General features: G+C 41.8%; 1 long non-coding RNA gene across 1 annotated transcript; it reads right to left on the minus strand.

Moving 5' to 3' along the window:
* Positions 1-45,733: 45,733 nt before the first annotated feature.
* Positions 45,734-111,096, minus strand: LOC117085437. The gene is made up of 2 exons (XR_004437956.1): positions 110,804-111,096; positions 45,734-49,040 (listed from the first exon to the last, which is right to left on the minus strand). It is a non-coding gene; the product is annotated as an uncharacterized LOC117085437 (long non-coding RNA).
* Positions 111,097-144,179: the final 33,083 nt, after the last annotated feature.

The raw sequence follows: 144,179 nt of genomic DNA on the forward strand, positions 1-144,179 counted from the left end.
GAATCAGACAGATACACTCGCTGTTCAGCAATATTCTATGTTCTGCAACCTCTGCTGCTGATACCCAGGCAAACAGGGTCTGGAGTGGACCTCAAGCAATCTCCAACAGACCTACAGCTGAGGGTCCTGACTATTAGAAGGAAAACTATCAAACAGGAAGAACACCTATACCAAAACCCCATCAGTACGTCACCATCATCAAAGACCAGAGGCAGATAAAACCACAAAGATGGGGAAGAATCAGGGCAGAAAAGCTGGAAATTCAAAAAATAAGAGCGCATCTCCCCCTGCAAAGGAGCGCAGCTCATCGCCAGCAATGGATCAAAGCTGGTCAGAAAATGACTTTGACGAGATGAGAGAAGAAGGCTTCAGTCCGTCAAACTTCTCAGAGCTAAAGGAGGAATTACGTACCCAGCGCAAAGAAACTAAAAATCTTGAAAAAAGAGTGGAAGAACTGATAGCTAGAATAATTAATGCGGAGAAGGTCATAAACGAAATGACAGAGATGAAAACCATGACACGAGAAATACGTGACAAATCCACAAGCTTCAGTGACCGACTCGATCAACTGGAAGAAAGAGTATCAGCGATTGAGGATCAAATGAATGAAATGAAGCGAGAAGAGAAAGCAAAAGAAAAAAGAAGAAAAAGAAATGAACAAAGCCTGCAAGAAGTATGGGATTATGTAAAAAGACCAAATCTACGTCTGATTGGGGTGCCTGAAAGTGAGGGGGAAAATGGAACCAAGTTGGAAAACACTCTTCAGGATATCATCCAGGAGAACTTCCCCAACCTAGTAGGGCAGGCCAACATTCAAATTCAGGAAATACAGAGAACGCCACAAAGATACTCCTCCAGAAGAGCAACTCCAAGACACATCATTGCCAGATTCACCAAAGTTGAAATGAAGGAAAAAATCTTAAGGGCAGCCAGAGAGAAAGGTCGGGTTACCCACAAAGGGAAGCCCATCAGACTAACAGCAGACCTCTCGGCAGAAACTCTACAAGCCAGAAGAGAGTGGGGGCCAATATTCAACATTCTTTTTTTTTTTTTTTTTTTTTGAGACGGAGTCTTGCTCTGTCACCCGGGCTGGAGTGCAGTGGCCAGATCTCAGCTCACTGCAAGCTCCGCCTCCCGGTTCACGCCATTCTCCTGCCTCAGCCTCCCGAGTAGCTGGGACTACAGGCGCCCGCCACCTCGCCCGGCTAGTTTTTTGTATTTTTAGTAGAGACGGGGTTTCACCGTGTTAGCCAGGATGGTCTTGATCTCCTGACCTTGTGATCCGCCCATCTCGGCCTCCCAAAGAATATTCAACATTCTTAAAGAAAAGAATTTTAAACCCAGAATTTCATATCCAGCCAAACTAAGCTTCATCAGTGAAGGAGAAAGAAAATCCTTTACAGATAAGCAAATGCTTAGAGATTTTGTCACCACCAGGCCTGCCTTACAAGAGACCCTGAAGGAAGCCCTAAACATGGAAAGGAACAACCGGTACCAGCCATTGCAAAAACATGCCAAAATGTAAAGACCATCGAGGCTAGGAAGAAACTGCATCAACTAACGAGCAAAAAAACCAGTTAATATCACAATGGCAGGATCAAGTTCACACATAACAATATTAACCTTAAATGTTAATGGACTAAATGCTCCAATGAAAAGACACAGACTGGCAAACTGGATAAAGAGTCAAGACCCATCAGTCTGCTGTATTCAGGAGACCCATCTCACATGCAGAGACATACATAGGCTCAAAATAAAGGGATGGAGGAAGATCTACCAAGAAAATGGAGAACAAAAAAAGCAGGGGTTGCAATCCTAGTCTCTGATAAAATAGACTTTAAACCATCAAAGATCAAAAGAGACAAAGAAGGCCATTACATAATGGTAAAGGGATCAATTCAACAGGAAGAGCTAACTCTCCTAAATATATATGCACCCAATACAGGAGCACCCAGATTCATAAAGCAAGTCCTTAGAGACTTACAAAGAGACTTAGACTCCCATACAATAATAATGGGAGACTTCAACACCCCACTGTCAACATTAGACAGATCAACGAGACAGAAAGTTAACAAGGATATCCAGGAATTGAACTCATCTCTGCACCAAGCGGACCTAATAGACATCTATAGAACTCTCCACCCCAAATCAACAGAATATACATTCTTCTCAGCACCACATCGCACTTATTCCAAAATTGACCACATAATTGGAAGTAAAGCACTCCTCAGCAAATGTACAAGAACAGAAATTATAACAAACTGTCTCTCAGACCACAGTGCAATCAAACTAGAACTCAGGACTAAGAAACTCAATCAAAACCGCTCAACTACATGGAAACTGAACAACCTGCTCCTGAATGACTACTGGGTACATAACGAAATGAAGGCAGAAATAAAGGTGTTCTTTGAAACCAATGAGAACAAAGATACAACATACCAGAATCTCTGGGACACATTTAAAGCAGTGTGTAGAGGGAAATTTATAGCACTAAATGCCCACAAGAGAAAGCTGGAAAGATCTAAAATTGACACTCTAACATCACAATTAAAAGAACTGGAGAAGCAAGAGCAAACACATTCAAAAGCTAGCAGAAGGCAAGAAATAACTAAGATCAGAGCAGAACTGAAGGAGATAGAGACACAAAAAACCCTCCAAAAAATCAATGAATCCAGGAGTTGGTTTTTTTTTTTTTTTTTTTTTGAGACGGAGTCTCGCTCTGTCGCCCAAGCTGGAGTGCAGGGGCCAGATCTCAGCTCACTGTGAGCTCCGCCTCCCGGGTTCACGCCATTCTCCTGCCTCAGCCTCCCGAATAGCTGGGAGTACAGGCGCCCACCACCTCGCCCGGCTAGTTTTTTTGTATTTTTTAGTAGAGACGGGGTTTCACCATGTTAGCCAGGATGGTCTCAATCTCCTGACATTGTGATCTGCCCGCCTTGGCCTCGCAAAGTGCTGGGATTACAGGCTTGAGCCACCGCGCCCGGCCAGTAGTTGGTTTTCTGAAAAAATCAACAAAATTGGCCGGGCGCGGTGGCTCAAGCCTGTAATCCCAGCACTTTGGGAGGCCGAGACGGGCGGATCACGAGGTCAGGAGATCGAGACCATCCTGGCTAACACGGTGAAACCCCGTCTCTACAAAAAAATACAAAAAGCTAGCCGGGCGAGGTGGCGGGCGCCTGTAGTCCCAGCTACTCGGGAGGCTGAGGCAGGAGAATGGCGGAAACCCGGGAGGCGGAGCTTGCAGTGAGCTGAGATCCGGCCACTGCACTCCAGCCTGGGTGACAGAGTGAGACTCCGTCTCAAAAAAAAAAAAAAAAAAAAAAATCAACAAAATTGACAGACCGCTAGCAAGACTAATAAAGAAGAAAAGAGAGAAGAATCAAATGGACGCAATAAAAAATGATAAAGGGGATATCACCACGGACCCCACAGAAATACAAACTACCATCAGAGAATACTATAAACACCTCTACGCAAATAAACCAGTAAATCTAGAAGAAATGGATAACTTTCTGGACACTTACACTCTCCCAAGACTAAACCAGGAAGAAGTTGAATCCCTGAATAGACCAATAGCAGGCTCTGAAATTGAGGCAATAATTAATAGCCTACCCACCAAAAAAAGTCCAGGACCAGATGGATTCACAGCTGAATTCTACCAGAGGTACAAAGAGGAGCTGGTACCATTCCTTCTGAAATTATACCAATCAATTGAAAAAGAGGGAATCCTTCCTAACTCATTTTATGAGGCCAACATCATCCTAATACCAAAGCCTGGCAGAGACACAACAAAAAAAGAAAATTTTAGACTAATATCCCTGATGAACATCGATGCAAAAATCCTCAATAAAATACTGGCAAAACGGATTCAGCAGCACATCAAAAAGCTTATCCACCATGATCAAGTGAGCTTCATACCTGGGATGCAAGGCTGGTTCAACATTCGCAAATCAATAAACATAATCCAGCATATAAACAGAACCAAAGACAAGAACCACATGATTATCTCAATAGATGCAGAAAAGGCTTTTGACAAAATTCAACAGTCCTTCATGCTAAAAACGCTCAATAAATTCGGTATTGATGGAACGTACCTCAAAATAATAAGAGCTATTTATGACAAACCCACAGCCAATATCATACTGAATGGGCAAAAACTGGAAAAATTCCCTTTGAAAACTGGCACAAGACAGGGATGCCCTCTCTCACCACTCCTATTCAACATAGTGTTGGAAGTTCTGGCTAGGGCAATCAGGCAAGAGAAAGAAATCAAGGGTATCCAGTTAGGAAAAGAAGAAGTCAAATTGTCCCTGTTTGCAGATGACATGATTGTCATTTAGAAACAATCCCATTGTTTAGAAAACCCCATTGTCTCAGCCCAAAATCTCCTTAAGCTGATAAGCAACTTCAGCAAAGTCTCAGGATACAAAATTAATGTGCAAAAATCACAAGCATTCTTATACACCAGTAACAGACAAACAGAGAGCCAAATCAGGAATGAACTTCCATTCACAATTGCTTCAAAGAGAATAAAATACCTGGGAATCCAACTTACAAGGGATGTAAAGGACCTCTTCAAGGAGAACTACAAACCACTGCTCAGTGAAATAAAAGAGGACACAAACAAATGGAAGAACATACCATGCCCATGGATAGGAAGAATCAATATCGTGAAAATGGCCATACTGCCCAAGGTAATTTATAGATTCAATGCCATCCCCATCAAGCTACCAATGAGTTTCTTCACAGAATTGGAAAAAACTGCTTTAAAGTTCATATGGAACCAAAAGAGAGCCCGCATTGCCAAGACAATCCTAAGTCAAAAGAACAAAGCTGGAGGCGTCACGCTACCTGACTTCAAACTATACTACAAGGCTACAGTAACCAAAACAGCATGGTACTGGTACCAAAACAGAGATATAGACCAATGGAACAGAACAGAGTCCTCAGAAATAATAACACACATCTACAGCCATCTGATCTTTGACAAACCTGAGAAAAACAAGAAATGGGGAAAAGATCCCCTATTTAATAAACGGTGCTGGGAAAATTGGCTAGCCATAAGGAGAAAGCTGAAACTGGATCCTTTCCTTACTCCTTATACGAAAATTAATTCAAGATGGATTAGAGACTTAAATGTTAGACCTAATACCATAAAAACCCTAGAAGAAAATCTAGGTAGTACCATTCAGGACATAGGCATGGGAAGGACTTCATGTCTAAAACACCAAAAGCAACGGCAGCAAAAGCAAAAATTGACAAATGGGATATGATTAAACTAAAGAGCTTCTGCACAGCAAAAGAAACTACCATCAGAGTGAACAGGCAACCTACAGAATGGGAGAAAATTTTTGCAATCTACTCATCTGACAAAGGGCTAATATCCAGAATCTACAAAGAACTCAAACAAATTTACAAGAAAAAAACAACCCCATCAAAAAGTGGGCAAAGGATATGAACAGACATTTCTCAAAGAAGACATTCATACAGCCAACAGACACATGAAAAAATGCTCATCATCACTCGCCATCAGAGAAATGCAAATCAAAACCACAATGAGATACCATCTCACACCAGTTAGAATGGCAATCATTAAAAAGTCAGGAAACAACAGGTGTTGGAGAGGATGTGGAGAAATAGGAACACTTTTACACTGTTGGTGGGATTGTAAACTAGTTCAACCATTATGGAAAACAGTATGGCGATTCCTCAAGGATCTAGATCTAGATGTACCATATGACCCAGCCATCCCACTACTGGGTATACACCCAGAGGATTATAAATCATGCTGCTATAAAGACACATGCACACGTATGTTTATTGCGGCACTATTCACAATAGCAAAGACTTGGAATCAACCCAAATGTCCATCTGTGACAGACTGGATTAAGAAAATGTGGCACATATACACCATGGAATATTATGCAGCCATAAAAAAGGATGAGTTTGCATCCTTTGTAGGGACATGGATGCAGCTGGAAACCATCATTCCTAGCAAACTATCACAAGAACAGAAAACCAAACACTGCATTTTCTCACTCATAGGTGGGAACTGAACAATGACATCACTTGGACTTGGGAAGGGGAACATCACACATTGGGGCCTATCATGGGGAGTGGGGAGGGGGGAGGGATTGCATTGGGAGTTATACCTGATATAAATGACGAATTAATGGGTGCTGACGAGTTGTTGGGTGCAGCACACCAACATGGCACAAGTATACATATGTAACAAACCTGCACGTTATGCACATGTACCCTAGAACTTAAAGTATAATAATAAAAAAAAAAGAATAATGATCTCCAATTCCATCCAGGTTGCTGCAAATGCCATTATTCCATTCCTTTTAGTGGCTGAGTAATATATAGATGTAATATACACACATATACACACACACAAAAAGAAAAAGAAAAAAGAAATTCACTCAAAATTGCACAACTACATGGAAACTGAACAACCTGCTCCCGAATGACTACTGGGTAAATAACAAAATGAAGGCAGAAATAAAGATGTTCTTTGAAACCAATGAGAACAAAGACAAAATGTACCAGAATCTCTGGGTCACATTTAAAGCAGTGTGTAGAGGAAAATTTATAGCACTAAATGCCCACAAGAGAAAGCTGGAAAGATCTAAAATTGACATCCTAACATCACAATTAAAAGAACTAGAGAAGCAAGAGCCAACAAATTCAAAAGCTAGCAGAAGGCAAGAAATAAGTAAGATCAGAACAGAATTGAAAGATATAGAGACACAAAGTCCTTCAAAAAAATCAATGAGGCCGGGCTCAAGCCTGTAATCCCAGCACTTTGGGAGGCTGAGACGGGCGGATCACGAGGTCAGGAGATCGAGACCATCCTGGCTAACCCGGTGAAACCCCGTCTCTACTAAAAAATACAAAAAACTAGCCGGGCGAGGTGGAGGGCACCTGTACTCCCAGCTACTCCGGAGGCTGAGGCAGGAGAATGGCGTAAACCCAGGAGGCAGAGCTTGCAGTGAACTGAGATCTGGCCACTGCACTCCAGCCTGGGCGACAGAGCAAGACTCCATCTCAAAAAAAAAAAAAAAAAAAAAATCAATGAATACAGGAACTGTTTTTCTGAAAAGATCAACAAAATTGATAGACCACTAGCAAGATTAATAAAGAAGAAAAGAAAGAAGAAACAAATAGATGCAATAAAAAATGATAAAGGGGATATCACCACCGATCCCACATAAATACAAACTACCATCAGAGAATAGTATAAACACTTATGTACTAGAAAATTTAGAAGAAATGGATAAATTCCTGGACACATACACTCTCCCAAGACTAACCCGGGAAGAAGTTGAATCTCTGAATAGACCAATAAAAGCCTCTGAAATTCAGGCAATAATTAATAGCCTACCAACCAAAAAAAGTCCAGGACCAGACGAATTCGTAGCCGAGTTCTACCAGAGGTACAAAGAGGAGCTGGTAACATTCCTTCTGGAATTATTCCAATCAAAAGAAAAACAGGGAATCCTCCCTAACTCACTTTATGAGGCCAGCATCATCCTGATACCAAAGCCTGGCAGAGACACAACAAAAAAAAGAGAGTGTTAGTCCAATATCCCTGATGAACATCGGTGCAAAAATCCTCAATAAAATACTGGCAAACCAAATCCAGTAGCACATCAAAAAGCTAATCCAACACAATCAAGTTGGCTTCATCCCTGGGATGCAAGGCTGGTTCAACATACTCAAATCAATTAATGTAATCCATCACATAAACAGAACCTATGACACAAACCACATAATTATCTTAATAGATGCAGAAAAGGCCTTTGACAAAATTCGACAGCCCTTTATGTTAAAAACTCTCAATAAACTGCATATTGATGGAATGTATCTCAAAATAATAAGAGCTTTATGACAAACCCACAGCGAATATCTTACTGAATGGGCAAAAACTGGAAGCATTCCCTTTGAAAACGAGCACAAGACAGGGATACCCTCTCTCACCACTCCTATTCAATACAGTGTTGGAAGTTCTGGCCAGGGCAATCAGGCAAGAGAAAGAAATAAAAGGTATTCAATTAGGAAAAGAGGAAGTCAAATTGTCCTTGTCGGCAGATGACATGATTGTATGTTTAGAAAACTCCATCATCTCAGCCCAAAATCTCCTTAAGCTGATAAGCAACTTCAGCAAAGTCTCAGGATACAAAATCAATGTGCAAAAATCACAAGCATTCTTATACACCAATAGCAGACAAACAGGAAGCCAAATCATGAGTGAACTCCCATTCACAATTGCTACTAGGAGAATATAATACCTAGGAATACAACTTACAAAGGATGTGAAGGACCTCTTCAAGGAGAACTACAAAGCACTGCTCAATGAAATAAAAGAGGACACAAACAAATGGAAGAACATTCCATGCTCATGGATAGGAAGAATCAATGTCATGAAAATGGCCATACTGCCCAAGGTAATTTATAGATTCAATGCCATCTCCATCAAACTACCAATGACTTTCTTCACAGAATTGGAAAAAACTGCTTTAAAATTCATAGGGAACCAAAAAAGAGCCTGCATTGCCAAGACACTCCTAAGCCAAAAGAACAAAGCTGGAGGCATCACACTACCTGACCTCAAACTATACTATAATACTACAGTAACCAAAACAGCATGGTACTGGCACCAAAATGGAGACATAGACCAATGGAACAGACCAGAGGCCTCAGAAATAACCCCACACATCTACAACCATCTGATCTTTGACAAACCTGACAAAAACAAGAAATGGGGAAAGAATTCCCTATTTAATAAATGGTGCTTTGAAAACTGGCTAGCCGTACTTAGAAAGTTGAAACTGGATCCCTTCCTTATACCTTATACAAAAATTAATTCAAGATGGATTAAAGACTTAAATGTTAGACCTAAAATCATAAAAACCCTAGGAGAAAACCTAGGCAATACCATTCAGGACATAGGCATGGGAAAGTACTTCATGACTAAAACACCAAAACCAATGGCAACAAAAGCCAAAATAGACAAATGGGATCTAATTAAACTAAAGAGCTTCTGCACAGCAAAAGAAACTACCATCAGAGTGAACAGGCAACCTACAGAATGGAAGAAAATTTTTGCAATCTACCCATCTGACAAAGGGCTAATATCCAGAATCTACAAAGAACTTAAACAAATTTATGAGAAAAAAAAAACAATCCTATCAAAAAGTGGGCAAAGGATATGAACAGACACTTCTCAAAAGAAGAGATTTATGTAGCCAACAGACACATGAACAAATGCTCATTAGATAAATGCAAATCAAACCACAATGAGATACCATCTCATGCCAGTTAGAATGGTGATCATTAAAAAGTCAGGAAACAGGCTAGGCGTGGTGACTCACACCTGTAATCCCAGCATTTTGGGAGGCTGAGTTGGGCGGATCATGAGGTCAGGAGATCGAGACCATCCTGGCTACTATGGTGAAACTCCGTCTCTACTAAAAATACAAAAAAATTAGCTTGGCCTGGTGGTGGGCGCCTGTAGTCCCAGCTACTCAGGAGGCTGGGCAGGAGAATCGTGTGAACCCAGGAAGTGGAGCTTGCAGTGGGCTGAGATTGTGCCACTGCATTCCAGCCTGGGCAATAGAGTGAGACTCTGTCTCAAAGAAAAAAAAAAAAAAAAATTCAGGAAACAACATATGCTGGAGAGGATGTGGAGAAATAGGAACTCTTTTATACTGTTGATGGGAGTGTAAATTAGTTCAACCATTGTGGAAGACAGTGTGGCAATTCCTCAAGGATCTAGAACTAGAAATACCATTTGACCCAGCAATCCCATTACTGGGTATATACCCAAAGGATTATAAATCATGCTACTATAAAGACACATGCACACATGTGTTTATTGCGGCACTGTTCACAGTAGCAAAGACTTGGAGCCAACCCAAATGTCCATCAATGATAGACTGGATTAAGAAAATGTGGCACATATACACCATGGAATACTATGCAGCCATAAAAAAGGATGAGTTCATGTCCTTTGCAGGGACATGGATGAAGCTGGAAACCATCATTCTCAGCAAACTATCAAAAGGCTAGAAAATGAAACACCACATATTCTCACTCATAGGTGGGAATTGAACAATGAGAACACTTGGACACAGAGTAGGGAACATCATACACTGGGGCCTTTCGAGGGTGGGGGGCTTGGGAAGGGAGAGCATTAGGAGACATACCTAACGTAAATGACGAGTTGATGGGTGCAGCCCATCAACCAACATGGCACATGTATACCTATGTATCAAACCTGCATATTGTGTACATGTACCCCAGAACTTAAAGTATCATAATAACAATAACAAAAAATATACACTAAAGTAACGTTCTGGGTTAAATTGTGTCCTTCCATCACCCAATTCATCTGTTGCGGTCCTAACCTCTAGTATCTTAGAATATGACTGTATTTGGAGATAGGGTTTTTAAAGAGGCAATTAAGTTAAAATGAGGTCATCAGGATGAATCCTAATCCAATATGACTGGTGTCCTTATCAGAAGAGAAAATGTGCACACACACAGAGAAAAGGCCCTATGAAAAGCGGCCGGGCGCGGTGGCTCAAGCCTGTAATCCCAGCACTTTGGGAGGCCGAGACGGGCGGATCACGAGGTCAGGAGATCGAGACCATCCTGGCTAACACGGTGAAACCCCGTCTCTACTAAAATATACAAAAAATTAGCCGGGCGAGATGGCGGGCGCCTGTAGTCCCAGCTACTCGGGAGGCTGAGGCGAGAGAATGGCGTAAACCCGGGAGGCGGAGCTTGCAGTGAGCTGAGATCCGGCCACTGCACTCCAGCCTGGGCGACAGAGCGAGACTCCGTCTCAAAAAAAAAAAAAAAAAAAAAAGAAAAGCAAGGGAGATGACAGCCATTTACAAGCCAAAGAGGGAAGTGTCAGAAGAAACCAACCCTGCTGACCCTGATCTTGGACTTCTAGCCTCCAGGATGGAGAGACAATTAATTTGTTATTCAACCCACTCAGTATGTGTTACTGTGTTATGGAAGCTCTAGCAAACTAATAGAAGTAGTAATAGCAACAACATGTGATGATAGAATTATGTAAATTTACTCTTTGATACTCTGCGTTTCCTGACTTCTATAAAATTAACTACAAATTTTGCCACTAAATTTATGCAATGCTATAACTACACTAAACTGAGAGATGGTCAGGATGAATCTAACAAGAAAACAAGAAGTAAAGAAGAAGTAAGCGGGCTAATTAGTTTCCCTGTTTCTCATTGAAGAATATGGAAGTAAAAATCAGATTCACAGTTTAAGTCAAATGAGCTTTAAAATTTTGATCAAAGAAAAATGTTCTGAACAGTTAGTCCTCCGAACAGACTATACAACCAAGGCCTCTCTCCATTACCTGGAAGTGGATCCTCAATGTGCTCCATGGCACAGTGCTCCAACGATTCTAGGGGCTTCCAAATCCTTGATATGAGACTCAGAACAAATAGAACATACACATTCCTTAGTATAACTTGGAAACAAATTCCAGATGAGGGCTGCCCCAGTTCAGAAAGAATGATGGACATTAGCTCTGGAAGTTACCCAGCCACTAGAGAATTGGTGGGGTTGACATATTCAACCTCTCACCTCATTAGCAGAGTCAATTTGTTCAAACATCTTCTCCTTTCACTCCCTTGAATAAACGTAATGGTCCAAGAGTAGTCAGAGATGATTAGATAAAATCTGTTGGACCTGGGGACCTTCGTCAACTGGTCCAATCCTCTCATTTTACAAGGGTGACAACTGGGACCCTGAAGTGCTCAGGGTAAAGTATATATGCATGTGTGCCTGCAGAATATTTATAGCAGTCTACCTCAGTCTGAAGTTAGAGATAAAGACTCCTCAGAGACATACCAAGCCTAAAATTTCTCATGCTATGAACAGAACTTTGGATTCTCTTGATAGGCCTTGTTTAATATCTCAGAGGAAAATAAATTTAAGGGATGTTCCAAAATTAATTGCTTATCTTATAAAGTTGGGCTAAGAGTTAAAATCCTATCAGTGGAACATATGGAAGATATAAATAGATTAATAGTTGGAAAAAGCTGTACTATAAATGAAAAGTAACTCAATCTCACCAGCAAATGTTCAATACTTTTGATAAATTATTTTCTTTCTTCAACGTGCATATATGTTCTCTCTTCAACATGCAGGTATTTGTTTTACAGTCCTTTGAAATTGATAATGTAGGGAACTAATTCATTTGAGACCTAAAGGGTTAAATAAACTATAGTGTATTTCCATCATGTATACTCCAACTTTCAGACCTTAACGTATGCCTGTACACTAAGAACATTTTAGGATATAAAATTGGGTAGGATGGTCCTTGCCCTTAAGAAGACTTCAGTCTGGTAGAGAAACTGGACACATGAGGCATTTTTAAACAAGGGGTCTCAAGGCTGTGATTAGAAAATGTTATCCTCTTATTCCCAATTACCTGTTCTAATTTGCTCTTCAAGTTTATATTCAAGGGGAAAAAAAGTTCTTTCTGACCTTGGGAAGAAATCTAGGACACGTCTAAAGATCTTTCTGGTAAATTCCAAATAATGTCTTCTGGTCATTTCTAGAGACAGACTTGTTTCAGATTTCATTGGAAGATCAAGATTTCCCTTCTATTAGCTTAAGCCTGCTCGAGAGGCACAGGAAACTTCTCCATGCATCTGCCCTGAAGCTCTGTCCCCCTTCTCCCACTCACCCGACTGCACCTGGTTCCTCTAAGGCTGGAGCCCAAGGTGAAGGTGAGGGCTGGAGTGCTAAGAGGCAGGAAAGGGCTTGGCTGGCTTTCAGGTAATCTCATGTTGGCTTTCTTGGGCCAGGGCAAGTGTTTGGCTGACAGTCTGTCACATGGGTTATTTTGGAGGCTCCCAGGAGGAGTGCAAAGCAATCTGCTCTGACATGAGTGATGCGTTTTCTTTCAAGTGGCTGCTTGTATCTCCTACCTCTAACCCTGGCAATTGAATGGTCCATCTCTCAGAATAACTGCCCCTCCATAGAGTCCTTTTGGGTGGAATTTGAAATGGCTCTAAACTGGTATGGTCTCTCTCTCTCTCTTTCTGTCTCTCTGCAACTCTCTCTGTCTCAGACCAAAAGAAACCTAGAACACGGAACTGTCAAGGCAATGCAGCTGGCTCCCAACGCAGCTGGTTGAGCCCTCTACTCTACTGTCTTTGGCTAATTGTCACAGCTTCTGGCCCTTAAATCTTTCCGGAGTGTTTTGCTGCTCTGTCCCCTGAACTGCAAAAGACATAGATCAAACTCTCTTAGCTCATCAAAGCCCTGATTGCTAGGCTCGAGGAATGGGAAAGAACCCTCTACCTCTCTTCTATGTGGTAGGAAAGACCCACAGCATACTGATAACACTGTCAAAAGAAATTCTTTTTCCTAGATTCCAATTCATTGACTGAATTCTTAACTATCACTAAAATGACCTGGATATGGCCAGGAGCTAAAGCTTGTTTCTTCTCTACAAGCTTTGTATAGGCATATAGCACCTCACTTTGGACTGTGGGATTGGTTGCTTTTTGGTCCTTGGCAAAAACTAAGGCTGAGTCCCATCTTGTAATACAAGCAAATATGTCATTAATGTGACAAGCGAATGCTAGGATAGAGACATGCAAAAGCTTTTGTAGCAAATACTACCAGTCTATACTAGGAAAGGGAGGTGTTAGTAAAAGTTTCCCATAAAGCTGGCACCTGAGCTGAGTTCCAAGCAATGAGAGTTGGACAAGAGGAAAAAGGACATTTCATGTGAGTTTGTTTGCAATTGCAGGGTCCATTTGGATCACTTGTGGCTGTTTGCTATAGTAGATAGTGTTATTCTCATACTCTGCATTTTTACCAAACAAAACACCAGCATTTAATACTGTGAAGTATTCTTGCCAAGAAAAGTTGAACCTAGAGTCTGTAGAGCAAGCTTTTATTAATGGAAGATACGGTGATAGAAGAACAAGTAAATGATATCAGTACAAGGAAGCAAACAGACAAATCCAGAATGGGGGACATTCTGCAGAACTGACTTATTTACTGTAAGATGACAACGGCCAGAGAAAAAGTTGGGAAAGGGGACAACTTCGTGTAAGAGACACAGCAATCCAATGTAAATGTATGGACTTTGTAGATGATGCCAAAGAATTATTAATGATTTTATTAAGTACAACCTGGCATTCTGGTCAAGAACATATTCTTTAAGAGCCACATGCTGAATTATGAAATGATGAAATGACACAATGCTTGGTGTTTACTTTGAAATACTTTAACAAAGGAAAGACAAAAGGGACAGTTAAGCCAGTAGAGAAAATCTCTGGTAATTGTTGAATATGGGTAATGGGTAAATGAGACTCATTATTTTAATTTTGCTAATACTTAAACATTTTAATAACTTTTTTCAAAGTTTCTTTCTTGCTTGTGTGCGATGCCCTTGTTGGTGGGTTGCTTTTCTCCTTGTGATTCTCCAGGGACCCTGATCCTCTTATCTTGTGGTTCTGCTATGCCCTAGGGCCTCTGAGTTCTCTGCATCCATATGGGGCACTAGGAAGGAGAGAACCCTGACAGGCACACCCATTCTTAAGACTAGTGCAGAGGCAACATACTTACTTCCGCTGACATCTGTGAGCAAAGGTAATCCCATGGCTTCATCTAGATTAAGGGTAGGCACTGGCTGTAGGGCAGCTTCCAGCAATTACTCTACGAAAGTGAAGCAAAGCTCTTCAGTGGATGGCTTACTGCCTCTATCACATGCAGAGACGTGGATTCTGTTAGCAGGTGGGATGGGTCTCAACAATCTGCTTCTTCCATAACTCCCGCAGGGGACTCTGATATAGGGTATGGTGGTACCTTCTGTTTACCTGCCTGAGCCACACTAGCTCTTCCCTACCCTGCCCATGCTCTGGGACTGACCTGCTTGGTCTGCATTATGAACTCCCGTGACCAGTGGCTTCTGGTGGGGTTCAGCCAATGGAGAGCATCCGCAGAGACTGGAAGGGAGGAGAGTTAAGAGGGAAAGAAGCCTGAGTTCCCAACGCCCCCAGCACCACATCCCATTAGATCACCTTGTGGCAGCTTTGCTCCTCTGAGGTTCACAGCTCATTCTGCTGGCTCTCTCCACAGCCCTTTGTGTCCTGAGGTTCTGATAACTGCTCCCTCCCCTCACCCCTTCAATACCAATGCCTCATCAGAATACTGCTTTTTATAAAATTTATTTCAAATGTATTTATCATTATTATTTCTAGAGATGGGGGTCTCACCATGTTGGCCAGGCTGGTCTCAAACTCCTGGGCTCAAGTGATCCACCTTCTTGGCCTCCCAGAGTGCTGGGATTATAGGCATGAGCCACCACACCTGGCCTCCAATACTGCTTTATCCATTGTGGCTTCTCTAAACCCGCCCACACCCTCACAAAGAGTACTTTTATTGCATTCTCCTCAAATTCCCATCTGTTGTCCAAGGACCCCTGGCTGATACACAGGGGTCCTTGGACAACATTAAGAAGCACTATCTAGGCAGAATATGACACAGCCACTGAGGGACTATGAATGACACATTTGAACTACAGGCATTTAATGCAGCTAGAGCAAATCGGAGGGGAGCTGCGAATGGTGAAGTGGCAGGACCCGCAACATGAAAAGACCTATCTGCCATGCTAGATCACCTGTCAGCAGCAGAAAGATTAATCAGAGACTGCAGTAACAGGTGAGTTTCAACCTGGAGACAGTAAATAGTGAGAACAGAGACGGAGAAAATTAAGATCCTGTTGTTGGAACCCACTCGGTGTTACTAGTGCTGCACTTGTGGACTAATGAAGCCATAGCATAGGAAAATAATGCCTCTGAAGAGAAAAACCAATGAGGGAGTTAAAGGAAGATTCTGATTTAGAAGAAAAGAACTACCAGGATTATCGTGTCCCTTCTGCCACACTTCATTACTGCGTTTACCATAAGAAAGGCTGTGTTCAAACTTTGGAGGTTCCCCCACCCACACGTGAAGATTGACCATTCTAGGATCATTTATTATAGAAAAGAAAATGGAATTTGTTGTAGAGCCAGCTTTGCTAAACTACATTTATTATATGAAGTGAAAAATATCCCAAACGGGAAAGACTAAAAACTGTAAAGATAAATACTATTTGTTAAGCAGTATTAATGATTTAATGTTGCAGAGGCCCAGTGCTATAGAGACCTCTTATAAAGTATTCTTGAAGATTCCTAATATTTATGCAGAATTGGAATGAATTCAAAACAGAAATTTTATGTCTTCCTTTTTCCCCATTCTCTGCTTAGGAACTGACATTATTCTCTCAAGGTAAAAGAGCTTTGCATTGCTATATATTTACATAATTATGTTCAGGCAGTTGCTTTAGAATATTATTTTGCTCTTTCCTACTTCTTTCCGCTTAGACTATAATTTTTTTTTTTTTTTGAGACAGTGTCTCACTCTATCACCCAGCTAGAGTGGAGTGGCATAATCTCAGCTTACTGCAACATCTACCTCCCATGCTCAAGCCATCCTCCTACCTCTGCCTCCCAAGTGGCTGGGACCACAGGTGTGTGCGACCACTCCCAGCTAATTTTTGTATTTTTTGTAGAGACAAGTTTTGCCATGTTGCCCAGACTGGTCTTGAACTCCTGGGCTCAAGCGATCTGCCTGCCTCAGCCTCCCAAAATGCTGGAATTAAGAGGTGTGAGCCACTACACCTGGCCCATCTTATGATTTTTAAATAGGATTCTGGGAGCTGATATATGAACTTTAGATAACATGTATCGTCAATTTTGGCCCTAACCATAGGGCATTAGAAAATATTCAGACTTCCTTTATTAATAGCATGTTTTGTGATAGGCAAACAGACTTCAGTTTCCCCTATTTCCCTTTGTATTGTGGGTACCATGAGTTCAATAAAATTTTCTATGTTTCTCAGAATTCAAACAATAAAGGATGCCCCCCCCTACAACCTTCTAAGTTATTTTGGTACTATTCCAGGGGAGGAGTCATTACCAGCATCACCTTTCATTGAATAATGGTTGGTATATTTTAAAACATGGTATCTTTCTCATTTGAAGGTATCTTCCACTAGCTTTATTTGGCTATAGTTTGTTGTCAAATAGAAGTATGCTTCTAAAATTCCAGCCATGTTCCAAGTTTGACTTTTAAACTTAGGATTAGAATAAAAATTCAAGTCACTTTCCAGGTTTGCTCACTGCTCCTGGACATGTCAGTAAGTACCTAGCCTACCCACAGTCCACACTGAAGGGGTAGCACTAGGTGACCATGTTTGGCATCACGTGGCCAGGTGACTGGGCACCTGAAAAAAGGGCCATCAATCCAATGCCAGACATCTTTTCATGCCAAGTTCTGTCATAAGCCAGGTCCTCTTCTCAGGAATTTGGACCAGGAATTACCAAGAGGAAGGGGAAAATAGAGGCAGCAGTAACTGAGAGACCATGAGGTGGAGTTTCCTGTTACCCATATCAAAAACCTATCACCTGAGGCATTTACATCAGTCAGGAGATTCAAAGCAAAACACTTTTTTTGAAAGCAAAAGACTTTTGACATTTGTCATTCTGTGAACTATTACAGCCATCCCTACTCCCCACAAAAATCACAAGGCAATATTAGTTCGAGTCAGCCACATCACATTGTCTGACCAATTGTTACTCAACAATGCCCTGTAATTCAAAGAACCTTGTGTTGTATTTTCATCCAAACTTTGGAGTACACTCCAGGTGTTCAAGCTAATTTCTGTGTTTGGATCATCATACCAGCTGGACTTGCTTAGAACCAAGGAATGACCTCAATACATTCTCTCCTATCTCCCAAAGAATGGTGGTCACACATATTCAGATCATTCATTTTGGGAAAGACTCACCGAACCAACGAGCTAACAATGCCCAAGTCTGACACTAGATCAAGTTACTCTGCAAGTACCTTACAGGCTGAGGTTTCCTTGGTAGTATTTTTCTGGCTCTCTGTTGGCCACAGCACATTATTCTAGGCCAGGTGGCCTGAGAAATAGCAAATACTCTTGGAAATAATTAGTCTAAATCCAAATATAGAGGAAATAGCCTATCTCAATATCAGGAGGGGATAACCCTTTTTAATCAAAATCTACCACACGTCACAGGATTGCTGATATTTCAGTAACCAGTGATGTTCCTTACCAAATCTAAGTTTACACTATGATGTTGAAGTTATAATAGTGACCAGATATACAGACTGACAAAGGAACATGAAACAAAAAGTAAAGGAACCATTTGATTGGTTGAATAACAGCTGCAAGACAACAGCTTTGGCCATGGAGGTGGGAATGCAGAACAGAGCTTGACTCCCCTTTCCACCCAAGCACCCTGACCTGACCCCTGCCCCTCTGGCCTTCTCCTTATTCCTCAGCCCAAGAAGGGTCTCTTTTAGTCAGTATATCTTCCTGGTGGATTAACTACACGAGCCTCACGTGCAAAACTCAACAAAGCACAGTCTCATTTACCAGTAAACAGCCAAGTGGCATTCATGGCAGAATTTATATATTAAAAACAATTCACCTCCAGGTAAACTAGCAAACCTAGTGGCTCAAAACATTTGTTGATGGTGCCTTCAAGTCAAGCTTGATAGGTTGTCAATCAATGAAACACTTTCACAGCTGTGAGAGGAAGACATTTCAACATATTTCCATAATTGGGCTTTGGGGAAATGAAAATGTAAAGGACCTTTATGTTATCAGTCTTGGAAACTGTGTGCAAATAATTCACACACTTGCCTCGTTTGACTCCTCAATCTTACGACGATAGACATCCAAATAATTTCCTATATACATACTGTGAGTGCAGCTCAACACCTATTCATATATCTGCAAGGGTGAATCTGTAGCTTTTATTAGGTTATTTTGTGGTTGTTGTTTGGTCATAGCCTTTCTTTTTGAAACCTGTGGCTTAAATATCAATCTAATTCTAGGTTAGAAATATTTTCTAACAAATGTTACCCCATTGCTTATTTTAATTATGTAAATAATTCATTATAATCACTACAGTGAAAAAGGAGCCTTCCCATAGAGATGGAAAATGAGCTGTAATTCAGTGCATTTTGGGAGCAATCATTGCTTTAAAAAAAAAAAAAAAAAAAAACCCAACAACCTAAGCCCTGCTATTACAGTTTTACACAGGAAAAAACACAGAATTGAAAATATTATAATTTGCATTTTCTTGTACTCATTATGAGAACACTTGAGAGAATATTGAAAAGCTATTTCCTAACAAGGAAAGCAGATAACCTTGACCAATGTCAGTACTTGTATTTATTGATGCTTTACAGGCTAATAAATACTGAATTTTCTTAAAAAGTTATTTTTACTGACTAGGCATGGTGGCTTGCGCCTGTAATCCCAGCACTTTGGGAGGCTGAGGTGGGCAGATACTTTGAGCCCAGGAGTTCAGGACCAGGGTGGGCAACATAGCAAGACCCCATCTCTATAAAAAATACAAAAATTAGCCAGTGTGGTGGTGTGCACCTGTAGTCCCAGCTACTAGGGAGGCTGAGGTGGGAGGATCACTTGAACCCAGGAAGCAGAAGTTGCAGTGAGCCGAAATTGTGTCACTGTATACCAGCCTCGGTGACAGAGAGATACTGTCTCAAAAAAAAAAGTTATATTTACTGATTGATATAAAATAGTTATGTATTTTGCAAACTTCTTTTTAACTAAAATATTTTCCCTTTCTGCTCGGAAATACTTCTTCACTTGGCACTAAGAAAAAATAATGTAAAACTTGTTAGATATGCAACAGCATCCAACTAAGTTGAACCGCCTTATTTATCCACATATAATGGACAGAGCTCACCGTAATTATATCAAATCACATCGCTTGTCACAAATGAGATTGGTGTTAAGTTACGAAGTACAGAGAAGCCAAATGGTACCTATGATGTGAAGAGTAAAGACATCCAAATGACTCAGTAGGCTGGAATCAATTCCCAAGTTTGTCATCCCAAGAAAAGACACTGGAAGGCATGAAAGTAGGAATAGTTTAGCCATGCAATTATTTGCAATTTGCTGTTTACAATTTGTTGTTTAATACGTATTTTGATGATAAAAGCTGAACAACTTAGACACATTTTGAGGCAGAATACATTATCTTCTTATTCAGCAAATAAAAAGCATCTAATGTGTGCCAGGCCAAGGCATGGGGACAGAGAAAATAAGACAGTTTCTGGCCTTCACCTAATAGGTGAAGTTGACTCGTGAGTAGATCCCGGAAGAAGGGCCTATACCAGTGAAGACCACGTAACAGGGGAGAGCTTATTTGGAAAGTCTTATTTACTGAAAAAGATAATGCTTCATCAGAGTACAATTAAGTGAAATATCCCAAAATAGGAACTGGAAGAAAAGCAGTGTTTTAGGCAGAGCAGGTGCACATTTGGGAAAATAGCCAGCAGTTTGATATGGCTGAGATGTGACAAGCAGTGATGCTGAAGAGGCCACAAAGCTTAGACCCAGAAAAGCCTTGTAGGTCCTGTTATAGAGTTTGGGTGTGATCCCATAGATAAGTGAGAAAGGCTGAGGTTTACGTATAAGGCAGGCTAGCTATTATTCACCTTCTCTCTTTTATCCACTAATGTGTATAAAACAAGGGAGGCCATGATCCCATTTAAAGTTCTTATTTATTTTATTTTTTTATTTTTTATTTTTTATTTTTATTTATTATTATTTTTATAAAGTTCTTATTAAAGTTATTTACCAAGCAAGAGTAAATGTGGGAGACTTGAATTATTTCTACTAATAAATTACTTATAACATCACATAATTACTTATGGCATAGACCATGAGTGTGTATTTGAGATGTGGTTGGTGGAAAGGCATTAAAGGGATTTCATGGGGCAATGAATTGATAAGATTTGAGTGGTTCTGTATTCACCTCTCTTATAATTCATGTTTTTCGGGTCAATCCTGGGCAAGGCAGTGAAGGTGGAACTGGTCATGGGTCTCCTCTCCCATCACCCAACACGGGTGACTCACCCTACTCCTCATTCCACCAGGACTGACCTTCTCTGCTCTCAATTCTCTTTCTTCTCTCACTTAGGTTTTTCATCTCCTTGCACCTCAAAAAGAGAATGAAAGATTCCAATCCCAACAAACCCACTAGGTAATAATAGCAGTCCCTGTCCTGCAGAACACCTCCATTTTAAAAAAGGCAATCCCTTAACTCCAAAAGAAGGCATCCCTGAAGTTAGGTTACCAGTCACCAATGCTGCCCACTCAGGAAATATTATTTTGTAGGAGTGGAATTAGGGTAGCTAGGAGGTCTTTCCCTGAGAAACCACAAATCACCTGAGTTAATCATCACCAGCCTGGGCCTCCAGCCTTGGAGTTGTCAAGTGCTCATGTATTCGTATGATTTCTCTTCCTTCTGCAGCCTCTGGACCCACTGACCATCCCCTTTGCATGAGTAGTAGGCTTTGAGCCAGCAAAATGCTAAAGAGTGCTGTTTAGGCATTCATACATGCCTGATGATGTGCTTCTACACACGACAAACAATTGACCTGATGAAGTGTCTTCCTGAAGGACCCAAAAGACACCAGAATTGGATCAAGCAGTAGGCAGACAGGAAATGTGGAGACAATGGCTATATAGAATAAGATAAATGACATACACTACCAAAGGCTTTGACAAAAATATCTTCATGGGAATGGGCATTTAACCATCTACTTGTCTTATTTGCTATTCAGGAACGTGGGGTGGTAAGTGGTGGGGTTAGACTACATTTAGAATTCAGATCTTTAAAGATGGTCTGCACTAAAGAAAAATGGAATCGTGGGTAATTGGCATTCGTGAAGGAATTCTAACTTTGTGCATCACTGTGTCTTGAAGGATTCACTATATTTTTTAAGTTTGATATCTGTCTGAGGTGAGGGAAATATTCAGCCACCTAGAATCTGAGATCCATTAAAAGCTTACTGTTTTATGTAAGGGCCATGTTCTGGACTATAGATGGGAAAAGCCTTGAACTTCTGATGTATTGTGACATTTGGGGATTTTCAAACTCTGTTTCTAAGTTACACAACACAGCACTACTAAGAATCATCCATCAAACTAAAGATGCCCCAGGGACCACCAACTAATCAGAGAAGTGTCTCTTGACCACTAATTGCAGTTGCTAGAATTTATTCCGTTTAACTTTTCAAAAACTGAACAATGATCCAAATAGTACCAGTTATCACAGGACCCCCCAAAACAAGAAAAGAAACTAAAGGGAAATGATAATGAGTTTTTCTCTTATTTAGCAACAAGAGAAAATTTCCAAGAATTTATAACCAAAATCTCCTTTTAATGAATTAAGTAAAGCAGGGTGGCTTTTAAAGGGGGATGCAAAGATGATGCTACTGGTTCAACCTAGGCTGATGGTCCCTGAGGTTTTCTTTTCTTTTCTTTTTTTGAGACGGAGTCTCGCTCTGTTGCCCAGGCTGGAGTGCAGTGACGTGATCTCAGCTCACTGCAAGTTCTGCCCCCCGGGTTCACGCCATTCTCCTGCCTCAGCCTCCTGAGTAGCTGGTACTACAGGCACCCACCACCACACCCAGCTAATTTTTTGTATTTTCGGTAGAAATGGAGTTTCACCATGTTAACCAGGATGGTCTTGATTTCCTGACCTCGTGATACGCCCGCTTCGGCCTTCCAAAGTTGGTTTTCTAATAGCTGGAAAATAGTTAGTTTTCTAATAGGATATAAAATGTACAAAATGTGGCCGCTGCATTCTTTAAATACCAAATGTATGTGTAAAATCTTTTTTGAATCAAGTGACGTTACCAGACTCAGTTTGTGCATCTTTCTGGTTTTGCTCAATGGCTGTTGCCACTGGGGCCTCAGTTCCAAATACCACCACTTGTCCCATCCTCTTTTGTGGCACAGATTCTAGGGTGCCTTCGTAGGAGCAGCTGCAGCAGCCCCATTGCCACGGTCTGACCCAACCAAACCCATGAAGCTCTGGCTTACCTGGCAGGTGCCTGGATTGGCCAGGCAACATAATACCTGTGAGTGAGTTATTCTTCCATAGGAAAGGCTTGATCAATGAGAGACAGAAGACAAAAGGAAGCTAATTCCATGCTCTTCTTCCTAATCACCCAGTAGATGGTTCCAAGACGCAATGATACCTTACATATGGCCTTTTAAGAGATGTTGCCTTGTCAAAGCAACCCGTTAGGTGTTTTGTTTTGTTTTGTTTTTAAATAAAGCTGTGACCTTGTTTATATATCACCTCATACCATCATCCTTTGGTATGCACAGGGATACATCCTTTGGTATGCACTTGGTTCTTAGAATTCATTTGATTACCAGTATCCAAGGGATGCTCAAATCCTTTCTATAAAATGGTGTAATATTTGCATATAACCTATGTATAGTCTCCTGTGTACTTAAAATCATCTCTAGATTACTTATATTTAATACAATGTGAATGCTATGTAAATAGGTGTTATGGTATATATATTTATTTGTATTATTTTAATTATTTTGTTTTTTATTGTTTTTGTTTTCAAATATTTTCAATTGCAATTGGCTGAATCCATAGATGCAGAAGCTACGGACATAGGGGGCTGACCGTATTTGCTTTATTTCCCTGCTTCCTTTGTTTCTCTTTTCTTGCTGCCCTGAAATTGCAACCTCTAACAATGTGTTTAAATGTAAGCTTTGCCTCAGATTCTGTTTTTAGGGATAAGACATTTATACTTTCTGTGTTCACTTTAAGTTTGAACTAAATACAACATGTTTTTCCCTTTAGTTTAGTTATCTACTTTTTAATCACTAGATTTCCTCAAGATGGGAATAAAGAGCTAGTCCATAGTATTAGTGAAAGGAAAGTCAGTCCAGGGATATTTAGATCTTCATTAACTCCATTACACCACCGTACGCAGTGCTTGTCAAATTCTGAAACTGATGTAGTAACTTGACGGAAAACAAGCTTGGTGTTCTTTTCCAGCAGGCAATTGGGGCCGTCTCTTTGAGATACAGTAGGTATTGGCTTTCTCTTCTTATATTCCAAGAACACAAGCCCCCAAATAGGGATGCCCTGTAGGAGGCTGATAAATTTTGATGGAATAAAGTAAAACCTTGTTTGCCCTTCTTCCTTAAATGCATGTACTTTCTGAAGAAGTACAGTTTTAATTTCAATGATTTCAGTACAGTAAATATCACTAGATGCAACCCATATAAACAAGTTATTTGGAATTTCCAGTAATTTTATAGGTGTAAAGGAATCCTGAGACCAGTAAGTTAGTAGATCTCTTTAGGCCTAGCGTAGTATCTGGAACAAAGAAAAAAAGTCCTGTAGCTGACACTTCTGGTGCCCATGTCATAGCTCTTTAGCCTACCTTGCTTAGCTAATTACCATTTTATGGCAGTTCGCAATTTGCAAATAGCTGGTGAAAAGATCTACCGAGTTACCATATATTCCTCTGCTGGTATATCTTCTTGCTAATAAATCACATAAATTATTACTTTGAAAGCTTAGCTTTTCAATATTTGTATTTCTAATCTCCTCTACTATAAGACTTATTGTTCTTGGTGCTATTTTTTTTTCTTCCCAAATTACTGCTGACATAAATGTACCACACTTGTGTTCCATGACACACTGAGTTTAAAGATCATATATCCTATGTCTACAGTGGAAAATTTAGTGTTTAGGGAAGAATGAAGAGAACTATTACTCGAATTGGAATTTGAGATTCCAATTCTATTTATGGGTATAATTTAAAAAGCTTAGATATCTTCCCCATACGTTTTTTCTCCCTAAGATTTAGGTAAAAAGAATGGTACTTCAGTGTTTGACATGAATAATACCTAATCCTTATTTTCTTCTTTATTTATCTAATACATTAGTAGAAATGAAGTCAAATAGCACTAAAACTATATAGCAATGAGGTGTACCAAATGCTGAACTTGTTGACATGTAAATCTGGCTAAGATATAGGACTCTAAGAATATATGTTATTAATTTGATTTAGCTTTACATTTTATAGAAATTGTCACAAAAATGTCTTTCATTTAATTCAAAGTTTTACGCTGGAAATAGTCGTGTTTCTAACATGTAAGTTCATAAGATGAGCTTACAACCCGGTCTGATTACCAATTGGAAAACTGTATCACAACTAAAAAGACAGACTTTTGTTCAATGGAAATTGGTCACTGCGGATCTCTCTCTCTACCTCCTCACTAGAGTAAATGCCTCCAGACAGGGACTCACAATTTTCCATTATGTCTCAGTAAGCTTCTTGGTATATTAATAGTGTTTGTGTCAAATTGCTTTCAGCTGAAAGTATCAGGGTATTGATCTAAAAGTGACACTCAATTGGGATGTACTTTTCTCAAGCTAAAGGTTGGTTAATGGATACAAAAGAACAGAATAGGCTGGGCACAGTGATTTATGCCTATAATCCTAGCACTTTGGGAGGCCAAGGTAGGAGGGTCACTTAAGGCCATGAGTTTGAGATCAGCCTAGGAAACATAATGAGACCCCATCTCCACAAAAAATAAATTTTAAAAATTTACCAAGTGTGGTGGCACACGCTAATTGTCTTAGCTACTCAGAAGGCTGAAGCAGAAAGATCACTTGAGCCCATGAGTTTGAGGCTGCAGTGAGCTAGGATTTTGCCTCTGTACCCCAGACTGTGTGACGGAGTGAGACTCTGTCTCTTAAAAAAAAAAGTATAGCTAGATAGGAGAAATAAGTTCTAGTGTCCATAACATTATAGGGTGATTATAATTAGCAACAATTTATTGAGTATTTTCAAATACTAGAAAAGCAGATTTTGAATGTCCTCAACACAAAGAAATAACTGTTTGAGGTGATGGATATGCTAATTACCCTGATTTGATCATTACACATTGTATACATCAAAATATCACACTGTACTCCATAAATATGTACAATTATTATGTGTCAATTAAAATAGCAAAAAACAAAAAAAAAAACAAAACAAAAAAGAAACAAGAAATCTAGAGGTAACTGGCTTCAGTGTTGGTCTAGAAGCTCAACAATGTCTACACCTTTGCCATCCTTAGGTGTCAGGCATTAGGCTATTACACAGTGCTACAAGATGATGCCAGTAGCTCTAGTATCATATCCTCACATGACAAAGCCCAAGACCAGAAAAGAACTGGGTCTCTCTTACTAGTTAAGGAAACATTTCTCAAATTTTTCTTTATGTCTTTGTGAACATAACTGGGTCATTTAGCCAACACTAGCTAGCTGCCAGGGAAACTGGGTAACTGAATGTCTGGTATGGCCAGCTTCTACTGAGGCAAGAAACAATGGGAGAGGTGAATGCCCACTGGACAGGCAACCTGCAGTGTAGGTCACAGAGGAGTATTGCTATTTGGAAAGGCAATGGGAATAGAAAGTCAAAAACAAAACTAGAATAGAGAATGGAAGAGCAACATAGATGGTGAACATGCTTAGGATGACAAGAGTTAAGTCAGACTATGACATATCCAGGTTCCCAAATCCTCAATAAATCTATGCACATTTGGGAATTTGGGTGAGATTTCATAAGATGATAGCAATTATGACAGGTATAACAAGTACCTAAGGAAGGTTATAAGAATGGCTGAAGATCCATGACTCCTCAGTGGACAGGAAAGAACCAGACATTGATACTGAGTTACACTCAAGTTTTGAGGTCTTCTGGGAGAATGGGCAGATCCTTCAAGTGAGTGATCAAGAAGTTAGCATCTCCAGCATTCAATTAGAAGAAGAAAGTTTAGGAGTAGTCTGTTTTGCTGTGAAGTATATAGGAATGTTTATAGAAAAAATGAGAGTTACAGTTGGCAGTGGGAGCAGTTGAGAGAACAATTTATAAAAAAAAAAAAGATGTGGCTTGAAGGGTGGGGCAAGAAACAGGCAGGCAGGAAGCTGGGATGAACAAATGGGCAAAAATCAATTTCCTGCAAGGTTTCTACTCCAGATGCTGGCAGGATGACAGGAATTCAAGAGAATGGGAAATCAGAGATAAAGAGGAAGATTATGGTTAGACTTAACCGGCTCTATAAATTATGGGTCTCGTGTCAAGTAAACCAATTTTAATTTTTTTAAAAAGAGGATGGATATTGAACAGACTCTAAGATTAAGGCAGCTGGGCCTCAGAAAGTGACAAGAATTGCAGCCTGGTAAACTGCCAGAGCTCTCCCATTTCTGTTTTTACATATTCAGATTATTTTTCTCTGCTCTCCTAGGCTATCGAGGGAATACAGCCACCCCACACTTAAGTTTCCACGAGATATTTTGAGCCATCCACTAACACACTGACTTAATTCCAAGTCCTTGGAGAGGATCTGATTGATCCTCTTCAGTTTAGGTGGAGTATACCCAGCCTCAACTAATGCCGGGAAGACACGCAGTTGTGTAGTATAAGTATGGCTTCCAGGGGTTCATACCTAAAATGGGAAGAAAAGTCAGTTCCAAGAAAAAAGAGTATTATTATAAGCTGTGCAGACATCTCAGGTATACATATTACGGCAGCAGTCCCCAACGTTTTTGGCACCAGGGACCAGTTTTATGGAAGACCGTTTTTCCATAGATGGGGATGGGGGAATGGTTTCAGGATGAAACTGTTTCACCTCAGATCATCAGGCATTAGATTCTCATAAGGAGCACAAAACCTAGAGCCTCACATGTGCAGTTCACAATAGGGTTTGAGCTCCTATGAGAATCTAATGCCTCCACTGATCTGATAGGAGGCGGAGCTCAGGGAGTAATGCTGTCTTGCTGCTTGCCTACTCCTGTGCAGCCCGGTTCTTAACAGACCATGGACTGGTACTGGCCTGCTGCCTGGGAGTTGGGGCCCCCTGTATTATAGCACTGAACACAGAAGGATTTGGTGTAGGATGATTTGGTACCACTCTGGTCTTCAGGAATCTCTGGTGATAGCCAAAGTCAGAGGTAGGACTTGAGTTTATCCTAGACTCACATTGTATCTCACATTTCCTCCTACCCTGCTAGTGGATTCCCTGGAAGGAGAAGCAGATCATAGAAAGCCAAGGCCAGCTCCCAGGAGTTTGTCACATATGTCATGTAGGAGAAGGCATTGGACTGAGAGAGATGCAGAGAGGCTGGAAGGAAGGAAAGACACACACAAACATCAAAAACAGAGAGGATACTGGCTCCTTTTCTAAAAGGATTTCCAGTTGGGTGGTCCTGCTATGCAGGAAAAGAGTGTATAGATTTCACTGCAAGGATCACAAAATATGCTACAGGAAGGAAATGGTGATTGGGAAGTGGCCATTAGCTGACTTCATAATTTCAAGGTATCTTTTTGTAAATACCATAGGAGAAAACATCTGAAAGATGTTTTCTTAAAACTTTACATTTTAAAACTTTAAACACCTTAGAACAGCTGATTATCCAGATCTGTTAGGATAGCATGAAACAGTGAAAAGAATTCTGGATTTGAAATGAAAAGCCAGAACTGGAATTCTGGCTGTACACTTCAGCTGAGTCACCTTGAGCAAGCTCTTACTCCTTTTTTAATGAATAAGGAAACTAATTGCAGAGACATTGAGATTTTTTTTGACTGGACTTTACAAGGCTGTGAGGATCCATTGAATTGGCAAAAACAGCAGATGGGAAACAGCTGAGCTCAACGTGTATGTTAGTAATTATCCAGAAATTGGAGGACAAATGTTCATATAATGGACCAAAGGGGAAGACTCTCACTTTAGCGAATAGTCAGTCTTTTAGCAAGTGAATGCCTTGGGACTGGGGGAATAGAGCTGGACGGTGAGTACTGAATGTGCAGTCTTATTCAGGCCACGTGTCAGCTTGGAAACTTTGTCTTATAAGAAAACTCTTCCTGGGCCAGGCGCGGTGGCTCACACCTGTAATTTCAGCACTTTGGGCAGCTGAGGCGGGCGGATCACGAGGTCAGGAGATCAAGACTATCCTGGTCAAATGGTGAAACCCTGTCTCTACTAAAAATACAAAAAAAAAAAAAAAAGAAAAAAAAATAGCCAGGTGTGGTGGCAGGTGCCTGTAGTCCCAGCTACTCGGGAGGCTGAGGCAGAAGAATGGCATGAACCCGGGAGGCAGAGCTTGCAGTGAGCCGAGATTGTGCCACTGTACTCCAGCCTGGGCGACAGAGCGAGATTCTGTCTCAAAAAAAAAAAAAAAAGAAAGAAAGAAAACTCTTCCTTAATCATCAAGTAGGCTTCTTTGCAGGAATTTTGGAGGCATAAAACCAGACAGAAACACTTGCAAATGTGTGTAATATAGTTAGGGGGTCAACTTGGTTTAAAGTCTAAGGACCTTACAGAGCAGCCTGTTGGTGTGGGTATAGAGAATTCTCTTCCAAAGATTGGATTTGTTGGAGTGGGGAGGGGTGTTGGGGAAGGGTACAAAAGTCCTTACTCAATGTCCTGTATCAGTTGTGCTCGGAAGCCTGTGGGTGAGGGTGATGTCCTAGAAATGAGTGGCTGGGGACTTTTTGTTTGGGCATACATCTGTTTGATCTAGAGGTCAGCAGGGCCACAACAGGAAGATCCAAGTACACACAAGCTTGCAGCCTGCAAGACAGTTTTGCAGAGGGACATCTACTGGCAAGTTTTCAGCTCTTCCAGGAGCTAGGTGGCTTTCTTCAGGAAAGCTCTTTGAGCCCTCTCTGGATGAAGATACCTATGTTTCTTAAGCTTTCATTTTATATTTATTGTCAAGGATCTCAGGATCCTTGTTTAAAAGAGGAGATGGCTGAGCCAGATAGAACTTGAAACATCCTTAGGCCAACAGTGCATTCTGTGGTTCTCTGAGTAGTCCACTGGCCAGAAATAGAGTCTTCTTTTAGAGTATCTATCAGAAACAAGTCCTATAGGACTATGGAGCGCTTCTAGCAGAACTCTAGGATGTTCTCATCCTTCAGTTTAGTTTGTTTCTAATACACCAAGTGGTAAGGACATGAGTGAAAGATACTGTCCACACCAGGATGGTTTTGGATCATCTAACTATTTGACAGAGATAGGTCCATAAGTGCAATCTTGCATTGTTTATTTTAAAGAGGAAAAAGGCAGGAAGGATTAAGACAGGAGGAGAATTGGGGAAGAAAAGATATTATGTTTAGAATAAAGACTTAAAAATCCACAATGAGCCAAAAGGGGAATCCCACTCTTTTTGCATGAACCTAGTTCCTCTTTTACATATTTGGGAGGACAGTATAATCAGCTTAGGAGACTGAGCAACTTCAAGGCATTTGGAAGTCCCCTCTAACCCCCATTTCAAAAGGAGGTTCTTAATTTAATTCAAAGTCCTGACCACAAATGTGCTGAATCAGACCCTGGATGCCTTCTGTCTGCCAGCAGCAGGAATGGGACTCTTGAAGGTACCAGTTAGCAGGAAGCCTAATTCACTTTCTGGTAAGAAAAACAAAGGGAATGACCCTAAATTTTGGATTATACAAGTCTGCTCATATGATGGTCTGTCAACTGCTGGTTGTACAGTCATCCGTGTGCCTCAATCATTGCCACCTCTTCCCCAATCACGGGAGTCACATCCTCATCAAAAAGAACACATGTTAAACACCAAAAAACAGATGCAATGCAGTCAGACTGAAAGTTTCTACAAGGAATCTTGCTTAAATCACTAAATATTAAGGATTTAATTTATATTCCATAGCCATGGTATCTACCCCATATATTATCATCCTAAGCATTGTCTATATGCACAAAGACTTATGGAGAACAGCAGATAAGTAAATGTGCTTCTAGCTTATTGGAGAATTAGAATTAGTTTCACAGAGTAGGAAAGTCTGAAAAGGAAAGTTGATTGGCAGCACCAAGGCAACCCGGAAAGGACCTAGTGGTTGGCATGTGGACTCATCGAAACATAAGAGGACTCATCTGGGAGCAACTGCATATTACTGATACAAGGGCAAAAACCCTTATTATTTGGGGAGACAAACACAACTCATAAGTTAACCAGGGTACAAGGGACCCCAAAATATTAAACAATGAAAAGAGTGGCAAAGAGATCTTGATTTCCTACTGGGGTAGCTGATATCAGATTTTTACCCATGTTTTCCTGATTGTTCTTTATTATCTACATTAAGGAGCATCCTTGTGTTTGTCCTCTCTTGCCCATAGAAACATCATTTGTTTTTTTTTGGTAGCAACCTCCATAGTCCCTCAGAGTAAGGCCTCCCTGAGTCACCTGACCTCACTCCCCATCATGGTCATTATACCCACCTTGTTCTGAAGATTCTTGGTTCCTGCTCTTCTGGGATACCATTACCCACATTTCTTTCCGAAAGCACAATTCCATAATGTCATCTCCTACTGTCAGTTCCCACTCACAGAGGAGAGCTTGTTGTTAATGCAGATGTCCCACCATCAGCACATTCATTATTGCCTTGGTAAAAACAGTGTCCTCCAGGCCCTTCGGGGGAACATGATCAGCTGTATAAAGTTGGTTATGGTCTCAGGTCGTATGCGGTAGATCCATATTAGCACAATCCCCTGCTCAATAGCCTGTCTAGGCAGCTCTGGTGTCTCTACTTCATTTAATATGGGATATCACTTTTTCCAAGCTTCCAAAAGTCATCCCAGCACTATCACTTAGGGTCTTTTCCAGGGCATTAAATCCTATGTCCAGGGGGAGTGCTCTCATTTTAACAAATACCCCCACATCCAGATTTATATTCCTCCCCAGCTGGCCCAGCACCCTTGAGATCCATTTCCAGGTTCTCTCCTGCCTGAATGTTAGCGAGGTTCTGTAACTCCTATGGCATCCTCACCTGCCTCGACAGGCCTGGCACTTCCCCAAGAAGGTTCTGCTGAGATTTGACCCTAACTATGAGTCTGGTGGACAGGAGATGAGGTGGGGGCACCTAACCTCACTCTTGCACTGAGGAAGGCAAATGTCTTATAAGATGTATGTCTCATGTGAAGCTTCTGCATAGTCTTCAAAGAAGAAAGGGAGCTCTATATTCCAACAAAGGGTGTGAGTTACTTTTGCAAGCCTAAAGGGATTAGAGGGATCAGGAGATTCAAGGTTCTCAAGTCCCTCTCCCCAGATATTCCCAATATCAGAACTTTAGTGCAGAATTCTCAGCTAGACTGGCAATCCAGCCTTCTCTAAAATTCTGTTTGTATTCAAGTTAACTCCTGTGCCTAATCTTTGGCTGTAGGTCCAAGGATGCAGCACATGAACCATCTAGGGTACAAAGTTTAAGGAAGGGCCCATCCTCACAGTCACACACATTACTGACCATGCACTGTCATAACTCTGGGCCTAAGTGCCTCCTAAAATTTTGTGCACTAGATGCCTCATTTTTCTCAGTCTAGTTCTGATCCTATTCAACTATGTCTGGCCTCCAGCTGCAGACATATGGGTCTGTTCAAATGTTGTCAAAGAGGGCATGTGATTCTTGCATCTTTCTTTAAATCATTGGTTATTACATCCTAGTCTATCATTTTCTTTCCTTTTTAATAAGTCAATGGCACTTAGCAGCTATAATGATTGTGGAATGAGTGTCTGTCACTCTTTCCCCAACACCTCTGAAATGCCCGGGTCACTGCACCAACTACAGCTTCCACTTCCACCTGTATGTTAGGTCTCTATCATATTCCTATATCAAATCACCCTTTACGCCCTGAAAAAACCATTTATATCCTGGAGGATAATGGTAAACCTAACCAAGCTATTGTGCCAGATACGATATTCTTACTAGAACAGATCAATTGTTCCAGCTGGTATGTTGCACTAGGCTTGTGTTTATTGATTCATTGCATGCTTTTCAATTCTTAACAGAAAGGAAGATCAGGGTAGTTTGAATTCACTTGGTATGAGAAGAATTGTGCATACTGGATCTTGACCCATACTCCCTGTCACAATATATCTGAAGAAATCTTGATTGATCATTCCATAACATCACACTGATCCACTAAACTGATGACATCAGGTTAATTAGACTTGAAGAGCAGGGAATGGTAAGTACCCAGGACAGACTGAAACATAGGCACATTAGGATGGTGAGAGAGAGACTCTACAAGAGATCAGGTCCCTACCACATCAATTAAGTCTTTAGGGATCCAGTGGTCTGGAGCATGCTGGCATATCCTCTCCTCATACCACCAAGAAAGATGCAGAGCACTTGGTAGGCCTCTGTGGATTTCCAAGAAGCCACACTTGGGAATATTACTCTGATTCATTTGTTGGGAGATGCAGAAAGCTACATTCCATGGAAGGAACAAGAGAAAGAGAGGGCTCCACAGCAAATTTAGGGCATGGCCCTTCATTCTATTGTCATGAGAGGAAGGTTGGTTCCGATATAAAGAAGACTAAAAGTATCAGCAAGTCAATATTCTCAGGAGTAACCCTCAACCAACAAAGAATCGTAGTTGATGAATAAATACCCATTTCCTTGCTCCTCGATAATAGAGTGTGTTCCACATGGTCCTTTAAGGTTCTCCAGGGGGATGGAGCCACATTTGCCCATTGTAGTAACCTACTAATTAAAGTACTTTTTTGGTCTTCCTCTCTTCTCTGTCTCACCTTCTCTCTCTTCACTATGCTGCCCAGATCACCACCAAAATAAACTAGAGCATCCAAATCCTTGTCTCATGGTCTGCTTTCAGGGAAACCCAATATAAGACAAGGTTCACCGTGGCTGGAATTGAGAGACGGAGGGAGAAATGAAATGACAGGAAGTTGAGAAGCAGGTAAGGATCCAATCATGTGGAGTTTTGTAGTATACAATAAGTTTGTATTTAATTCTAAAGGCAATGGGAAGTCAATGACATGTCCTAATTAGAGAAATTGAATGAATAAATTTAAGTTTCTAACATAATATTATGATGGCCACTTTGAAAAGAATTATTTGAGAGGAATAGTAATGGATTCAAAGAGAACAGTTAGGGAGTAATAAGGGTGCTTAGGTGATAAAGGTTACAGTGAGAGAAAGAAATGGGCTAATTCCAGATATATTTGAGTGAGAACCTACAGGACTTGCTAATAAATTGGTTATGAGGACCAGTGGAAAATTATGATGCCATTTTCTGAAATGGAAAGGATGGGATGAAGGCGTGCTTCAAATTTCAGATAAAATATTTCTTTATTTTTTATCCTTTCTGCCTTGTAAGATCTAGGATCCAGGTACTTTTCGACAGGTTGGGTAGGTGGGATATAAGACCTCTGTGAATACTGATAAAATTCTTTTCACAAGTTGTAAGGGTAAATAGGCTAGAGGCAAATATATTTTAATTCTGTTTCTGTCATATTCATATTTTAGATATGACAGCTAGAACTTGCCTTTCCCAAGTTAATTTTTTTTTTTTTCTTTGAGATGGAGTCTCGCTCTGTTGCCCAGGCTGGAGTGCAGTGGCAGGATCTCAGCTCACCGCAAGCTCCACCTCCCGGGTTTATGCCATTCTCCTGCCTCAGCCTCTCGAGTAGCTGGGACTACAGGCACCTGCCACCACGCCTGGCTAATTTTTTGCATTTTTAGTAGAGACGGGGTTTCACCATGTTAGCCAGGATGGTCTCGATCTCCTGACCTTGTGATCCGCCTGTCTCGGCCTCCCAAAGTGCTGGGATTCCCAGGTTCATTTTATTATATAATACACAGTTTTCTAAAGACAAAAACATTCAGTTGCAATTTGTAAGTATCTTTACTCCTAGCCAAATTACATTACACAGGGTGGTGGAAGTGCATATTCTAAAAAGGAAGAAGTAATTACAAATTGAGCCATGTTCTCCTCATGCAGGAGAGGAAATGGTCAGCTTCCTGGGAAGCTATCTGAGGGAGAGAACAGATGGTTTATGCATTACGAACCCTGCAGGGCAGGGGAACACTGGAGAACAGTCCAGAAGACACTGCTTTCTAGACAAAACACAGAAACATTTCAGAGTCTGCCTCCCCAGCCAGCTCTTGGAACTTCCCATTCCATGGACCCATGCTGCCCTGACTTCATGCAAGGAAGGAATAGCTCCCTTTGAAACACTAGGGAAAACAGCAGTCCTGCTGGCATTAGCTGTAGGCCAGAAATCACTAAATACTTATATTAAACAAGGGTAGAAATTCTAAAGGCTTAGACTTAGGAATTGTGAGCCGTACAGGAAGTTTAGCTCATAGAAACCTGTCTATAGACATTCACAGTGTAACTTTCATTTCTTTAGATCGCATCAAACATGACAAAGTTGAGAGAGGAGTCCACTTCAGCAGGACAACCCCTAGTGAGCTAGGGCACTACAATTATAGTCCCTTTCAAGGTGTCTTCACTGTGTGTGGTGCAGAATGGTTAACATCGATCTACTGCATGACTTGGAAGAGGCTCAAACATCTCCTAAAGCCAAACATTTATTCTTACAGAGTAGACTCTATATGCCTATTGAAAATCAGATTGTTTTAAATGCAACCTAACTTCTGCTCCCAATGGGATTAGTGTGCCATATAGCTCACAGTACTATCAGTCATCATTATAACTCTATTCTTCTACTTCTTCCTTTTTTTTTTTTTTTTTTGATGGAGTTTCACTTTTGTTGGCCAGGCTGGAGTGCAATGACACGATCTCTGCTCACTGCAACTTCTGCCTCCCAGATTCAAGTGACTGTCCTGCTTCAGCCTCCTGAGTAGCTGGGATTATAGGCACCTGCCACCATGCCCAGTTAATTTTTGTATTTTTAGTAGAGAGGGGGTTTTGCCATGTTGGTCAGGCTGGTCTCAAACTCCTGACCTCAGGTGATCCATCCTCCTTGGCCTCCCAAACTGTTGGGATTACATGAGTGAGCCACCATGCCTGGCCTATTCTTCTACACTTTTTTTTTTTTTTTTGAGACAGAGTCTCGCTCTGTTGCCCAGGCTGGAGTGCACTGGCTCGATCTCGGCTCACTGCAAGCTCCACCTCCCGGGTTCACGCAATTCTTCTGCTTCAGCCTCCCTAGCAGCTGGGACTACAGGCACCTACCACCATGCCCAGATAATATTTATGTATTTTTAGTACAGACAGGGTTTCACCGTGTTAGCCAGGATGGTCTTGATCTCCTGACCTCATGATCCACCCGCCTCAGCCTCCCAAACTGCTCGGATTACAGGCATGAGCCACCACGCCCGGCCCTCTTCTACTTCTTAGATGGGTGTTAGAACCCACATTTTCTAGAACTGGACCAGTCACAGAACCATATGCCCACTGTTAACAACCGCAAAAGGTAGCAAAAACTCTGAATTTCTACTTAATTTTATCTTGAGACATATGACACTGCTAGGCATAGTTATGGGTATGAAGAGGATGTCATTTCCATCCTATGTGCTCCTGAGACACCTCTGAGCTGATCTTCAGCTGCAGTGGTAGCCTCCTACTTTAAGCATCCATCTGAACTTCTCCACTTGAAGATTTCCTCTGGTGCTACACATGCTTGCTTTATTTGTATACAGAGAAGCCTGCAAGAGCCAGGGATTTAATGCACCCAGAGGTAACCCTCAACCAATAATGGATGAGAGTAAGTAGAGAAACTGTCCATCTTCCCCATCTCTTGGTAAGGCAATTCTGAGGGATATCCTCAGCAGATGCTTAGAAAGTCCCAGTGGGAATTAAACTTTAGTTGCCCTCAACAGTATCCTTCTCAACATGCACTGTATTGTCTTTTATTCCATGGTAGACAAGGAGATGCACCATACAGATCCAAAGAATGTGATCAGCTGCCCCAGCTGTCAGCTCCCTCAGGGTCTGCCTGAGTTGAGAGTTGCCTTACCCAAGGTAATGCCCTTCCTGGGCAGCCCTCATCTGGTGACAACATGAGATGAGGGTACAAAGGTGTAGTCATTTTGGTCCCATGCAGGATGGTGCTGATGGGGAATACTTGCCCCAGGGTGGACTGCCAGGTTGGCCAAGGTTGTGTCAGCGCTGTGTCATGGTTTGACTGCCCAATCCTCCATCTTCCTCCCTCCTTTCACAGATGCGAATCCCTAAAAAACATCTTGCACCCTAAAGTCTGCATAGCACCTGCTGCTTCTGGAAAAAATCAATCTGTATCAACTTACCCATCTCACTCTCCCAACTCCCTCACTTGTGCCAACTGGGACCATAAATCAACCTCCTACACACAACTCCAACTTTTTGGAAGGGACTCAAACTAGAAAATGAGAAAGAGAGCAGTCCTTCTTTCACTCCTAATTTTCCCTTCCTTGTAGAGGTAGCTCCAGTAACTAAAATAGTCTTGGCTTTTCTCTCCCCACCCGTTCTCTCCTCCCTGAAAGAGTAAACTGGGTATGTGTAGCCCAGCTTGTTCCTCTCTGCTTTCAGGAGAGGGGCTGCACACAGGAATCGCATGTTCTTCGCCATGTCTGCATGCTGTCAGTTTTCCATAGACAATGCATGATTTAGAGTGTCCTATAGTGGTCAGTGTTACTGGACTGGCTGTCTACCTGTCTAGTGCTATATGGCTTAGTTTTGAGAAACCTACCTGTCTGCAGATATAAGTCACATTCTCCAACGTCTGGTTTATCAGTAGGAAACATGCTACATTAGCCACCATCTGCTGACTTTTGTTCTGTGGCTATATTGTTTAAGGACTCAGGCAAGAAAGAAAATGATTATTTATGAGGTTCCACCAAACCTCTTTACTCACTTTAAGAGCAAGCTCTAGCTGTGTTGTGAGGTCATCGGGGTTGTAATCAGGCAAGGAGAATGTGGTGGTCATGGAAATATCCCACTCAGATGTCCCATCTAGAAACCAGCTGCGGGGAGCATAGCTGACCAGCAACCTCAGTGCTGCTCCTTTGGATCTACCATGGCATTCACTGATCAGTGGGAGCCCAGGCAATGATAGAGCACAGCAGGAGTGCTAAAGTTAGACCCATTCTGCCTGCCTGATGAAGGTTTCATCCCACAGGCAGCTTTGCCTCAGGGACTCCTCATCAGCCTGGTCAGGACTTTGTCAAATTGCACTGTGATATGAGGCTCTTCCTGCTTAAAACTTCTTCCTTCCCTCTGTCCTTTCACATGTATCAGATCAGCATGATGGTTTGAAGGCTCTCCCTACCTTCAACTGCTCCTTCCTCCTCTATATTTCAAAGGCATCTCCCCAAATCATGCATGTCTAATCCATCCTGGTGTCTGATCATTAAAGAAAAAAAGAACCTGAACCAACACAGTAATTGCCCAAAGAGGAAGAATGGAGGAGTGTCAGGGTTTGGCTTTCTCCTGGGTGTTGGAACCCCACTTGGGATGACTCATTTGTAAAGTGATACAGAATCCTAGCACTCATGTCTTAGTTGCAGGACTTTTCCATGTAATTATTGTACATTTTGTGAAAAAACTAAAGAGTTTTAATTAAAGGCCTACGTCCCTCACTTTCCAAGGACCTCCAGAGCCACTTTGATCAGGTCTTGAACAAGGCAATTACCATGTTGAGCCATTTTTATAGACCTGATTAACTAGAATCTGAACTTTCTTTTCTCCTCCACACAGAAGCCCTACAGCTTCTTTCAGCCATTTCTAACTGGAGTAGTACCGACTTCTCATGATAAACAGACCTTTTCTGAAAACAGTGCCAAACTTTTAGCACATTATTCTTGGCTCATATTGTCCATACCCCCGCAAAAGGGAAGGAAACTTGTGTAACTGAAAGTACAAGGACCTTCAATTATATAACAGTTAGGAAAGGGAAATAGGCTTGAGCTCTAGCTGTCTCATTCACAGCTGAGTGATGACCAGGAGACCACTTATTCAGAGGCTTAATTTCCTATTCTGGAAAATGAGAAGACCTCCCAGGGCTTTTTGTAAATGTGTGAAGAATACAAATGTACTTCATAAATTGTGGAACAGAGAGGTTGTACAACGGTGATGAGTGGGACAGATCTGGTCTACAGATGTGTTGGGTTTGGCCCACAGAGAATTTCTTTCTTTAATCTGAAAATTTCACAGAAAATGTGGCTTTCTGGCTTCTTTCAAAAAATCCTCATTGCAGCAATTCAATGGTGAGAAATAGCAGCTGCCCCCAAGGAGTATGTTTCTTCCAGTTCCCAATGGTCCCCATAACTCACAGCCTCACTCACTGAGACATCACTTACTCACATTACTTGGTGGGCTCCAGTAGGTATGAGTTTGGGACCCATGGGGTAGAACATGATGAACGTTTCATCACCTGTGAGGGGACAATCAGATTCTACTGGACAAGATCCAGAGAAGACAGTCTGTCACCACTCAAGACGTGGAGGTCACAGTAAGGTAACACTGAAGTGGCACCTGATGGATCCTGCCTGACCATGAGTCCTTTCATCAGTCCAAGAATACACACGGTATAGGATTGTGATGTTGTGTTTTATAATTATATACTTTGGTTGTCATCCTTGTTCTTGGCACAGAGCACTTATGACCCTTGTAAGGAGATGTAGGCCCACCATACTTGAAAGCATTTCAATGTACAACTTCCCAGAGCTGCAAGAATGTTCCACCATCATGCCATTGTGCTCCAGGAGTTACAAGGGTTCCTTGTAGATTCTGGATATTAGTCCTTTGTCAGCTGCATAGTTTGCAAATATTTTCTCCATTCTTCAGGTTTCTGTTCACTCTGTTATTTATTTTACCAGGCAGAAGCTTTTTAATTAAGTCCCATTTGTCTACTTTTGAATGGAAAAATAGACATTGGATATTTGAAAGGATGGGAAGATGCAGGGAAGGGATGAGAAACTACTTAATAAGTACAATGTATACTGTGGGTGATGACTGCACTTAAAGCCCAGACTTCACCACTGCACAATATATCCAAGTAACAAAACTGCACTTGTACCCCCTAAATACATTCTTTAAGAAAAAAAGAACTTGGAAATTCTTGTTTCAGGGTTCATGAGTATAGATTTGTTAGATTTGTTTGTATTTGAAATGATTGTAATTCAGACAAAAACTACTCCCAAAGAGAAACAAGAATTATTGCTGTATCTCTTATGCTTCCCAGACCTGTGCCTTAGTTTGGGTTCTCTGAGAACCCAAGACAAGAACTCAAGTGATTTACCTGAAAGATAGAGGGAACTCTGTTAGGATAGTGGGAAAGGGAGACAGGGAAGTAAAGTAGCCAATAAAGCACATTTTATCAAGTCACCTACCATTGCCAGCAACTGGAGCATCATTCCAAGGAGAGTCTGTGCTCTGGTGGTGATCCTAGTTTACAGTTCACTGGGACTCTGTGTTACCAGTACCAGGCAAGAGTGTTTCTAGTTTGGAGACCAGAACCTCTAACCTTGCAGAGTCCAGATCTGTGCAGGTGAAAAGCACATGTTCCTTTAGTGAGATGTTGGAGATAATGATGAGTAAAGCCACTCCTGCTTCCAATCCTTGCTTCTTGGTCCAAATGTGCTCCCCGTTGGAGTCACAGTACCATTGATAGCTCTCTCAATAGTTCATGAAGTACATTCTGGAGAAAGACACTCCACATGAACTGCAGCTTCAGCATCAGCTCTGCCTTCATCAGGCCTTTCCAAAGCTCTGTGGGACCAACACTTTTAAATGGTGTGGTTTGTGATATGATCAAGGGATCCCATGTTCAGGGGTCCATGACCATGCCTCCTTCACTGTAATAAGAGGCCTTGGTCAGATGCTGTATCGTATGAATTAGGCATTTTGTAATCCCCTGAATAGTGGTGCTGAATGATGTGCTAAGGGCAAAAAAGGCAAACCCATGATAGGAATGTCTACTCCTATGAGAATGATTCACTAGTCTTTCTGGAATGGAAGGGTTTTAGTTAATTTGGTTCTAAGTGGCTCAGAAAAGTAGCACAATATCGGGGACTCAGTATTGGTCTCTGTTGCTAACAGGTTGGATATCTAGAAGCAGCAGTAACTAGATTGTTCTTGATAAGTCTGAGTCCACTTTGTTGGGCCCATGCATGGCCTCCAACTCGGCCACTGTGGTCCCGCTTTTTGTATGCAACACATGCCATTTCTGGGGTGGCAGATGACAAAGGTTAGCAAACAATAACTGGCAGAGTCATTTGGCTCAATCTGGAGATAGGGTGAGGGATTATGACTTTGTTGGAGTACTTACTCTCAGCCCTTTCGCCCATTCTTTTTTCTCATTAAAGTATTAATCGATAACCTCAATGTCTCATATATTTCTACAAATGCTGTGTTCTGTTACACCCCTTCATAACTATCTGCAGGTATGCCAGATGGCTGGCTGCCATTCCAACCTTAGCTGGCATTATGATAATCATGACACTCTGGCTTCTGGTGATTGAGGGCTGCCACCTGGCCTTTTTGGCTTCAGGGACCCCACCACCCCATTGTTAGCAATTTGGCAAGATCTGTAACTGCACTTCCTACTATCTGTAACTGGCCTGCTGAGGAGAGTGACTGCTGAACTTCTCGATGCTGACTCCTGGCATGCCAGTGCATTCTTAACGGCCTTGGCAGATGGGCGTCTTGTGTGTTTCCCACAGAACATAATCCCATGGTGCGTCTTTAGTCATCATGAAATATATTTAATCCGGTATGCCTGAGTCCTTGGGCTTTTTAGTTTCTCCCCTACTGTCATTGCAAAGGAGTTTCAGCTTGGCTTAGCATGGGCCCTTGCATTTTCTAGGCTTCTAGGGGCCCTTATAACAGTAAGTGTGCCTGAAACCCTGAGGTCTTTGCCAGGGCGTTAAATCCAGTATGCTGAAGGAGTATCCTCAAATCAACAAACTCTCCCTTTCCTTGTCTTATGTGCTGGCTCCCCTTAATCTAGACATTCAAAATCCAAATCCATGGTTATTCTCCTGGACTCTGCCAGTTCATGCAGTTCTTGCAATTTATTTGGGAGTAAGCTGTCTTACCTGATCAAGCCCACTGTGTCCATGGCTGGTTATGCTATGACTTCACACCAGCTGTCAGCCTGGCTATCAGGAGAACAGGTAGGCGACTGATCATGAGGTAGAGCCCCTATCACCTTATGGAGAAGAGGCCACTGAAGGGGGGAAGCAGAGGTGTATTAGGGTCCTCCAGAGAGACAGACCAATAGGATAGATGGGTAGGTGGATAGATGGACGAATGGATAGATTTATTGAGGAAATGGGCTCACTTGGTTGTGGTGGCTGGGAAGTCCCATACAGGCCATCTGCAAGCTGGAGATATACTAGAATGCTGGTTGTGTTGCTCAGTCCCAGTGTGAAGACTTCAGAACCAGGGAAGCTGATGGTGTAACTTTTTTTTCTTTTTTTTTTTTTTGAGACGGAGTCTAGCTCTGTCGCGGAGGCTGGAGTACAGTGGCGTGATCTTGGCTCACTGCAAGCTCTGCTTCCCGGGTTCACGCAATTCTCCTGATTCGTGTTCCCGAGTAGCTGGGACTACAGGCACCCACCACCATGCCCGGCTCATTTTTTTTTTTTTTTGTATTTTTAGTAGAGATAGGGTTTCACCGTGTTAGCCAGGATGGTCTCGATCTCCTGACATCATGATCTGCCCATCTCGGCCTCCCAAAGTGCTGGGATTACAGGCGTGAGCCACCGCGCCCAGCCCTGATGGTGTGACCTTCAGTCCACATCTGAATGCTTGAGAAATGGGGAACCTGGAGTCCAAAGGCTAGAGAACCTAGTGTTCTCGTATACAAGGGCAGGAGAAGGAGGGTGTCCCAACTCCAGAAACAAGAGGGTAAATTCATCTTTCCTCTGCCTTTTTGTTCTATCCAGGCCCTTAGCTGATTGAATGGTGCCTGCCCACCGTGGATGAGACTGGGACTTCCTGAGTTCACTGATTCAAATGCCAACATCTTTCAGAGATACCCTCACAGACATACCCAGAAATAATGCTTTACCAGCTATCTTGGTATCCTTTAATTCAGTTGACACCTAAAATTAACCATCACAAGGAATAAGAGGTGACTATTTCTTAATAGGGGAGGGAAGGATGGGCCACATCTGCAGTATTTAAGGGTTCAGAGGAGTATGGAGAATCACATAGTTCCATCTCATATTAAGCATCCCAGTTTGTCAACCAGGGTTCGCACCTTGGTACAACAGCCTTCCTCAGTTGAGAATTCCATCAGCTTTATATCTTGACAACTCTATTAAATCAAGGTTTGGGTCTTCCACTTCTTTTGTTCTTTCACTTCGGGAGATAAGGACTTTTTGGAAGCTTCTAAAGGAGCCCTCTGGCCTTCACACTTAGTTTTTAATTGTTAACAACCTCATCTTTTTTTGTTATCTCTCTCTAGTGGGTCAATGCAATTTAGTGCCAGTCAACCAATTGTATTGCCCTGCTCTGCATTTTCCTGCAAACCAACTCACACCTGCTTCTCAAGTGGCTAAATGATTGTTCTTGCCAGGGTGTTCCCCTCTACTAGAACATTCTCTCAAATCAGCCCAGGGAATATTTTAGCAATTGGGCTGCCACTTTCACAAGTTTGCTGGTGAGCAAACTTCCTGACAGAGGCCGGATAGTATTTTTTGGCTCTGTGGACCAGTCTTTGTAGCAACTACTCAACTTTCTTGTACTGCAAAAGCAGCCATAGGCAATACATAAATGAATGGATATGACTGTGTTCCAACAATTTTTAAAAAACAAGTGGTTGTATAATTCAAATGGTATGACCTTCTGGGAAAGATAAAATTATGGAGACAATAAAAAGACTAGTGGTTGATAGATTCAGGGATGAATAGGTAGAACTCAGGTTCATTTTAAGGCAGTGAAATTATTCTGTATGATACTATAATAGAGGATACATGATACATTTGTCAAAACTCATAGAATGCAACACAAAAATGTACCATAAACTATGGACTTTTGAGGCTTTTAATTTCCATTTTTATTTTAGATTCGGGGGTACCTGTGCAGGGTTTGTTACAAGGGTATATTGTGTGATGCTGAGGTTTAGGCTTCTAATAAACCTGTCACCCAGGTAGTTAACATAGTATTTGTTATATTATAACAATAACATATAACATAACATACAAAGTTTTTCAATCCTTGCCCTACTCCCTCCTTTTGGAATCCCTAGTATCTATTGTTCCCATCTGTACGTCCATGTGAACCCCCAATTTAACTTCCACTTATAAGTGAGAACATGTGACACTTGGTTTTCTGTTTCTGTGTTAATTCACTTAGGATAACAGCCTCAGGCTGCATCTATGTTCTGCAAAGGACATGATTTTGTTCTTTTTATGGCTGCATAGTATTCCATGATGTATATGTACCACATTTTCTTTATCCAATCCACCATTGATGAGCACCTGGCTTGGTTCCATCTCTTTGCTAGTGTGAATGGTGCTATGATGAACATACCATTGCATGTGTCTTTTTGGTAAAATGATTTTTCTTTTGGATATATACTCAGTAATGGGATTGGTGGGTGGAATGGTAGTTCTGCTTTTGGCTTTGTGAGGAATCACCACACTGCTTTCCACAATGATTGAACTAATTTACACTCCCACAGTGTATAAGTATTCTTTCTTATCTGCAACCTTGCCAGCTACCTGTTATTTGACTTTTTAATAATAACCATTCTGACTGGTGTGAGATAGTGTCTCACCGAGGTTTTGATTTGCATTTCTCTGATGATTCATGATGCTGAACATTTTTTCATATGTTTCTTGCCCACATATATGTCTTTTTTTGAAAAATATCTGTTCATGTCCTTTGCCCACTTTTGAATGGGTTTGTTTTTTTCTTGTTGGTTCATTTAAGTTCCTTACAGATTCTAGATATTAGTCCTTTGTCAGATGCATAGTTTGCAAATATTTTTCCCATTCTGTAGTTTGTCTCTTTACCCTGTTGATAGTTTCCTTTGCTATGCAGAAGCTCTTTAATTTCATTAAGTCTCACTTACCTATATTTTATTTGTTGCATTTGCTTTTGGAGTCTTCATCATAAATTCTTTGCCTAGGCCAGCGTCTAGAAGCATATTTTCTAGGTTTTCTTCTAGAAGTTTTTTAGTTTGAAATCTTACATTTAAGTCGATAATCCATGTTGAGTTAAATTTGTATGGTGAAAGGTAGGTGTCCAGCTTTATTCTTCTGTATATGCCTAGTCAGCTGTCCCAGCACCATTTATTGAATACAGTCCTTTCTCCATTGTTTATATTTTTCAACTTTATCAAACATCAGTTGGTTGTAGGTGTGCAGCTTTACTTCAGGGATCTCTATTCTATTTCATTAGCCTGTGTGTCTATTTTTGCATCAGTACCATGCTGTTTTGGTGACTGTAGCCTTATAGTATAGTTTGAAGTCAGGGAATGTGATGCCTGCAACTTTCTTCTTTTTGCTTAAGGTTGCCTTGGCTATTCAGGCTCTTTTTTGGTTCCATATGAACTTTAGTTTTTCCTAATTCTATGAAAAATGATGTTGGTAATTTAATAGGAGTTGCATTGGATCTGTAGACTATGTAGGGCAGTATGGACATTTTAACAATATTGGTTCTTCCAACCCAGGAGTATGGAATGCTTTTCCATTTCTTTGTGTCAACTATGATTATTTCAACAATCTTTTGTAGTCCTCCTTAGCGATATTTTACCTCCGTGGTTAGGTGAATCTCTAGGTATTTTGTGTGTGTGTGTGTGGCTATTATAAATGGGATTGCATTCTTGATTTGGCTGTCAGCTTAAATGTTATTGGTGTATAGAAATAGTACTGATTTTTGCACATTGATTTTGTATCTTGAGAATTTACTGAAGTTGTTTATCAAGTCTGAGTCTTTTGGCAGAATCTTTAGGGTTTTCTAGGTATAGAACTATATTGTCAGTGAAGAGAAATAACTTGACTTCCTCGTTTCCTATGTGGATTTTTTGTTTTGTTTTGTTTGTTTTTTTTGTTTGTTTGTTTTCGCCTGATTGTTCTGGATAGGATTTGCAGTATTATGTTGAATAGGACTGGTGAGAGTGGGCATCCTTGTCTTGTTCCAGTTCTTAAAGGAAATACTTCCAGCTTTTGCCTGTTCAGTATGATGTTGGCTGTGGAATTGTTATAGATGGCTCTTATTATTTCGAGGTATGTTCCTTAAGATGCCTAGTCTGTTGAGGGTTTTTATCATGAAGGGGTATTGGATTTTACTGAATATACTTTTTCTGCATCTGTTGAGATGATCATATGGCTTTTGTTTTTAATTCTATTTATATGGTGAATAACACTTGTTGATTTGCATATATTGAACCTTCCTTCCATCACAGGAATAAAGTCCACTTGATCGTGAATTAACTTTTTGATGTGCTCCTAGATTATTTATGTTAGTATTTTGTTCAGATTTTTTCGCATCTATTTTTATCAGGGATATTGAACAATAGTTTTCTTTCTATGTTGTATCTTTGCCAGATTTTGGTATCAGGATGGTACTGCTTTCATAGACTGAGTTAGAGAGGAGTCCCTCCTCCTTGATTTTTTGAAATAGATTCAAAAGTATTGGTATAAGCTCTTCTTTGTATGTCTGGTAGAGTTCAGCTGCAAATCCATCTGGTCTGGGGACTTTTTTTTTCAGTCGGCAGGATTTTTTTTAATTACTAATTTCAGAACTCACTATTGGTTTGTTCAAGATTTGTTCCTCCTTGGCTCAATCTTGGAAAGTTGTGTGTTTCCAGGAGTTTACCCATTTCTTCTAGATTTTCTAGTTTGTGTGCATAGAGTTGTTCATAATAGTTTCTGAGATCCTTCAGTATTTCTCTGGGATAAATTGTGAAATTACCTTTGTTATTTTTGATTTTGCTTAGATTTTCTCTTTATTAATCTAGCTAGTGGTCTATTAATCTTGTTTATCCTTTCAAAGAACTACCTTTTAATTTCACTGACCCTTTGTATCATTTTCTGGGGTCTCAATTTCATTTAGTTTTGCTCTGATTTTAGTTATTTCTTTTCTTCTGCTAGCTTTGGGTTTGGTTTGTTCTTGTTTTTCTAGTTTTAGGTGCAAGGTTGGGTTTTTTAATTTGGTATCTGTCTTCTTAATGCAGGTGTTTAATGCTAGAAACTTGCCTCTTAACACTGTTTTTGCTGTATCCTAGAGGTTATGGTATGTTACGTCTCTGTTTTCATTTGTTTCAAATTTTATTTGTGCCCTAACTTCATCATGTACCCAAAAGTAATTCAGAAGTTGTTTAGTTTCCATATATTTGTGTCATTTTGAGAATTCCTTTTATTAATTTCTATTTTTATTTCACTGTGGTCTGAGAAGATGCTTAATATTGATATTTTTGACTTTAAGACTTGCTTTACGACTGAGTATGTGGTCAATTTTAGATGAGAAGACTGCAGATAAGAATGTATATTCTGTGTTTGTTGGATGGAGTATTCTGCAGATGTCTATTAGGTACAATCTGTTAAATACTGAATTAAAGTCTGGATTTTTTTTTAGTTTTTCTGACTGAATGATCTGTCCGAAGATGTCAATGTGGTGTTGATATCCTACACTATTATCGTATGGCTGCCAACATCTTTTGTTATGTATAGAAGTCTGTGCTTTATAAGTCTGGGTGTTCCAGTGTTGGGTGCATATATATTTAGAGTAGTTAAATTTTCTTGAATTGAACTCTTTATCATTATATAATACCCCTTTTTACTGTTGCTGGTTTCAAGTCTATTTTATCTGATACAAGAATAGCAACCCCTTTTTTTGTTTGTTTGTTTAGCATTTGTATGATCAGTCTTTCTTTCCATGTCTTTACTGTGAGCCTATGGCTATCATTATCTGTGAGATGGGTCTCTTGAAGAGACCAGATCTTGTGTCCTGTGTTTTTACCAAATTTGCTACCCTATATCTTTTAAGTATGGTATTTAGGGCATTTACATTAGATGTTAATGTTGACAAGTGAGGTTTTCTTCCTGTCATAGTGTTATTAGCTAGTTTGTCTTGATTATGTGGTTGCTTTATTGGGTCCATGGGCTATGTGCCTTCATGATAGTATCATTCTTTTGTTTCCATGTTTAGACCTCCCTTAAGCATCTCTTTCAGGGCTGGTCTGGGGGTGATGAAGTCCCTTAGCAATTGCTTGCCTGGGAAAGATTGTCTTCTTTGCTTATGAAGCTTAGTTTGGTAAGATATGAAATTTTGGCTGACATTTCTCTTTAAGAATGCTAAAAATGGGCCCCCAATCTTTGACTTTTAAGGTTTCTGCTGAGAAGCCCATTAGTCTGATATGCTCTCTTTATAGGTATCATGACCCTTTCTCTAGCTGCCTCTAAGATTTTTTTTTTTCTACATTGACCTTGGATAGTCTAATGGCTATGTGCTTTGGGGATGGTAATCTTGTATAGTAACTTGTAGGACTTCTCTGGATTTCTTGTATCTGCATGTTGACCTCTCTAGCAAAATTGGGGAAATTTTCCTGCATTGTATCCTCAAAAATATATTTCCCAAGTTGTTTGCTTTCTCTTCTCTCAAGAATGCCAATAAGTCATATATTTGATCACTTTAGGTAGCCCCATATTTCTCAAAGGCTTTATTCATTTTTAAATTTTTCTTTATTTTTGTCTACTGGGTTGATTCAAAGGACCATTCTTTGAGCTCTGAAATTTTTTCCTTAGCTTGGTCTAGTCTGTTAAGGCTTCCAATTGTATTTTGAAATTCCTGTAGTGAATTTTTTCAATCCCAGAAGTTCTGTTTGCTTCTTTAATACAGCTATGTTATCTTTTAAATCTTGGTTATTCTGTTCATGTTGGAATTTTTTCTCTTAAATCTCATTTTCTTTGACATCCATATTGTGAATTGAATGTCTGTCATCCTAGACATTTCTTTCTGATTAGGATTCGTTGCTTGGGAGCTAGTGAGATCCTCTGGAGGTGACAAGACACTCCAGTTTTTTGTATTGCCACAGTTCTTGCGCTGGTTCCTTCTAATGTGAGATAATTTACGCTTCTTTTTTTGAATTTGCTATTGTTTGAGTGGAGCTTCTTGATTTCCTATTCTTTTTTCCCTTGGGGGTATGACTGCAGTGATACTGTGTATAATAGATTGACTTTGTTTCTGGGTGCTTTTAGGGAACCAAGGCTCTGCTGGGTTCCTTGATTGCAAATAGGTTCCTGTGGTGGCCTTCTCAGGTGTTGCTTGTTGTAGCAGTATTGTTTTGTTTGGTGGTGTAATTCAATCTTCTCTCCAGAAGGTGGTGCTGAAAAGTAAGAGCCAACAGGTAGGAGCAGGGGCAAGGCAGAAGTGAAAAGCACCCTCCCCTAGCAAGTGTTCAACCTTCAGTGGCGGGGTGGAGTCACTGTAGATGCCTAATAAGTGGTCTCTTTCAGCCTACATTCCCTGGGTTCTTATGGAAAAAGGTGCTGCTGAGTCCACGGCAGTGTGGAGGGGAGAGACTACCCATTCTCTGTGTCCATCCCTGAACTTTGGTGGTACTGTCTTCAAGCGCTGGTGCTACACTCATGTTTCCTTTGGCCCAAGGGGTGCTTTGGTGGGCTGTGCTCCCCACTTATTTAGGGGAAGACCATGCCAGGGATTAGCTCTCTCTGGTTCTGTGTGTCTTTGGTGGCAGAGTCTGTATACATTCCTTGGTTATAGGTAACTTTGTATAACAGCTTTTCTAAATGCTGGTTGTAGCAGTGATGTGTTGGGCATGTAGGCAAACTCACTGCCTCCTGTGTGGCTGGGGTGGCAGAGGTCTCAGGAAGCTTTTCTTGTTCCCCACTGCTGAGCACTCGTGTCAACAGATTTTCTATTGTGTTGTGCCATTCAACCTCCAGGTCAGTAGGTATCACATACAGGTAAGAGCTGGCTGCAGCCAATGCAGATGGGTATATACCTGGTCTTTGTTTACTGGGAGAAGCTCTGTTGCCTCTGGTGATCTGTGGGGTGCACAGTGATCTGAGCTCTGTGCTCAGCTCCTGAGTTGGAGACTAAGATGGATGGGGCCTGACCAGGCAGGTCCACTTATGGATCCCCCAATAACAGGCACAAACACTAGCTCCAAGGTTGGGGGGGGGGGCAGTGGGTGGCCACCAAGTGCCCAGAGGTTTGCCTAGTTAAGGAGTTTGAAAATGTCCTCTGCCCCAAGTTCTCTGCATAAGAAGAGGAGAGGTGTAAACTCCTAATCTAGATGAATTGGCGCTCGAAATGTCTGGAAATATGTCTGGGCATTGAGAGGAGGGTGAGCTACTGCACCACAATCTCCACACCTGAAGGTGGGGGCGGCTCAGGCTTCTAAACCAGGCAAGCAGGTATGCCAAATGCCTGGAAATATGCCTCAGCAAGGAGTGCAGAAACTGCTGCTGCAACAAGGTCTTTCCAAGGAATGGGAAGGATGGTTCAGTCTCCTACTCCGAGAGAGCAGGTGTGCCTCATGCCAGGTGAAATGCCTGGGGTAGGAGCAGAGAAATCACTGCCACAATAAGATCTTCGCATGGGAAGGGATAGGTGGCTCAAGCTCCTAATCTGTGGGACCTAGTGTGCCAAATGCCTGGAGTTATGTCCAGGTGTGGAGTGGAGGAAGCGTCACTGCACCAAGTTCACTGCATGGGAAAGGGATGGAAGCTCAAGCTCCTGTTCCAAAGGGGCAGGTATGCCAAAGGCCCGGAGATATGTCCAGGCATGGAGCAGAGAGTGTACCACTGCACCAAGATCTCTGCGCAGGAAGGAAGCTCAGGCAGGTGAGCACATGTGCTGAATTCCTGAAAATATGTCCCCCAGTGGGGAGCAGAGTAACAGAGTGCAACAAAGTCTTTTCAGGAAAGGGGTCAGCTCAGGCAGCTAATCCAGGTGAGAGTGTGTGCCAAACACCTAGAGGTAGGCCCATGCATGGTGTGAAGGGAGCATCACTGCACCAAGATCTCTGTACAGGAAGGATGGGGTAGCTCAGGCTGCTAATCCAGGGGAATAGGTGTTGCAACTGCTTGGCGATATGCCTCAGCACAGGGTAGAGAGGGTCCCACTGCACTATGATCTCAGAAAAGCAGGCTGGAGCACCGAGCAGTGATACATGCAGACCAGCTCCAGGTTGGCAAAGTGGCCCTGGCAGCAAGTCTTGCTGCCCAGGAGAAACTAGCTTCAGCAAGTCTCCTACTACAGACCTGCAATTAAGGAGAGCCCAATTCCAGCACCTACGGCTGGGGTGCTTTCCACACCTGCTTCTCAATTCTGGCTGTGGGGGCTCTTCTCCAGCTCCACAGAAAGCACTCCAATCTTTGTTCTGAGACTAAAATGCCTGTGTGGCTGTGTTGCTGGGTTGCTGAAGAACGGCTTTCTATGAGCCTGGGTTCAAAATGGCATCCTCCTCTCAGTCTGGGGCCTGGGAAAATGCCTGCAGCTTTTCCTAGTGTCTTTCCTGCTCAGTGTCTGCAAGCCTCTCCCCAGATTAGCTCTGGAGCTTGGGAGAAACAAGATGCCCTCCCTTGGCTAGAGTTGCATGGATCCCTAGTGGAACAGCGAGTTACAGAGGGAGGCTCTCTACCTGTCTCGTGTAATGGGGCTGCACTCACTTTTATCAGCTGGACCCTGTTTGCCCATCTTCTCCTCTCCAGGATCTGGGGTGTCCTTTGCCATTTTGGTGAATTCCCATTTTCCTTCTTGAACTAAAGCTCACCAAGTTGATTGTTACGTACTATTTGCTCCTTCCAAGTGGTTGAGGCACACAAAAAGCCTCTCATCTGCCATCTTAGGGGAAGAAAACTGAACTTTTTTTTAACATTTTACCAATATTAGCTCATCAATTGTAACAAGTGTACCATAGTAAGGCAAGATGTTAACAATAGGAGAATCTTGAGGAAGGAGAGGTGAATGAGGGAATTTCTCCAAATTTAAATGAAAACTTAAAGTTACTAAAAAATAAAGACTATTTAAAAAGCTAAAAGGACCAGGTGTGGTGGCTCACACCTGTAATCCCAGCACTTTGGAAGGCCGAGGCAGGTAGATTACCTGAGGTCAGGAGTTCAAGACCAGCCTAGCCAACATGGGGAAACCTTTCTCTACTAAAAATACAAAAATTAGCTGGGTATGGCAGCAGGCAACTATAGTCCCAGCTACTCAGGGGGCTGAGGCATAAGAATTGCTTGAACCTAGGAGGTGGAGGTTGCAGTGATCCGAGATCACGCCACTGCACTCCTGCCTGCGTGACAGAGCGAGACTCTGCCTCAAAAAATTTTTTTAAAAAATTAAAAGCTAAAGGGAAAATAAAGCCTTTCTAACACAAACTTTAAAACAAAACAGGTGGCAGGTGAGATCTGTTCCTCAGGCTGCAGTTTATTAACCCATCCACATCTGCCCTGCCCCCCAGACTACCATGTATCACCTAACAACCAGTATAGGGTCTTCATTGCCAGGTTGGAAGGAAGCAATTCAGTCCCTAAACCCTATCTTGCTTTCTCATACCACTCTTAGTACTGGTTATGTCTGTTCAGGTACTCCAGGAAACAGATGCCAAAATGAAATTAGTAGTGTGAGAGACTTGTTGGGGGATAATATCTATAAAAAATAAAAGGGGAGGAAGCAGGATGGAGCTTGGAAAGCTTTTGGACCATGCTACATACCTGATGGTATCTTGGTGAACCTCAGAAAGCTCTGGAGCAAAGATTACCCACTAGAGGAGTTCCTACTTGGTCACAAATGGCCAGGCAGGCCCTAGCATCCCAACCATACTAACTCACTTGCTGGGAGCTGCCCAGGGCACCACAGAGAGAAGATCAGTCAACAGCTCTCCTCATAGCTCCACTGCAAGCCCTTTCTTGAAAGAGAATCTGAGCAAGATATCTCTATGGCTGCCTCATGGTGCCAGTTTCTTAAGGCAATCTCCCTCAGGCTCTGAATCAGAGCTGAGGTCCAATAAACTCTAGATAAGCTTATATCTTCCTTACAACCAAGGCAAAAGCTGCTCTTTTAAAGAAGGAGAAAAGTGCAGTTGCACACAGCAGCGATGACAGCACAGGCACCAGGATTGTCTCCTACAAGATCTCAAAGACTAGAAAAAAGCCCCATCAATGGAGGAATCATGAAAAGGCCCAAATAAGAAGAATGCAAAGTATGTTAGAGATTGATTTTCTTATTCCTTCATTAGTGGAGGAAACTTAAAACACTGGATGTAAGTTCCCGAAGTCAACAATTATCTTCATTTCTGGTCTTCTCTTTCCACATCAACTGAACACTGCTTTGCTATGGCTTTGTAGATTACTTTTCCCTCATTCACTTTTTTGAATTATAGGAGTTTTTTCTGTGTAACTCAAATCTCCTGAACCTAGGGCCTGTGTCTTAGTTTGGGTTCCTATCTTAGTCTGTTTAGGCTGCAACAAAAAATACCATAAACTAGGTGGTTTGCAGACAACAGAAATTTATGTCTAAGTTCTGGAGGCTGAGAAGTCTAAGATCAAAGTGCCGATAGATTCAGCATCTGGTGAAGGCTTGTGTCCTGGTGCATAGCTGTCTTTTCTTTTCTTTTCTTTTTTTTTTTTTTTTTTTTTTTTTGAGATGGAGTCTCACTCTGTTGCCCAGGCTGGAGTGCAGTGGCGCCATCTCCGCTCCCTGCAAGCTCCGCCTCCCGAGTTCACGCCATTCTCCTGCCTCAGCCTCCTGAGTAGCTGGGACTACAGGTGCCCACCACCACACCCAGCTAATTTTTTGTATTTTTAGTAGAGATGGGATTTCACCGTGTTAGCCAGGATGGTCTCAATCTCCTGACCTTGTGATCCGCCCACCTCGGCCTCCCAAAGTGCTGGGATTACAGGCGTGAGCCACTGTGCCCGGCCACATAGCTGTCTTTTCACCATGTTCTCACATGATGGAAGAGGTGACTGAGCTTCCTCTGGCTTCTTTTATAAGGGCACTAACCTGATTCGTGAGGGCTCTGCTTTCATGACCTAATCGCCTCCTAAAGGCCCCGCTTCCTAAAGGCCCCACCTCCTAATAGCATCACCTTCAGGATTAGGATTTCAACATAAATTCTGGAGAAACACAAACATTCAGATCATAGCAGTCTCCTAAAAGCAGAGACTAAGATAAGAATTTGGGATTGCCTCCTACATAAACTGCCTGCACCCAGGAACCAGGAGTGAAAAAGAAGTGAAACAGGGAAGGAGAAAAAGCCAATGTGAGGCGCATTATTGAAATCTGCACTCCAGTTTTTCACTCTTGGGGAAGGGTCTGTAGGCTTCTCAGACTTGTCATAAATAGTAACTCCTCAGCTCTTCCAGGCTGCGCATAGAAAAGAGCATGGATTGGTAAAAGCCAAGCCCCTCAAAAAACCCAGTGTGAGCCTGGGGAGCACACTGCAAGGATGAAGTGGGAGGTAAATGTCTACATGTCTACTACGGGCCTGGCTGAAGTCACAGGTGGCCAAGGGGATACAATGTGTTCATACAATGGGGTCCATTTGACCCAAACTCTAAGTGTTCAAAATAAGTCATTCCTTTGGGTTAAAGCCATTACCTTTAAATAAAACATAATGGTCAATGGTGCACATGAGGGATAACACATTGATATGGATATGAGCTGCTCCAACAGCTTAAGAAACTCAGAAGAAATTCAACAGGTTGGCAAGTCAGGGGGTAACTGAGAACATGGTATTATGAAAGCAAAACATTAAAATAGACACCCTCAAATACATAGGGCTTTCTTATTTATTTTTTAAGAGACAAGGTCTCAGTATGTTGCCCAGGCTGGTCTCGAACTGCTGGTTTCAAACTCCTGGGCTCAAGCAATCCTCCCACAGTGCTGGAATTACAGATGTGAGCCACTACACCCAGCCTATATATAGTACTCCCCGTGGTTACCACTGAGATGCCCCAAGGACCCCGTTAGCCACTATCCCATGACAACTGAAAAGTTCTTCATGGCTTTGGATTCCAATTCTTTTGTCTCATAATCTGGTTCCCTCCTTAGTGCTGGCTTCTCCCCTAGATGTTTTTCTGTTTTCCTGTTATCCATCTGACTCAGAAGCAAAGATATCTAAAAAGGCCAACATTAGCCTTGAACCTTGACATTAGGAGAAAACAGTGCCCACAACTGACAGTGCAATATTTTGGATAGACATCAAGAATGATTCATGTTCTGTGGTTGCGTGTCTGGAAGGGTCTTGACACAGAACAACCAAGCTAGTAGGGGAGATGGATTGCCAACTTCTTCAGCCCCATGCCCCTGTACAAAGTTCTGAATGGATGTGACAGGGCAGGTTGGTTCACTTTGATGCCCTTATCACCATCAGGTACCTTCTTACAAAGGAGTCTTCCAGAAAGGATTTACTTATTTTTAAAACTCCTATAGCTTAATGTGTGAGCCTATAGAACCTGAAAGAGTATGCGGTTGTAATTTCTGCTTATATAAACTTGATTGTGTGGTGGTGTCTGAACAAAGTTCACTAGACTAAATCAGTACTCCTGGAATCCAGAGCTGGTCCAACTCTCAGATCTGAGTTACCTTAAGCAAGTAATTTACTTATATGCTCCAGGGAAGCTCACCAATGATACGACATGTCCCATTAGGTACTGATTATCAAATGGAATTACAGAAAAACCTGTTAATAAGCAAAAACCACTTATCTAGTAAGTCATTTTCTTAGATATTTTCGCTTCTATGCAAATCACCAAAGTTCACTGTGTTTGTGTCCTATTAACAGAACCAAAGTTGCTATGGAAATGCAGACTCGGGTTTTCTTTCTGTGCCATATACTATCTTATCTCATAACAGCCCTTCCTCCCATTTCCATTCTAGTGGGCCCCAAAGCAGTTCATATAAGCCATGGATCATCATACTTTTGGTCAGATAGCAGGCTCCAAAGTGGGACCCACCAAGAGGATCGTGGAGCTATTCACCACTGTCAGGAACACCTCTCCCAAGGCAGCTAAAGAGGTCAGTAGCCTTAATCAGAAAGCAAAGATTCAAGCAAGCCGAGGTCACCTATGTATTGCTCACCTGCTTCCAGCTCTGTAGCTCAGCATGTTTTTGGAGCATAATTTGTGTAGTGAAGGTCAACAGAGCCATAACTGCTGGTGTTTTGAAAGGCAATCTCTACAACTTCCTCATTGACATAACTTGTCTTTCCTTTGGCCTCCTTGAGGTTGGTTCTCTTCTAAGACCTGCACCTGTTGGTCAAACTCTTGCTTCTCCTCTGGATTGTCATTGCTCTTTTACCTTTCAGCATCTCCTCCCCATCTAATTCATTTCTGTTCATTAGTCTCTGATCATGCCAGTTAGCTGAGCCTGGCCATTATCCTCTCAATAACTATCTTTACCAACATCTGTAGAACCCGGATGTCCCTCTACAACTACTTGAGTTAGTCACTGTTGTTTTGTCTCCCCCGAAAGCCCTCTCAGAAGCTTCCCAGTATGGCTCCATCCAAGCCAAGATGCCGCAAAGCTCAGGGTTCTACTGTGTGATTAGACGCTGCCATCTCCTGGACAAAGCACTGAACTTGAGCCCAGTGGGTTTGGCCCCACAGCTTAACCTTGGTTTTAATTATGTGCTGTCCCCATCTACTCTGCCAGCTAGGATTAGAGAGATGTTCATGACTGCCCACAGCTCATAAGGCATAGAAGAATTTAGAGAATTAGCTGACAGTATTGTCCTGTTGGCCCATCTAAAGAACACACCTCCCTCAGAGTCCAAACACTTCCCCCATAAAGGAATATCAGCTCTGGAATTCTAGATCTCATTTTGTCTTCAACAAAGCTGGTCAAATGAATAATCTGAAAGGGATCTTTAAAAAGTACTGCCTTAATTTGGGATGCTTGTCTTCACTGGACTTCTAAACAACAGTCTCTCCTGGTAACCAGGGTTAACTTGGGTTTCTGCAGAGTACCTTTGGAGTTCGATTTCTAATGGATGACTGCATGAGTTAAAAAGTCTTCTCTTGAGTTGCTAATCCGTTTGGTTGATGAACTCCAGCAAACATAAAGCCTCCCTTCCCAAATGACATATTCAGTATTTCTACCAAGGCTAAGCAGCAGAGACCAAACATGCTAACTATCCATTCTAGTCTAAGCTCTAAACCAGTTGACCCTTTAGATATTATCCTCTATCATTCCTCATTCCCAGACCTTAATGGCACATGGGATCCTCACGAGTGGAGCTGGCTCTTGCCTGCAACATTGACCAGGACCTGTAGAATACCAACTGTATTTTAAGAATTCCCTCAGGAGGCCGGGTACAGTTGCTAATGCCTGTAATCCCAGCACTTTGAGAGGCCAAGGTGGGCAGACCATGAGGTCAGGAGATTGAGACCATCCTGGCTAACACGGTGAAACGCTGTCTCTACTAAAAATACAAAAAATTAGTCGGGCGTGGTGGCAGGCACCTGTAGTCCCAGCTACTCGGGAGGCTGAGGCAGGAGAATGGCATGAACCTGGGAGGCAGAGCTTGCAGTGAGCCAAGATTGCGCCACTGCACTCCAGCCTGGGCAACAGAGCAAGACTGTCTCAAAAAGAAAAAAAAAAAGAATTCCCTCAGGAGAGGGATTCCATTCCAAGATGGCCGAATAGGAACACCTCTGGTCTGCAGTTCCCAGCGTGATCGATGCAGAAGACGGGTGATTTCTACATTTCCAACTAAGGTACCTGTTTCATCTCATTGGGACTGGTTGGACAGTGGGTGCAGCCCATGGAGGACGAGCCAAAACAGGGCAGGGCATCACCTCACCCTGGAAGCTCAAGGGGTCAAGGGATTTCCCCTTCCTAGCCAAGGGAAGCTGTGACACACAGTACCTGGAAAATCGGGACATTCCCACCCAAATACTGTGCTTTTCCAATTGTCTTAGCAAATGGCACACCTGGCTCAGCAGGTCCCACCCCCTCCCCTCCCCCAGAGCCTTGCTCATTGCTAGCACTGCAGTCTGAGATCAACCTTTATGGCAGCAGCCTGGTGGGGGGAGGGGCGTCTGCCATTGTTGAGGTTTGAGTAGGTAAACAAAGCAGGCGGGGGAAGCTCGAACTGGGCAGAGCCCAACACAGCTCAGCAAGGCCAGTTGCCTCTGTAGATTCCACCTCTGAGAGTAGGGCATAGCTGAACAAAAGGCACCAGAAACTTCTGCAGACTTAAATGTCCCTGTCTGACAGTTCTGAAGAGAGCAGTGGTTTTCTCAGCACAGTGTTTGAGCTCTGAGAATGGACAGACTGCCTTGTCAAGTGGGTCCCTGACCCCAGTGTAGCCTAACTGGGAGACACCTACCTCCCAGTAGGGGCCAACTGATACCTCACACAGACAGGTGCCCCTCTGGGATGAAGCTTCCAGAGGAAAGATCAGGCAGCACTATTTGCTGTTCTGCAATATTTGCTGTTCTGCAGCCTCCACTGGTGATACCCAGGAAAACAGGGTCTGGAGTGGACCTCCAGCAAACTCCAACAGACCTGCAGCTGAGGGTCCTGACTGTTAGAAGGAAAACTAACAAACAGAAAGGAATAGAATCAACATCAACAAAAAGGACATCCACACAAAAACCCCATCTGTAGGTCATCAACATCAAAGACCAAAGGTAGATAAAACCACAAACATGGGGAGAAACCAGAGCAGAAAAGCTGAAAATTCTAAAAACCAGAGTGCCTCTTCTCCTGCAAAGGATCGCAGCTCCTTGCAAGCAATGGAACAAAGCGGGACAGAGAATGACTTTGATGAGCTGACAGAAGTAGGCTTCAGGAGGTCAGTAATAACAGACTTCTCCGAGCTAAAGGAGGACGTTTGAACCCATGGCAAGGAAGCTAAAAACCTTGAAAAAAGATTAGATGAATGGCTAACTAGAATAAACAGTGTAGAGAAGACCTTAAATGACGTGATGGAGCTGAAAACCACAGCATGAGAACTACGTGACACATGCACAAGCTTCAATAGCCGATTTGATCAAGTGGAAGAAAGGGTATCAGTGATTGAAGATCAAATTAATGAAATAAAGTGAGAAGAGAAGTTTAGAGAAAAAAGAGTAAAAGGAAATGAACAAAGCCTCTAAGAAATATGGGACTATGTGAAAAGACCAAATCTACATTTGATTGGTGTATACATTGATTTGATTCTGAAAGTGATGGGCAGAATGGAACCAAGCTGGAAAACACTCTTCAGGATATTATCCAGGAGAACTACCCCAACCTAGCAAGGCAGGCTAACATTAAATTCAGGAAATACAGAGAACACCACAAAGATACTCCTCGAGAAGAGCAATCCCAAAAACATAATTATCAGATTCACCAAAGTTGAAATGAAGGAAAAAACATTAAGGGCAGCCAGGGAGAAAAGTTGGGTTACCCACAAAGGGAAGCCCATCAGACTAACAGTGGATCTCTCAATAGAAACTCTACAAGCCAAAAGAGAGTGGGTGCCAATGTTCAACTTTCTTAAAGAAAAGAATTTTCAACCCAGAATTTCATATCCAGCCAAACTAAGCTTCATAAGTGAAGGAGAAATGAAATCTTTTACAGAAAAGCAAATGCCAAGATATTTTGTCAACACCAGGCCTGCATTACAAGAGTTCCTGAAGGAAGCAATAAACATGGAAAGGAACAACCAGTACCAGCCACTGCAAAAACATGCCAAATGGTAAAGAACATTGATGCTAGGAAGAAACTGCATCAAATAACTGGCAAAATAACCAGCTAACATCATAATGACAGGATCAAATTCACACGTAACAATATTAGCCTTAAATGTATTTGGGCTAAATGCCCCAATTAAAAGACACAGACTGGCAAATTGGATAAAGAGTCAAGACCCATCAGTGTGCTGTATTCAGGAGATCCATCTCACGTGCAGAGACACACATAGGCTCAAAATAAAGGATTGAAGGAAGATCTACCAAGCAAGTGGAAAGCAAATAAAGCAGGGGTTGCAATCCTAGTCTCTGATAAAACAGACTTTAAACCAACAAAGATCAAAAGAGACAAAGAAGGCCATTATATAATGGTAAAGGGATCAATTCAACAAGAAGTGTTAACTCTCCTAAATATATATGCACCCAATACAGGAGCACCCAGATTCATAAAGTCCTTAGAGACCTACAAAGAGACTTAGACTCCCACACAATAATAATGGGAGAATTTAGAACCCTACTGTCAATATTAGACAGATCAATGAGACAGAAAGTTAACAAGGATATCCAGGACTTGAACTCAGCTCCGCAACAAGGAGACCTAATAGACATCTACAGAACTCTCCATCCCAAATCAACAGTATATACGTTCTTCTCAGCACCACATCACACTTATTCCAAAATTGACCACATAGTTGGAAGTAAAGCACTCCTCAGCAAATGGAAAAGAATAGAAATTATAACAAACTGTCTCTTAGACCACTGTGCAATCAAACTAGAACTCAGGACTAAGAAACTCAATAAAAACTGCTCAACTACATGGAAACTGAACAACCTGCTCCTGAATGACTACTGGCTACATAAAAAAATGAAGGTAGAAATAAAGATGTTCTTTGAAATCAATGAGAACAAAGATACAACATATCAGAATCTCTGGGACACATTTAAAGCAGCATGTAGAGGGAAATTTATAGCACTACATGCCCACAAGAGAAAGCAGGAAAGATCTAAAATTGACACCCTAACATCACAATTAAAAGAACTAGAGAAGCAAGAGCAAATACATTTAAAAGCTAGCAGAAGGCAAGAAATAACTAAGTTCACAACAGAACTGAAGGGCATAGAGACTCGAAAAACCCTTCAAAAATAGCTGTTTTTTTTTTTGAAAACATCAACAAAATTGATATACTGCTAGCAAGACTAATAAAGAATAAAAGAAAAGAATCAAAGAGATGCAATAAAAAATGATTACAGGGATATGACCACCAATCCCACAGAAATACAAACTACCATCAGAGAATACTATAGACACCTCTACACAAATCAACTAGAAAATCTAGAAGAAATGGATAAATTCCTGGACACATACACCCTCCCAAGAATAAACCAGGAAGAAGTTGAATCTCTGAATAGACCAATAACAGACTCTTAAATGGAGGCAATAATAGCCTACCAACCGAAAAAAGTCCAGGACCAGATGGATTCCCAGGCGAATTCTACCAGAGGTACAAAGAGAAGCTGGAACCATTCCTTCTGAAACTATTCCAATCAACAGAAAAAGAGGGAATCTTCCCTATCTCATTTTGTGAGGCCAGCATCATCCTGATACCAAAGCCTGGCAGAGAATCAACAAAAAAAAGAGAATTTTAGACCAATATCCCTGATGAATATCGATGCAAAAATCCTCAATAAAATACTGGCAAACCAAATCCAGCAGCATATCAAAAAGCTTATCCAACACAATCCACTTGGCTTCATCCCTGGGATGCAAGGCTGGTTCAATATATGCAAATCAATAAACGTAATCCATCACATAAACAGAACCAAAGACAAAAACCACGATTATCTCAACAGATTCAGAAAAGGCCTTCGACAAAATTCAACAGCCTTTCATGCTAAAAACTCTGAATAAACTAGGTGTTGATGGGACATATCTCAAAATAATAAGAGCTATTTATGACAAACCCACAGCCAATATCATACTGAATGGGCAAAAACTGGAAGCATTCCCTTTGAAAACTGGCACAAGACAGGAATGCCCTCTCTCACCACTCCTATTCAATACAGTGTTGGAAATTCTGGCCAGGGCAATCAGGCAAGAGAAAGAAATAAAGGGTATTCGATGAGGAAAAGAGGGAGTCAAATTGTCCCTGTTTGCAGATGACATGATTGTATATTTAGAAAACCCCACTGTCTCAGCCCAAAATCTCCTTAAGCTGATGAGCAACTTCAGCAAAGTCTCAGGATACAAAATCAATGTGCAAAAATCACAAGCATTCCTGTACACCAATAACAGAGAGCCAAATCATGAGAGAAATCCCATTCACAATTGCTTCAAAGAGAATAAAATACCTAGGAATCCAACTTACAAGGGATGTGAAGGACCTCTCCAAGGAAAACTGCAAACCACTGCTCAATGAAATAAAAGAGGACACAAACAAATGGAAGAACATACCATGCTCATGGATAGGAAGAATCAATATCATGAAAATGACCTTACTGCCCTAGGTAATTTATAGATTCAATGCCATCCCCATTAAGCTACCAATGATTTTCTTCACAGAATTGGAAAAAAAACTACTTTAAAGTTAATGTGGAACCAAAAAAGAGCCCGCATTGCCAAGACAATCCTAAGCAAAAAGAACAAAGCTGTAGGCATCATGCTACCTGACTTCAAACTATACTACAAGGCTACAGTAACCAAAACAGCATGGTACTGGTACCAACACAGATATATAGACCAATGGAAGAGGACAGAGGCCTCAGAAATAATACCACACATCTACAACCATCTGATCTTTGACAAACCTGACAAAAACAAGAAATGGGGAAAGAATTCCCTATTTAATAAATGGTGCTGGGAAAACTGGCTAGCCATACGTAGAAAGTTGAAACTGGATCCCTTCCTTACACCTTATACAAAAATTAATTCAAGATGGATTAAAAACTTTAATGGTAGACCTAAAATCACAAAAACCCTAGAAGAAAACCTAGGCAATACCATTCAGGACATAGGCATGGGCAAGGACTTCATGACTAAAACACCAAAAGCAATGGCAACAAAAGTCAAAGTAGACAAATGGGATCTAATTAAACTAAATAACTTCTGCACAGCAAAAGAAACCACCATCAGAGTGAACAGGCAACCTACAGAGCAGGAGAAAATTTTTCCAATCGACCCATTTGACAAAGGGCTAATATCCAGAATCTACAAGGAACTTAAACAAATTTACAAAAAAAAAAAAAAATCAAAAAGTGGGCAAAGGATATGAACAGACATTTCTCAAAAGAAGACATTTATGCAGCCAACAGACATGTGAAAAAATGCTCATCATCACTGGTCATCACAGAAATGCAAATCAAAACCACAGTGAGATATCATCTCACACCAGTTAGAATGGCAATCATTAAAACCTCAGGAAACAACAGATGCTGGAGAGGATGTGGTGAAATAGGAATGCTATTACACTGTTGGTGGAAGTGTAAACTAGTTCAACCATTGTGGAAGACAGTGTGGCGATTCCTCATGGATCTAAAGCTAGAAACAGCATTTGAGCTAGTGATCCCATTGCTGGGTATATAACCCAAAGGATTATAAATCATGCTACTATAAAGAGACATGCACACGTATGTTTATTGTGGCACTATTCACAATAACAAAGACTTGAAACCAACCCAAATGTCCATCAATGATAACTGGATTAAGAAAATGTGGCACATATACACCATGGAATACTATGCAGTCATAAAAAAGGATGAGTTCATGTCCTTCACAGGGACACGGATGAAGCTGGGAACCATCATTCTGAGCAAACTATCCAAACACCACATGTTCTCACTCATAGGTAGGGATTGAACAATGAGAACCTTTGGACACAGGGTGGGGAACATCATACACCAGGGCCTCTCATGGGGTGGGAGGTGGCAGGAGGGATAACACTTGGAGAAATACCTAATGTAAATGATGGGTATAACTTAAAGTATAATAAATAAATAAATAAAAGAATTCCCTCAGGATTACTAAGGGGATTTCCCTTGGCCCGAAGTACTAAGATACCAGAGGACAGGTATAGTCCCTGAAACCAAGGTTAGGCCTTTACAATTTCAATGAAATTGCCAGAGGTAGATTTTCAGTATGGACAAAAATATTATAGACTGTGTACCACCCTCCTTTCATATATTGAATACCTAACCTCCAATATGGTGATATTTAAAGATGGGGCCTTAAGGGAAGCAATTAACATTAAGTGAGGTCTTAAGAGTGAGGCCCTAATCCACTAGGACTGATGTCCTTAATAAGAGAGGGAAGAGACACTAGAGAGCTCTCTCTGCTCATGCACAGAGTAACGGCCTCAAGGCAGGGGCAATCTACAAAGCAGTGAGAGGCCTCACCAGAAACTAACTATGCTGGCACCTCGACCTCAGATGTTCAGCCTCCAGAACTGTGAGAAAACAAGTTTCCATAGCTTAAATATTCAGTTGACTTGCGATATTAAAACTTCTAGCTTTGCCTGTGTAGACCAAGGCTACTCCAAACAAAAGAGAGATAGAGATTCACATAAATCAGAGGTCTTGGTTAAGCTGCTGGATATTGGATATAACTTGACTCCATCCTTATTTTTTCAGGGATTGGATCAACTTTGAACAAACAATTCTTTCATACACCCTTCCTAGAAATTCATTTCAAATCATCTGCTGCCTCTTTCCAAAAGACTAATTAAGAGGAGTGATGTTTATGAAAAATTGATTGGAGGTCAGACAGCACATCCAACTCTTGTTATTCCACATTCCACCCTCAGGTTGAATGGGACCCTCATGTACTAGGACAAAGTTTTCTTGGCCTCACACATGATCACGTTTGCTTGGCTATATTTTGGGGTTATGCCTTCAGCTTTCATCAAGGGATGCTATGAAAAAACAGGCTAATGAAATCCATTATTCTTTGTTCTAGGAACGCAGAAGATATTGCCCACAGCGAGAGAGTCCCACAGCTCTCACTCTAGAAAGCCTCTCATGAAAATTTCCAACAAAGTGGCCTGCTAGGAAGGCTTTGCATCCCTTGAGTAACAGGCAAAATTTTTTTCTCAGTTGATAAGACTAGCGTAACTCTCTCTTTTGGTACTTTGCCTAACAGGAACTTAGAGCCTTATTTAAAGGTCAAAGATTCAGGCTCCAATGGGAGGACCTGGCTCATCTAGTACTAACGGAGTTGGTTTCTAGAGTGGGGAGGAGACCCCAGATCCATGATGCCAAATATCCTGCTCTGGACTAGCCAGAAAAAAATCTCAGTTTATGGAGCTTCTGAGCTAAAGGCCAATCGAGTTTTTTTGTTTGTTTTGTTTTAATGATGCTTTCCCTGCCAGCCTGTGAAGTTACTGAACTTAGGGCCTTACATAGCATAATCCATTGGGAGTCCTAACTTGAGACTATTAAGTTACATTTCCTTTAGTGGTCAAATTATTAGCCTATTCCCTGCAGATTTTTTTTTTGTCAAATAGAGTAGGGAATGGAACACAGATGTCTATCTACAAAGGTACCATGTCACATGCACTCTGGAATGACTATCAGATTTTTCTACTTCAACCTTCTCACCTGACTATCGTAAGCTGTTTCTTTCTGGTACTGATCCTGATGAGCTTATCACTTGTCACTCTGTTGGATATAGCTCTTTCATGGTGACCCACATTGACATCTCCTTCAGATTCAGGAACGCAAGACTGATAACTGCATCCAACATGTTGGTCTTGCTGCTGTGTAGCAGGGCCAGAACTCAGACCTGCTCCCTTGAATTTGAGGCCCACACTACAGGCTGCCGCCCCAGATCCCAGCTGCTCAGGAAGGGGTGTGCTATGATTTAAGTGTATGGAGTCTTTCCAAAATGTTTATGTTGGAACGTAATATCCAATGTGATAGTATTAAGGGGTGGGACCTCTGGGGAAGTGGTTAAGTCACAAGTGCTTCATCCTAACGAAAGAAATTAGTGCTCTTATAATAGAGGTTGAAAGCAGTGCCACAGTCCCTTTTGCTCTTCCATCCCTTTTGCCATGTGGGGACAGTTGTCATCTTCTCTGGAGGTTGCAGCAACATGCCACTATCTTGGAAGCAAAGAGCAGCCCTCAGACACTGAATCTGCCAGCACACTGATCTTGAACTTCCCAGTCTCCAGAACTGTGTGAAATACACTTCTGTTGTTTGAAAATTATCCATTCTGTGGTATTTTGTTATAGCAGCATGAACAGACTAAGACAAGGTAGCTCTACAATGTCATTATTGTCAATAAGGGGAGATTGCGTGTTCTCACTCTTGTTACCACATGGAGTTCACCTTAACCATCAAAACTACTGCTCACTCTCCTTGCCCAAAAATGTATCTCATGTCTTACTCCAATGCCCAGGACTTACTGGGGGCCCTATGGGATATGTTGGTATATTCCCCCAAACCTGGGTCATTCCACATTGCATATATTCAGGTCATTATCCTAGAAAGGGTCTCCTCAGTGTGGTGATTCCTCAAGGATCTAGAACCAGAAATACCATTTGACCCAGCAATTCCATTACTGGGTATAATACCCAAAGGATTATAGGTCACTCTACTATAAAGACACATGCACACATATGTTTACTGTGGCACTGTTCACAATAGCAAAGACTTGGAATCAACCCAAATGCCTGTCAATGACAGACTGGATAAAGAAACTGTGGCACATATACACTATGGAATACTATGCAGCCATATAAAAGGATGAATTCATGTCCTTTGCAGGGACATGGATGAAGCTGGAAACCATCATTCTCAGCAAAGTAACACAAGAGCGGAAAACCAAACACTGCATGTTCTCATTCATAAGTGGGAGTTGAACAATGAGAACACATGGACACAGGGAGGGAAATATCACATGCTGGGGCCTGTCAGGGAGTGGGGGGCTAGGGGAGGGGTAGCATTAGAAGAAATACCTGATGTAGATGACAGGTCGATGGGTGCAGCAAACCACCATGGCACATGTATACCTATGTAACAAACCTGCATGTTCTGCACATGTATCCCAGAACTATAATTTAAAAAATTTTAAAACATTTAAATAAACGAAGTGGCTGAAATGTCAAAAAAAAAAAAAAAAAAGAAAGAAAAGAAAGAAAAAGAAAAAAAAAAAGAAAGGTCTCCAAGAAGCAGACCAGGGTTTCAACAAAATAATCTTTAGTCTGTAAATATACTTGTATGTAAATTCAAGCTAATACTACCTGTGGTAAGTATATCACAGTATGAAAGTGCTATGTGATTTAGAAGTGATAATTGTACCAACTGTGACCCGTAGCTTTGATTGTGATCGTAACTTGTAATATACTGAAATAGTAAACAAATTCTAACATTAGTATCAATTTCCTTCATAGGCTTGATGGCACTTTCCCCCACAAAGGGTATTCTTTCAAACATATCTCATGTCTCATATCTATATAATTTGATTGCATTTGTATTAAGAGCCTGTGACTTTATGATAAAATTTACAGATATTCTGCAGTAAGATCTAATTTTAACATCTTGCAATGAGATATTTCCTTAGCAGCAGTAACTGATATAGTTTTTGGCAACCAGCCAGGAGATGACTGGCCTATAAAATCATACAAGTATTATTTACAAACTAGTCAGCTGTGGTAGCACCATTATTTTAGATATCCTTTGCCCTTTATAGCAATCTTCTTTATTTCATGCTTTGCCATACATTTCCCAGAAAATTACAATGTTCTTTAACTTACCCTTAGGACTTGATGATCAAATAAACAATTACAAAGTATATTTGATTCACAGTTCATCCAAAATAAGAATGCTGCCCAACTAAAATTCATCTGGAATCATTCTGATGTCTCAAATTGTGTGATATAAAACAATAACTTGGAATGTGATTTTGATCAACATTTTGTTATCACCTGATTAAGTCTCAAACAAGCCACTAGAGTCAAAGATGCCAAGTGATAATTAAAAGCAACCTGTACTGTCTAATGAATTCCACAACCAGGTTAATTTGCCCTCAAAATAAATGGACATAGAATTGGAATTTTCCCAAAGCCAACTCAATAGTGGAGCTGGCCATCTTGTTTCCACTATTGAGGACAAAAATCCTTTGCTATTCTTCACATTGGACTCTCTAGTAGGACAAGCAGGGGAGTTAATAAGTTTCCTGCATGTTTAATGCTGTCTGTCTTGACCTGTTTTTCATGTGATACCAGAAGTAGTCTGACAAAAGTGTTATAATATAGGGATTTGGAACTGGCTTACACCCTGCCCAGTGGGCAAAGACAACCTCATTCTTGGTAGAGGGGCAGAAATTGAATCTGTTACAAAATGTTGGCTTAATGAATGAAAATTTCACTAAAGGAAGCCTGATAAATGTCCTTGTGAAGGAGAATCCTGCAAGTGCAATGATGCAGGCTTTTGAAAAATACAAGGGGGACAAAGCCTGTGAAGATAGTAGAGTTGAATACTTAATATTATATTGATGCCCTGCAGCAGGATGAGAGGCTGAGAGATATCAAGAAGTTAATGGGCAAATGTGAGTCACAGGGCTTGTGTAGTAGCTTACAAGGAGGCTCATGCCTCCTGCAGTGGAAGGGCAAACAGTCTGTAAATCAAAACTGTTGGCCACAGAGTTCCAGAAACATTGAAATGCTCAGCCAAGTTATTTTGTTACGTGACATTCAAGGTCCTACTGGGGAGACCTGAGACCTTATAACTTAGATCTAAACATCTGGATAGATGCCTCTAAAGATGTTGAGTCTACAAGATCCTTTGGATTTGCAGAGGTGGCCCACCTTCCCTAGGAAGAGCTAGCACTTTGTGCTTGAAGATACTGCAGAGATTTCTCCTTCACTACACAATAGCTTCCCCACTCCCCAAAAGGTACCCCCACTCCCTTCCTTGGCTTCTAGACAATAACTAGAGTTAAATCTTAGCATAACCCAGCTGGGGATGTGCTGGGCCTGATAAGGGAGGGGACCCACACATCTGTTACAGGAATGAGCTAGCATGTGCCATCAGGAGTCAGGGGAGTATACCTGGGTATGGACTGAGGGTGCCCAGTCAAAAGAAGCCAAAAGATAAGCCTGGAAAACTAAGAATTCGCTGGCTTGGGGACACTCTCAAGACACTGGGTTTAATACACTGGCTGGCATGGACCCCAGGGATGGAATAAACCCACTGCCGAGATGGAAATTCGAAGCCTGAAAAAGGTGACGTCCAAAATCCAGGGAAGTGGAAAGGCTTGAGTTGCCCTGCCAGAGCAGAGAGAAAACAGAGAAGCTAAGGAAAGTGGGCTTGCTGGAATACCTGATACCAGTGAATTAGCCAAAAAATTGTACTGATGCGTTGCGCCTGTGAATCCTCATTTTCTCTTACCCTCACCTGTATGCATGTGCCTTGTCAAGGACTTCAACATTTTAGCCACTTCTTGTTCTTCTGGTCCGATTACTATGATGTCACCTATTTAATGGGCCCATGGTCCATTACATAGAATGTTCTCATGGCTCAGGTTTCACGGGATGTTCTCCTGGTTCAGGTCTCTTCAAGCCAGGTTGCAATGCCATGGCTGCCACTCAGACCTTGCTGCTGATTCTAGTGATTGTATGCACTTGGCTTCTGGTGGTCATGCATGATCACCAGGCCTCCACCGGTTCAGAATCCGGTCATCCACCCCATTTGCTATTGGGGTCCCAGTCCTGTAATGGCAGCTCTGGCTACAGAGGGCAGCCCTCACTGAGCTGCTCAGTGATGCTGATGCCCCTCTCAGCTGCACATTACTCATTGCTTTGGTAGAACAGCGTCTCTTCCATGCCATCCTCCAGAGCAGTTTAGGCTAGCTGGAACTCTAAGGTTGACATCCTTTCCATCATCTGGTCATAAGGGACCCTGATTCTGCCTTAGGTGTAACCTGGGGGAGGGACATAGTGACAAATGACCTGGAGTCAGTGCTACCTGTGTTGCCGCATGTGGCCTGCATGAGTCCCGCTCATGCCTGATTCCGGATGTATACTCCACCACACGTATCCATTGATCAAGACCGAGTTAATTTTCATAAATGTAAGATATTTTATATAAGCCATCATTTTCATTTTCAGAAAGATAAATCAGAGAAAAAAAAGCATGAGAACCCTTGAAAAGAATCTTAGTAGGATGACGTGACTGAAGTTTTGAGACACACGCTTTGGAAAGTGGAGGGAACACTTAACTGCAAGTGGAAGCTTCTCAACTTGAGAACTGGAGGCAGGCAGCTTACAGTCTGGCCTCATTGACAAGCTTCAGGGAAGGAGGTGGAAGATGCTTCAGCTCCTACCCCTCTCTGCAGAGGAGCATGTGTGCTCATCTGTTGTTCTACTCCATGCATAACTTTTCAGGAGCTGGACCTTGTTAGGGAGGCCTGACAATGTCCAGGTCTGTGTGTGCTGAGTGGGTATGTTTAATTTGGGGTGCATTAGTCACAAGTTTTTTTGACAAACAGTCTAAATTACATTTCTTCCAACCTATTTATCAGCTACCAAAGGGGGGTCTTTTGATCTACCTGTCACCAACTACTACCTCTATGTCCCAATTTGTCATGAAATCAGGTAAAGACTGTTTATTCTTAGGGTCATCCTTTAAGCTCCAATGTGGTTATTAGTATTCATGAATTTTAACATGTGTACTATAGCAATATGTTAGAGTATATGAGGTAAAAATGAAAAGTGGCATCTTAGTCCAACATTAACAATAACAATATTGTATCCATTCAGAGTTCTAGCACAGACAGAGTCTACTCCCACTTGTAAAAGTAGTCAGAAAATTAAAAGCCTGTCAAATGGTTTACAGAACTGAGGGAAGAAAAAGTCTCCAGCATGTGTCCAGGCATGGCTCCCAGAGCCACACCACAGAACTGAGTGGCCAAGGAAGCTGCTTTATTATCAGAAAGCTGCAACTCAGATGTTGCCTGCTGACTTGTGAAGTCGTCATGCAACTCCTGGCTACAGGGCCAGGCCATTTGTCATAATCAACACCAGTAAAATTGGTTTTCATGGGTATTGAGAATATACAGGGCGCCTAACACATCTAGCTTGCTGGCAAAAGGAGGAGATTCAGCTTACAAATTTGATTACATCGAAATAGACTTCTGAAGGGCTAATTTCCCCATATAAGGAGTGCTATAATTACTTTACTTAACCTCTCAGGACCTGCTACCCTCTATCACCTTTGAATTTTGTTGACAGAGGAAAGCTTATTGCAAAGTGAAAAATTTCAAGAAGGCTAGGAGTTTGGAATTTAATCATTACATATTTGAGTGCCATTTTCAGTGCAGTTAATGACTCAATATGTTATCCTATAATTTATATTTTTCTTTGCATTTTCCACAGCCTTTTGTTTCCTGAGCTTTTTTATTTTTATATATATACATGTGACAGTCGACCCCCCGCCCCCATGCATTCAAAAATCTATGTTTAACTTTTGACTCCCCCAAGACTTATGAGTATTAACCAGAAGCCTTACCTGATAACATAAACAGCCAGTTAATATATTGTGTATTTTCTGTGTATTATAACTGTAGTCTTACAATAACACAAAAGAACAATCATGGCCAGGCGCAGTGGCTCATGCCTGTAATCCCAGCACTTTGGGAAGCTGAGGCGGGCAGATCATGAGGTCAGGAGATTGAGACCATCCTGGCTAACACAGTGAAACCCCGTCTCTACTAAAAATACAAAAAATTAGCTGGGCGTGGTGGCGGGCGCCTGTAGTCCCAACTACTCCGGAGGCTGAGGCAGGAGAGTGGCGTGAACCCGTGAGGTGGAGCTTGCAGTGAGCCAAGATGGTGCCACTGCACTCCAGCTTGGGCGACAGAGCGAGACTCTGTCTCCAAAAAAAATAAAAAATAGAAAAAAGAACAATCATATGGGCGAGAGAATATACTTACTACTCATTAAGTGGAAGTAGACCATCATCAAGGTCTTCATCCTTGTCTTCACCTTGAGTAGGATGACAAGGAAGAGGAGGGGGGAGTTTGTCTTGCTATCCCAGGGGTGACAGAAGTGGAAGACAAAAAAGATTATAGGCAAAGAGTAAATGAACATATAATTCAAAAAAAGAAGCCAGGTGTGGTGGCTCATTCCTGTAATCCCAGCACTTTGGGAGGCCGAGGTGAGCAGATCATTAGAGGAGTTCGAGACCAGCCTGGCAAACATAGTGAAACCCCTGTCTCTATTAAAAATACAAAAATTATCCGGGCGTGGTGGTGCACACTGGTAATCCCAGCTACTCGGGAGGCTGAGGCAGGAGAATCACTTGAACCCAGGAGGTGGAGGTTGCAGTGAGCCGAGATTCTACCACTGTACTCCACCCTAGGTGACAGAGCGAGAATCTGTCTCCCAACAAAAAAAAAAAGGGAAAAGCTCTTAAATATATTAAGAAGAGCTCCGAAGTTCAAGGCTGCAGTGAGCTATGATTGTGCCACTGCATTCCAGCTTTGGTGATAGAGCAGGATTCCATCCTTAAGTTGTTTTTAATGAAAATAAATAAATAAATAAGATGGTCACCCTCACTTATAAGATACATTCAAGTTAAAACTATGCTGAGCTCTTTTCCTGCCTTTCCCTGGAGGTGGTGGGGATGAGGTGGTGGCAGCAGTGGGGCTTGAGACACGACATGGAGCCAAGAAACTGTCCAGTGTGGTCAGATAGGCTGCAGCCAGAGTCTGAGGAATAATGAGAGCCAGAGAAGGAATTTACAAATATGGAAAGGGAAAAGGTCAGCAGGAACCCTGAGGTGTGGGACTGAAATTGCAGGCAACAGTGTGAAAGTTATATACTATAAATACAGGTGTGTACACATATCTCTAGTTCTGTTTCTTGCAAGAATCTGGAAATGACATCCCAATAGCAATGAGTATACTAAATGCCCAGATCTTGGTTTCTTAACAGCTTTGTCACTAAAAAGAGGACTTGGGAATCTATAGCTTGTGGGCCAAATCCAGCCTACTTCCTGATTTTGTGAACAGTTTTGCTGAAACACAGCCATGCCCATTTATATATTACCTGTGACTTTTGTACTGTAACAGCAGAATTAAGCAGTCAATGCTGAGCCCATGGGCCACAATGCCTAATATATTTACTATCAGGCCCTTTCCAGAAAAGGTTTGCTGACCTTTGACTAGGAGAAATCAGGGCTCCTTGGAGAAATGGCTGATTCCTGGGCTAGGTCAGGGAAAGTACAAGATAGTCTGGGACGTCTCATGCCAGAAAGAAAATGCTCAGAGGACACAGGATCCAGCTTTAAGGGGCTTCTACTGGCCAAATCTGAGACAATTTTAGCATCAAAATAGAGGAGAGTAATGGATTATAACCCACTGAATTAAATTGTATGATTATATTGTAATAAACATGAGAAGGAAATTACTTTCCTCACAAAGGAATGCCAACAAATGTAGAATAACGGAAATAAACACACCATTTGGCAACCACTGTAGTGATGATTTGTTCAAGTGGGAGTCAATGGATGCTAAGGCTGGTGAGTGGAAGTTTGAGACTAGGCCAATATCCTGCTTATCAGAGATCTTCCCACAAAATATCTCTCAATTACAAAGGGGAAAATGGCAGGTTTCTCTACCCGTAAGTTGGGCAGGTGATCAAGGTTAACATCAGTGGGCAGGTCAAGGTCATGTGCCTTCTGATGTGATCCACTGAGAAGAGAACAGCATCACTTCTGTACGGCAGGGTTCCTTCAGGAATGCTTATCCTGATTTTGATGGTTACATTGCAGTTTTATAAGTAAGAGAAGTCCCTGTTTCCCAGAAACACACACTGGAGGATTTAGGGGTGAAGGAGTATCATGTTAACAACTTGATTTCAAGTGGTTCAGCAAATGACAACGGATATTTATAAAGAGTGATGGAGGAAATACATGAAGTCAACAATTGGAGAGTCTGTGCAAAAGAGAGACAGTAGCTCCTTACTATTCTTATAACTTTTCTGTAAGTTTAAAATTTCAAAATGAGTTTTAACAATTCACTGAGATACCTTTGAAAAAGTATGTTTATAAAATGGTTTGAGCATTGTCATTTTGGCAAGGGGGTGAAAAAGCAAGTAATCACAGATTTCTGGGTGGGGTGGTATATATGTACTATTTCTCATTATGGGCTGTCAATATCTATCAAGTTTTAAAATGCACACATCCTTCGATCCAGTAATTATACTTCCAGAAATTTATGCTACTGACATGTCTATAAATAATCTCTACATTACATGAAATAAAAATAAAGCTCATTCCTGTAATCTCAGCACTTTGGGAGGTGGGGTAGGTAGATCACCTGAGGTCAGGAATACAAGACCAGCCTGGCCAACGTGGTGAAACCCCTTCTCTACTAAAAAATACAAAAAGTAGCCAGGCGTTGTGGCACATGCTTTTAATCCCAGCTACTTGGGAAACGGAGGCAGGAGAATCGCTTGAACCCGGGAGGCAGTGAGCTGAGATAGTACAACTGCACTCCAGCCTGGGCAACAGAGTTAGACTTTCCAAAAAAAAAATGACCCAGAGTTGTGTGAAATATGCAATTTGTACAAGAACGAATCATGCATATTTATAGATGCTGGTAATAGCTGAAAGAATAGAAAGATCAACTGAGCATCCCAGTGAAAATGTGGACAAGAGACTTTGTCTGTCATTCTAAAAGTAAAAAAAGTACAGATGTACGAGAGGTGGAGAACTGAAGTATTTTTGCATCTAATCTTAGGTTCCACTTCTTGATGACTAAAAGGAACCACAATTTTCCTTTCCTTTGAATCTTGACTTTGGCAAATTGAATGTAGAACTGACAATATGACAGTTCGGGGCCTAGATATTACAGACGTGTGATTGACATGAGAATTGTGTCCAGAGAATCTAGCCGGAAGATGAGACACAAGAATAGGGCCAGTGGTCCCAGTTAAGGCCATCTTAAATTAGCTACCAGCCAGCCAACCACCAGAGCGAGCCCAGCTATGACCAGAAGAATCACCAGACAGACCTATGATCTCGTGAGCATAGTAGATGGTTGTTTTAAGCCACTAAGTTTTGGAGTGTTTTTACATTAGTGTGGCAATAAAACCCCTTACTATATGGGTTCCTACATGGATCTTGCACATGACAAAGCTTGTTTATTGCTACAAATCTAGCAGTCCAAATGTATTCTCAACTTTCCCTTATCCTCTTGGGAACTGGGCATGACTGAGAATGAGTTAATCAAATGCTTGTCTATGGGACTTTGAGTGCTGCTGCACCTATTAATGAAAGTGTCAAGTCTCCAGTGTCCTTGTTTCTTGGTGTCTTGCATCAGACTGACTGATGACAGCATTGCCAGCTGCATGAGATCCTAGCACTGATGCCTTCAGCTGATTCTTGGGCTGTGTTGTCAACTATCCTCCTAACATTTTCTGAGCTTGATTCCCTGCTCCTGATAATTCCATGAGCTACCCAATATCCTCTCACCTTTCATTACATTTATTTTACATGAGCCAGGGGGCTTTTTGTTTTAAAGTCAAATGTCATTCATTTGAAAGTCTTTCAAACTGATTAGCCAGGGATCTGCCAGTATGGGCAGTCCAAACTGCCACAGTAGTGTAGAGAAGTTAAGGGAAAGCAAATGGGGGAGAATTTTAGGAATGAGAATAGTATAAATGTCCAACTATTTGCCTTTGGAGCATTAGATGATTAGCCCAGCACATCTCAATTACCATATTAGTATAATCAAATTAGAGATTATCATTTAGTATGGACCTTGGCACTGGACATCAATTATATGAAAACTCAAGTTTCACCAACCTTTTACATTAGGAGTGACCAGAATTAAATCTTTGAATTGTGCCCATAACCTATTACATTCTTAGATTTGTAGTTTGTTAAGTTCTGACTGCTGTCACAGTCTTGTAAAGAAGTTCAGAATCAAATATTAGCAGTGTGGCTAAATGCCTTCTATTGCCCCTAAGTGACATGAATTTGGATCTCAACTCAGGAAATCTCGAATCAAATTGGATAACTACCAACTTTCCCATCCCTGGGCAGCCAGTTGTCTCCCAATTAGTTTGAGGCTCAACAGAACTAAGACCCTGGATAAGTTTCAGCTGGAATCTGTTCAGTCTTTAAATTTCTCAAATCCATCATGTCTTATTCCATCGTTCAGGCCCTCATTTCTCATCCAGGTCATTACAGTGACTCAAGACAATATTGAAGGCAGAGAGACCAAATTTATAACAGGGGATCGGCCTTCTGTGATGTGATCTTGCTTACCTCCCACTGCAACTTCTGCCAATCCCAGGATAGGAAAAACGACATTTGCCTGAACATACCAGTGATTTTCAGGACACCGAGTCCTTGCATATGCTGTTCTCTATGATTTGAATGCCCTCCAAGATAAACGTCTACTCATCCTTCAGATCTCAAGCAGCACTCACTGTGAATCTCCAAGTGGAGGTGATCATTCACCTCTTGCAGTTCTATCTATTTAACGCCATTCTCTATCATAGGGCATTGATTTCCTTCATTTGTTCAGAGTTATTTTCTATCCCTATGGCATAGGCTATTACACTAGAGTACTCAAATTGTATCTATGGACTACCTTGGAGGAGGAAAACAAAAATCCTGCAGTCCCATGAGCTCAACTCTGTCATCCGCATACAAAAATTGTGTTCATTCTGCCAAGAAAAATGTCCCTGACATTTAAGAGCCATACTTAGAAAAAGAATGACAAAAACATGACAATTACTGCCTAGGCTTTCAGCCATTACTCAAGAAGTCTATCCATCACATTAATATAGGAAGAGCCCTTTCTTCCTTGTTAACCATATAAGCTGAACAGCAGCAGACAGGGCATCGTGGAAATTTTATGATCCCTGGTGACAGTTATGGTTTAAATCTGGCCTTAAATTTATTGCCCTCTGGATCCTACTTCCTTGAATTAAAAGGATTGTACTGCACTGCTATGAATCTTTTGGAAGTACTTCTAAAGCTGGGTAAGGATATATGTATATGCCTGTTCATTTGAACAGTTACGAAAACTAAAATTGGGGCACAACTGAAACTTTATGGGAAGGGTTAAAAATTATACAAAATCCATAATCATCCAATTCTATGCAACATTTGAAAATACTGAACCATTTGTCCTTAGAAATCTGTTCATGACCTATTCTGTGGTCATGGAAACATGCTGAACATGTAATATAATCCAATTGAACATTATGAAAAACATGTATCTACACAAATATGTACACACTTGTGAAAAATAATGATTAGGGAAACACTCACCAAAGCCAAAGTTTGTAATGTATGATATAAGTTGGTGTGAGGGAGAGACATAAAAAGAATTAACAAGTAGTTGTTGTGATTGAAATCCTCTTAAGAACACATTTTAAAAAATAATCTTTAAACCTACATTGAAAGAATTGTTTCTTATGAGTGACATGGACAGGTTCTTACACCTATAGATCTCACATCCTGAAGTAGGCTATTGCCCCCAGGAAGGTAGGAGGATAACATAGGAGGTTAACTTCCAACGGAACTGAAGACAAACATTGCCAAGGTATATATGCAGTCCAACTACATGTACTCTCTAGTTGATTTTTTTCTTTGAAGGCCAGTGACTCTTCAGATTGCAAGTATCCTCTTCTTGGATAGTTGTTTATTCTGATATTTCTTTGATATTCCCAAGTACCACCAGATGATAGTAGAAAAGGATAAATAGGCAACTGAAAGCTGTGGCAAACAGAAGGATCAAACTACTGAAGTATTGACCTCTGGCAACTTCAAGCTCTATTCTCAGCACGACGGAAATAAGTGATCAGAACTTGTAGAGCAGTTCTCAAACTTTTTGGTCTTGGGACCCTTTTATGCTATTAAAATGAAAAGCCCAGTTAGCTTTTGGGTGGGTTTTATCTATTGACATATACAATACTAAGATTTTTTTTAAGTTGGAGAACATTTAACTTAAAAATATTAATATCAGTAAAATGTCATTTTACGAAAAATTTTCTTAAACAAAAAATAGAATAGCAACATTGTTTTATGTATTTGCAAGTGCCCGGTGGATTCGAAGACAGTTGAATTCTCATACCTATTTCTGTATTCCATCTGTTGCAATGTTACTTTGAAGTTTATAAATAAAATCTAGCCTCACAAGGAAATATTTAATGCCTTTTTAGGTAACTATGGATATTTATTTAATGCTGTACCAAAACTCAACTGGTAAAGATGAGTTGCAATTTGGAATTTGTAGCTGTATCAATGAACATCATGCTTCTCTTCAAGTCCACAGTCCACTGGTCTATTTTTAAAATGGATTTCTTTTTTTTTTTTTTTGGAGACAGAGTCTCGCTCTGTCGCCCAGGCTGGAGTGCAGTGGCCAGATCTCAGCTCACTGCAAGCTCTGCCTCCCGGGTTTATGCCATTCTCCTGCCTCAGTCTCCCGAGCAGCTGGGACTACAGGCGTCCACCACCTCGCCCAGCTAGTTTTTTGTATTTTTTAGTAGAGACGGAGTTTCACCAGGATGGTCTCGATCTCCTGACCTTGTGATCCGCCCGTCTCGGCCTCCCAAAGTGCTGGGATTACAGGCTTGAGCCACCGCACCCAGCCTAAAATGGATTTCTTATCTCACGTGATTTTGTATTATCGTACACTGGTCATTTACAAAGTTTGTTTGTGGAGTTATACAGACCTTCTACATTTCATTATAAAATAGCAAAAATTCACATTCTTAATACAACCATTCTCATTATAAAAGTCTTTAATAGGAAGTTGTCAAGTTCATAGAGGCAGATTCCAAGAACCTAGGTTTTACCTGAAGACAAATTTTTACCAGTGCTAACCAATACCATCAGTTTTCTTGAAGTGAGTAGCTCACTTTATTCATTTAAGAAAATGTCTGTCCAAAACCCAAGTCTGAGCCACCATAATTCGAGCTGTGAGCTGAACTACATTCTTCATGGAATACCATTTCTACTTGGAAGAATGACAATTGCACAAGTTCTTGACTTTAAAACAGCCATCATACTTTCATAAGCAAAGAGCTTTATATGTACTTCCCATTTCATCATGCAGAACATAAGACATGTACTTAAAAGATGCAATAAAATTAATTCTAACTGCTTCTTCATGGACATTCTCTGGCTTTTCAAATTTTAATTTTACTGCAAGGTCATGGAGGTGAAGAATACAATGATTACTAGGCACCCTTTAGAGCCACCAGCTTATTTGTACTAAGTTTTACTGACACTCTGCAGGAGGATAGTAAACTAAGGGATATTGGATTTGTCAGGGTCCTCCAAGGCAGAAACAATAGGAAACAAACATATGGAAAGGGATTAACTAGAGGTACTGACTCATGTGTTAACGGAGGCTGAAAAGTCCCATATCAGGCCATTCGCAAGCTGGACAACTTGGGATGCTGGGAACACTGCTCCATTCAAGTCTAAAAGCCTCAGAACCAGGGAAGCTAAGGGTGTGACTCTCAGTCTGAGGCTAAAGGCCTGAGAACCCGGGGTGGGCGTGGGGGCGGAGGTGGTCACTGGTATATGTCCCAGGGTCCAAACATCAGAGCACCTGAAGTTCTGATATCTAAGAGCAGGAGGTGGAGGAGGATGTCCCAACTCTGGGAGAGAGACTTCACTTTTCCTCTGCCTTTTTGTTCTATCTGAGTCCCTAGCCAATTGAATGGTACCTACCCACCTTGAGGGTGGATCTTCCTCATTCATTCACTCAGTCCACCAACCTGTATGACAGTCTCCTCTGGAAACGCCTCACCCACACACAGAAATAATGCTTTAGCAGCTCTCTAGGTATTCCTTAATCCAGTCAAGCTGACATGTAAAATTAGCCATCAAGTCCACTTCTTGTCAACTTGGCACCCAATTGCATCTCCTTACCTAGCATGATGCAACTATCCTACAAATAAAACACCTTAGTTCCTTTCCCAGAAAATGTAAAGTCCTTGGGTGAGCTTTACTTTTCTACTGATAGTCCACAACTTAAATGCTACGCTGTAAAATACTCATATAAAATCAGTAAGTCTGGCTTGGCATAGTGACTCATGGCTTACGCCTGTAATCCCAGCACTTTGCGAGGCTGAGGCAGGTGGATCACCTGAGGTCAGGAGTTCGAGACCAGCCTGGCCAACATGGTGAAATCCCATCTCTACTAAAAATACAAAAATTAGCTGGGTGCAGTGGCACGCACCTGTAGTCCCAGCTACTCGGGAGGCAGAGGCAGAATTGCTTGAACCTGGGAGGCAGAGGTTGCAGTGAGCTGAGATCATGCCACTGCACTCCAGCCTGACACTGCACTCCAGCCTGGGTGACAGAGCGAGATTCCATCTCAAAATAAATCAGTAAGTCTTGTATTACATGATAAAGGAATAAGAATGAAAATAGACATTTGCTTAATATATGAATGGGTATATAGATTCTTTAGAAATACTTATGACAGTCTACCTCTATAACTGGTCATGTGGTCATAGTTGGTATTTTTAATGATCTTTCTAGGATACATTCCGCATTCCCCTTGCCTTCAGCAAGTATTTCATCCGGTCATGGTTCTTTACCTGCTAAAGTGACCCAAATCTTCATTCCTGAAAGTTCTGAGCCATTCCTAGTCCTGCCTGGCTAGGGTTGTTGTAATTTCCCATTGAACTTAATCACAGAACATGGTAATACTATGACTTTCTAAGAGATATCCTGTATTCCAGACCTATTCTTCCTTACCTCAACCGCAGAGTAGCAGTCTACATATATCACCCCAACCAACACCATTACTCCCCTCTCAGCCTGCTAAGTCAGAGGCATGAGGAGTCCAGTGTAACCAGGTGGCAGTCTCAATTTCCAGCTCAATTGAGTCATTGTGTCTCCTGGTGGAACATTCCTTCCTCTGGAACCATGACCTCTAAGTCAACAGAGCTTAAGTCATAAGAACAAAAAGCAAACATTTTGCTAGTGGGTCATTAGGGGTGATAGTGTGTAATGTCACTCCCATTTCTACCCCTTGATTCCTGGGCCATGAATTCTGGCTATAGGAGAAACAGTACCACACATTGGATGCTGATTCAGAACATATACAGCCTTCTGGAAGACCCTTCCCCAGCCCTGCAAAGCACTGTTACCTAGCTGGTACCATAACTGACTTCAAAAGGCCATTCCACCATTTTATCAAACCAGATGTCACTGAATAATGGCAAACATGGTAAGACCAGTGAATTCCATGAACATGAGTCCATTGCTCCATTTCTTTGGCTGTGAAATGAGTGCCTTAGTCAGAAGTGATGTTCTTGGAAGGATAAGGCATTCAGTATGTCTATGGATAGTAGTTTTGGCAGAAACATCGCATACAGGAAGACAGATCTATATCAAGAGTAAATATCTATTCCAGTAAGGACAAAACTCCACCCCTTCCATGATGCAAGTGTTTCAATGCAACCAACCTGCCATCACGTAGCTGATCACCCCGGGAATTTTACCAGGTGGGGGATATGTGTTGGTCTCTGCTGTTGACAAATTGGGCATTCAGTGGTGGCCATAGCTAGGTCAGCCTTAGTGACTCAGAATCTATGTTGCTGAATCTATGCATAACCTCCATCCCTGCCACCATGGTCACTTTGTTCATGAGCCCATTGGGTAATGACAAGGGTGACTGGAAAGAGGCTGACTAGAATCCAAAAAACAGGTCATCCTATCTACTTAAGATTCTCCTCTGCTTACTCTTTGAACATGCACATGGGATGTAGCTATCTTCTCATCCTTTGCCCACTCAGATCTATCCATGTACCTATTCCCAAATTTTTCAGTTTTCCAATCACATTCCTTCTAAGTCCCTGACCATCCAGCTAAATCACTGGCCACAGCCCATGTCAGTATAGTCATGTATCACTTAATAGGTCTACCTTCTGATAAGTGCTTTAGGCAATTTTGTCTTGTGTGACTGCAGAGTATAGTTTCACGAACCTAGAGGGTATAGCCCATTGCTCCTAAGCTACAAACCTGTACAGCATGTTACTATACTGAATACTAGAGGCAATTGTAACACAATGGTAAGTATTTGTGGTATTTAAGCGTACCAAACAGAAAAGGTACAGTAAAAATATGGTACAAGATAAAAAATGGTATACTTGTAATGGGTGCTTACCATGAATGGAGCTTACAGGACTAGAAGTCACTCTGGGTGAATCAGTGAGTGGTAAGTAAATGTGAAGGCCTAGGACATTACTACATACTACATATTACTGTAGGCTTTATAAACACTGTACACTTAGGCTGAGTTTATAAAAATAGTTTTCCTTTAATAAATTAACCTTTGCTCATATAATTTTTACTTTATAAATGTAAGTTTTTTTTAAAGTCTGGCTCTTAACACTTCGTTTAAAATATTGTATCTGCACAAACATTTTCTTTATATTCTTAAGCTTTTTTCTATTAAGTTTTTACTTTTAAACTTTTTGGACGCAAGTACACACATTAACCTAAGCCTACACAGGGTCAGGATCATCAGCATCACTGTCTTCCACCTCCACATCTTGCCCCACTGGCAGGTGTTCACAGACAGTAATGTGCATGGAGCTGTCATCTACAACAATGCCTTCTCCTGTAATACCTCCTGAAAGACCTACCTGAAGCTTTTTTACAATTTTCAGAAGGAATACACTAAAATGATACAGTAAATATATAAACCAGTAACAGTCGTTTATCATCAGGTATTATGTACTATACATAACTTTATGTGCAATACTTTCATGTGACTGGCAGTGCAGTAGGTGTGTTTACACCAGCATCACCACAAGCATGTGAGTAATGCAGTGTGCTGTGATGGCTATGATATCACCAGGTGACAGGAATTTTTTGGCTTCATTACAGTCTTATGGGTTCATGGTTTTATATGTGGTCCACTGTTGAAACATTATGTGGTACACGATTGTATAATCAAATATTGCCATTTTTCCTTGCAAGCAAAATGCATGACCAGTATACTCTCTGAAGTTCTGCCTATTCATATTTCCTTTCCCCATTATCTACAGGAATGTCCCAGAAAGGGCTATCATGCTGAAGCTGTCCACTTGTGGATGGAGGACCATCTGTAAATCAGGCTCCAGTCTTCCCTTCCTCTGTCAGCTGAACATAGGGTACTCCTCATGAGGCACAGGTATAGGTTTGGGGAGAGAAGGCAGTATAGCAAGAGTAGAAGCCATGGACATTTTGGGCCACTTCAGGTAACTTACTTGTGCCTTCAGGACCTACTCAGGCCTGACCACATATACGTCACTATTTTATGGAGTGCTGCTGTGCATACCCAACTTTATGGTTTAGTGGGTCAAGTAACACCCAATTCAGGTTGCATGGTTAAAAAATAGACAAAGGACATTAGTGGCCTTTGGTCAATTGTTCAATTTCTATTAAGGCCCAGTGGTAGGCCAAGAGTTTTCTCCCAAGGAAAGTGGTTATCTGTGGAGGACAGTAGGGCCATGCTCTAAAAGCCTAAGGGCCTCTGCTATGGTTCACTTACAGGGGCCTTACAACAGCTCCAAACAATCACAATCTGCCACTGACACCTTGAGTACCATTCAATTTGTTAGATCATATGCCAAGTGGCAGAGCAGCTTGAACCTGTTGTAGAGTCTTTTCCTGTTCTGGGCCTCACTCAAAATGAGCAGCTTTTCAGGTCACTTGCTAGATGGGCTATTTTAATACAATGAATGAGGAATGTGCTGCCTCCAAAAATCTAAGTAGGGTATATGTTATCACCTATTGCTCCTAGGTTACAAACCTGTATCACATGTTACTGTACTGAATACTGTAAGCAATTATAACATGATAGTAATTATATATTTAAATATTTAAACATAGAAAAGGTACAGTCAAAATACAGTATAGTTTTACGGGACCACCACCATATACGTGGTCCATCATCGATCAAAAAATTGTCAGGCGGCACATGACCGTACAGAAGAAGATTTATTAGTTCACATGATTATGGAAGCTGAGAAGTCCCATAACAGGCCATATGAAAGACAGTGTGAAAGACAGAGTGAAAGAGTGCGTGCCTGAAACACAGTGGGTGTGTGAATGTGAAAGAGAGTGTGTATGTGAAAGAGTGTGAGAAGGAGTGTGAGAAGGAGTGTGAGAGAATGTGTCAAAGACTGTCAAAGAGGCCAGGCATGGTGGCTTATGCCTGTAACCCCAGCACTTTGGGAAGCTGAGGTGGGTGGATTACTTGAGGTCAGGAGTTCGAGACCAGCCTGGCCAACATGGCAAAACCCTGTCTGTAGTAAAAATGCAAAAATTAGCCAGGTGTAGTGGTGGGCGCCTATAATCCCAGCTAGCCGGGAGGCTGAGGCAGGAGAATCACTTGAAAATGGGAGTCAGAGGTTGCAGTGAGCTGAGATCGTGCCACTGCATTTCAGCCTTGGCCACAGAGTAAGACCCCGTCTCAAAAAAAAAAAAAAAAAAAAGTGAAAGTATGTGAACAAGTGTGTGAACGAGAGAAAAAGAGTGTGTGAACAAGAAAGTGTGAGTGTGAACAAGAGAGACAGTGTGTGTATGTGTGTGCGTGTAAGAGAAATCATCTTTCCTCTGCCTTTTTTCTCTCTGGGTCCCCAGCCAATTGGATGGTACCTGCCAATGTTGAGAGCGGATCTTCCCGACTCATTCCACCAACTCACAGGCCAGTCTTCTCTGGAAATGCCTTCACAGACACATTCAGAAATAATGCTTTACCAGCTCTCCAGCCATTCCTTAATCCAAATCAGTTTGACACCTAAGATTAACTAGAGCTATCAAACAGCGAGTAAGTGTGACAATGGGGAAAGGACAATCTCTTCAATAAATGGTTTTGGGAAAACATATCCACAAGAATGAAACTGGACCCTTATCTCATACCATGTACAAAACTCGAGTCAAAAATGAACCTAGGACAAATAGACCTAGAATTGTAAAATTACTGAAAGAAAATACAGGGGGAAAGCTCCATGACATTTGTCTAGACAGTAATTTTTTGGATGTGTCTCCAAAAATACAGGCAATAAAAATAGACAAATGAGATTACAAACTAAAAAGCTTCTTCAGAGCAAAGGGAATTCTCAGAATGAAGAAATAACCTATGGAATGGAAGAAAATATTTGTAAATTGTACATCTGATAAGGGGTTAACATACAAAATATATAAATAACTTAAACTCAGTAGTAAGAAAATCACCAGGTTACAACATGGGCAAAGGACCTGAACAGACATTTTAAAAGATGACATACAAATAGCCAGCAAATACATATATACTAAAAAAATCAACATCACTGATTATCGGGGAAATACAAATTAAAACCACAATGAGATGTCACTTCATACTTGTATTAGAATGACTATTATCAAAAAGACAGAACATAAGTATGGGGAAAGATGTGGAGAAAAGGGAATATTTGTGTATTGCTGGTGGGGACTGTAAATCGTAAAATGGCTCTAGTACAGCCATTATGGATATATTAATACTCATGTTCTCCAGAGGGACAGAACTGGTAGGATATATGTATACATATACAAAAGGGGGTTTATTGGGGAGAATTGGCTCAATTACATGGTAAATCCCATGACAGGCTGGGGAAGAGAAAAGGCATGAAAGCTGGGGAAAGAGAGAAGCCAGTAGTATGGCTCGATCCAAGTCCGAAAGCCTCAGAACCAGGGGAACAAACAATGCAACCCTCAGCCTGAGGCCAAAGGCCCAAGAGCCCCCAGGAGGCAGCTGGTGCAAGTCCAAAGGCCGAAAAACGTGTCGTCTAATGTCCAAGGGCAGGAGGAGAGAAAGCAAGTGTCCAGCACAAGAAGAGCCAGAAGATCCAACAAGCTGCTTGTCCCTCTTCTGCCTGCTTTGTTCTAGCTGCGCTGGCAATAGATTGGATGGTGCCCCACCCCACACTAAGGGTGGGTCTTCCTCTCTCAGTTCACTGACTCAAATGTCAATCTGTGATGGCAACACCCTTACAGACACACCCCAAAATCCTTTACCTGCCATCTAGGCATCCCTCAATCCAGTCAAGTTGACATCTCATATTAATGATCACAATGGAAAAAGGTATGGAGGATCCTTAAAAAGTTAAAAGTAGAACTACCATATGAGCCAGCCATCCCCCTACCGAGTATTTATCCACAGAAGATCAGTATGTTGAAGAGGTATCTGCACTCCCAGGTTCATTGCAGCATTATTCATAGTCACTAAGATATGGAATCAACCTAAGTGTCCATCAATGAATGAACAGGTAAAGAATGTTGTAAGTATACACAATGCAATATTATTCAGCCTTACAAAAAGAAGCAAATTGTATTATATACAACAATGTGGATGAACCTACAAAACACTAAGTGAAAAAAGCCAGGCACAGAAAGACAAATACCATGTGATCTCATATGTGGAAACTTAAAAAGTTGAACTCAGAAGCAGAGAGTAGAATGGTGGTTACTAGGAGCTGAGGTGGGGATTAGCGAATATATGCTAGTCAAAGGTATGAAATTTCAGCTAGTCAGGAAGAGTAAGTTCAAGAGATCTGTTGCACAGCATGGTGACTATAGTTAATATATTGTATATTTCAAAATTGTTAATTTTAAATATCCTTACCACAAAAAGCGAGATAATAGATGTATTAGCTTGATTTAGCCATTGTACAGAGTATACAGGTATAAAACATCACATTGTAACCCATAAACATATTTTCAATTAAAAATAAATTTAAAAATGTATAAAGCAAAAATTAAAAATCCTTAAGTGTAAGAACCAGAGGGTCTCTTTGGTGCCTTATCAAGAGGCCCTCATCTCCTACAATAAAAGGGGAAACACAGCTAAACACAGAGAAGTGAGAAAAACAGAGCTTCGGTGGAAAATGAATGTGCCCAGCCAGCTCGTGTCTGTTATGTTCAGGTCAGGACCTTGATGGGGAAAACTGGGGGATGGGGACATCTGGATGGATGCCTGAGAGTCTTGGCTCTCCAGACCCCCGGAACTCTCAGCTTACAAGGTGGCTTACTCGTCCCTAGTAAGCGCTAGGACTTCCCAGTAATATGCCTGTGCCACCAAGGCCTGCAGGAATGCAGTGAGCATGGGGCACCAGTACCATTCAGAAGTTCTATCTGTTGCAATATGATTTTGTTTCAGGGCCAGCGTTGGCTCTCCTCCGCAGACCAGGGCTAGGCTCATGTATATCCACATGGGCTATGGCCTTTCCTAGGAGTCAAGGACTCAGACTTCCCATAGATAAAGGTCTGGGTCACGAGGCAAGCTCTCTAGCCCAGGAAAAGTACTAAGGCAAGGGTGAGGATAATCCTGAGTAGGCAGTAGAGAAAGATGAAAGCCATGTATGGCCTCAGGACCAAGTGCAGCAGTAAGAGGTAGAGCTAATCCTACTAACTGCTTTCTTCTACATGCACTTCACATCCATCCGAGTCTCTGTTTATTCCAACCTGTGATGACATTGAGATGGTGGCCTGTTTCTATATGGTGAGATGACATCTACTTCATTGGATTTTCATGAAGAGTAAATTATCTTATATACATGGTACATAGTATCCATATGTTTGGCCTCTTTATAGAATGTTTTGTCATCTATGTCTCCCCTGTTACATGGAATTCCCAAGCTGTGCCTAATTTAGTAAAGTAGTGCCCCAAAATGAGGGTACTGCAATCGTGAGCAATTATAGAGGGGTCACATGGTTCTGAAACCAGTCACAGAGGCTGCTGACAAGTGAATCCTGTCCTCCTGGCTCAATTCCCTGCTTTAGAAGCCGCTAGATAAGTTGATTCTGAGAATCAAGATATTTCTGAGAAGCTGATTGTCATTTGTGATTGTTCTACATCCTTCTCCCAAGATTTTCCTTTCACCATTTTAATGCAGCTCTTAAACTTGAGTCATGACAATGATCGGCAGGCTCTCATGAATTTTGCTGCAGCAAGGTGTTGGTCAGAAGTTGGTAACGTTTAATCCTTTCCAGTTTGTCAGGCTCTCTGAGAAGCAGAGGCTGAGAGACAGGGTTTGGAGTGAGAGGTTTCCTGGGGGTAATGCCTCTGAACAGTGAAGGGTGAACACAAGGTTGAGCCAGTGCATTAGTTTCTTCTTGCTGCCATAGCAAGTTACCACACTTACTGACTTAAGACACCAGTTTATCATCTTATGGTTCTGGACGTCTGAAATAAATAGGTTTCACCGAGCTAAAAAAGTCAAGATCTTGGTGGCAGCCTACATTCCTCCTGAAAGTTCTAGGGGAAAATCCACCTACTCACTTTCCAGCTTCTAGGGGCTGCCTGTTCGCCTTGGTTTGTGACCTTGAATCATTCTAACCTCTGCTTCCTCTCATTCTGACTGATTATCCTATTTCCTCTCCTTTCGAGGACCCACTCAGATAATCCAGAATAATCTGAAAGTCTTCAACTTAATCACATCTGCCAGTCCCTTTTACCATGTATGGAATACTTGCAAGTTCATGGGATTGGAACGAACATTTTGGGGGCATTATTCCACCCACCATAGTGAGGAAAGCCTTCAGGTGGCTGTGCAGATCTAAAGTGGGGAGGAGGACTAGGCATACAGACTTCAGTTCTGAGGCAGATCTGACAAAGTCTCTACCAGTTAAAAATTAGCAGAGTCATGTGTTTTTGGCAGAAATAGTCTCTAATTATAACTACCAGACTCAGTCGTTGGCTGGAAGCTGCCCATGAAGACCATGACCTTGGCTTGAAAGCCCAAGTGGATCCGGAAGGACAGCTGGAGGCTTTCACCATCTGTGCGCCTAATAACTGAATAAAAAGTTTTTCTATGAAGGGAGGTCCATGTAGCATTTTCTATGGCCACATCTTTAGTGACTGCATGAATTGAAAAGTACATAGGGATAATAGCAAACAATACGGAAGGATAATCTGAGGCTAGATTTGTTACCTCTGTTCTTGGGCATGTTATCCAGCATCAGTATCAAAAGGGGTTTTTCCTAAGAATCTACCCTACAGAAACAGAAGCACAGAGAAGCAAGGGTATGTTATGTTTCTTCATTGCATCATTTTTAATTGCCAAGGAGCTAGACAACCCCAAATGTCTATCCATAAGGCAAACACTAAGTTCCAGTTCATTCATACTATAGAATACTGTGCATACATTAGGAATGAGTGGTTCTTTATTGATAAATGGCCAAGATACATCAAGTATAGACAAGAAATTGCATAAAAACCTAAGTTATCAACACTTTTATGAAACCTTATTCTTCTACTTATTTTTTAAGTAATCTTGTAATAAGCAAGTGGGATGGAGAGGTGGGTAGTGAGAAAAGGACTTTGAACCTCAAGAGGAATATGTAAGACTTTCTACCAAAAAACTGCTTTTCTATTTCTAAACTTTTAAAAAGCAACAAACATTCTGATGGCCGCCATGAATGTTCACATTCTAAAGTTATTTTCAGCTAGGAAGGCAACTCCAAATAATGGAAAAATAGAAAAGTATGATTTATCTGGTTGTACCCTTGGCATAATGCCTATTTTTCCATGAGACCTCAGCAGAATTGCCTGAGAATCATGAGGGGTGTTTCTTTAGCTGTCATCACTGTGAACTTCCAAGTATCACCAGAAGAGGGCAAAGGTGGATAAATCATGGGACAGCTGACACCAAAGGCTCAGACTTATAGAAGTCCTTTACCTCCAGTAAGCACTTCAGTTGACTGTGGTTCTTTGCCATGTTATGTAACCCAAGCTTTCATTCCTGAAAGGTCTGGACCATTAGCAATCCCTTCTGAATGGAGTTGGTATGGTATTCACTTGACTGATCACAAGACATGGTGGTACTAAGAGACACCCTAAGGGATCTTGTGTATTCCAGGCATATTAGCCCTTATGTTCTTGTGTAGCAGTCCAATTTCCCCTTGGTTGTCAGGAACAATTGCCCTAACCAGTACAGCAACTCCTTTACTTTTGAATCAGAGGTATGAGTCAGCCAGCCATCTCAACTTTAACAGATTCATTATTTTGTCTCCTGGTAGAGTCATTCCTCCCTTAGGCTCTGCTGTCTAGGGGTCTTAGTTCCAAACTCCTTGGGAATAAAACAATTTAGTAGATCACTAGGGGGTAATAGTAAAGTTATTTGTATTTTCATCCTTTGATTCTTACACCTTTGAAACCTGGTTATGGGAGAAACAGTTATATTGGACAGTGATTTAAAGACTACATAGAATCCTAGAAGCCTCTGATTCAGACCTGCAAGGTTCTGCCAATAGCTGATGCTGTAATTTAGTCTTCAAAAGGCCATTCCACCTTTGAGGTTGGTCCACATACCTCTCCTCCAGACCTTATTGTCTCCAGTTTTCTAATTGCATTTCTTCTACACTTACATTCCTTCTACACCCCTGACCATTCAGCCAAACCATTGGCCACAGCTTAGGAACTATTACAGATTCTTACCTCAAGCCATTTCCCCTTCCAGGCAAAATGAACCATCAGATTTACTGTTCAAAGTTCTGGCTGCAGAAAGGATTTTCCTTCACCAGCATTCTTTAAGGATGTCCCAGAAATGGGCTGTAGTGCTGCAGCTGTCTACTTGTGATGCCTGCATATCACAGAGAGTCATTTGTAAACTGAGCCAGAGCTCTCTCTTCTATAGTCAACTGCTCATATAAAAATCTTCATTAGCCTATAGTTATGAGCTGGGAGAAGGCAGTGTAGGGACAGGAGCAGGAGCTCTGAACATTTGGATCAATTCCTCATGCAAATTGTCTTCAAAGTCTGCACAAGCACAATCTCAAATATACTGCTTTCATTTATTAATGAAGTGCTGCTGTGCATATCCAACTTTGTAACTGTGGGGCATATGCTACCCAGTTCCTCATGGGCATCTCAGGTCACACAACATCTTGGTGACACGTGATTAAGCATTCAGTCTCTACAAGGGCCTGTAGCAAGCTAAAAGTTGTTTCTAAAAATAAGTTATCCACAGGCAATAGTAGGGCTTGCTTAAAATCCTGAATCTGTGATTTACCTATGGGAGGTCTCCTCAAGGGTTCAAACAGCATCCCTATCTGCCACTGATACTTTGATCGCCACAGGATCTACTAAGCCATATGGCCAGTGGCAAAGCACCTTGAATGGTAGCAGAGCCTTCTCTCGTTCTGGGACCTATTCAAAGCTTATAGCTTTGAGTCACTTGGTAAGTGAGCTGGAGTAGCATACCTCAGTAAGATAAGTTTCTGCGAAGATCCAAGAAGGCCAATTAGGCATTGTGCCTCTTTGGGCGGTAGGAGGGGCCATTTGCAATAAACTTTTGCCTTAGACATACCTAACGTGCCCCATACGACTGGGCCTTTGGAAATTTCACTTAAGTGAACATCCTTTGATTTTCGGTGGCATTCATTTTCTAGTGTCATGCAAATGTCTTAATCCTATGTCTAGATTAGTTACTACTTCCTGATCACAAGGCCCAATCAGCATATCATTAATATGAGTAATCAGCATATATTATGGAAAGGAAATGTAATCAAGATCTGTGGACTATGACATAGGGATAGAGTTGATACCCTAAGGTAGAATCATGAAAATATATTGTCATGCCAGCTGAAAGCAAATTGCTTTTGATGGTTTTTACTAACAGGTATAGAAAATGTATTTGCCAAATCAACAGCTGCATATCAGGTACTAAAAGCTTATATTAATTTTCTCAAATAACAAATCACATCTTCAACAGTAAGTAGAGTCACCACTTGACTAAGTTTCACAATCCTAAACTGTCATTCTCCGAAATCTGTCTTCTGCATAAGCCAAATAGGCAAGTTAAGAATGTGGCGAAAAGCAGTATCCCTGCATCTTTCAAGTCCTTGATATTGGCACTGTTCTCTAGAATATGGTATTGCTTTTGGTTCACTGTTTTTGTAGGTAGAGGTAGTACTAATGACTTCCACTTAGCCTTTGCTACCAAAAAGTCTTCATTCTACAGGTCAGGGAACACACGTGGGGATTCTATTAGTTGCTGAGTATGTCTGTTATAAATATACATTCCAGACTGGGGAAATAACCACAGGATGAGTTTGGGGACCCACTTGACCCACACTGTGAATTGACCCTTAGCTAAAATTCTATGACCCAACCTTCATAAGCCTCAACCCTCTGCACTGCAGTGATATTTTGGGTTTACGGGAGTTACTGTAAGTTCATAGCCAGTGTCTAGTTATCCCTGAGAAGCCTGATTATCTTCCTTTCCCTAGTGAATTGTCATACTGATAAGTCCTTTTGGAGAAGGCTGAAAAAAAAATTAACAGTATGAACTTTTAGTAGTACAGCAACATCATTCTTCAAAGAGACCAAGTCTCCCCTTCAAATGATTCTTGGTCTGAACTAGTTGATGTCTGGGAATTGAGGGGCTGTGACTTTTGGTGATTCAAGTTAGACCATTTACTAGAACTCTTACTTATGCTGTCCAAGAATTTACTAGATTCCCATCTATTACTTTTCTAGGGACATCGTGATCAATCAGTGAATAGCATGGGTCTCTGAGTCACTCTATTCTGATTACTGCTTTGGTTTTACACTAATTATTTCCGCCCATCTCTGGTGTTTAAGTACTACCACTTAGCTTCTGCTACCCTAGGATTCCATTATCCCCATTCTATTTAAGGATGGCAGTTTCATGGTAGCAGTTCCCACTTTAATTTCTGACCTACAGAGAATGACAACCAAGCTCTTAGAAGGGTGCTGGAGACTCAAATTTCTCCAAGTAATAAAAAGCAGGTCCTCTAGACTCTCCTGGGGTAGGTAAAGGGGTCTTATGTGACAAATCCATTATAGGATTCCTACCTCCCTAAGCCTTCTGATACCCTTTCTCTAGAGGAGACCCACACAGGTCTAGCATTTCAACTTCATTTAGTGTAGGCCACCTTTGGGTCCACATTTTAAACAGACAGAATCCTTTATAGCCCCTAAAACTAAAATAAACCTAGAATCTATGCTTAACGGACACATCAATAAATTTAGCTTGATCCAACTTTATATTCTTTTCATCATGACCCCTCCCTGAAGATTCATTCCTACATATTCCCTGTATTTCTGTATAAAAATATGGAAAAGTCATGCAGCTATTTTGAGGTTGTGCATCTCCTCATGGGTCACACTTTGTACTTCACCCTTTAGGAGCTTTTGGAACGTGAGAGTCTAAGTCTGGAAACAGATGTCAGGAATATATCCTAAGGAGAATCAGCGGTGCCTTATAACACAACAATCTCAGGCAACGGAGAGCTAACCACCTCACTAAGTCTGGAAACAGATGTCAGGAATACATCCTAAGGAGAATCAGTGGTGCCTTATAACACAACAATCTCAGGCAACGGAGAGCTAACCACCTCACTAAGTCTGGAAACAGATGTCAGGAATAAATCCTAAGGAGAATCAGTGGTGCCTTATAACACAACAATCTCAGGCAACGGAGAGCTAACCACCTCACTAAGTCTGGAAACAGATGTCAGGAATATATCCTAAGGAGAATCAGTGGTGCCTTATAACACAACAATCTCAGGCAACGGAGAGCTAACCACCTAAGTCTGGAAACAGATGTCAGGAATAAATCCTAAGGAGAATCAGTGGTGCCTTATAACACAACAATCTCAGGCAACGGAGAGCTAACCACCTCACTAAGTCTGGAAACAGATGTCAGGAATAAATCCTAAGGAGAATCAGTGGTACCTTATAACAACACTCTCAGGCAATGGAGGGCTAACCACCGCACTAAGTCTGGAAACAGATGTCAGGAATATATCCTAAGGAGAATCAGTGGTACCTTATAACACAACACTATCAGGCAATGGAGAGCTAACCACCTCAGGCAGAGGTAGAAGGGCTGTTTTTACCAGCCAAGTAAAATCCACAGAATTTAGGAATTTGATGTCCCCAGCTTCATTGGAATCTGCCCAAATTTCTCTATTCAGAATCCTATTTCTTCTCCATCAATGCTCTCAAACAGAAGTCATCTCATGAAGCTGGGAAACCAATTCACATCAGAATTCAGTCACTCACAGGATGTGACACTCTGGGTTTGACTTTTGGAAATCTTGACCCTGCAGCTATAGCAGATAAAGGGTCATTTCAGGACAGATATGAAAGTTCAGGTTATTTATACAGAGATTAAGCTTCAAATTTGAAGGCTTAAGCTCAGCCTTTTCTTTCCCTACTTTCTCCAAGGCCGTTACAAGCATTCAGCCAATCCTATCGCACTTATTGTGTTTAAAAGGTTCTAAGGTAGTATATACGTAACTTCATCTATAGGTTATCAAATGGTGCTACTTTGCAATTCTGAGGGCTGGTTAGACAAGTTTGAAATCTATAGGGTAGGCTTTCAGGAAGGGCAGACTTGAACTCAGTTCCAGATTAACCTGCTGTCATCAGGCAAAATCTTTTCAATAGGGAAGCCTCTGCTCAGCTCTTAAGGCCTTCCAACTAGTTGAACCAGGCCCAGCATATTGTACGGGATAATCTCCCTAATTAAAGTCAACTGATTATAGGCTTTAATCACATCTACAAATTACTTTTACAACAATGCAAATTGACTGGAAACTGCAGCCTAGACACACTAATACATCAAATACCATTATATGAGTCGGGGTAATCACTTTTTCCAATACTATTGAATACTACTGAATGAAATCTATCCATTTATGATTGGACATATTGAAGGTCCATAGTTTGTTGTGGAGTCAGGTAGTAGAGGATGAAAAGTAGAAAAGTAGAGAAGTAGAGAAACCACTTTAGGGTTTGAGTCAGAGAAGAGGAAAAGGGCAGTGGCTAGGGGGCAGCATGAGATCAAGGGTGGTGCTTCTAAGCCAGGAGACAGACTGCTATGGCTTGAGTATGTCTCTTCCAAAGTTCACATGTTGAAACTTCATGGCCAATGTGATACTAAGGGGTGGGGACTTTAAGAGGTGACTAGATCACAAAGGCTCCTCCTTCATGAATGGAATAAAGACCCTTCTGAAGGAGGCTTTACTTATCATCTAGTCCCTCTTCCCCTCTACCTTCTGCCATGTGAGGCTACAACATTCCTTCCCCTTCAGAAGATGCAGCAAAAAGGTGCCACGTTGGAAGGAGAGACACTGCCTTCCTCCTGCCTAGATACTAAATCTGCTGGTGCCTCTATCTTTGACTTCCCAGCCTCCAGAACTAAGGAAAAAAAAAAGAGACAGCATCTTGCTTTTTGCCCAGGCTGAAATGTGGTGGCATGATCATGGTTCATGGCCTTTACCTCCTGGCCTCAAGCGATCCTCCTGCTTCAGCCTCCCAAGCAGCACATACCACTGCACCTGGGTATTTCTTTTTTTTCTTTCTTTTTTTTTTTTTTGTAGAGCTGGGGTCTTTGTTGCCCAGGCTGGTCTTGAACTCCCAATTTTAAGCAATTCTCCCACCTCAGCCACCCAAAGTACTAAGATTACAGGCATAAACCACTGTTTGCTCTTTATAGGTTACCCATATTCTTCATAAGTTACTCAGTCTGTGATATTGTTATAGCATTCTGAATGGTCTAAAATTGGTACCAGACAAGTAGTATGTTATAACAAACACCCAAAAATACAGACACAGCTTTGGAAGTGGGTAATGGGTAGCAGCTGAAACAGTTTGAGTGCTGGAAAAAGCCTGCATTGCCATGAACAGAGAAGTAAGATGAGATTCTGGTGGCAGCTCACAGGAAAGACAGCTTTCATCTCAGAGGAGATCCAAGCGGTTATGAATGGAATGTTGGTAGAAATATGGATAATGACTATTTTGATGTCTTAAATGAGAAAGTACTGGAAACTGGGGGAAAGGTCAACCTTGTTACATCATGTAGCCAGGAAGTTGGCTGAATTTTGTACATGTCCTAAGACTTTCCAGAAGGCAGAAATCAGAGCAACAAACTAGAGTATTTGATGGAAGAACTCTAAGCAGTAAAGTCTTGAAGGTGCTGCATGGCTTCTCTTAACTGCTTATGGAGAAATATAAAAAGATGGAATTCATGATTTAAAAGAAAGCAGAATATAAAGATTTGGAAAGTTTCATCCTGGCTATGTGAAATATTTAGAGCATGGTTAGGAAAGAAAAAAAGGGTGGGGCCAAGCAATTGTTTGATAAGGAGATTAGTGCAGATAGAAACCAGGTGCTGTTCATCAAGAAAATGGGAGAATGACCCTGAAGGCATTATGGAGATTTGTGATGACATGCCCATCGCAGGCCCCAGGGTACCAGGGCCTTGAGGGCAGAATGGTTAAGAGAGGTACTCAGAGGACCTGTGAGACCTCAGAGCTCGTTTTCCAGGGCTGTGTCAAGTCTGCTCCCTGTATTCCAGGGCAGTGCTCCTTGACCATTTCAGCTGTGGCTCAAGCAGGCCCAGGTGCAGCTTGGGCTTACACTCTGGAGAGCACAGGCAGTGAAATTTGGCAGTGTCCATGTGGCACTAACTATATGGAGTGCAGGAGCTGTGGAGGCATAGCTACCTCCACCTAGATTTCCAAGGATGCCTCAAAAAACCATGAAGGTGGGACCACCACCAAGTGTCCTCATGAGAATAATGCCTAATGGAGCCAGGAGGACTCTCTTCAGTGGTACCATCTTTGAGGATCTCCAAGGGTATTAACAGAACACCCTAACTAGGGGAGCATCTGCTGGAGTCATGGGGTGAGGCAGTCCCAGAGACCCCAGAACTGTACACTCAGTATACAACTACAGCCTGGGAGACCTGCAGGCACTTGACTTTAACCAGGGAGCTGCTGCATAGGCTGAACCTAGAAAAGCCATGGAGCCATTGTCCCCACTCCACATCCAGTGTATCTGGAAGTCACAACATCAGAAGAGTCAGAGAAAGAAAAAAAGACAGTGGCAAAGTCAACGAGGGTTATCAAGGTATTCCATAAAAATTGTTTAGGATTTTATGTCCTGAAAGACCTCCAGAAGCAGAGAGAAGCAAACACATTTCCACACTTGGGTTCCTCCTGACTCTCCTAGGTTCCATTAGAGCAGAGTAAGTGCCAGGGTTCCACCAACCCAGGAACAAGCCCTGCAGGTGCAGTGAGAAGAATCCCAGGAGAAAACTCAGGAATAAAAATGAAGAAAGTGACACTTCAGACTGAAGATACCAGAAACATCCAGAAACGAAGCAGAAAAAAGCCCAGGGACCAAAAAAGCCCTCAGTTCAGTTAATTAAACCATGGAGTGGCCAGGAAATCCAGTTTCCTGCAAGAATGGGAATTTCTTGAGCATGAAGTATACAGGGTATCACATAGTATCAAAAACAATTTCCCGGCATCTCAAGCAGAGGGGTATGAAGAAGAGCTGGCAGAAGTGTCTCCAGATGCTGATAAGCTTGCAGGACTTATACTACACTGTTCACGAGGCCAACCAAAGGCTAAGGTGCCAACCCTTGCCATGTCCTTATGGAGAGACCTGCTGGGCCTGTCCTGCAGACTCTGGCCAAGCAATGGAGGAAAGAAGTACCCAGAAACAAGTATCCAGGGGAAGAGTGGGCTAGGGGACTGCCAGCACGAGGGGCTGAAGAGAGCAGTGCAGATAAGCTGGAGACGCTTGTATTTATTTAGTACAGATTTAATGACAAAGGCCTGGAGCCAACACAACCTGTGGATAGTTAACATTTTCATCCCGGCCTTGCAGGGAGCAGTCTTGCACATGGATGACCAAAGGTTGGTTTCCAGACAACATAAGTAAACTTGTCTAGATAAGCTTCCCTACATTCCCTTGCACCTACTTCTGGCCCTCTGCCTCAGGGTAAGAGAATTAGCTGTCTTCAGCTTTTATTCTCTCCCTAAGCTTTGCAAAACCTCCTGGCCTCTCAAGAAGGTTTGTGTCTTTCCCTATAACTTACAACTTTTCCCTGACCAATCTCCTACAGAGGCCCTGCACAAGATTCTGGGATACAGATGGAAGATCAGCATCTTCTCAGGTCCTGCCTGTGCAGATGTGGCTGACCTCACACCTCCTGAGCACCAGCCCAAGGCCTATGACGTTCCCATAGCCATTCAGGAGCTGATATGGACCCTGATACTTGTGATCTATGTGGAAAATCCTCAGGTATCCAAATGGGAGCCCTGGAACATGAAACCACCATGGTCAGTTTCATATATGTATCCTGCCTTTCTCTCAGCAGCCCTGGGCCCCCCACCTCAGTGGTCCATCTCTACTACTAATCCAGATCCTGAAGACAATTAGAATCTGGATCCTGATTCTATCAGAAAGACTGAAAAACAGCACAATCTGTATGTTGGTACATGACTCCTTTCTCTCCTCATCCAGTGCAGTGAGAATACATGTGAAATAAATGAATGACTGTGACCTCAAAAAAAAAAAAAAAAGATTTTATGTCCTGTTCATATTTTGTCCTGTTGAGTTTTAGACTCACTTGGAACCTGTTAAAACCCTTTCTTACCTATTTCTCCCTTTTAGAATAGAAATATCTGTCCTGGATATTTCCCATTGTGTTTTAGAAGCATGTAATAACTTTGTTTCACAGATTTATAGCTGGAATTTTCCTCAGGATGAAACATACGTTTGAGCTTACCCATATCTGATTTATGTGATATCTAGATGAAATTCCAGACTTTACAGATGATACTCAAAAGAGTTAAGACTTTGGGGGCCATTGAGATAAATGAATGTATTTTGTATGTAGGGAGAGGACATACATTTTGGGGACCAGGAGTAGAATACTACAGTTTAAGTATGTTCCCTCCAAAATTCACACACTGAAACTTAATGGCCAGTGTAATGGTAGAGCATTTGAGAAATGAACAAGCCATGAGGGCTCCTCCCTCATGAATGGAGTTAAGGCTGTTAGCTTCCTTGTAGCATTAGGCTTTTTGCCCTCCCACCATGGGAGGACAGAGCATTCCTCTCTCCAGAAGATCAGCAACAAGGAGCCATTATGGAAACAGAAACCAGATCCCTCACTAGTCAGCACCTTGATCTTGAACTTCACAGCCTCCACAACTGTGAGAAAATTTGTTTTTAAGTTACCCAGTCTGTATGTAGTACTATTATAAGAGCACAAATGGACTAAAACACTGACTTGACTGTGGGCTGACAAAGAGGCAGGAGAAGCAAGGGGAACAGCTTGAAAACCTAAGGAGGCATAACTGGTAGAGTCAAGTGGTAGGTGCGGGTGTTAAGTACACAGGAAAACTTGGTCTTCAACACAAGATACCCTGAGATAACGAAAAGTAGATGTAAGTTTACACAGGAGTCAAGTGGGGGAGAACTGGCATGGAAGTCGAGCAAGGGACATGGCAATTGGAGAAGGTTGACAGTCATTGCTGAGGTTGGGAAAGAAAAAGATAACTGATTCATAACTACTTTACTGAACTGTTCTGAACTTTAAAAACAAATACAAAGTTGCTACTTTTCTCCATTCCCTAACCTCAATCATTTGTCAAATCTTTCCCTAGATGATTCTGTAACTTTGTAATATTAATAGTATTACATATATAATATTAATAACTGACTATCCAATTCAATTTGAAACTGGAGCCCTCAGGTCATGTTTGAAGTAAACATGGGGTAAGGAGGTGAGCCATAAGAATTTGCCTGGGGTGGGGGGTGAAGTTAAGCATGTTCTCTCCTTCCCACTCTGGGTCTAGCGCTAGCATAGTCAACAGAATGCCCTAGAGGCAAAGAGAAGACTTCTGGTTGCTCAGCCAGATCTCAGTTGCAATAAAATATTTCTGCTTCTCTAGTTAGCCATTGCTACTGCCTATCCTAGGAGCCCCATTAGTGAGCTCACTGGAGAGACCTGTAGTACAGTTGCCTGCCATGCCTCACTTGACCCAGAGCTACCTCTGAACTCTCAACCATGCTCTAGCTGCCAGTTGTACTATTGTTCACCCTCTTTCTGGGTAAGTGTTTTCCATAAGAATATAGAAGCTGGTTGCTTTCCACCAGGACAAGAGCTGGGCAGCTCCATTCTGTCCCCCTTGTCTTGCATCTTCATGCTTGTAACATTTTTACAAGATGAACAAGAATAAGCATTCAGTAGTGTGTCCATTATCAACCTAGAACCAAAATTCATGAAAATAAAACTGCGTATGTATTGGGTCAGGGTGAGAGAGGATTATAGAGTGAAGATGGAAGTAAATTCATTAGTTTGGAGGAAGACACTGGTTATGACCAGTGATTATAAAAACCAGAAAAACACTGGTTACAGAAAATATAGGTGTAATGATCACAAGAATTGAATACACGAAGAAAAGGAAACGGTAAGGGTCCATAATGGATGAATGGGTGAAGAACAAGTGGTATACATACACAATGGTTATACATGCACGATGGTGTACTATCCAACCTTTAAAAAGGGAAAAGTCCCATCACTTGTGACAACATAGCAAAATTTCCTCCACTTTCACCTAAGTGAAATAAGCCAGGCAAAGACAGACAAATACCATATCATCTCACTGATATGTAGGATGCAGTAAAATTGAACTGAGAAGTAGAAAGCAGACTCACAGGCCAGGCACAGGGATTTACATTTGTAATCCCAGCACTTTGGGAAGTTAATGTGCCCTGATCACTAGAGCCCAGGGTTTCAAAACCAGCCTGGGCAACGTGGTAAAACCCCATTTCTACCAAAAATAACAAAAATTAGCCAGGCGTGGTGGCATGTGCCTATAATCCCAGCTACTAGGGTGGCTGAGGTGGGAGAATCGCTTGAACCTGGGAGGTGGAGGTTGCTGTGAGCCAAGATCACACTACTGCACTCCAGCCTGGGTGACGGAGATCCTCTCTCAAAACAACAACAACAACAACACACAAACTACAAGTACTAGAGGCTAGGGTTAGGGAGGGAGGGCAAAGAGCTGTCAATCACAGGGTACAATGTTTCAGATAGGAGGAATTGGTTATGACATCTATCGCACAGTAGGATAGCAGGGTGACTATGGTCAGTAATGTATAACGTATTTCAAAATAACTAGTCAACTTCAAATGTCTTACCATATAAAATGATGGGTGAGGTAATGGATATGTTCATTAGCTTGGTTTAATCACGTCACACTGTATACACATACCAAAACATCACATTGTGTCCCATATACATACACTATCAAAAATGATATTAACTAAAAAAATAAGTGAACCAAAAGTGCAGCACCCAAAAAAGGATATGTTCTAAGTAAAACCCTGGCAGGCAGATGTGTGCAAAATAATGTATCTGAAAACATAACAGTGCAGACATTAAAAACAATGTAGTTTAAAGTGACCTTATTAATGCTAATGCTGTAATATAACTGAAACAAACTAGGATAGGAAGTAGTACTTCTAAACCTTCCTAGGCATCTCATGTGCAGAAACAGGACTGAAATGAGCCAAAAAGTAAGGCTTAATGCATGGCTTCTAAGCTAGCAAAATATTTGACCTATGCAATGGAGAGCAAGAAGAGTGGTAAAAGCGTAGTAAGTGGAATAATGTGAAATGGCTAAAGCGATTCTATACATGTAGTTTGAGTAGGCTTTACTGTAGCATAATTGACACCCCATCTGTATCACCTCAGCCTGCATGTCTTTACCCAAGGTTCTCTCAGGCAACAATGCAGTTGTGGCAAGTTAATATATATCAGGAAATCAACACCACATTGTAACAACCCTTTAATAATAAGTGATGTACGTCAGCAGATAAATATCCCAGATCCCCTGACTCTCAGGCTGGAACAATTCTGAAGTGTGTATCTACTCTGGCCACCAGACTCTCCCCAGCAGAATTCCCCTTAGTTGTTCTCAGGATGACAAACTTGGTAATGTACCCTTTTAGAAGAACGTATCAGTAAAAGATTGGGGAGTTGAGACAGAAGGAAAGGCAGCCAATAAACCACTGATGTTTGAAAACCTGCCTCAAGGTCTCATCCTGGGGCTACCCAAACTAAGGCAATTCATTCCAGAAGTGATCTCAGGAATGAGATTTTAGGAAGGCATTCTGGGATAGAATCACTTGCTAGCCAGGTAGCAAAGGGACCCTATTACTGGTAGAAAGCGGGGCAGAACCCTAGTGTGCTCTAGCATCTCAAGTACTAAGAGAACTGGGGTGGAAATAGAATGGCACCTAGTGTAAGGTTAGAGCAGGATCCCTAGTCTTGAAATATGGTGTCTCCAATCTAAAGCAGCTTATAGGCCCTGTGCTTCTCTTTACAACAGGCAACATAATACACAACACTTTGTCTTTCATGTTGGAAGGTATAAAGGTATATCCTAGAACACCCCTAGCTACTGGGCCCTAAAAACCTCCCTACGGGGACAAGTCCATGAACTTCCACAGGATCTCTCTACATCTGAGGCACTTGTACGTCACCAAGACCTCCAGCATACTGGCCACGTTTTGCTTATCCTGTCCAATGTGATGTTCTGTGGGATGTCCAAGTGGTACAGATCTCTTCAGACTACATTATGACAGAAGCAGGAGCAGTAACAAAAGGCACAACTGTCCCTGTAGTTTTCTATTGCACATTAATGTGGACCATTTCTTTTCTGGTCAGAAAAAAAGGCAGTTCATCTATGGCTGCCTATCATGTACCTAAGGCTGCCTTACTCTGTTCTAGCAATAACAGCACACCTGGAACAGTAGCTACAATTCAGGCTACTTGACTGCATTTACAGTAGCCTATTCTCATCCTTCAGGGTTTATCTCAGTTCTGCAGGGGCCAGGCTGGTAAATGAAAAGGAGATGTGATAGGAACCACCGATCTCATGTTATTTGGATCCTTATGAGTGATACTGATTTTAACCAGCCCTTTTCAGTGTAAAAGTTCGAATGTCTTCTACTTGGCCTGTAGGTAATTGCTATTATAGCAGAAAAGGCCAAGAACACTCAAAGTGAGAGGTGTTCCAAGCACCAAGGATGTCCATTCCAATATATTCTGGGACTTGGGAAGTCACCACCAGGCTGGATGCAATGGGCCTATAAGCTGCTGAACTTTGGTCATGACTATTCATAATCTGGCCATAGTATGTCCCTACTTTCTCATGGGGGCCAGGATGACACTATGGATCTCCAATGTCAATGGTACATAGCCAATAAAAGAATTAGGACTATTTCCCTTGTACTTCTCAAATATGCTATGTTACACTAACGAATGCACTTCACTCTACCAGTATACCATCCTAATTTATCACTGGGAAGATCATTTAACAACTGGACTGCTATTTGTGGAGGGTTGTGTTCCACCTGCAACCAATAAGGTCTTCAGAGTGGACAGTCAGGAATCCAGCCTAAATCAAGCACCCTAGTATTGCCTGCTTTCTTGGACCACTTCTGGGACCAGCTGCCTCAGGCTGGCTTCTTCAAAAGCAGATGATAAGAATTTGGCATGCAGAGTATTTATTCAGGATGAATATTTATGGCAGAGCTAGGCAGCAGGATTGGTCGTAGAAGTCAACTGCAATAGAGAGCTGAGAACCTTACCCAACTCTAGAGAGTTCTAGAGAATTAACCCATTAGAGTTGTTCCACACTGGGCCAACATGGGTGGGCCTTTACCCTTCCAACACAATCAGTCATTACAGGAAGAAAGGCATGTTCTTGGGTGAATTGAAAGCAGATAGCTGAAGGCTGTATATGGACAACAGTCCCAGTAGCTGGGCCAAGTCACTCCTCAAAGGGGAATCTGAAATATTCTCAAAGACACCTGGTATGAGCCTTAGTGCCCTCACAGGATGATTCCTTTAAGCATGGGAGAAGAAGTTGCCATGGCATTTCTGGAATTTCCAACGTATTTACTGGAGGTTGAGTACTGAAGTAGTCAAAAGGCTCAGAGTTGGGCAAGCTAGAATGAATTTAAGACTAGATAATTCATTATGCATTTATGTTCCCTAGGAGTACCTGGAAGATACAACCTTCACCAAGGTAATAAGTGTATTAGCAGGAGTAGCACTGGTATCTTTGAGATTTTCACCATTGGCTGTCTTACATAGTCCCAGGTTGATGGCAAGACAGCGTTATGAAAACTGGGCTTTCTCATGTATGTGAGTAAGGTAGTCTCCTGGAAGAGCAGCAAGAGGGCAGCATTTAGCTGGCAGAAGCTAAGAGGATGTGGTTACTATGAGAGGCAGCAGAGCTGCAATGGCTGTTGGAGCTCCAACCCACAGGATTTCCGGCAATGCCCAATAAACCAATGTTACTAAGGATAAAACAGATGAACAGCCAATGACCTGTATAATCAATGATCAATACAAGAATAGCAAAATGCGAATGTCAGCTGTTCATTTTCTACACTTTGGCGACTTATTAGACATAGAGCTTATTAATCAAATGGGCTACCAATACTCTGGACAAGGATTGAAGGACTAACTGTACACTTGCCATGGTGTGGGATCTCTCTAAAGGGTACATAAAGGCATTAACCAGATTAATTGTAGCATGGGAAAAGGAAAATATCCAGCTCATTTGAAGGCTGTTAGAGGATCTGAGTGGTAATGGTACAGGACACTCAAAATGCCAACATGACTTCCCTGATAAAGTAGCCAGAAAACATTCTCAAAAATCTCCCTAAATTGATCCGATTCAAGCTATTTCAGAAATACCAGCAGACTGTTTATGGAATTGGCAAACTGACTCTTCAGAAGTAATGGAAGACGATATATCCATTAAAAATGAAACAATCCAACTGTTTTTCTATACTGCTTTCTCTATAAATGTTTTAAATCCTTCTTTACCTTGCTGCTCTGTGACCAGTTGTGCAAATTCTCTACAAACTACACCATATGTGGTCATTTGTCCTCTTGTTTCCAGTGGGGTTAAAGAGGAGGGACCCAGGAGATTAGTGGGTGACTAGTCCCCCATTTCTTCACAGCCGCAGCTGTGTATTGAACAGATAAATGCCATTAATGTCTCAGCAGATATTAAAATAACTCTTGGGAGAAATAAGACTTTTCCCACTTCCTGTTTTCTGTTGGAGACTTTTGTTCAATAGTGGTCACTTTCAATCACATAGCATTTACTGAAATGTGACCCAAATGAAGATGTAGATTAATTCCTGGGGCCAATTTTTAGAAATAAGGCAGTGATTTCCTAACTAACCTTTGTTTATATAATTTGTGACCTTAAATAACTAATACTAGTCCCTCGGTGATTCTTGTTCTGAGGCTGATTTGTCACTGCTAATTCTAATTAAGACTTTACTGCAATACAAATGTATCATAGTAATACTTTTAGAGATGGAAAATAAGCAGGGAGTTACCTTTTGTAGTTGTCTTTAAATGTTAAGACAATATTACTTTCGATAAATCCAACATCCCTTCACAATGAAGGCTCTCAAGGCACTGAAGGAAGAGACCTCAAAAAATAAGCCATTATGACACACCCACAGCCAAACTGAATGAGAAAAAGCTGAAAGTATTCTCCTTGAGAATCAGAAGGCAACAAAGATGCCCACACACTTACCACTTCTACTTGGCATAGTACTAGAAGTCCTGGGCAGAGTAATCAGGCAAGAGAAAGAAATAAAGAATATCCAAATAAGAAAAGAGGAAGTCAGATTCTCTTCACTGACAATATGGTTCTCTACCTGGAAAACCTTAAAGATTCTGACAAAAGACTTCTAGACCTAAGTGACTTCAGTAAATTCTCAGGTTCCAAAAAAGAAAAAAAAAAATGTGTAAAAATCAGTAGCGTTTCTATACAGCAGTAACATTTAAGCTGAGAGCTAAATCAAAAATACAATCCCTTTTACAATATATACATACAAAAAAAGATACTAGAATACACCTAAACATGGAGGTGAGAGATCTAAGGAAAACTACAAAACACTGCTGAAAGAAATCATAGATGATACAGATGGAAAAACATTCCATGCTCATGGATTGGAAGATGGCCATACTGTCCAAGCAGTCTGCAGATTCCATGCTATTCCTATCAAACTACCAACATTTTTCACAGATTCAGAAAAACCTGTTCAAAAACCTATACAGAGCGTGAATTGCCAAAGCAATCTTAAGCAAAAAGAACTAAGCCAGAAGCATCACACTACCCAACTTTAAGCTATACTACAAAGCTACAGTCACCAGAACAGCATGGTACTGACACAGAAACAGACACATAGACCAATGGAACAGATTTGAGAACCCAGAAATAAAGCTATACATCTACAGCTATTTGATCTTTGACAAAGCCAACAAAAATAAGCAATGGGAAAGGACTCCCTACTCAATAAATGGTGTTGGGATAGTTGGTTAGCCATATGCAGAAGAATGAAACTGGACCCCCACCCTCTACCACATATAAAAATTAGCTCAACATGGATTAAACGTTTAAACATAAGACCTCAAACTATAAGAATCCTAGTGAAAATATAGGAAATACCATTCTGGACATAGGCTCTGACAAAGACTTCACGATGACTCCAAAAGTAATTGCCAACAAAAACAAAAATTGACAAGCAGGACCTAATTAAACAAGAACTTCTGCACAGCAAAAGAAACTGAGCAGAGAGACAACCTACAGAAAGGGAGAAAGTGTTTGAAAACTATGGAGATTAGACCTTTGTCAAAGCAAAGCCTAAGAAACTTAAATCAATATGCAAAATAACCTCATAAAAAGTAGGCAAAAGACAGACTTCTCGAAAACCACACAAGTGTCCAAGTACCCACATAAAAATGTTCAAAATCCCTTATCAAATATAAATGCATATCAAAACCACAATGAAACACCATCTCAGAGTCAGAATGGCTATTAAGTCACTAACATATGTTGGCAAGGTTACAAAGACAAGGGAATGTTTATACACTGTTGGTGGGAATGTAAATTAGTTCAGACACTAAGGGAAGCTGTTTGCAGATTTCTCAAAGAACTTAGAACTATCATTTGACACAGCAATCCCATTACTGGATACATATCCAAAAGAAATTCTACCAAAAAGATACATGCACCCATATGTTCATCACTGCACTATTTACAGTAACAAAGAAATGGAGTCAATCTAGGTGTTCCTCAGTAGTGGCTTGTATAAAGAAAATACAGTATATGTATACCACAGAATACTATGCAGTCATTAAAAACAAAATCAGGTCCTTTACAGCAGAATGTGTACAGTTGGAGGCCATTATCCTGAGCAAATTAATGCAGGAACAGAACAAGCATCACATATTCTCCCTTGTAAGTGGGTGCTAAACATTGGGTATTCATGGACATAAGGATGGCAACACTAGATGCTAGGGATGAAAAGAAAGGGGAGGGAAGGAAAGAGGGGGGCAAGAGCTGAAAAGCAACTGGGCCCTATGCTCATTGCCTGAGCGATGGGCTCAATCATACCCCAAACCTCAGTATCACAATCTATCCAGGTAACAAAACTACACATGTATCCCCTGAATCTAAAGTTACTTTTAAAATGGTAAGCTTATAGTATGATTATAGTTCTACAAATACTATTTAACATAGTAAGAATATGAGTATGCTTTGTTATAATGTGCTGATGTTGACAAGACTATTCAATATTTCTTTATTATAAGAAAAGTAGCCTACAGAAATACCAATAGTTGTTGCCATTATTGTATATATTCCTAAATTTAGTCCTGTGAGTTTAAGAGCCAGTAAAACATAAAAGCTATGTCTTACAGATGTGTCAACTTGGTCTGACCTTTCCAGATTTGCTCAGCCCTACCTGCCTCTTGGCTGCTTGCTCAGTGGGGAACCCCAGCCTCAACCATCACCCCCCACACCACCAGCCCCCATCATCTCTGGCTTTGCCAGAAACCTATGCTTCCCCAAGGAAGATGACTGCACTCTGGCACTGTCTCCATGGTCCAGCTGTGATAGGCGACAGCCACCTCAAAGTCAGTCTCAGCTGCAGAGAGCTGGTGGGGATAGAGCCTACATCTGATATCTGAGCAAGGTAGCCTAGAGAGGCCCAACCATTATAGATACTGACGAGCAATACTAGCCCTGGAACTCTCTACCACATTAGTGAAAGCTTTGTGGTGCCCAGACCACAGCTGACCTCTTCTCTAATTCTGCCTTCTTCACCTCCCTTCCATAGGCAGCCTTTCCTTATAGACAACCTCATACCTCAAACTCTTTTATTTCAGCAAGGACATTTTTTTTTATGGAGCTAAGGCTGAGAGATGCATACTGTACGATCAAAGAGAACATGCCCCATTTGGTAGCAACCCCTTTATGCTTTCCTTCCTTCCATAACTCAAAGAAAGCAAAAAGCAGGACAGAAAGCATAAAGACAGTAGGTTGACACTCATGATTTCTAGTGTTTCTAGTTAGAGAATATTGTCAGACTGGATTTTTAAGTGCCATTTATGTTTCCAATTTCTTTTTTTTATTTTTATTTTTTTTGAGATGGAGTCTCGCTCTGTCTCCCAGGCTGGAGTGCAGTGGCAGCGAACTCGGCTCGCTGCGAGCTCCGCCTCCCGGGTTCCCGCCATTCTCCTGCCTCAGCCTCCGGAGTAGCTGGGACTACAGGCGCCTGACACCACGCCCGGCTAATTTTTTGTATTTTTAGTAGAGACGGGGTTTCACCGTGTTAGCCAGGATGGTCTCGATCTCCTGACCTCGTGATCTGCCCGCCTCGGCCTCCCAAAGTGCTGGGATTATAGGCATGAGCCACCGCGCAAGGGCCCCTCCAATTTCTTAAGTATATCACTTTGAGTATTGCGGCACTATTCACAATAGCAAAAACTTGGAATCAACCCAAATGTCCATCTGTGACAGACTGGATTAAGAAAGTGTGGCACATATACACCATGGAGTACTATGCAGCCATAAAAAAGGATGAGTTTGCGTCCTTTGTAGGGACATGGATGCAGCTGGAAACCATCATTCTTAGCAAACTATCACAAGAACAGAAAACCAAACACCACATGTTCTCACTCATAGGTGGGAACTGAACAATGAGATCACTTGGACTCGGGAAGGGGAACATCACATACTGGGGCCTATCATGGGGAGGGGGGAGGAGGGAGGGATTGCATTGGGGAGTTATACATGATATAAATGAATTGATGGGTGCTGACCAGTTGATGGGTGCAGCACACCAACATGGCATAAGTATACATATGTAACAAACCTGCACGTTATGCACATGTACCCTAGAACTTAAAGTATAATAAAAAATAAAAATTAAATTAAAAATAAAAAATAAAAAATAAAAATAAAAATAAAAAAATTCAAAAAAAAAAAAAAAAAAGAAGATAGGAGAACAGATGCTAATAGTGTATCAAAAGAGCTGGTAGAGTTACCAAAACGATTATCTGAAATAAACTCATCAACTAATTTTGGCAAATATAAATTCACCAGAAACAAGCTTCTATGAACCTAATAACCTTAACGTGTATGTGAAAGTTCACAACTGCAAGGAGAAATTTAGCAGGCCAAGACAGCAGTGTTCCCCTCCAAATATTTAGTGTTTTTATTTGACCTGCACAGGAAGCAAGCAGCTGAGTGTCTTCTAACTGAGCAGCTGCAGTCATGTAACTCTTTCCTGCCTCACTTTAATTCTCTCACTCTTGCAGTCCTGGGTTTGTAGACTCCTTTCCCCAGTACAGAGATGCTTCTATATTTTGCTTCAGGATCCGTCTTCTAGGAACTCCCAGGTACACAATCACAGCAGGTACATTTACTATGTTATAAGGTCCCTTTGAAAAAGAGACAAAACTTTCTTCATGTTTTCTGTCCTGAGATTTTTGTTCGGTAGTAAACAGTCACTACCAGTCACATAGCATTCACTGAAATGCGACCCAACTGAAGATGTAGATCAATTCCTAAAGCTAATTTTGAGTGTCGTAGTATAAGAAAATAATTCCTTGGAAATAAAGTGATTTTCCAAATAACCACTTTTTCTATAATTTGTGACCTTAAAGGGCTTACACTGGTCCTCAGAGATCCTTGTTCTGATACTGCTTTAGTTTTCTGTTTATTCTAACTCATCAGTGAAAGTGAGTATGCTTTGTTAGAATGTGCTAATGTCAAGGCTTGATATGACTATCAAGAGACAATTAGCCTAGAATATTCATAGTTACAGCCATTATCATAAGTTTTATGTATATACATATACATATGTGTGTGTATATATATACACACACGTATATATATATAGGCCTGTGAGCTTTGTAAAAGTTATGCTTTGAGAAGATGTCAATTTTTATGCATCTCCAAAGTCAGTTTAGCCCCCGCTGCCTCTCAGCTGCTTGCTCAGTGGGGAGCCCTGGCCCCAACCATCATCTCACTAAGGTTATGTGCCTCCCTTACCACTGGGACTCTTGGAGACCATACACCGTGGGGTGTGAGAGCTGACTTTTTCAACAGCTGCTTGGAAGGCACAAGTGACAACTATCTGGACATGCAGGGGATTTAATGCACAGGGGAAGGAGGACAAGGATGCTGGCAGTTATGATTCTGTGCCCTCCACCCCTCAGACTGGCCACAAGAGCCATAATTCTTGACAGCCACTGGAGTAGATACTCAAAAGGATACCCGTCCTTGCACCTCAAACTCCATGTAAGCGATGACTGAGAGCCCAAGCTGTGAGAGAGTTCCCACACGATCAAGGAGAACATAGTCCTTTTGGTAGCAGCCCCTTACTGCTTTCCCTCTTTCCGCAACTTGAGGAATACAGTTGAAGCACAAAAATAGAACAGAAGGCACAAAACAGTGGATTGACATTTGTGATTTCTAATCTTTTGAAGACAGGGTCTCGTTCTGTCACCCAGGCTGGAGTGGAGTGGCCCGATCTCGGCTCACCACAGCCTCCACCTCCTGCACATTGGCCAAAACCACAGTGACTTTTGCAACCCAATAGGAACCTTAAGTACAGTGTTCTCCAGCAGATGTTGTTACATTGTTTTTACTTGGCCTACAGAGGAAGCAAGCAGCTGTGTGTTTTCCAGTAAAGTGGTGCACAGCTGAAGTCACCACAGATTTCCTGCCTTACTTCATTCTCTTACTCTGGCTGTCTTGTATACTGCCTTCCTCAATAGGTTTTACAAATGCATGTAAGCTTTCTCAAGATCTTCCAGAGATCCCAGGTAAGTAATCTCAAACACTCAAGTCCTGTTTCTAAGTAATAATGAAGTTGCACTCTTAGCAATAATATTCCATGCACTACTATGTGCCCGCTAAACCCAATAAGCAACCTATCGAACACTGACAGAGTCAGGCCAGCATGAGCCCAGGCACCGAGGTACAGTGAACTGTAAATCCCTGCCTGCAGTTTGAACTCAAATGTGGAGACAAACAGGCAAAAGCACCAGGAAGGAAACACAGTAGAATGCGGAGTGGGTTTGTGATAGCGAAAGCAGCAGTCCTGTTTTCATTAAGGTTGCCAGTGCATACAGCACTTCTTTGATTTGCTCTAATCTGCCATTAACTAACTGAGATTGTTGTGAAAATGTCCCAATTTTCCCAGAGAACTGATATCTACATTTTTTTTTTGAATAGACATAAAAATTGACCCTCTAGTCTTAAAGCTTGAGTAACTTACCTTTGTCTTGTCTGAGTTCCCTCCTTAGGAAACCAACTGTCAGACAAGGAAAGTGAGTTCCTACGAAAGGAAGTCTTCCCACTGACATCACTTGGGGTAAAGTCTGTCTTCCCTGGCAATACTCATTGCCTCAGTTATTGGCTTTCTGTGTGGCAAGCAACCAGACCTAGGCGGAGCCCCTGGCATTCAGCAACAGTTCCATAACCACATTTTGTAACAGACTTCCTTTATCCTTATTTTACTTGGCGCACTCAGCTTTTGTGCACACAGGTGGTATTTGTAGAGTCTACATGTACAGGTTAAGCTTTAGACCACAAGAATAAGTAAGCAGCTTTTGCCACTACTTTTCAGTGTAAAATGTCCATGGTATAGAACGTACATACAGTTGTATTAGAATGTGGGTTGAGACTAATGCATATGAATTACTCATTAGAGTCATTCATTATCCAGTTACAAAATAGATTCTTACGGATCCCTAAACAAAAGCTCAGGTTCTTTGGCTATCCTAGTAGTTTCCTTCCAGCATGTAATAGGTCCAGTATCATATTGAGATATTTTGTTCTGCCACAGAGTCAAGAGAATGCCCAATTAGGTCAAGCTTGCATGTTTTGGCCCACAGAAATAGTTTTTCTACCATTCTTCCTGAAGCACATATACCTTCTGGAAAAAGATAGTTTATTCCATGTGAAGTGATTTCCCATACATTCTCTTGCTCCACTCTCTTGTAGATGAGATATGATGACTGACAAAGATCAGGAAACAGGTTCAGAGAAAGAAACAGACTCCTTCTCAGGCTAGTAGGCCCACTCTTATTGGGACATTGCTTACACAAGGAAGAAAAAGATACTTGCACACACATGTTTATAGCAGCATAATTTGCAATTGCAAAAAATGTGGAACCAACCCAAATGCCCATCAATCAACAAGTGGATAAAGAAACTGTAGCATATATACACACACACGTATGTATACATGTATAAATACATGTATATATACACGTACATATACACGTGTATATATACATGTATACATATACACATATATACACATACACATATATACACGTGTATATACATATATGTACATGTATATATGCATATTTGTGTGTATATATGTATACACACACACACACACACCCCCATGGAATACTACTCAGCCATAAAAAGGAATGAATTAATGGCACTCACAGCAACCTGGATGGGATTGGAGACTATTCTAAGTGAATTCAGGAATGGAAACATCGTATGTTCTCATAGCGGGAGCTAAGCTATAAGCGTAACAATGACACAATGGACGTTAGGGACTCGGGGAAAAGATGGGAAGGGGTGAGGGATAAAAGACTACAAATCAGGTTCAGTGTGTATTGCTCGAGTGGTGGGCGCACCAAAATCTCACAAATCACCACTAAAGAACTTACTCATAACCAAATACCACCGGTTCCCCAAAAACCTATGGAAATTAAAATTTTTTAAGAAATACAAAAAGAGGAAGAATTTCCAATTATAGTATTTTCATGGAGAAATGCAGGCAAGAGCCAATAGGCTAAGTATTTGTATTGACAAATGAACTACTGAGAAACATACCATTTTATGTCACATATTTACACCAACTGGAAATACTCCAAGGAAAAGATACTTAAACCCCTAGGTTATAGATTCTACTCATTACAGATACAAAGGTAAATAGCTGTGTATTTCATCACACCTAATCCACAAGGACTAGGGCTTGAAATCAAGTTACACCACCTGGGCAAGACATTGGTTTGTGCCATCACTTCTCAGCCCAAACCTGACAGGCATCAGTCCTGCCTCCTTGCCTAAACTTTTGGAACATGGAATTTGAGCGTTCATGGGCATTGCTGACAGGAACCTGAAATATCCTAGGGTCAGCCTGCTTTCAACTTCTATTAAGTGAGAAACTATGCTTCAAGAATTTCATTATCAAGTAATCAAAAATTTTCCTCAACCCCTTATCAAAAAGGTCCACATATGTAAGTGAATCCCAGTTTAGGTTGTTCAGGAATTTATAAGCTTGTCAAAAAAAATATTTTGGGATTAGGAGAGAGACAAACTTGTATCCCAAATGCTGAGGACACTATTTCCAATTTGAAAGCATCTTACCTAGGCTCTATGGTTTCAGCAGCCATAAAAATGTCTCTCTGGCCCCAATTTGGGGAAAGATAATTGACAACTCGAGCTAGTTCACTATGAATCTATCTTAAGTGGAGCGACACATGGCCCGAGAATGTATACTGATCTCTCAGCAGGGACCGATGGTCTAGTCATCTGGTCAGTAGCCTGGATGGAAAGGACTAGAAAGAGATGAGAAAGTCTATAGGACATGCATGTGAAAGACATGTAGATTTCATGTCAGATGTTAACACCCACTACAGAGCACCAATCCCAGAAGACTCAGTGAACAACCAGACAAAATAGCCTTTCCAGTTGTCAGCCAATGTTTGTCAGACAATGGGAAAATGACAGTGACCATGGTGGCTGAGATTGAGACCACATAGGTACCCAACATTGGACTGTATTTCCTGGAGACAACCTAGCTACTGCTACTGCTGAATGCCAAGCCTGTCAAGAGACAAGTGTTGAATCCCAGTATAGCACTATTTAAGAAGACTTGCCACTTGGCAAGTTGACTACATTGAGCTGCTTCCCTTCACAGGAATATGTTTTGGTAAAGGTTTGTCTTTCCTGCTTGCATATTCTTAACCACAACCACTGTCTTGAGACATTTGCACTGCATCATTCACAGATGTGGAATTATACCTAGCAAAGGAATGGACTGAGGTCGTAGAAGTTACAGAGTAGGCCCCTGTTCATGAGGTCAACTGGTCATATTAACACCATTCAGAAGCAGGTAGCCCCACTGTTGGAAGAGCCTTCAGAAAGCACAGCAGAAGCACTAAATCTAGGTAACATGCTAAATGTGTGGAGTGCCCTAGTTCATGATGCAGCAGTATATTACAGAAGCACCTATAGAGCCCTGTATCCCCAGTGGGAAGACAGCACAGGTGCAGTGTGTTCCCCTACAGGCACCTGAATCCTGTTAAACTCTTCCATTCACTAAAAGCAAGAACATTTAATAAGCTGTTCTGATGCAGGGCCCAACATTTAGAAGAATGACCCCATTTTCCATAGCTCTGAATGAGCCACTGGTCACTTAGAGTCTTCCACATGGCAGGGGTAAGTGACCAATCAGTAAGAGGTTATGCTATCTTTCACTCTGAGAGCAGTAAGAATATGGATGAAACCTAGGTGATACACTTCAGTATCTCCTCATACTTTTCTTGCCCTATTGTAACCCCAACATTCAGCAGCCCTGTCTTGAGAAGCACATGATCACTAGGGTGCAGACACTAAGATGAAGGTTTGGGTCACACCACCAGGTAAGCACTAAACCTCAGCTGAAGGCAAAGAATGCAGATGGTGAAGGAGGCAGATGATGAGTATCTATTGTGATCCCAGATCAGCTTCAGTTGCAGGAGCTTTATTTCATCTCAGCAGTATCCTGTTGAAATTCTTCTCAGGAAGGGTGTCCTATAGAACAAGGAGTCACTGTTCTGAATTCTTCAAAGTAGTAAGTCTGCACAACAAGGGCCAATGGTAGGGCGATTAGAATGCTATACTTCCACTACTTCATTCTGCCCGAACATAACCAGGGTGCTAAGGCAGCCCTATTTAGGACACTCGTGACTCCTCTGATGGGCAATTTGGGCTCTGGTATTTGTCGTCAGCCTTCCCAGAACACTTAGTATTGCACCTCGGTCTAAGGTACTTCCTAACCAACATCTTTCTTCTCTTTCCCTAACAAGGCCAGACCTACACTGTGGTCTGATCTTCTCCCAGACTCTTCTAGCTCCTTCCTCAACTTCCCTCAAAGCGCTTTCTTCCTACCTCCAGATCTCTTGAACATCTAATCCCACCCTGACATCTACACGTAAGATGACAAAAGCCAGCATAGAGTAGTTTCAAATGAAACTTAATCCTCTAATTCAGATGTGGAAGCAATCTTGCATATCCCTGTAGACACAGACCACTCCATTCAGAGGAAATAGAGTAGCAAAAAATACCATCTAAGTCAGGAGAGGTGACTGGGCCCATTCCTGCATTACCCTAACTATGGTTATTAACTATTCCATATCGATGTGATGTCTGAGGTATATGAATCCTCCCTTCTAAAGCTCAGTCCCTACTCCTACTACCAGTATTTCAAAGTGTGTCAAGTTGTCACCTCTCGTTTGCTCTGGGCCAATTTTGGATCCCTAGTTATGGTTTTATGTTGCACTACAAGCGGTATCTTTCAACTCTTGACCCAAGTGAACTTGTGACTTGCCTGGGCAAGGCTCTCTTATGGCTCCCATTGATGTCTCACAAAGCAGCTCATCAATGAGAATCCAAAATTAAGTGGCCCAAGGAACCCAGGCTGACCAGTGAGGCCAGAATTCATTTATTTTGATTGGAGGCTCACTGGATTTACTGACTCACTAGATCCAGGCAACTCGCCAACACAAGGGTTTGTTATTAACCATGACACCATCGAGCTAGTCCTTCATTTTGTATTTTATTTCATTTAAAACCTCTTCTTTGCTTTAACTAGCATCATTTCTCGACAGTAGTCCCACATATGGTGGGGGATACCTAACTTTTTAAAACTTGCATTAGTCGTGACTTTAAGAGCACTATCTTGCCTTTATAAAGTGGCAATATATGCTAGTTTTATTATGAACAAGATAGCCACATGGGTATGGAATAATTTCCATTATTATACTGGCTTTGGCATAAGCTTTCCAGCTCCCTTAGGAAACTACCTTGTCCCATTTTAAAGCGCATAGTCTGAAAAACTTGAATTATTCAGTTCACTCTAACTTCAAGTTTATTAACTGGTGGTTAGTTTTAACCTTGCAAATAGAGGAAACCCATTTACTCTAATACCTACGTTAGTGATGCATTGGGCTATAACTTTTAGGATTCTTTGGTCTGCAAGTGACAAACACCTAACTACATTAGCTTAAGTAAAAAGAAGTCATTGGCTCACAAACAGCAATACCTGTATCATAAGTGGACCCACAAAGATATCAGAAAGCCAAACTTCATTTTTGAGTAGGCTAACCAACAGTAAATGACCAGGTTTTTGTTTTTTTGTGTGTTTTTTTTTTAACACTATTCCTTGATTGTAATCACATAAGGCAACATGACAGGTTAGGGAATAAATATTCAAAGCTGGTTGAGTTAGACTGGTCCAAGTAAGGCTGGTTCGACAGGCTCGGTTTCTCCAAGAACCAGATTTTTTTGTGTCCTCTACCTTCCCTGGTATCAGATTCATTCTCACGGTCCACATAGGGCCCTAGTACCAACCCTCCTCTGACTGGGAATTTCATACTCTTATGAGGGCCAGTGCTCCATAATGCATTATTCTGCAAATATTTCTTCCAAAAGCTGTTCTGGAACAGATGTCAGTTTTAGCACCTACTGAGTTTTAGTAGCATGCCCATCTAGATAGCACGTCCTTCCTTGAACTAGCCATGGTAGTTATGGGGATGTGGGAAAGGAAATGGGATACTACCCCAATAAAAAGTCATCTAGACTCACAGCTAAGAATGACCAAGGGGAGAGGCAGACGGGGAATAGATTCTCTCCAGAAGTCAGGGATGAGTTTGGCTAAGAATGTGACAATAAATGTTGAAGAACACTCAACACTCTCCTCTATAAAACCCAAGCCAAGTATACAGAATCATTAAACCTCAGAACTTACGCTATCTTGCTCACTGAGGAGTTCTCACTCAAATCAAGACTAGCTTAGACTCTACTACACCTTGAAACCTGTCATGTGGCTCTATGTGATTAACATCAAGGGATAACCAAAGAGACTAATCATTTCTTGTCAGCCTACTCAAAAATTCAGGTTTATGGTCTATCTATGAGCTCACTTATGATGTATTATGCTTAGACAACAGTTCCTTAGGAATCTAAGATTGGGGGTACCCTCTTCTCACTATCCATACCAAAGGAGCTACCCTGTTAACAGATTCTTAATTATTTCACCTTCTTAACTTCCTAAGTTTATTAATCAGTGACTTATTTTAACCTTGCAAATAGAGGAAACCCATTTACACTAATACCTCTAATATTCTAATACACGCAATTTACCCAGGGAGAAAGTAATAGTATTGCATTTCCAGTTTCCCAACCAGACATCAGGACACTCCACCTGTTTTACAAAAGACTTGCTAAGTGGTAACCTATAGCACATGAAACTCAGGCATAAGTTGTTTAAAAAAAAAAAAAATTTTTTTTGAGACACATTCTCACTGTGTCACCCAGGCTGGAGTGCAGTGGCATGATCTTGGCTCACTGCAAGCTCCACCTCCCAGGTTCACACCATTCTCCTGCCTCAGCCTCCTGAGTAGCTGGGACTACAGGTGCACACCACAACCCCCGGCTAATTTTTTGTACTTTTAGCAGAGACGGGGTTTCACAGTGTTAGCTAGGATGGTCTCTATCTCCTGACCTCGTGATCTGCCCACCTCGGCCTCCCAAAGTGCTGGAATTGCAGGTGTGAGCCACCACACCTGGCCATAAGTTATTAATTTCTTAATGCTCAGTGAAGCTTACAACAAGAACTATTTAAGTAGCTGATTATGTTCACCCTGTGGAGTCTAGAGCTATCAATATGAAGATGTACACCTTGCCTCAGACATAAGTGGATTTTATATCTTAAAAACAAACAAAAAACAGCCCTGTGATCTATACCCAAATTCTAGGGTTCTTCTCAGGTAGAGCTCTACTGGACACAGGAAAGCTCCATTCAGACACCTTCAGCAGAGAGTGCAATTGACTAAAAGGTCCAGCCAAGGTGCCATGGCAAAGACATGAAGTCAAGCCCATTAACTCACTGTGGGACCCCTGTCAAACACTAAGTCAAAGACTTGCTATTGTCCTACCCAAAGTCCTTGTGCAACTACATTGCAATCTGAGGCTTTACACCTGACCTCCCTCCTTCCCTACTTTGTGGGACAAAGCCCCTCCTGTGGCCCCAACTCTTTTCTTTCATAGACGTCTACCCCAGTGAGTTCCTGTCCATCTAATACTGTCTTGGCATTTGCTCCTCAAAGGACCTGCCACAACCCAGGAACTTTCACTAGCTTTCCCCCATTCCTGTCAGAAGACCTAAGAACCCAGCAAAGCTTATAGCTCCTATGGCTACTGTAACTTAGAAATCTCCTTACTCTAAGTTTCAGAGTTTGCAGCAACATGACCTAGAAGGAAGTCTGGCAATTCAACTACACTTACAACCCTGTTCTGACAAGCACACAGCCTTCACTATCCAAAATGAGAGTAAGTCCTCTGGGCATCAGTAATTTTAAGTAAAACTCAGACCTTAACCCAAAGGAATAATCATCTGGATGCCAGCTGCTGTAAATACTTAGGGAAAATTGAAGGAGTTGAGCAGACTCGAAGGTTTAAGATCTGCCCGACATCAGTTCACTAGGTAGCAAAACATTAACCTCGAGACCCCTGAAGAGGTGTTCTGCCCATTTCTGGTGGTTACAGCACAGGACATGGTTTATTCCAACTTGTGGAATTTCTTCCAGTGCTTTGTCACCATAGATACTTATTTAATCCTCCGGCCTGGTTTCCTGCCCAGTTTTGGCTCCTCACTTATGAAATTCTCTAGGTGTCTTTTACCTATCCAACCAAAACAAATGTCCAAGAAAGCCGAAGGTGGCCCTACCTCCTGAATCCAGGAGAAGCAATGCCCACCATGGGACTTATCAATGTCCAGACAGTTCATGAACTGGCTTTACAGATTCAGGGATGCCAGGGAGGATCCCAACAAAGCCACGAAATCAGTTGGGGGAGAGGAGATGCCATATATCTGTCTTCCCACCAGTGGGGTGCTGGGAATTTCATCATTTCTCTGTACTGCTGTATCTTCCATGAGATCTAAAAAGATGTAGATGAATATGCTTACGTAAATTTAATAATGTTTGAGAGACACTAAACAAAAAGAAACCAGGATGAAGTTTCTAAATCTAATACTAGAGCTAAATTATCTTGGGAAAGGTGTTGCCTATGAATTTCAGATATGGTAACACAGACATTAGGCACCAAGAAGGAACAAGCATACAGGGCTCTGTAAGAACTGCCTAGACTAGTAAAATACATTATAAACTAGCATTCTTTAAGCTGTCCAGGATCTCTGGAAGAGCAAAAGATGCATTTGTCATGAGTCAACGAGTTCAGTGATATTCTTTGTTATCTGAGGACACCCTCTGCCTATTTGTACAACTGGCAAAGCTTTTCTAACCAAAGCTACGAAACAACAACAACAAAAAAAATGCAGTAAAATCAACCTTCGGGTGCACACTGGCAAATTCAGCTGCATTTATGTGCAGAATATACCAGTGAACTGCCATCTTCTCTGTTGTGTCCCCACAAGACCCATATCATGCTCACATTGTGGAGATGTAGGGATTTATTTCTTGTGGGGATTTATTTCATGTAGAGATTTCTTATTCCTACCTACAGATGAAAATTAGATGAGCCTAAGACCTAAAAATACTTCTATGTTACAGGAAGAATTGCCTGCATAATATATATTGACTGGGAAAGCAAAAAAGATACACCAAGTCTCCCACATTCCTTTGAATGGCTTTTTTCTATGATTAGAGAAAAAAAGCAACATCATGTTGGTTGTGAGGAACATACTTAGAAAATATGCCATCCTCCACTACTGTGGCTTTAATCTACCCCATAAGGTGTTTGTCATTGACATAGAATGGCTGACTCTGGCTTCTCCGGATCTTTGCTTTAGAGCTTCAGCATCTATTCATCCATTGAGATCCTCTTGCTCCAAATACCTGGGTCATCTGCTCTGAGACCCATTTTCTTTAGGTTAACCTATTCTCCTTTCCAAAAACTGCCTCCATCCAGGGTTTCATACCCCAGATATCTTTTTAGGGCCCTCCTAGTACTCCTATTGAGTTGACTAAATAAGCAGTGAGAAATAGAGCTAACACTGGTTCTCAGATCCTTGTTTGGATACTGCTTTAAGGTATAAATAATGTAAAGGTTATTTAGAAAATCACTATTTCCAAAAAAATGCAATCAGTGCCCATCTATCTCAGTGGCACTTTTAGAAATGGAGGTTGTGCATCTCTCACATGAAACAATCACACCGTTTTCCTATACTTGCTTCCTCTATGAAGGTTTTCCATCTTTGCCCTGATCTGTGCCTGGTTGTGCCAGTTCTTTACAAACTACATCACATGTGGTCCTCTGCCCTCTTGCTTCCAAGTGGGATACAATGGGAGGCACCCAGGAGGGTAGTGGGTGATTATTCGCCCATCTTCTCATAGCCTCAGCACCTCACTTCTGCCAGCAGCTGTACCTTCTAGAACCACAGCTCCTGGTGTTGAAGCCCCTCACACAACACCCCCTTTACCTGGCTCTGTTTATTCCATGCCATCTCATGGCACTTTCATGCCTGTGGTGGTAAAGTCGTTCACCTGCACTAGCCCTTAGGCTTTTCACATCCTTGAGTCAGGGTAGCCTATCTCCATCTCTGCAAAATTCCTCCTAAAGTCTGAAGTCAGTGCAGAATGTGCCCCTTCGTTCTGGGACTGATCATCATGAATCTGAAAACAGAAGCAGCAAATACGTTGAACTGTAGTGTCAAATTTTAGTTTAAAAAATGATCAGTACATTAAATGTGTATGTGAACAGCCAGAAGGGAAAAGAGATGACATTTATGTCTCAGATACATGTAATGTGTTAAAAGGTCTCTTTGAAGAAAATTAAGACTTAAGTTTTCTACCCCAGAATTTTTATTCAATAGTGATCAATGAAATATGACCCACCCGAAGATGTAGGTTAATTTTTGCAGCCCATTATGAGTGTCACAGTATATCACAGTATATCAAGGCAGTTATTTGGAAATAATGATTTTCTAAATAACCTTTATGATTTATACCTTAAAGCAGTATCCAAACAAGGATCTGAGAACCAACCTTAGCTCTATTTCTCACTGCTTATTCTCTTTAGCCCAATAGATTTTGCTGCAATCAATGCCATCTTAGTGACACTTTTAGAAATGAAGGATAAACAGTGAGTTGCCTTGTTTTCAAATATTAGGCTAATACCATAATTATCCCTATACATTTAACTAGAAGTGAAACTGAGTATGCTTTGTTAGAGTGTACTAGTTTTTAATTTGCCTTGCAGCTCCAGCTCAAAGGAAGAATGTACTAACATTGATAATGCTATTTACATTTGTTTTAATTTTAATTGAGAAAAATAGCCTATAATATGATGGCTAAATTATGTATGTCACCTAAATTATCAATGTATTTACGATTTACAGATATAGACCAGATTGTTATGCTCCTTACATTAGCTCAGCCCTACTCTCAGCTGCTTGCCCAGTGGACAGCCCTAGCCTCAAATGACATTGGGATGAGTCTGCCAGCAGCGGATATGTCAGTGCCCTAAAGAGGTACTGATCAGTGCCCTAAAGAGGTACTGGGAGCGATATAAGGTCAGTGCTCTAAAGTAGTACTGGGAACGGGAAGTTTTCTGAATCAGGGTAACATGGGGCATAATTTGTCTGTTGAAGAAAAACATTATGTGCAGTTAAAGTTTTGTTGAAACAATCTGATCAAGTTAATTCTCAGACATTTAGATGCTGCAGGACGTTATTATGCATAACCCATGGTTTCCACAGACAGGCACTCTTGATGTGGAAAATTGGGAGAGAGCAGGAGAAGGATTAAAACAGGCTCATCAAAGAGGTCTTAAACTTGATCCTTCTGTTTTCTCCACTTGGAGTCTAGTTCATACTGCCCTTCTGCCATTATCTCCTTATTCTGCTGGACAGCCAGAGTCATGTTCTGAGTTCTAAAATCTGAAAGAATCCGTTGTCCCACTCACAGCACAAACTGAAAAACAGGAGAGCGAGGATAAAAATTGGCCTATACTGCCCCCTCCAATAGGAGAAACATCTGTACTGCCTCCTTCGATGGCAGAAATACAGACCCCAATACAAAGAATTTTACGCTCTGCTGCCACAGCTGGAGAGCCCTTAGGACCTTGCACTTTTCTATTTCCTTAAGGCCTGATCCAAACAGTGCACAGCAGTTTATTTATGAACACACCCCACTAGAGTTTAAGTTGTTGAAGGGATTAAAAACTAGTGTAGTTAATAATAGGGTACAGAGCCCATTCATTTTAGGATTGCTACAATCTGTATTTGGTGCTATGTGCCTTCTTCCCTTGGATGTAAAACATTTGGCTCACACTTGATTGCCTACTAGTGCATACCTGACATGGAATTTAAATTGGCAAGAAATGTATGCAGACCAGGCTAAACAGAACCGTGCTGCTGGACACGGAGACATTACAGAGGATATGCTGTTAGGTAATGGCCCTTATTCAGACATGAAACGTCAAATGGCATTCCCAGACGTTGCTTATCAGCAGTGTGCACAGGTCGCTAAACGCACCTGGGCCACAATTCCTGAAGAGGGACTCCTAGTACAGTCCTTTTTATATATCATGCAAGGGTCACAGGCGCCATATGCACATTTTCTTGCAAGATTACAAGAAGCAGTGAAGCGTCAGATTCCTCATACCACTGCTGCAGAAATGCTAACCTTAACTTTGGCTTTTGAGAATGCAAATGTGGACCGTAAACATGCACTGGCATCTGTGAGTTGTACAAAAAACTTGGGAAATTTTCGCAGAGCTTGTCAGGATGTAGGAACTGAACTTCATCACTCTGCAATGTTAGCGCAAGCAATGGCTAATTTAGCAGTTAACAAATCTAAAAAGAGCCAAGGGTTGAACCCTAAAATGGGAAAATGTTTTAATTGTGGAAAAAGTAGACATTTTAAAAAGGAATGCCACCAGATCTCAGGACAGAAAGGATCTTATAACGCAGTTCCCCCTACCCCCAGCAGAAAAAAACACCAGGACTTTGTCCTCACTGTAACAGAGGAACTCATTGGGCTAATCAATGCGACTCAGAATTTCATCAAAATGGCACCCCCTGTTGGGAAATGAGAAAGGGGCCTGGACCCGGGCCCCTCAAACAATGAAAGCATTCCCAGTCCAGGCCACAACCCCATTTCAGGGGTGGGTCCCAGGAGAAACATTAATTCCCTCACCCCAAGAACACCAGGAAGTGCAGGATTGGATCTTCCAGTCAGAGAAAGAATTACATTAGTTGGCGGAGACAAACCAATCAAAGTTCCCACTGGCATTTGGGGACCTTCACCAGAAGGATATATGGGACTAATTTTAGGCAAAAGCCATCTTAACTTGCAAGGCATCACTGTAGTCCCTGGAGTGATTGATTCTGATTATGAAGGAGAAATTAGATCTTTGGGTTTTTGTGGGAGAATATATAGCATAATTATTGTTTATTCCCTGCAAATTACACCCTTCACAAAAGGAGAAACAAGGAAATAAAGGGTTTAAGAGCACAACTACATGAGAAATCTATCACAACTTATAGCCTCTAATAGACCCACCTGTGTAGTACAAATTAAAGGAAAAATTTTATGGTCTTATGGTCCGGATGGACAATCATGTACTTTCCATCCTTACGTTACAAATATAGCTAACAATGTATGGGGTTGAGACTTACTTACAGCATGGGAAGAGACTCACAAATGAAAACTTTGATAACCCAGGATTTAAAATGTTGAAGGACATAGGATATCAGAGTGGGAAAGGTTTAGGGAAATTCTTACAAGGAAACCCTAACCTGATATCAATAACTGGAAAGACAGAAAAAGATTGTGACATCAGGATTTATGATTGGGTCATTGATACTTCTCCTTCACCTACTGCCTTACCATTAGAATGGCTCAGTGACAAACCTGTGTGGGTGGATCAGTGGCCCCTAACACAGGAGAAGCTAGCTCAACTTCATGTTGGTGAAAGAACAAATGGATGCAGGACATATAGGAGTCAGTCCCTGGAATTCACCAGTGTTTGTTATTCCAAAAGAGTCCGGAAGATGCAACTGCTGCATTATTTGAGAGCTATTAATGCACAAGTTAAATCGATGGGTACCTTACAGCAAGATCTGCCAACCCCAGCAGCCATTCCAAGAGACTGACCTCTTGTTGTAATAGATCTTAAGGATTGTTTCTTTACTATACCATTACACGAGAAGAATAAGCCTTGATTTGCCTTCTCTGTGTCTTCTATTAATCAAAGAGAACCTGTTTCTCACTATCAATGGAAAGTTTTACTTCAAGGCAAGCTTAACAGTCCTACGTTACGTCAGTATTTTGTGGGAAGAGCGCTAAAGGAGCCTCAAAATATGTTTCCTATTGCATGTATCATTCATTATATGGATGATATGCTTTTGGCCACTCTTACAGATCAAATATTACATCAATTATTCAGAGAAGTAAAGAGAGCTCTTGTTAAATTGAATCTCAAAATTGCTCCAGAGAAAGTACAAACAACTTCCCCACACCATTACTTAGGAACTATTGTTAGAGAGGAATGTACATAGCCTCAGAAAGTAGTTCTCCATAAAGATAGGTTATAGACTTTAAATGATTTTCAACAATTATTAGGAGACAGTAATTGGTTGCAACCAATGCTAGGTATTGCAATTTATCAACTTACACATCTTTATCAAACCTTGCGAGGAGACTTTTTTTTTTTTAATACTTTAAGTTCTAGGGTACATCCCTGCGGCAATTGACCAAAGAGGCAAAAGCAGAGTTACAGCTTGTAGAGCAGATGCTACAGCAATGACATTGCCTCCCAGCTACAGCTGCAAAAACTTTTGCTTCAATTCTTCCTACCCCCCATTCTCCAACAGGACTTTTAGGCCAATACTTAGACAAATCTGTAACAGTAATAGGACAGCTCTTTTTGCCTAAGCAAACAGTGAAAACTTTACAAGTTTATCTTTAATTACACAAATTGTGACTATGAGCAGGCATAGGTCAAAGATGCTTACGGGATATGATCCAGGTAAAATTATTGTTTCCTTAGACTCCCAGCAACAGGCTGCAGCTTGGGAAATGTCGATTGCATGGCAAATCACTTTTGCAGACTTTGTGAGAATAATAGACAACCACTACCCCTCAGACAAAATTTTAGTTTTATGAAGTCCATTCTTTCATTCTTCCTGTGATTACTCATCACAAGCCTATTTCAGGTGGCCAGACTTATTTTACTGATGGCTCTTCCAAAGGTTGTACAAGTATTTATGGACCTAAACATACTCAAACAGTAATGACCTCTGGGGTTTCAGTTCAACACTCAGAGTTAATTGCAGTCATTCAGGTTTTACAGCTCACAGCTTCAGATCCTATCAACATTGTCTGTGATTCAACTTATGTTGTCAATGTAGGCCATCACATAGAAAGTGCTACAATTAAATGTACCCTAGAACCAGAACTGCTGAATCTGTTTCTAAGACTTCAGTAAGCTATTCACTCTCATGCAGTTCCTTTTCATATTTCTCATATTCGCTCTCACACACAACTTCCTGGATGACTATCTCTGAGTAATGATAGAGCAGATAAATTGATTGGTTCTGTGTTTCAGCAAGCTCAAGCCTCTCATGTGCTACTGCACCAAAATACTTCTGCTCTTACTCGCATGTTTCACTTGTCTTGCATCCAAGCTAAGGCTATAATACAAGCCTGTCCTACTTGCCAGCATGTCCCTGGAGCCACACCTGTAGAAGGTTGTAACCCATGAGGTTTGGTTCCAAATGAAATCTGGCAAATGGATGTTACACATATAGCAGCCTTTGGCAAACTTAGCTATGTTCATGTGACTATAGACACTTATTCTCATATGCTGCTTGCTACATGCCAAACAGGTGCATGTATGGCAACATTGTTATTTGCTCATGTGGGAATCCCTAAACAATTAAAAACTGACAATGGACCCACTTATACTAGTCATGCTTTTCAAAATTTCCTACAGCTTTGGGTTATAACTCACAAAACAGGAATTCCTTATAATCCTAGAGGACAAGGCATTATGGAGCGGGTCCAAAAATTACAACACATGTTGAAAAAACAAAAAGGTATAGGAGACCAGTTACCACCACAAACAAAACATTTAGCTTTATTTACCTTTAAATTTTTTGACTTCTGGTACAGATGGTAAGACTCCAGCAGAAAGACATTGGCAAGTGTTAGAGGAAAAGAGGAAAACTTATCCAAAAGTGTTATGGAAATCCCTGGAAGGAGGACAATGGAAATGTCTGGTGGATTTACTAACATGGGGACAAGGGTATGTTTGTGTTTTTGTAGAAGACGGACAAACTGTGTGGGTGCCCTCAAGGTGCGTGTGACCATGGAACAGGAGACTGGAGGAACCCATGGTGGCAAACCATGGGCCCAGTCCCTTTGGTATGAGCCATGAGACAGCTGAGCCTGAGTGCAAAGATGGAGAGAAGGTTGACCAGAGTCACAATGACATCAACCCCCATAACCTGGGGGCAACTCAAGAAAACCACATAGGAAGCTGGAAAACTACTGGAGCATCAAGGCCAGACAAAAAGCCCTGATTCCATGTTCTTGGCCCTGTTAGCCATAGTGTCCTGTGTGGTATGTTTTCCCTGTGCAGAAGCAAAAACATAAGGTCATATGTTCCCAAACTAGTACAACCTATACTTTGGAGTGACACTCCTCCAAAGTGATCTATCATGATCAGGGAGGGTGGGCTCCAGGACCCCTAGCTCCCCCTGACAGACAAGTTAGTCTCTCAGAACAATGTCATTAATTATACTGCCCCACTGGACAGACTCCCCTTGTGTATCACTACAAAGATGTCACTCAACTGTAGCTGGCTTATAATTCAAGCTCAAGAATGGTTGAGTCACTATGGAAATGTCATGTACCTATTAAGTCTTGGTTTCATGAATGTAACTGGTGTGCTAACCAACCATTCCCAGCCCAGTCACCCCACAATTGTGCTGACTATACGGAACGGATTCCCTTCAATTGTTCCTACCCCACTCTTTGGACCTAGTGTCTTGGCCCACTGGCTAGAAAACAATCTATGTTAACTGGAGACATTGTGGATCAGGGGCCTAAAGGTCGACTATATGGAAAAGATGAAAATCAGAAATCATGGCACAAACTTCACTGGCATTGGTGGAAAGCTTTTAATGCTGCTTCTCTATACCACACCGGATCCAGTCCAGTCTGCCACCCAGATTACTTGGCATGGAACAGGCTTTAGCCCGCCTCTTCCTCAATGGCACTATCTAGGGAGGAAAGGACCAATCCAAGAGATGTTATGGAAGGCAGCACTCCCATTTATGAATGGTTGCATCTGGATTGGGCTACTATCCAATAACAGCAATAGTAAGCAACACAGTTTTAATGTTACATTTGTAAAGAATATCACTACTTAATTTACGGTTTGTGTTTTTAATCCTTACGTCTTTTTGGCAGCTAAGAAGGGCCAGCTCCATGTAAACAATATCCAACTGACCTGTATATCTTGTCAGTTATATCACTGCATTAATCATAGCACATTGCAAACATGTAACATCTCTACTTTGACAATCTGGGGTCACATCCCTGGGCTATGGATTCCTGTTAATCTGAGCCTTGGGCTGCCAATCCTGTGCCTTGCACTTCGTGAAACTTCTTGTAAATCAACTTACTCATCACGTCCTAGAGCCTTAGGCATGATAACTTTTGCTATTGTTTCCTTGGTCATGTTAATAACTTCTGTTGTGATGTCCTCTGTAGCTCTGCATAATTCTATTCAAACAGCTCAGTACATGGAAAACTTGACACATACAGCCAACCAAGCATGGCTACTTCGGAATAAAATTAACACTGAGCTACAAACTGAAGTGGCAATGTTGAAATCCATGGTTCTGTGGTTAGAACAAGTACAAAGCTTACAATTGCAACAGCAATTGCACTGTCATTTTAATCACACTCATATTTGTGTAACCAACTTAGAATATAACCAAAGTGAATATCCATGGGACCTTGTGGAAGCCCATTTGCAGGGAGCTTTCACATCCAACACCACCTTTGATATTGGTGAATTACACAAAATTATTGGTTTAAATAAATGCAAGAGTTTCAACCTTATTTAGAAGACTGAACTGGAATTCCAGCAAGACCTGGAGAACCTCAATCCTTGGACCTATCTAAAGCATCATATTAACATCTTATATGTAATCCTTAGAATGTTGTTGTTTTGTCTCTGTCTTCTGTTCATAGTCTGTAAAATCAGATGGATCACCAATCAGAAAATGAGAGCTGCCCAACCTGGCCTTAATTTCTTTCAATTAATACATAAACAGGAAGGAGGAAATGTAGAGAGCCAAAGGCCTGTGGGTCGTGACCAACTCAGCATTCCACGGAGGCTATACGATCACACAACAAACTGCTTATGAATGCAGAACATGGGCGATCTCGCTTCTGCTCCTGCAGACAAAGGGTTTGCTGAGGGCAATCACTCCCTGGCATGCCGTCCTCCTTGAGGTTATCTACTGGGACATCTGGAGACTACTGTTCAAAGAATGCCATTGTGCAAGCCTGCTCTAAGTCAAGCAGCTGACAACCACCCTCCCCCTTTCTGCCTATCTCCTTTACTCAATAAATACAAAGGGATCTAAAGCTTAGTGCCCTTGTTCACTATAAGCAATGAGCCCCCCAACCCTTTCTTCCAAATATACCCTTTTGTCTTTATCTTTATTCCCACATTCATCCTCCTTTGTTCAGTCCAACAGGGATTGGGTCCGTGTCAGTATGGTAAGTATTATGAAAGAAAGAAAGCAGGATATGGTGTGGTCTTGTAATGGAGTGAAGCGCAGTCAGTTCTGTTTTTGGTAGGGTTGCTGGAGGTGGCATATCTTTGATCCACTTTAGTCTGCCAGTAACAGATTGTGGCATGACCACACATAACACTCCCACTTATTTTACTTGGCACACCCAAAGAGCTTTTGTGCACACGTTTGGTATTGTAGAGTCTACATGTATGGGTTAAGCTTTAGATCAGAAACTGCTTTTCACCACTACCATTTCAGTATAGGCTACCCAATATAGAAAACCACACACGCTGTAGTATGAGAATGTGGGTTAGGTTGCTTGAGACTAATGGGTATCAAATCAGGTCTTTATTAGAGCCATTAGATGCTCAAAAACCAAGTTCTTCCACATCCTGAAAGAAAAGCTCAGGTTGTGAGGCTATCATAGCAGCTTGCTTCTAGCATGTCAGAGTCCTGTCTCACATTAGCATCTATTTTGCTCAACCACAGAGTAAAGACAATGCTCAGTAAATTAAGCAAAGCCAACAAGTTTTGACCCAGAGAGTATGTTTTTTTCCTCCCATTTTTCCTTATAAAGCATGTGTACCTTTGAGAGATTCAGTTCATTAGTATGACAAAGTAGTTTGAATACTTATCTTGCTCTTCGTAACTTTGAAACAGACTTCCTCAAAGTATCTAGGCAATTAAGTCAAAGTGGGACCAGAACTCAGATCCAAAGTCCAAATATTCACCACATTTGTAGTTTTAAAATGAAGTGACCAGCATAGAAGACTTGGAACTTTCATTAGCATTAGTTTATCTATAATGGTAATACATTTATTACATGAAATAACAGAACCCCATGACTTACATGAACTCCCAATTCTGTCACTTTTATGATGTTACCTTATTTGGATACTTGCTTACCCAAGGTATAACTTATCTGTGTGTCTGCTATAGGACTACAAGAGCCAGCAGTCCAAGTCTCTTGGACTTGAGGCAGATGCCCAAACAAGTCCATAACTTCAAAGAAATGAGAGTGAGCTTTGTTAAATAAAGCACCTGATTAACTGAAGTGTTTGAACTGGGCAGGTGAAACCAAGATTGACTCCTGTAGAAGTAACTGATCCAAGGGACTGTATTCATGTTTTAATGGTGCTTATATGAGAAGGGAAAACCTTCAGTTATACTAATTTCTGTACAGACATGTCTAAAGCCAATAGGCTAGACATTTGTTTTGGCAGATGAGTGAGAGAGGACCCTACCATTCTGTATCACACATTAATACCAACTAGAAAGACTTCACCATGGAAAAGGTAATGAACCCCTGGGCTTAGACTCTGCCTTGGGAGAATCCAAACTTAGACAACTCTGTATGCACTGATAGGAAATATCTATAAAATATATTGAAAAAGTTTGTATTTGGTTTTAAAGTGATGATGTACACAAGTATTAGTACTCTCCACTCAGCCAAAGTATAAGTAAAGAATCTCTAGAAGAAAACAAAGGAATGTTTTCTTTAGAAAAGGGAAATTGGTTTGCTTGAATAAAGGAGGGAGGCTACATGTTTTCAGTGAGTAATTCATCAACACGATTTACACAGCAAGATATTCAAAGATACAAAAAAGGATATCATAAAAGTAAGCGTTCTAGAAAAGCTGGTGGAAAAAAAAATAACGTGGTCACAGACTGAGGTCTCATATTCCCAATATTCAAAGATCAAGTCAAATACTTAGGAAGTACAGAGTAAAGATCAGACAGATATTTTACAGAAAGCATAGTAGTCATTAACCACATAAACATGACTGGCAAAATAAGTGTGCTTCATTTCCACTTCAAGGATGGCAAGTATGAGATGCTGCTGCCTAGTACCTGCTAGGATAAATAGGGTCACAAATCATGATAGAATGAATGGCACATAGGCTGTGAAGCAACACATGAAGCAGGAGCGCTTAGCCTGAGGCAGCAGGTGAAGCTGTCATCTAAGGGAGCATGAACGGCCATTCTCCTCGGGCAAGGTGGAGGTGAAGAGACACCAGAGCAGTATTTACAAATACCCAAGTCACAAGGCAGGAGTGTGGAAATTTGGCAAAGCCAAGAGACCTGGAAGGCACTAGGCCAAGGATGCTTCCGTGGGGGACAGAATGGCTGTGGGAGGTCAAATAAAACTAAGCCAGGGCTTTCTTTTCTAACCTGTGAATTATCCAATACACAGAATTCCTCAAGAGACAAGTGAGATTGTAGTAAAGACTGGACTGTAACCCAAGGATCCAAAAGTCTAAGCTCCAGACTACAATTTAGAGGAAAATTAAAGGATATATCTGAAAAAAGGGAAAGCAGAAGTCTACATTAAGCTGTGCCTTCATCCAGGTAGAGACTTTCTCCCTCACAGTTGGCTCGAGGTCTCGGGGAAGGCAACCATCGCAGACCGTCCATCCTCATGCTCACTTGGAAGGAAGCACCAGGGAATGGTCAGGGGCTCGGACTTGAAGCACTTCCTCCTCCTGCTGCCCTGGAACCATGCCATCCTGACCTGATGCTACAGGGGCTAGCTGCCTTTAACACAAGGGGCAAAAACTCCTCCTGCTGGCATGAGCTATAAAGTAGTCAAAGACAAAGTAGAATTTCCCAGTAAAGTTGGAGCTGAGAGTAACAAGAACCTTAGCTTCCAGAACAGTCACAAGGTAGGCAAACAGTCCCCTCATAGCTGTAGCCCACATCGGTCAGGGAGGGAGGGAAGGAGGTGCAGTGAGTTATAGAATAGTTCCACTCTAGGACACTGTCATGGGCTTTGAGCTCTATATTGGGGCTCCCGACTTACATTCAACATCAAAGCCAGTTCTGAAGAACTCTATATCCAGGATGAATAAGACCTCCCAGGATGTGTTCTACACAGCCCCTGGCCACGGTAGATGGGCACTTCATCGTGCCAAGTGTCACAACCCTCATCCTCCACAGGCTTCCCAGCTTGAATCTTCCCCTTAGAGCGGTGGGCAATCCAACCTGTCCTCCCCGGGTCCCTCCTACTCTGGGGATTGAGTGGCCCCACGTCCATGACAGCTGCCCCAGTTCTGGCTAGGGTCACTATTGTGACACTAGCTGCACCACAGCTGAACCTGCTCCTGCCCCACCTCTGCACATCCTGGAGAGACTAGTTCCCTCCACCAGGTGGCACAAGAATCCAATTGTCCACTCCCTGCCAGTCTGATGCCTACACAGCCCACATTGCCCATCTGGCTTCCATGCTTATATGAGCACCAGTTCCAGGCAGTAAGAACCATCTTAGATTCTTTCTAATTTTTTATTCTGCTGAGGGCTCAGAGTCCAAGTTGAAGACATTCATATCATAAGGCAAGCAAAGGGTTAAAGTACTGCCCTGTCCTGTGTAGAGAACTTCAGATTCTTTCTCCCCACCACCCCATGCCTGTGAGAAGACTGGAATAGGACTTCTGCCTGGAGACCTACCCCAACCCGAGGAGCCTGGGATAAGGAACCTGTAATATCTCTGGTTGAGCCCCTGGACCCATTCTGACTGGGTTGTGCTTCCTTGGATAGGTTTTCAATGTGGCAAACTACCAAGGGTAAAGATTGAAGATGGATTTAAGACACAAAGTCCTATAGTCTGGACCTACCTATGACCAAGGCTAAGTGAACTTTTCCTGTGGTCCAAACCATCTGGGACATGGAGACAGCATGAACTACTTTGGTCAATTTTGTAAGCTGTAGAAGTGACATGTGGGAGGCCTATAGACTACACCGGCTATGTGTCATGAAATGGCTCTGAAAGTTTTTTCTACAAACAAGACCTCATTAGGTTATGAGAGTGAAAATGGGTATGTAGTGGTCTCCAAGCTGTCTAGTCACTTCATAGCTTCTGTCTCTCATGTCAATCATCTAATACCTAAAGCTCAGATTCCATCTGGAGCTCAGTAGGAAAGGCAGGGCCAGAAAAAGAAAGCTATGCTGAGTATATGCATGTGTTAACACAGACCAGAGATTAGAAAGGGTAGACAATTCCACCAGATCACTGGATTTGGAGGGCATGGGAATGCTCCAGCCAGATCCCGTTCAAAAACATGTTGCCCCGGCTGCTTGGAGCACTGCCAGCAGCCTCCAGTCAACTTCAGGGTTTGCCTCAGCTCCAAGGGCATGCCCTTCCCATGCAGCCCCCATCCAATCACTGACTGCAGCAGAGGCATAAAGATCAGCTATTTCAGGCCACCATGGAACAACCTGAAGGGCCACATGAATACCAACACTGGCCAAGGCATTGCCGGGCCTGCACTGCAGTTAAGTGCTCCTGTAGCCCAATCCTGCTTCCTTTCCCATCCAAGACAGGATTTGATCGCTGCATACCATACTTCTTGCCAAACTTCACTTCAATTTTTATTCTAAACAGTCCAACCTACAACACAGGCAAAAGGGCCTAGAGAAATGCAATTCCTCTGTTCTGTGCCCAGAATGCCTGTTCATTACAACAAAGTCCTCCCTCAACTCTCAACATTCTCCAATTACATGTTCTGCCCAATTCTAGCAACTCCATGATCTGTCATGGCTCCTAGACTTCTCTAGTTTTGGTATTTACATGCCACCTTTTCTACCTCTTTATGGCACTGGATTGCAGTGATTTTACCACTAAGCATGGTTTCTTGCCTAGTGTATGGCTCCTCAAGAACACTTTCTGTGTGGCTCATTTATCCAACATCTAACCTCCAACATCTAAAACCTCCAAGTTGGTTCTACCTCCTGGAATTGGTGTAAAGTATTGCCCACTTGACCTAGATAGCACCCTAGTGGCTTTACACATCCAGCAACATTAGGGAGGATTCATACTCAGAACCAACAAGCTAGTAGTAGGAAATGAAGGACCAGAATTCATTTTCCCACCCACAGAGTCCTCAAAAAAAAAAAAAATTATAGAAAAGTCAATCGTGTCGTATGCTTTGAGACCTAGGTGTAGATACCATTAAATTTACATAAGCAGAAAATGTATGTGTAACAAAAGCCACTCAGTCAAGTCAGAACTGAGTTTCAAAACTTGACTAAAATCTGAGCTTAATTACCTTAGGATGTTGTTTGCCTATAAATTCCACATATCATACTGACTAGAATCCCCAGAAAGTCATATCATACAGAACTCTAAGAACTTCCTTAACTAGTATAAAATACTCTTTTTTTTGGATACAGAGTCTCGCTCTGTCACCCAGGCCGGAATGCAGTGGCACGATCTTGGCTCACTGCAAGCTCCGCCTCCCAGGTTCATGCAATTCTTCTGCCTCAGCCTCCCGAGTAGCTGGGACTACAGGCGCCCACCACAACGCCCAGCTGATTTTTTGTATTTTATTTTATTTTATTTTTTAGTACAGATGGGATTTCACCGTGTTAGCCAGGATGGTCTTGATCTCCTGACCTCATGATCCACCCGCCTCAGCCTCCCAAAATGCTAGGATTACAGGCACCAGCCACCGCACCCAGCAAAATACTCTTTCTTAAAACAGTCTAGTTTCTCTATAAGAGCCAAGAGCAGACCGAGTTTATCATGAACCAATGTACCATAGACTTTCTTTGCTATCTCAGGTCACCTTCCGTAGTCATTGTTATGACTGGTGTTCTAGGCAAGAGACACTATGCAAACAGAAAATGTACAAAAATGACCCTGTTGGTGCTCACCAGCAAATCCAGCTGCACATGAGTGCAAGGAGGATGCCGATGATCTTCCATGTGCTCTGTGTCCTCACAAGGCCCACATCTCATGCTCACATTGCTTAATTCACTGCACTTTGTCACTGATAGTCACATAAAGGGAAATATTAAGTGAGCCTAGGAAAGCTCATGTTTGAATAGTTTGTGAGCACTAAAAAATACATGGTAAAAGCAAAGAAGTCTCACTAATCCATACACTTACACCTTCTGAGATGCTGTTTTATGCACACAAGAGAAACACTAACATGATGGATCTAGAATACCAGGGCCAACCTGCTTTCAACTTTGAGAATCAAACTATTTCCAATGTATTTTTCATCCCTTTATTAGAAGGGCCAAGACACTAAGAGGGTATATGCTGCTCAAGCACAGGTCCCTCTGAGAAACATGCCATTCTGTGACCATCCAGTCACCAAGGTGCTTATTATTGACCAAAGAGCTGACTCTGCCTCTCTGGATCTTTGCTCTGCTTTAATCTTTCTGCATCTGGTCTCCCACTGAGATCTTTCTCCAACTACCTGGAGCTGCTCTGGATCATCTGCTGGATCATCTGCTTTGAGACAGATTTCCTTTTACCTTCACCCATTTCCCTACCAATAAGTGCCTCTATCCAGGGCTGTATGCCCAGACAAATTTATTTTTCAAAATGCAATCAAAATTTGACATGGGAACCTTCAGAATGAAGACCCATAGAGAAACAGAAAACTTTCTATTTTCCTGCTTAGGTTTAATGATGTATGAACAGCCATGTAGGACTGTAAATGGTCAAAGGTATATGACCTAATGCTAATAGACTGAGTTGGAAAGCCACCTAGGCCTGTCTAGATTCTTTGTCTCTAGCATTTCTTCCGCCTGGGTTGGTGGCAGGACCCCTTGTGGAATGAGAGTCTCATAACCTACTATTAGTCAAGGTAGGTCAGAATTTCTTCATGACCAGTCCTTATACAGAAAGGCAAGGAGAAAATCAGCAATCTTTCCAGGTTTTACAGCTGGCCTTGGGGAAGAAGGCTTCAAGTTTCTATGACTTGCCTTGAGGAAGAGGAAGTCTAGTCTAGTTTCTGTGACCTGTCTTGGAAAGAACAAACAGGAGACAGAAGAACAGAAGGTCAGACAGTGACTGTTTCTGATACTGCTTCTAAGGCCTTCCTATCTCTTTTAGTGCAAAGTACTTATCAGGCCAAGAGGCCACTCACTGCCCATTCTTTCTTCCTGGAAACATCACTAAGAAGCTGCTCGTTTGAGGCCCCGACCTCTCTCCAAGCTTTCTCATGGATTGTTGGCTCTGAGTATGGATCCTCCCTGAAGTCATTGAATGTGTAAAGTTGTTCTGCTGTATGAGTGCTGCCCTCTTCCAGACAACACAATGCATCAGGTTTCAGAGTTTGCCCCTGCAGTTTTCCTTTGGGACTTGTCTGATAGTTCCACACCCCACCTGCACTTCCAGAAACCCTGGGAGGGATACACAGGACCACTCATATCTTGTGAGGCATAGAAGTCAGTGAGTCAGTTTCTAGCAGTGTCCTGTGTGCTCAGATACCTCATCCTGGACTCCAAAGCCATCTCCCTCATACAGGAAGCTAACCTCATGATCTGATACACTTTGAGACATCCAATCAAATAACCACTGAGAGGTCTACAGAAGTGCTGTTTAGCTTTTTAGCACAGACTTGCTTTCACATGGAGACCTCTGTTGAGTGAGTCCCTGATTAAAAAGCAGAAATAAACTCTTGGTTCCCCAAAAAACAAAGTGCCAAGTGCCAAGCAACCTTTACCAAGGTCAAGGCTCTAACTTACACCCTTGCCTGTTCCACAATATAAAAGATGACCAATTTAGAAGGAAAATATAGAATGAATAACTGTGCCACAGAACAGTGATATCCTGTTCCATAACCTATAACACCAAATATGGCTCACTAGCCACCGCCCCGGAACATGTAGGCACAGCCACTCCCTCGGAACATGCAGGTGACTGCTATAGTTGGCAGGTCAAGTCCTCCTATCCCCCATCACTCAATTATAGGCCTGTCTATAAACCAGGAACCTTGTGACATAGTTCGACTCTGCATACAAATTGGGGACATTGAGACAAGGGGCTAGAAGGCAGAGCTCTTATACGTCCTCCAAGCTTGAGTGTGTTTGGATATACCTCTCAGAGCTTTAAGCCTGGGAGCTCTTATTAGGGAACTGGGAAAGATGAGTCTTCATGCTCAACTCAATACAGGGAGTCTTATGAAACAGATAAAAGTCTAAATTCACAACAGGTTTCAATCCCATCCTAAAGACAAGAACAATGAAGGGAAGTTTCGCTTTTTCCAAAAGAAGAGGGCTTGAAGTGAGAAGATACTATCTGATAAAGAAACCCATTTCTGCTACCACCCTCAGCTCAACACAGATGGATATTTCTTCCTCATTGTCTTGACCCTTGGCTCAAGGCTTTGCGAGCAGGCCAAAGCATTACTGACCAGTACCAGGAATACCAAGGATTTCAACTTTGAGAATCCAAGTGTATTTCCAACATATTTTTCATCTTTTTATTAGAAGGGCCAAGACACCAAGGCAGGTATGTGCCTAAGTCATAAAGCAGTATTCTTCATGAGTTTTAGCTTATATCAGCAAAACTAGTACCATTTGGGGATTAAGAAAGACAAACCTGTTACAATTGCTAAGTGAGGACACTATTTCCAATTCTAAAGCCTCTTGGCTATGCTCTATGGCTATGACCCCAATAAAAATGCTTCCCAGGCCCTCATCTTTGAGGAAAGTAGTTGACAGCTCAAATTAATCTACTATGAATCTACAACAGAGGTCAATGGCCTGACCACTTGATAAGTAGACCAGATGCAAATGGACTGCAAAGTCAAACAAGGAACTCTGAAAAGGCGTGTGCATGTAGACATGTAAATTTCATTTCACATGTGAAGACTCACTACAGAGCACCAACCACAGAAACTCACCAAGCCACCCAGACAAAATGACTGCCAGTTATCAGCCAACCAGCAAATGAATACAGGCTATAGTGGCAACAGACATGAAGGCTACACAGGTGCCTGACAGCATGTAATGCCAATTTCTAGAGACTAGTAACTGAATGCGCAGCTCATTAGACAAATGTTGCATCCCCATATAGCACCCTGATAAGGAGACCAACATACCGCTTGGTAGCAAGTTGATTACACTGAGCCCCTTCCATTCTAAAGAGCCAGCCATATACACTCACAGGAATAGACAACTATATTACTATGGATTTCCCTTTCTTCCTTGAGGAATCTCTACCACCACCACCATCTGGGATCATTTGCAATGCTCCTTCCACAGGCATGCAATTCCACAAAGACATGTCACCAATAAATTGGAATCAGAAAGTGGTACAGAATGTGCTCCTAATCATGAGGTAACCTGGTCTCATACATCATTCTGAATCAGGTAACCTCAGCACTGAGACACTCAGAAAGCCACGCAGCAGCACTGAGTGAACGTGCTCAGAGTTTGAAGTGCCCTCCTTCATGATGCAGTAGTACATTACAGAGGCGCTGTGTCCCCAGTAGAATGACTACAGGGATGCTGCAACCTACAGTTAAGGAGGAAAAATGGTCTCATTTTCTATTGCTTCAAGTGAGTTACTGGTCACTTTGAGTCATCCTTGTGGCAGGGCAACAGAATGACCAGCAAGAGACTGGGCACCCTGGAGCAGTAAAGAACATGAGTGGAACCCAGGTATTCCATTTGAGTATCTCATTGCTTGTCCCATTGTAACTGGGGCATTAAGCAGCCCTGTCTTAAGCATCTATTCACTGGAGGTTGAAATACCTCAGGATGAAGGTGTGGGTCACACCACCAGATCAGCACCAACCCTCAGCTGAGGCAATAGCTGAGTGCAAAGGGAATTCAGGGTGGATTTTGGAGGTGGAAGAGAAGCAATTGTGAGCCAAGATCCACTTCAGTCACAGGAGTTGCATTTCTTCCCCTAACATCTTCCTGCATGAGTTTCCTCTCAGAAATAGAGGCTTGTGGACATGGAGTCACTGCTCTGTGGACTGGTGTAGGGAAGTAGATCTGTGTAGCACAGAGGCCAACTGTGGGTCCATTAGAACACCATACTTCCTACATGCTGCTTCCAGCTGATGCTTCAGTGCAGCTGGGAGGCTATGGCAGGCCCATTTAGGACACTTGGAACTCCAAATGGGCAAGTTGGGCCCTGGGACTTGCCATCTGCTTTGCCAAAACACTTAGTGTTGTACTCCTCAGTCTAAGCCACTTTCTACCCAATCTTCCTTCTTTCCTTGAGAAGGTAAGACGTGCAAGCATTGTGGTTTGATCCTCCCAGACTCCTCCAGCTCCCTCCTCAATTTCCCTCACAGGGCTTTCTTTCCACCCTCAAAGCTTTTGAACATCCAATCCCACTTTGGTATCTGCATATAGGAGGACAAAAGCTAGCAGTCAAGAGGTTTCATTTTAATTAAGACTGATGCATTAAATTTGGGCGTGAAAGCAAGCTTCTATATCCCTTAGACACTCTGAAGGCTACTCCATTCAAAGGGAGACCTTCTAAGTCAGGAAGATGATGAGGCCCATCCCTCTATTACCCTAACACTATGAATGGTAACTGTACTCCATATCGATGTGATATCTGAGGTATATGAATCCTTTCCTCCAAGCAATAATCCTTACCCTCTTCCAATCCTAGTATTTCAAGATTTGTCAAGTTACTATCTCCCATAGATTTGTCAAGTTACTCTCTCCCATTTGCTCTGGGCCAATTATTTTGGATCCCAGTTCTGGTCTTATGTTCTACTATGAGCAGTATCTTGCTACTCTTGACACAAGTGAACTCATGACTTTCCTTGGTGAGGCTCTCTGCTTATGGCTTCCATTTATGCCTTACAGAGCAGCTCATCAATGAACATCCAGAACCGAAGTAGCCAGAGGAACCCAGATTGACCAGAGTGTAGGATTCATGTGTCGTGATTAGAGGATTGTTGAATTCAGACTGACTGGGACTCACATAACTCTCAAAGATGTTCTTTATCATGATGCCACGCAGCTAATCCTCCAGTGTGCATGCTGCTGCTATTTCATTTAAAGCTTCTACCAAACATTGTTAAGTGACTTGTTTTTTTCTGAATGTCAGACTCAACCACAGCAGCAAGAATTTCAAGGAGGGATGCCGGGAGGCGGAGCAAGATGGCCGAATAGGAGCAGCTCCAGTCTCCAACTCCCAGCGCGAGCGACACAGAAGACTGGTGATTTCTGCGTTTTCAACTGAGGTACTGGGGTCATCTCGCTAGGGAGTGCCGGACAATCGGTGCTGGTCAGCTGCTGCAGCCTGACCAGCGTGAGCTGAAGCAGGGCGAGGCATCGCCTCACCTGGAAGTGCAAGGGGGAAAGGAATCCCTTTTTCCTAGCCAGGGGAACTGAGACACACAACACCTGGAAAATCGGGTAACTCCCACCCCAATACTGCGCTTTAAGGAAAGAGGCACACCAGGAGAATATATCCCACACCTGGCCGGGAGGGTCCCACGCCCACGGAGCCTCCCTCACTGCTAACACAGCCGTCTGCAGCGATCTATCCGCAAGGCAGCAGCGAGGCTGGGGGAGGGGCGCCCGCCATTGCTGAGGCTTAAGTAGGTAAACAAAACCGCTGGGAAGCTCGAACTGGGTGGAGCTCACAGCAGCTCAAGGAAGCCTGCCTGTCTCTGTAGACTCTACCTCTGCGGACAGCGCACAGCTGCAGTCCATTAGGGGAAAGAGCGGGGGCGGTGCAGACGCCAACGACTCTGTCTGACAGCTTTGGGGAGAGCCGTGGATCTCCTAATGCGGAGGTTGAGATCCGAGAACGGACAGACTGCCTGCTCAGGTGGGTCCCTGACCCCTGAGTAGCCCAGCTGGGAGACATCCCCCACTAGGGGCAGTCTGACACCCCACACCTCACAGGGTGGCGTCACCCCTGAGAGGAAACTTCCAAAGAAAGAATCAGACAGGTACACTCGCTGTTCAGCAATATTCTATCTTCGGCAACCTCTGCTGCTGATACCCAGGCAAACAGGGTCTGGAGTGGACCTCAAGCAATCTCCAACAGACCAACAGACAGTCCTTCTGACTGTCAGACGGAAAACTATCAAACAGGAAGGACACCTATACCAAAACCCCATCCGTACGTCACCATCATCAAAGTCCAGAGACAGATAAAACCACAAAGATGGGGAAGAAGCAGGGCAGAAAAGCTGGAAATTCAAAAAATAAGAGCGCATCTCCCCCTGCAAAGGAGCGCAGCCCATCGCCAGCAACGGATCAAAGCTGGTCAGAGAATGACTTTGACGAGATGAGAGAAGAAGGCTTCAGTCCATCAAACCTCTCAGAGCTAAAGGAGGAATTACGTACCCAGCGCAAAGAAACTAAAAATCTTGAAAAAAAAGTGGAAGAATTGACAGCTAGATTAATTAATGCAGAGAAGATCATAAACGAAATGACAGAGATGAAAACCATGACACGAGAAATACGTGACAAATGCACAAGCTTCAGTAACCGACTCGATCAACTGGAAGAAAGAGTATCAGCGATTGAGGATCAAATGAATGAAATGAAGCGAGAAGAGAAACCAAAAGAAAAAAGAAGAAAAAGAAATGAACAAAGCCTGCAAGAAGTATGGGATTATGTAAAAAGACCAAATCTACGTCTGATTGGGGTGCCTGAAAGTGAGGGGGAAAATGGAACCAAGTTGGAAAACACTCTTCAGGATATCATCCAGGAGAACTTCCCCAACCTAGTAGGGCAGGCCAACATTCAAATTCAGGAAATACAGAGAACGCCACAAAGATACTCCTCCAGAAGAGCAACTCCAAGACACATCATTGCCAGATTCACCAAAGTTGAAATGAAGGAAAAAATCTTAAGGGCAGCCAGAGAGAAAGGTCGGGTTACCCACAAAGGGAAGCCCATCAGAATAACAGCAGACCTCTCGGCAGAAACTCTACAAGCCAGAAGAGAGTGGGGGCCAATATTCAACGTTCTTAAAGAAAAGAATTTTCAACCCAGAATTTCATATCCAGCCAAACTAAGCTTCATCAGTGAAGGAGAAATAAAATCCTTTACAGATAAGCAAATGCTTAGAGATTTTGTCACCACCAGGCCTGCCTTACAAGAGACCCTGAAGGAAGCCCTAAACATGGAAAGGAACAAGCGGTACCAGCCATTGCAAAAACATGCCAAAATGTAAAGACCATCGAGGCTAGGAAGAAACTGCATCAACTAACGAGCAAAATAACCAGTTAATATCATAATGACAGGATCAAATTCACACATAACAATATTAACCTTAAATGTCAATGGACTAAATGCTCCAATTAAAAGACACAGACTGGCAAACTGGATCAAGAGTCAAGACCCATCAGTCTGCTGTATTCAGGAGACCCATCTCACATGCAGAGACATACATAGGCTCAAAATAAAGGGATGGAGGAAGATCTACCAAGCAAATGGAGAACAAAAAAAAGCAGGGGTTGCAATCCTAGTCTCTGATAAAACAGACTTTAAACCATCAAAGATCAAAAGAGACAAAGAAGGCCATTACATCATGGTAAAGGGATCAACTCAACAGGAAGAGCTAACTCTCCTAAATATATATGCACCCAATACAGGAGCACCCAGATTCATAAAGCAAGTCCTTAGAGACCTACAAAGAGACTTAGACTCCCATACAATAATAATGGGAGACTTCAACACTCCACTGTCAACATTAGACAGATCAACGAGACAGAAAGTTAACAAGGATATCCAGGAATTGAACTCATCTCTGCACCAAGCGGACCTAATAGACATCTATAGAACTCTCCACCCCAAATCAACAGAATATACATTCTTCTCAGCACCACATCGCACTTATTCCAAAATTGACCACATAATTGGAAGTAAAGCACTCCTCAGCAAATGTACAAGAACAGAGATTATAACAAACTGTCTCTCAGACCACAGTGCAATCAAACTAGAACTCAGGACTAAGAAACTCAATCCAAACCGCTCAACTACATGGAAACTGAACAACCTGCTCCTGAATGACTACTGGGTACATAACGAAATGAAAGCAGAAATCAAGATGTTCTTTGAAACCAATGAGAACAAAGATACAACATACCAGAATCTCTGGGACACATTTAAAGCAGTGTGTAGAGGGAAATTTATAGCACTAAATGCCCACAAGAGAAAGCAGGAGAGATCTAAAATTGACACTCTAACATCACAATTAAAAGAACTAGAGAGGCAAGAGCAAACACATTCAAAAGCTAGCAGAAGGCAAGAAATAACTAAGATCAGAGCAGAACTGAAGGAGATAGAGACACAAAAAACCCTCCAAAAAATCAATGAATCCAGGAGTTGGTTTTTTGAAAAGATCAACAAAATTGACAGACCGCTAGCTAGACTAATAAAGAAGAAAAGAGAGAGGAATCAAATAGTCGCAATAAAAAATGATAAAGGGGATATCACCACCGACCCCACAGAAATACAAACACCATCAGAGAATACTATAAATGCCTCTACGCAAATCAACTAGAAAATCTAGAAGAAATGGATAATTTCCTGGACACTTACACTCTCCCAAGACTAAACCAGGAAGAAGTTGAATCCCTGAATAGACCAATAGCAGGCTCTGAAATTGAGGCAACAATTAATAGCCTACCCACCAAAAAAAGTCCAGGACCAGATGGATTCACAGCTGAATTCTACCAGAGGTACAAGGAGGAGCTGGTACCATTCCTTCTGAAACTATTTCAATCAATAGAAAAAGAGGGAATCCTCCCTAACTCTTTTTATGAGGCCAACATCATCCTGATACCAAAGCCTGGCAGAGACACAACAAAGAGAGAGAATTTTAGACCAATATCCCTGATGAACATCGATGCAAAAATCCTCAATAAAATACTGGCAAACCGGATTCAGCAGCACATCAAAAAGCTTATCCACCATGATCAAGTGGGCTTCATCCCTGGGATGCAAGGCTGGTTCAACATTCGCAAATCAATAAACGTAATCCAGCATATAAACAGAACCAAAGACAAGAACCACATGATTATCTCAATAGATGCAGAAAAGGCTTTTGACAAAATTCAACAGCCCTTTATGCTAAAAACGCTCAATAAATTGGTATTGATGGAACGTACCTCAAAATAATAAGAGCTATTTATGACAAACCCACAGCTAATATCATAGTGAATGGGCAAAAACTGGAAAAATTCCCTTTGAAAACTGGCACAAGACAGGGATGCCCTCTCTCACCACTCCTATTCAACATAGTGTTGGAAGTTCTGGCTAGGGCAATCAGGCAAGAGAAAGAAATCAAGGGTATCCAGTTAGGAAAAGAAGAAGTCAAATTGTCCCTGTTTGCAGATGACATGATTGTATATTTAGAAAACCCCATTGTCTCAGCCCAAAATCTGCTTAAGCTGATAAGCAACTTCAGCAAAGTCTCAGGATACAAAATTAATGTGCAAAAATCACAAGCATTCTTATACACCAGTAACAGACAAGCAGAGAGCCAAATCAGGAATCAACTTCCATTCACAATTGCTTCAAAGAGAATCAAATACCTAGGAATCCAGCTTACAAGGGATGTAAAGGACCTCTTCAAGGAGAACTACAAACCACTGCTCAGTGAAATCAAAGAGGACACAAACAAATGGAAGAACATACCATGCTCATGGATAGGAAGAATCAATATCGTGAAAATGGCCATACTGCCCAAGGTGATTTATAGATTCAATGCCATCCCCATCAAGCTACCAATGACTTTCTTCACAGAATTGGAAAAAACGGCTTTAAAGTTCATATGGAACCAAAAAAGAGCCCGCATTGCCAAGACAATCCTAAGTCAAAAGGACAAAGCTGGAGGCGTCACGCTACCTGA

Source organism: Trachypithecus francoisi, unplaced genomic scaffold, assembly GCF_009764315.1.
Source record: "Trachypithecus francoisi isolate TF-2019V2 unplaced genomic scaffold, Tfra_2.0 Lachesis_group1, whole genome shotgun sequence".
Classification (NCBI taxonomy): domain Eukaryota; kingdom Metazoa; phylum Chordata; class Mammalia; order Primates; family Cercopithecidae; genus Trachypithecus; species Trachypithecus francoisi.